At 43.6% G+C, this 139,524-nt stretch overlaps 36 protein-coding genes across 36 annotated transcripts; 17 read left to right on the top strand and 19 right to left on the bottom strand.

Annotated features, from left to right (window-relative positions):
• Positions 1-28,115: 28,115 nt before the first annotated feature.
• PG994_004350 (MFS multidrug transporter) lies at positions 28,116-28,409 on the bottom strand (the record flags this gene model as incomplete). The annotated part of the gene is made up of 1 exon (XM_066855759.1): positions 28,116-28,409. The coding sequence occupies one exon, from the start codon at positions 28,407-28,409 to the stop codon at positions 28,116-28,118; it is 294 nt and encodes a 97-aa protein (XP_066717926.1).
• Positions 28,410-31,227: 2,818 nt separating this feature from the next.
• Positions 31,228-33,653, bottom strand: PG994_004349 (uncharacterized protein; the record flags this gene model as incomplete). Its single annotated transcript, XM_066855758.1, has 5 exons — positions 31,228-31,568; positions 31,620-31,674; positions 31,752-32,110; positions 32,183-33,068; positions 33,324-33,653. 5 exons carry the CDS (start codon positions 33,651-33,653, stop codon positions 31,228-31,230), a joined length of 1,971 nt encoding a protein of 656 aa, XP_066717925.1.
• Positions 33,654-34,258: 605 nt separating this feature from the next.
• PG994_004348 (acetylcholinesterase precursor) lies at positions 34,259-36,055 on the bottom strand (the record flags this gene model as incomplete). The annotated part of the gene is made up of 3 exons (XM_066855757.1): positions 34,259-35,329; positions 35,415-35,556; positions 35,625-36,055. 3 exons carry the CDS (start codon positions 36,053-36,055, stop codon positions 34,259-34,261), a joined length of 1,644 nt encoding a protein of 547 aa, XP_066717924.1.
• Positions 36,056-36,548: 493 nt separating this feature from the next.
• PG994_004347 (uncharacterized protein) lies at positions 36,549-38,239 on the top strand (the record flags this gene model as incomplete). The annotated part of the gene is made up of 4 exons (XM_066855756.1): positions 36,549-36,789; positions 36,866-37,179; positions 37,242-37,619; positions 37,691-38,239. The coding sequence occupies 4 exons, from the start codon at positions 36,549-36,551 to the stop codon at positions 38,237-38,239; spliced, it is 1,482 nt and encodes a 493-aa protein (XP_066717923.1).
• Positions 38,240-39,295: 1,056 nt separating this feature from the next.
• Positions 39,296-40,668, top strand: PG994_004346 (actin-like protein 2; the record flags this gene model as incomplete). Its single annotated transcript, XM_066855755.1, has 4 exons — positions 39,296-39,317; positions 39,433-39,723; positions 39,765-39,857; positions 39,938-40,668. 4 exons carry the CDS (start codon positions 39,296-39,298, stop codon positions 40,666-40,668), a joined length of 1,137 nt encoding a protein of 378 aa, XP_066717922.1.
• Positions 40,669-41,361: 693 nt separating this feature from the next.
• On the bottom strand, positions 41,362-42,492 carry PG994_004345 (uncharacterized protein; the record flags this gene model as incomplete). The annotated part of the gene is made up of 3 exons (XM_066855754.1): positions 41,362-41,649; positions 41,774-42,166; positions 42,238-42,492. The coding sequence occupies 3 exons, from the start codon at positions 42,490-42,492 to the stop codon at positions 41,362-41,364; spliced, it is 936 nt and encodes a 311-aa protein (XP_066717921.1).
• A 783-nt stretch (positions 42,493-43,275) lies between these two features.
• Positions 43,276-44,313, bottom strand: PG994_004344 (uncharacterized protein; the record flags this gene model as incomplete). Its single annotated transcript, XM_066855753.1, has 1 exon — positions 43,276-44,313. The coding sequence occupies one exon, from the start codon at positions 44,311-44,313 to the stop codon at positions 43,276-43,278; it is 1,038 nt and encodes a 345-aa protein (XP_066717920.1).
• A 3,933-nt stretch (positions 44,314-48,246) lies between these two features.
• On the top strand, positions 48,247-49,168 carry PG994_004343 (uncharacterized protein; the record flags this gene model as incomplete). The annotated part of the gene is made up of 2 exons (XM_066855752.1): positions 48,247-48,543; positions 48,653-49,168. 2 exons carry the CDS (start codon positions 48,247-48,249, stop codon positions 49,166-49,168), a joined length of 813 nt encoding a protein of 270 aa, XP_066717919.1.
• Positions 49,169-49,314: 146 nt separating this feature from the next.
• PG994_004342 (uncharacterized protein) lies at positions 49,315-49,614 on the top strand (the record flags this gene model as incomplete). The annotated part of the gene is made up of 1 exon (XM_066855751.1): positions 49,315-49,614. One exon carries the CDS (start codon positions 49,315-49,317, stop codon positions 49,612-49,614), a length of 300 nt encoding a protein of 99 aa, XP_066717918.1.
• A 2,093-nt stretch (positions 49,615-51,707) lies between these two features.
• On the top strand, positions 51,708-53,032 carry PG994_004341 (aflatoxin B1 aldehyde reductase member 2; the record flags this gene model as incomplete). Its single annotated transcript, XM_066855750.1, has 3 exons — positions 51,708-52,049; positions 52,297-52,779; positions 52,814-53,032. The coding sequence occupies 3 exons, from the start codon at positions 51,708-51,710 to the stop codon at positions 53,030-53,032; spliced, it is 1,044 nt and encodes a 347-aa protein (XP_066717917.1).
• Positions 53,033-54,489: 1,457 nt separating this feature from the next.
• PG994_004340 (uncharacterized protein) lies at positions 54,490-56,231 on the bottom strand (the record flags this gene model as incomplete). Its single annotated transcript, XM_066855749.1, has 2 exons — positions 54,490-55,239; positions 55,299-56,231. 2 exons carry the CDS (start codon positions 56,229-56,231, stop codon positions 54,490-54,492), a joined length of 1,683 nt encoding a protein of 560 aa, XP_066717916.1.
• A 7,645-nt stretch (positions 56,232-63,876) lies between these two features.
• On the bottom strand, positions 63,877-65,660 carry PG994_004339 (uncharacterized protein; the record flags this gene model as incomplete). Its single annotated transcript, XM_066855748.1, has 4 exons — positions 63,877-64,390; positions 64,473-64,857; positions 65,074-65,315; positions 65,413-65,660. The coding sequence occupies 4 exons, from the start codon at positions 65,658-65,660 to the stop codon at positions 63,877-63,879; spliced, it is 1,389 nt and encodes a 462-aa protein (XP_066717915.1).
• Positions 65,661-67,430: 1,770 nt separating this feature from the next.
• PG994_004338 (uncharacterized protein) lies at positions 67,431-69,104 on the top strand (the record flags this gene model as incomplete). The annotated part of the gene is made up of 5 exons (XM_066855747.1): positions 67,431-67,553; positions 67,606-67,628; positions 67,682-67,931; positions 68,001-68,167; positions 68,228-69,104. 5 exons carry the CDS (start codon positions 67,431-67,433, stop codon positions 69,102-69,104), a joined length of 1,440 nt encoding a protein of 479 aa, XP_066717914.1.
• Positions 69,105-69,871: 767 nt separating this feature from the next.
• PG994_004337 (uncharacterized protein) lies at positions 69,872-70,756 on the bottom strand (the record flags this gene model as incomplete). Its single annotated transcript, XM_066855746.1, has 4 exons — positions 69,872-70,194; positions 70,266-70,416; positions 70,449-70,528; positions 70,654-70,756. 4 exons carry the CDS (start codon positions 70,754-70,756, stop codon positions 69,872-69,874), a joined length of 657 nt encoding a protein of 218 aa, XP_066717913.1.
• A 612-nt stretch (positions 70,757-71,368) lies between these two features.
• PG994_004336 (uncharacterized protein) lies at positions 71,369-72,078 on the top strand (the record flags this gene model as incomplete). Its single annotated transcript, XM_066855745.1, has 2 exons — positions 71,369-71,770; positions 71,791-72,078. Coding segments are annotated over 2 exons (690 nt in total), but the record flags the coding sequence as incomplete, so codon positions are not given.
• Positions 72,079-72,094: 16 nt separating this feature from the next.
• On the top strand, positions 72,095-72,598 carry PG994_004335 (uncharacterized protein; the record flags this gene model as incomplete). The annotated part of the gene is made up of 2 exons (XM_066855744.1): positions 72,095-72,196; positions 72,347-72,598. 2 exons carry the CDS (start codon positions 72,095-72,097, stop codon positions 72,596-72,598), a joined length of 354 nt encoding a protein of 117 aa, XP_066717911.1.
• A 3,320-nt stretch (positions 72,599-75,918) lies between these two features.
• On the top strand, positions 75,919-76,182 carry PG994_004334 (uncharacterized protein; the record flags this gene model as incomplete). The annotated part of the gene is made up of 1 exon (XM_066855743.1): positions 75,919-76,182. The coding sequence occupies one exon, from the start codon at positions 75,919-75,921 to the stop codon at positions 76,180-76,182; it is 264 nt and encodes an 87-aa protein (XP_066717910.1).
• Positions 76,183-76,775: 593 nt separating this feature from the next.
• PG994_004333 (uncharacterized protein) lies at positions 76,776-77,751 on the bottom strand (the record flags this gene model as incomplete). Its single annotated transcript, XM_066855742.1, has 2 exons — positions 76,776-77,240; positions 77,338-77,751. 2 exons carry the CDS (start codon positions 77,749-77,751, stop codon positions 76,776-76,778), a joined length of 879 nt encoding a protein of 292 aa, XP_066717909.1.
• A 1,441-nt stretch (positions 77,752-79,192) lies between these two features.
• Positions 79,193-79,882, top strand: PG994_004332 (uncharacterized protein; the record flags this gene model as incomplete). Its single annotated transcript, XM_066855741.1, has 2 exons — positions 79,193-79,273; positions 79,343-79,882. 2 exons carry the CDS (start codon positions 79,193-79,195, stop codon positions 79,880-79,882), a joined length of 621 nt encoding a protein of 206 aa, XP_066717908.1.
• Positions 79,883-80,459: 577 nt separating this feature from the next.
• Positions 80,460-81,551, bottom strand: PG994_004331 (uncharacterized protein; the record flags this gene model as incomplete). Its single annotated transcript, XM_066855740.1, has 1 exon — positions 80,460-81,551. One exon carries the CDS (start codon positions 81,549-81,551, stop codon positions 80,460-80,462), a length of 1,092 nt encoding a protein of 363 aa, XP_066717907.1.
• A 6,204-nt stretch (positions 81,552-87,755) lies between these two features.
• Positions 87,756-90,017, bottom strand: PG994_004330 (uncharacterized protein; the record flags this gene model as incomplete). Its single annotated transcript, XM_066855739.1, has 3 exons — positions 87,756-88,092; positions 88,502-88,785; positions 88,863-90,017. 3 exons carry the CDS (start codon positions 90,015-90,017, stop codon positions 87,756-87,758), a joined length of 1,776 nt encoding a protein of 591 aa, XP_066717906.1.
• A 399-nt stretch (positions 90,018-90,416) lies between these two features.
• On the bottom strand, positions 90,417-91,266 carry PG994_004329 (uncharacterized protein; the record flags this gene model as incomplete). Its single annotated transcript, XM_066855738.1, has 3 exons — positions 90,417-90,719; positions 90,761-91,164; positions 91,224-91,266. The coding sequence occupies 3 exons, from the start codon at positions 91,264-91,266 to the stop codon at positions 90,417-90,419; spliced, it is 750 nt and encodes a 249-aa protein (XP_066717905.1).
• Positions 91,267-92,096: 830 nt separating this feature from the next.
• Positions 92,097-93,155, top strand: PG994_004328 (uncharacterized protein; the record flags this gene model as incomplete). The annotated part of the gene is made up of 2 exons (XM_066855737.1): positions 92,097-92,170; positions 92,240-93,155. The coding sequence occupies 2 exons, from the start codon at positions 92,097-92,099 to the stop codon at positions 93,153-93,155; spliced, it is 990 nt and encodes a 329-aa protein (XP_066717904.1).
• Positions 93,156-93,462: 307 nt separating this feature from the next.
• On the bottom strand, positions 93,463-93,978 carry PG994_004327 (uncharacterized protein; the record flags this gene model as incomplete). Its single annotated transcript, XM_066855736.1, has 1 exon — positions 93,463-93,978. One exon carries the CDS (start codon positions 93,976-93,978, stop codon positions 93,463-93,465), a length of 516 nt encoding a protein of 171 aa, XP_066717903.1.
• Positions 93,979-94,462: 484 nt separating this feature from the next.
• Positions 94,463-95,735, bottom strand: PG994_004326 (uncharacterized protein; the record flags this gene model as incomplete). The annotated part of the gene is made up of 3 exons (XM_066855735.1): positions 94,463-94,711; positions 94,802-95,443; positions 95,517-95,735. 3 exons carry the CDS (start codon positions 95,733-95,735, stop codon positions 94,463-94,465), a joined length of 1,110 nt encoding a protein of 369 aa, XP_066717902.1.
• A 5,562-nt stretch (positions 95,736-101,297) lies between these two features.
• On the bottom strand, positions 101,298-103,241 carry PG994_004325 (heterokaryon incompatibility protein; the record flags this gene model as incomplete). Its single annotated transcript, XM_066855734.1, has 3 exons — positions 101,298-102,667; positions 102,723-102,803; positions 102,860-103,241. The coding sequence occupies 3 exons, from the start codon at positions 103,239-103,241 to the stop codon at positions 101,298-101,300; spliced, it is 1,833 nt and encodes a 610-aa protein (XP_066717901.1).
• A 1,147-nt stretch (positions 103,242-104,388) lies between these two features.
• On the top strand, positions 104,389-106,740 carry PG994_004324 (uncharacterized protein; the record flags this gene model as incomplete). Its single annotated transcript, XM_066855733.1, has 4 exons — positions 104,389-105,872; positions 106,262-106,296; positions 106,370-106,603; positions 106,739-106,740. Coding segments are annotated over 4 exons (1,755 nt in total).
• A 276-nt stretch (positions 106,741-107,016) lies between these two features.
• On the top strand, positions 107,017-107,572 carry PG994_004323 (uncharacterized protein; the record flags this gene model as incomplete). The annotated part of the gene is made up of 2 exons (XM_066855732.1): positions 107,017-107,275; positions 107,346-107,572. 2 exons carry the CDS (start codon positions 107,017-107,019, stop codon positions 107,570-107,572), a joined length of 486 nt encoding a protein of 161 aa, XP_066717899.1.
• A 1,861-nt stretch (positions 107,573-109,433) lies between these two features.
• Positions 109,434-112,887, top strand: PG994_004322 (uncharacterized protein; the record flags this gene model as incomplete). The annotated part of the gene is made up of 2 exons (XM_066855731.1): positions 109,434-110,828; positions 110,887-112,887. 2 exons carry the CDS (start codon positions 109,434-109,436, stop codon positions 112,885-112,887), a joined length of 3,396 nt encoding a protein of 1,131 aa, XP_066717898.1.
• Positions 112,888-113,227: 340 nt separating this feature from the next.
• On the bottom strand, positions 113,228-115,183 carry PG994_004321 (uncharacterized protein; the record flags this gene model as incomplete). The annotated part of the gene is made up of 3 exons (XM_066855730.1): positions 113,228-113,648; positions 113,719-114,422; positions 114,536-115,183. 3 exons carry the CDS (start codon positions 115,181-115,183, stop codon positions 113,228-113,230), a joined length of 1,773 nt encoding a protein of 590 aa, XP_066717897.1.
• A 246-nt stretch (positions 115,184-115,429) lies between these two features.
• Positions 115,430-115,925, bottom strand: PG994_004320 (uncharacterized protein; the record flags this gene model as incomplete). Its single annotated transcript, XM_066855729.1, has 2 exons — positions 115,430-115,732; positions 115,887-115,925. 2 exons carry the CDS (start codon positions 115,923-115,925, stop codon positions 115,430-115,432), a joined length of 342 nt encoding a protein of 113 aa, XP_066717896.1.
• Positions 115,926-116,864: 939 nt separating this feature from the next.
• PG994_004319 (uncharacterized protein) lies at positions 116,865-117,521 on the bottom strand (the record flags this gene model as incomplete). Its single annotated transcript, XM_066855728.1, has 1 exon — positions 116,865-117,521. One exon carries the CDS (start codon positions 117,519-117,521, stop codon positions 116,865-116,867), a length of 657 nt encoding a protein of 218 aa, XP_066717895.1.
• Positions 117,522-124,587: 7,066 nt separating this feature from the next.
• Positions 124,588-125,064, top strand: PG994_004318 (uncharacterized protein; the record flags this gene model as incomplete). The annotated part of the gene is made up of 1 exon (XM_066855727.1): positions 124,588-125,064. The coding sequence occupies one exon, from the start codon at positions 124,588-124,590 to the stop codon at positions 125,062-125,064; it is 477 nt and encodes a 158-aa protein (XP_066717894.1).
• Positions 125,065-126,066: 1,002 nt separating this feature from the next.
• On the top strand, positions 126,067-126,372 carry PG994_004317 (uncharacterized protein; the record flags this gene model as incomplete). The annotated part of the gene is made up of 1 exon (XM_066855726.1): positions 126,067-126,372. One exon carries the CDS (start codon positions 126,067-126,069, stop codon positions 126,370-126,372), a length of 306 nt encoding a protein of 101 aa, XP_066717893.1.
• A 2,939-nt stretch (positions 126,373-129,311) lies between these two features.
• Positions 129,312-130,295, top strand: PG994_004316 (uncharacterized protein; the record flags this gene model as incomplete). The annotated part of the gene is made up of 1 exon (XM_066855725.1): positions 129,312-130,295. One exon carries the CDS (start codon positions 129,312-129,314, stop codon positions 130,293-130,295), a length of 984 nt encoding a protein of 327 aa, XP_066717892.1.
• Positions 130,296-130,825: 530 nt separating this feature from the next.
• Positions 130,826-132,284, bottom strand: PG994_004315 (uncharacterized protein; the record flags this gene model as incomplete). Its single annotated transcript, XM_066855724.1, has 2 exons — positions 130,826-131,530; positions 131,571-132,284. 2 exons carry the CDS (start codon positions 132,282-132,284, stop codon positions 130,826-130,828), a joined length of 1,419 nt encoding a protein of 472 aa, XP_066717891.1.
• Between the last annotated feature and the right edge of the window lie 7,240 nt (positions 132,285-139,524).

Raw genomic sequence — 139,524 nt, 5'->3', positions numbered from 1 at the left:
CCACTTTTAATTAACGCGGAAAGCTTAAAGTAATATAATAAAAGAACCGGGAATAAGTTATAATTATTTAAAGCGTCGGATTAAACAGTTACGCCATCCCTTCGTATATTATCTTTACCGGTAAAACGTACCTCTCTTTTTAATATAAAAGTAGCTTATTACCGAAAAACTAGGTAATCGTAATTATTAAAAATAATTAAATTATAAATAAAAAAGGCGAGGACTAGATTTAATATTTTAATTAATATATTAGGTCTTGTACGAGAGGTCGTTATCGCCTCTTAATCTTAAACGGCTACGAAAGCTACTACTCGATAACTTTCGAGCTTTATTAAAAAAAAAACTCGATTATTATATTTCATATACCTTTTTATTTATTATATAAGCTTTAACCTTTTGATACTAATTATTTTTATATATTAAAAAAGGCATATAAAAAGAAATTAAAGGTTTTATACGGGCGTATAAGACTTATATTTCTAAGGAAGACTTCTTATTAACGTTTTTAAAAGCGTTCTAAGCCACTTTTACCGTTTCGAATATATAAAAAGGCTTTTAAAAATATGACTCGTTTTATATAATTCGGAATATATTATTTTATAATTAGATATAAAGCTACGTATTTTAATACCTCCGAGGACGTTTTTCGGCCTATTTATTCCTTAAGAATTAAAAATTTTAAATAATTCGATTAAAGCTTAATTTTAAACCGAATACGTTTAAAACTATATCGTACGGTATTAAAATAACTTTCTAATATTTATTTTAATTAGTTTTAATTAAATTATAAAAGTTATAACGTATATTATATACCGAGTTATTTTTTTAAAAGGTAAGAACGCGACATTTCGAAAAGTAAATAAAATACTTAGCCGGCGCCGCCGTACGAAAAAGAAACCGTTATAAGATAGAGGATTATTTCGTATATAAGTTAAAAAAGACCTGCAGTTTTAAAAAGTCGTTAATAAATAGTTATAAAACGAATCGCGTTAGAGGAGTAATTATACAAGGACGTTTAAAACACGCTTATAGCGCTATAAAAGTTATAGAAAGCTCGGGTATAGTACACGTACTTATTAAAATAATATAAAAGCTTTTAAAAATAATAATTATTAATATATTTAATTAGTTTTAAACGTTATAATCGAATTAATTTACACCTTATAAAACTTAATAATAAAATTTATATAGCTCTCTTATATACGTAGCTCGCTTATAAGGTACGTTATATTTCTTAATATAATTATTTTATTTTTTAAAAAACTTAATAAGCTTAGTGTTATTAAATTATAAGGAAAAGAAGTAATTTAAATTAAGTATCGGCGGCTTTGTCCGGTTATTTATAAGTTTAAATAATTAAGCTATCCCTTTAAAGGAGTTATTATTTAAGTCCGCGAATAAATTACTTAGCTTACTCTTTTATTAATTAACTATTTCCGCGTCGTTAAAAGCGTTAATAATAGCTAGATTAGCGTTAATCTAGCTTAAAGATAATAGTATTAAGTGGGTAGCTAATAATAAAAAGAGGGGTAAGCGTAAATAACTCCTAGCTGGTAAACTATTAATCGATACTTATAAAGGCTTCGGTAATAATTAAAACGTTAATTACTTAAGTTTCTTTTCGTTAAACTTTATTTTATTAATAAAAAAATTATTTTTCCGTTCTTTTTTTTAATAACTTATTTAAAAGTTTTTATCTTTGTAAGATTACATAACTTTACCGGTTTAATTCCGTTCTTAATAATTAAAAGATTTTATTTTTAACTTAATTATTATAACTATCGTTTTTAATAAATATAGAGTTTCGATTATAATCTAGTTTATTTTATTTTATTCGAGCTACTTAATAATTAATGTTTGAACGTCGGCTATTTGAATTATAATTAAGCTTTAATAAATAAACTTTATTAAACTTTTAAATAAAAAGTCTCGTTACTATATTATAATATTTAAAATATTAAGCTATTAAGTATTACGTTTCTTATATATATTAAATATTTTTACGTATTTTAATATATTAACGTGTTTTATTTTACCGTTTAAATCGTAACTTTTCTTATCCTTAATTTCGCTACGTAATACGATATTTTAATTAAATTATTAAGGTTTTTTTATATCTTATTAACTTAGTGTTTTAATGTTTATTCTCTTATTTCTACTCATTTTTTTCTTATTTAAATATCTTCTTTTTTATAAAAAGGGTTTAACGATAAAAATAAGCCTATACGAAAAAGCTATAAAAACATATAATCCGTATTACTATAAACTACGGTCGGTACTCGCAAGGTTAGCGCTTTATTAAGCTACCTGCACGCGGCCTTCTTTTTAAGAGGAAAACATTATAAGAGTAACGAAATAAGCGTTTAAATATATATTAAAGAGTATATATTTTTAATTAATCTATTATAAATTAAAAAATATCGCGAAATTAATATTATACCCCTCTATGTTATATAATTAACTGTCCGTGTCTCAGGTCGCGATTTCTTAGCCTTGCTATAGTATTTAATAAAAATAACTCTAAGTAGTTTTAATTAATTTTAAGCGTTATAATAGAATGAATTATATATTATTATACGACGTTTAAAAAAGTGAAAAATTAAACCGTATAGGAAATTAAACCTTGAGGTACGTTAATTAATTTGTTTTAATTAAAAATAATTAATACTTAACACCTTTAAACGTTATTAAATTTTTAATAAATAATGAAATACTTTTTTTATTAAAAATAAAGTTTATATATATTAAAAACGCTTTTTAATACTAATTTTAATTATAAATAAAATAGCTTATAAAATAAGCTTTATATGTAATTAAATATAGATTTTAAAAGAAGTTAATTTAACTTTTTTAAAGCGTTGAAAAGTTAAAAAATCGCGAGTTTAATTTAAAAAAGGCCCTTATTATTAAAAAATTTTAAAAAATATAAAACGAAAAGGTAAAAGGGAAGCGTTTAGCGACTAATAAAAGCGAAAATAAAGGTTCGTTAAAGCGGATGGCAACCGGTAGAAGGTGCCGTAATAATTACGGCGAAATAGGTTATAGTACTCGAATATACGAAAAGAATATAAAATCGATTAATAACTTAAATAATAAATAATTTTAATTAGTTTAAAGCTTTATAATTAAGTTAATTTATATAAAAGTATTAAATAATTAAAAAAGTAGTTCGAGAAATAATATAGTTCGTTTAATAATAAATTATTATAACGAACGCTATCTAGGTTTTAAAAGAAACCTAGTAAGACGTATTAGGGTTTTTATATTTAATAATACGAAAGAGTATTTAAACGTGCGTTAAAAGTCCGCTTTTATCGATATAATATATAATAGCCGTAAAAATAAAGATAACTAAGGTGCATAGATTTAAAGGTTTTTATAATAGTTTTATTAAAGTTATTTATTTTATTAATAAGTTAAATTAATGTTAAAATTAATTAATGAAATAAAGAGTATTTATATAAAATATAAAAGGAATTATTCCTTATTATATATTTAATCTCTTTTTTATTAATTATACTCGCCGTTATTTAATAATCTTTATTAAGTAATATATTTTATTGTTACGTACTTTTTAATTATTTTCTTTTTATTTATTTATTCTTATTTATTTATAATTATCTAATCTTAATATATTATTATCGTAATATTCATTATTAAGGTTTTATAGCGATATAGTGGGGCTATTTATTATTAATGAAGCGTAAGCGTTAACCGGATTTTTTCGTAGGGTCTCGTAAACACCTCGGGTTATTATCGGTCCGTGCCGGGGGTGTAGGTCCTGGCCGCATCTTTAAGTTAAGTCGTAATATTATTCCTCTTTTCTTAATTATTTTATTTTTAAAATAATTAGTCGTTATAAATATTTATAAGCCGTTATTATATTAAGATTTCGTAAGGTCCTTTTTTTTATTTCTTTTTATAATATAAACTTATTATATTTAGCCGTATCGAAAAATCGCGGCTTAAATTTATTTATTTTTCTACCGTTCGTCGCGTTAATTTTATTAAAGCTTTTAATAAATTTAGTTTCGATATTATGCTTTATAATCGCTATTTTTAAAAAAAGTAGTTATATATTATAATAAAAAGGGCTAATAAGTATAAAGAGTATACTCGTACTAGTTATACGTGTAACGATATTAGCGTCTCGTTATCCCCCTTTATTAAGTATAGGAAGAGCACGATCGCTTTTCCTAGGAAGAGTCGATTACGGAAGCGTATTTTTTAAAATTGTAATAGTAAATTAACGAGGCCGTAGCTCGTACCTAGGGCGTAAAGTTAGTATAGCGTGGGCTTCGTTCTTTAGATGAGTTAAAAGAGTAGGAGCGCTAAGAGTTAGAAGCCGCTCTTGCTGTCTAAGGTTATAGTAGTTTTAGTGTTATTAATTAAAACGCGACGGACTTTTCTTTCGGGCCGGTTTCTAAGGTCGTTATTTAAACGCCCGTAGCTCCTCTATAGCGTTCGTTAGGTGTTTTTTAGGTTTTTAGGTATTATTTTTTAATAGGTAGCTTTTTTATTAAATAAAGTATTAAAAGCCTCGTCCGGCTTTCGTTTTATTAATAACCTTTTCGATTTCGTATTCGTCTTAATTTATTTCGACCTCTAGCTATATATTAATTAAGGTATCCTCGACTATTAACTCGAGTAAATAAATATAAAATATAAGGTATATTCGTATTATTTTAAGTAATAATAATCGATAATTAGTTTTTAAAATAAGTTTTATAATTTTAAATAATCCGATCTTTTTAAAGTCTAGTTTTTCGCTTAGTCGCTTAGTTTTAATATTTCGCCGTAAAAGGTATACTTTTTCTTTTTTTTAAAGGTTAATCCTTTTAATTTAGTTTAATTAACGTGCTTTTTTATTTATTTTTAAAAAAAGGTAAGGTTTTATTATAAAATAATTTAGAATTCCTTTAATCTTTTAGCTTATATAATTATAATTAATATTAATTCTTTTTTTAAAAGTGGTTTAATAATATACGTATAGTTTCGTTATTTATACCGTTATAAGCGAACTATATTATAAATAATAACTATACTTAGTTATTTCATTCGTAATTAATATAATAGCGTAGGTATTATTCTAGGGTTTAATTTATTCGTTCGGTTTATTTATTCGTTTAAGGGTAATAAGTTATATTATAAGCGATTTCTAAAACTTAGCGGTGAACAGCTTATCTCGGTTAGAAATAATCGTTTTAAATAACTTATACTAGCTAATAATTATTCGTAAAAACGTGTAAACTAGGTCGTTAATATCGCTAAACTCTTTATACGATAAGAAATAAGTATATTTCGTAAATTTATTCGTAATTACTAAGATATTATCGTAATTAACCTTAATTAAGGATTTTTTTAATAAAGGTAATTTAATTATAAAATTGAGTACGATCATCTTTTAAGTTTTATCTAGTGGTAGGATTAGTAATAATTCTTTATATAGCCGGTGTCTAGCGGCCTTAACTTTATTATAAAAGTTATATTTATTAATTATTTTAATTATAATTAACTTAAGGTCTTTATAATTAAACTATTTAATAATTCGTTTCTAAGTTTTAAATACTCTTTAATATCCGTATACCGGGTGTTTATAAAATTGTTTAACGAAATATTCACGGTATTACTTAAAGATATAGGTTTTATTTTAGTAAAAGACGAGGTTATCTCGTTTCTTTAAGTGATCCCTAGTGTAGTTAATAAAGTTCGAGGTTTAATCTAGTTATCGGAACTTAAAAACCTAATCGTTATTATATTATATAGAACTTATAGTATTTAGTTATTATAATAGCGTAAAGTTACTATTCTAGTTATAAGCTAAAATAGTCCGCGTTTTAAATAAAACTTCCTCTTAATAGTTTAGCCGTCGGCTCAGTGTGTCGGCGCGGCCGTTCTCGCTACTCTTATAATAAATAATAATAAGGTTAAATTCCGATAAGAATTTAAACTATCGTACTTATTATTTATTTAGCTTTTTAATAGTAATAAACGTCGTAAGGTTTTTATAATCGATATAAACCTGTATTAATTCTATTATATTATTAAAATAATATCTCTATTTTTTATATGCTTTAATAATAACTATTGATTCTTTATTATAGATTTAATAGTTAAGTTCTAATTTATTTAATTCTTTATTATATATTTAATAGTTAAGTTCTAGTTTATTTAATTTTTTAAGAAAGAATACGATAAGGTGTGACTTTCCGTCGTCGTTTCGTTAGCTTAGCTGCCCTCCGATCGCATAATTCGATATATCGGTCTTAACTTAAAATAATTTAAAAAGGTCTGCTACGCGAAGTACTAATTCGCTAAGGATTCGCTCCTTAATATCGTAAAAGCCTTAGTCTTCCTTCTCTATCCATCGTAATGGTTCGTCCATCTTCGTCAGGTTTTTTAGAAATATCACTAACCTATTAAACCCGGTGATAATTATCTGGTAATAATTAGCTAATCTTAAGAAGGATCTAACTTCTATAGCGCTTGTAGGCGTGGGCTACTCTTTAACTGCTAAGATTTTTAAAGGTTTTATCCGAATCTCTCCGAGGGATATTACGTACTCTATAAAGGTAACGAATCGTTAATAGAACTCGCTCTTTTTTAAATTAATTAATAGGTTAGCGTTTTATAATTTCCGAAGTATTAGTTTTACGTATTTTCGATATTATTTATCATTTTTAAAGTAAATTAATATATTATTAAAGTATATTATAATAAACTTATCGAGGTATTTTTATAAAACGTAATTAATTACTATTTAAAAGCTAGTTAACGCCTTAATTAAATTAAACGGCATAGTTTAATATTCGAAGTATTCGTATTTAGTTCGAAACGCGGTTTTCTACTCTTCTCTTTTTTAATTCGAATTAAGTTATATATATTAAATAGGTTAAGTATTATAAAAATCTTAACGTATAGCAGCTTATTTTATAAGTCGTTAATTAAAGGTAAGGGGTACCGGTTCTTAATAGTGATTTCGTTAAGCTTCCGGTAATCGATATATATACGTTACTTAGGTTTCTTATCCTTATTTTTCTTCGGGACGAAGAGTATAAGAAAGCCTGCTAATAATATAAATAGCCGTATAACTCCCTTTTCGAGATTTTCCGTAATATATTCTTTTAAAGCTTCTTTATATTCCTAATTTAATTTATGAATTAATATAAAAAGAGGTTCCTTTCTTTTCTTTAACGGTATTTTAAAATCTTATCCTATATAAAATAGTAACTCGTTTTTTAGTTTCTTAATAATAATATGTATTTTTAAAACCTTCAATTTATTAAGGGGTCGCTTTTTAAACCGTTACCTATTAATTAAACCTCTTTTTAATATATTTTATTAAAATTAACTTACTTTTTAATTAAGTTCAAAATTATTTACCCGTAATTAAGATATTTTTAAAATTATATCGTATTTTATAACGTTCTTAATATTATACATAATTCGTTTATAACGTCTTTCGATATTAATTAAAAAGTTCGCGACTTCTTTTCGTACGTTTTTACCGTCGCATATTATAAATCCTTTATCGATAATCTTAAATCGGTATAGGGCGTTTTTTCTTATTATTCTAGTGCTAAGCTATTAACTATTCGTGGTAAAATATAATTACTTTACGCTACGCTATTTAATAACGCTTAAATAGTAACTTTTTTAATTTCGATTATTAATACGATATAATTATAAATATTTTAATTATTCGTTATTAAATATAAAGATCTATTATACCCCGTCGGGTATCGTTCTTTTATAACCGGCAGAAGTCGTTTCTTAACTATTATAATAGGTTTCGTTCGTCGGCTATTCGTTAATAGCGACGGATTTATACGTACGGCGTCTCGTAGTCGTACGGTAATAATAGTATTTAAGACCCTATAGTTATAGCAGGTCTCTTAATTTAAGAGTTCTAGGTATTTTAAAAGCATTACGCGTTTTCTTTAAGCGTTTAATAAGCTCGTAACTTTTCTTATATATACTATAAATATTTATTATTAATATAATCCCTTTAATTTTATCCTTTTAAGTAATATTCTTAGGATTATTACGGGGTCCTTTTAATTAATAAATAAGCTCGGCGGGGATTAATTATAATCGTTTTAATTTTTTAAATAAGGTGCTCGAGGTATAATTATTTAATTAAGTTTTTATTAATCCTTTTAAAAGATTATCCTTTTTCGAGCTTCTTTATTAAGTTCTCGATATAACCGTTATAAATATAGCCGATTTAAGCGAGTAAGAAGTAATTAATATATATTAATAATATTTTAAAATCGTTTTTAATAGCATAGTTTTTTTTTTACTTTTTATTCGAGTTTATATATAAGAAGTATTTACCGTAGCTTTCGTGATTCGAGAAGTGTAATTTTTAGGATCGCTAGCTATCCGTTAATGTTTAAGTTTCGGAGGTTCGCTATTTCTGCGGTGAGTTCTAGCGTAAGTAGTTCGATAAGCCGTCTAGGGTTATCTAGTCGATATTCTTCGCGGATTACGCGGTTTTTTAAGTTTTTATCTTTATTATTATCTTCGCTGCTTTCTTTATTATAGTTAAGTTATCGATATACTATTATAAAGGTACGCGTGGTACCTAGCCGTTTAGAGGTTTTAAAAAATTATTTTATCCCTTTTTTATTTATTAAATAATCGTAATAATTATGGTTATAATAAGCTATTTAAAATAAGCTACCGTGGGGCACGTTTAGCGTGCTATTAGTGCTGCTTTTTTTAATAACTATAAGGATTAATTAATTATTAGTAGCGTTAACTTATCGCTCGTTCGAGACTTTTCCGGAAGTCTTTTTTTAAGGATTAATAATTTCGGGCGAAATATCCCTATTTTTAATAATTATAATAAATAATGTTATACTTTTTATTATGCTTATTATACTTAATAACGTCGATATTTATAGATTTACTATAATAATTATATGCTATATTATTTTTTAATAATATATTATAATAATAACGTAATCGTTTTATATTAATTTATTAATATATTATTACTATTTACCTTATTTTTCCCGGCGGCGTTTATATATATAGGTATTAATTTTAATAATAAACTCTATATATAAAAAGAAATTATTAAGGGTATTAAGCCGGCTAAATTGTTTTTTAACCTTTTCTTTTAATCTTTAATAATATATTATAAGTTTTATAGCTTCGGTATAATTTAATCGAGTTATAATATATTAGAACTTAGCGGTGTAAAAAGCGGCTAATCTTTTTTATTTAAAAGTTTTTAATTCTTTTTTTTATTTATCTCTTTTTATCGAGGTTTTAACAAAAAAATTTAAAAACTTGTTTAAAACAATTATTATTAGAACAGCAGGAACTAAGGTTTTCTATATTACTCTAAAAGGGGGTGCCACGTACCTGCGCGTACGAACCCCTTTTCTGTTTTATTAAGAGGGGCATACGATGCCCCTCGTAGCTAGCACTAGAGATAGATATAAATAATAGAATATAGTAATATAACCTCGATTAAACTCGAAACTCACTTGTACGTACGTACGAAAGCCTATTTAATAATTATAACTTTTACGCGGTATAGCTTAATTTATTAATCATTTTTATAAGTTTATTTAAATAAAGTTTAAATTAAACTAGTACTTTATTTTTAAAAAACGAGGCGGCGTAAATAACTCGCTAAATAATATTTTATAATATTTTTTTATAAAATTATTAATAAGTTTTAATTTAAATAAAAAATCCGCGGAGGTTCTCGTTTATTTTATTAAAAGCTATTAGGTGTAACGAACGCTATCAGGGGTCTAAAAGGAGGACTGGTAGGACGTACCGAAGGGTTTATGTTTAGTAATACGAGAGAGTATCTAAACGTGCGATAAGAGTCCGCTTTTATTAATATAATATATAATAGCCGTAGGAATAAAAGATAACTAAGGTGCGTTAATTTAAAAGTATTTTCGATAAAATCGTTAAGGCATATACCTTATTAATAAGTTAAATTAATACTTAAATTAATTATTAAAGTAAAGAGTATTTATATAAAATATATAAGGAACGTTTATAATTATATATCTAATCCCTCCTTTACTAATTCTTCCTAACTCGGTAGTTCATCCTTAGCTTGGTCGATAATCCTTTGAGCCTCCCGGACTCACTGGCTTAATAGCTTATTCTTTCTAAGCTAGTAATCCTGTAAGCCGTTACGTAACCTGTATAATTAGTTATACTTTTTTTTCCTTTTAAGTATTTATTCGTCCCGTTATTAATCGTGGTGTCCTCGCGCGGGGCGGTAATAAATCGCGGGGTATAAGTATAGTTATATTAATATAACTGGCGGCTTTTATTAATACTAATAGTATTATAGCTTAGTCGAGTTATCGTAACTCCGTACCGGTTAATTTATAAGTTTGGAACGTATAATTAAGCTAGGTTGTAATATTATTCTCTTTTTTTTTAATTACTTTATTTTTAAAGCGCTAGGTTTTATAAATACCTTAATTCTTCCGTTTCGTTAAGTTTTTAATAAATCCTTTCTTTTTATTTTTATTATAATATATTATTTATTATAATATTTAATCGTATTAAGAAATCTTTTTATCGTTTAAAATTAAAAAAAACCGAATAGCGTTATAACCTTATTATATTTATTAACGAGTTTAGCGTTAAAATTATACCCTATTCTTTATATTCGTCCCGAAAATAGGCGTATAAAACGATAAAGGGTTCAGGTCGTTACCGTAAGTACGTTCGCTTTAAAGTATCCTGCGATAGTTTAGGGACGTCGGTATCGGCTATTTCTCGTATTATAAACGAGTTTCGTCGCCTCCGTATTACGGAGTAAAAAGCTAGTAACTCGTTTCGTTAAGTTAGCGAGGCTTTATAGCGAGTTTATTGTAACGTTTAAAAGGCTTTCCTCCGTTTAAAGCGGATCCGGGTTTAGCGGGAGTCCTTAATAACTCGCGGCGTTAAAATAGCGAAGCGTAGCCTTTATTCTTTAAACGAGTTAAAAACGCGGGAGCGCGCGGAGTTTAAAGCCGTGGCGGACGTTTATAGCTTTAATACCTTCGGGGTAGTTAATTAGTTCGGGACAGATATCGACTTTTTATTCTCGTCGCTATTTTAAACTTTTAAAGCTTTTTAATAGCGTTTTCTAAGTATTTTTTAAGTTCTTAAATATTATTTTTTAATAGGTATCCTTTTTATTAAACGAGGTATTAAAAGCCTCGTTTTTTTTTCGTTTATTAATAATCTCCTCGATTTTGTACTCGTATTAATTTATTTTAATTTCTAATTATATATCGACTTTTATATTTTCGAGGGCTAGTTTAAATAATAAGATATAAAATATAGGGTATATCCGTATTATTACAAGTAGTAATAATTAATAATTAGTTTTTAAAATAACTTTTACGATTTTAAATAATTTAATTTTTTTAAAGTTTAGTTTATCACTTAATCGATTAGTTTTAATATTTCGTCGAAGGAGGTAAACTTTTTTTTTTTTTAAAGATAAGTCTTTTTATTCTTTTTTAGTTTACGTATTCCTTTATTTATTTTTAAAGAAAAGTGAGGTCTTTTTATAACGATATTTAAAGTTTTTTTAATTTTTCGACTTAAATAGTCGTTATTAGTATTAACTCTCTTTTTATTTAAGGTTGGGTAATATCTAGTTCGAACCCGTAGTTAGTTTTAAAAGGTAATATGCGTATAGTTTCGTTATCCGTGCTATTATAAGCGAACTATGCTATAGGTAATAACCGTATTTAGTTATCCTATTCGTAATTAATATAATATCGCAGGTATTATTCGAGCGTTTAGTTTATACGCTCGGTTTATCCGTTAATTTACGGATAATACGCTATAAATAATTTATATTTAATTTTTAATTAAGTTATAAAAGAATTTTAGAATTTAACGGTAAATAATTTGTTTCGATCGGAAATAATTATTTTTAATAGCCCGTATTAATTAACGATCGTTTTAAGGAAAGTATATATTAAATTACTTATATCGTTTATTTTTTTATAGGGTAAGAAGTAAGTATATTTTATAAGTTTATTAATAATAATTAATACGTTATTATATTTAATTTTAATTAATAGTTCCTTTAACGGTAATAATTTAACGATAAAATTTAATGCGATCATTTTTTAAGCTTTATTTAGCGATGATATAGGTTATAGTTCCTTATACGATTAGTATCGTGCGGCTTTAACTTTACTATAAAGGTTATAATTATTAATTATTTACGTAACTTTACTTTTAAGGTTCTTATAATCGAATTACTTAATAATTCTTTTCTAAGTTTTAAAAATCCATTAATATTTATACGCGGGGTACGCGTAAAATCTTTTAATAAACTTATCCTAATACCGCTTAAGGATATAGATTTTATTATAGCGGTATATAAGTCCGTTCTTAATATTAAGCCCGTTCTTAGCCTAATTTACGAAGTCCAAAGTTCCGGTATATCCTTTAAACTTTTCGATTTATTTTTCGTAAAAGTATACCTTATAAGTAACCTATATATATCGTAACGGTATAAGGTTTCCGTTTTTATTATATATTAAAATCGTATATATCTTTAATGGCACGTTTTATTAATAGTCCGGTCGTCGGCTTAAAATATCGGCCTTGCCGTTATTATTACTTTTATAGTAGATAATAACGAAATAGAATTTTAATAAAAATTTTAACTATCGTATTTATTTCTTATTTAACTTTTTATGAATAATAAACGTTATAAAGTTTTTATAATCGGTATAAACCTTTATTAATTTTACTATACCGCTTAAATAATATTTTTATTTTTTAAATATTTTAATAATAATTATTAACTACTTATTATAAATTTAGTAATTAAGTTCTAATCCGTTCAGCTTTTTTAAAAAAAATGCTATTAAGTGCGATTTTCCGTTATTATCCCGTTAACTGAGTTACCCTCCGATCGTATAGTTCGATACGTCGGTCTCTACTTTAAAAAATCTATTAAAATTTATTACGCAAAGTATTAGTTCGCTAAGAATTCTTTCCTTAATAACTTAAAAGGCCGATTCTTCCGTTTTATCTACTTAAATAGTTCGACCTTCCGCGTTAAATGCATAAAAAGTGTCGCTATTTTATTAAACCCGGGGATAAAAATCCGGTAATAATTAATTAATCTTAAAAAGGATCTAACTTTTATAGCGCTTATAAGCCTCGGCTACTCTTTTATTACTAATATTTTCGAAGGTCTTATTCAGATTTCGCCGGGGATACCACGTATTCTACGAAAGTAACGGACTTCTAGTAGAACTCGCTTTTCTCGGGGTTAATTAAAAGGTTAGCGTCCTAAAGCTTTTAAAATACGAACTTAACGTACTCCTTATATTATTACTTATTCTCGAAGTAAATTAAAATATCGTTGAGATAAACTATTACGAATTTATCGAAATATTCGCGTAATACGTAATTAATTATATTTTAAAAGTCTATTAGCGCGTTCGTAAATCCGAACAGTATAACTTAATATTTAAAATATTTATATTTAATACGGAATACGGTTTTTTACTTTTTTTTTAATACGGATTAGGTTATATATATTAAAAAGGTTAAGTATTATAAAAATTTTAACGTGTACTAACTTATTTTATAAATCGCTAATTAAAAGTAAAAGGTACCGGTTCTTAATAATAATTTTATTAAACTTTTAATAATCGATATATATACCCTACTTAGGCTCCCCGTTTTTATTTTTTTTAAAATAAAAAGGATAAGGAATCGGGCTAATAATATAGATAGTTATATAACTCCTTTCTCGAGGTTCTCCATAATATACTCTTTTAATACTACTTCGTACTCTTAGTTAAACTTATATATAAATATAAAGGGTAGTTCCTTCCCTTCTTTAAAAGGTATCTCGTAATTCTACAGTATATAAAACGGTAAGCCTATCTCTAGTTTTCTATTAAAAAAAGCTTCGAATTACCGGTACTCTCCTAATATAATCGTTATAACGTTCGGCTTAAATCTTTTAATAATAATATATACTTTAAATACTTTAAGTTAATTAAGGGGTCGCTTTTTAAACCGTTACCTATTAATTAAACCTCTTCTTAACGTATTTTATTAAAATTAACTTATTTTTTAATTAATTTTAAGATTATTTACCCGTAATTAGGGTATCTTTAAAATTATATCATATCCCGCAACGTCCGTAATATTATACGTAATTCGTTTATAACGTCTTTTAATATTGATCAAAAGGTTCACAATTTCCTTCCGTACTTCTTTATTATTATAAGTTATAAGTCCTCTATTAACGGTTTTAAATCGGTATAAGGCGTCTTTCTCTTACTATACTAATTTTAAGCGGTTAACGATTCGTAATAAGATATAGTTTCTTTACGCTCCGCTATCGAGTAACGCTTTAATATAAACCCCTTTTACGCCTATTATTAAAATAATATACTCGTAAATAATTCGGTTATTTATTATTTAATATAAGGACCTTTCTTAATCCGCTTAGTATTATCCCTTTATATTTAGCGGCGTTTATTTCCTAACCGATATCTTTTTAACTAAGTAATAAAATCTTATAACCGATCGTTCCGTCATCGTTATCGTTCCCTCTTTTCTTTATAAAGAGTTTTTTAATACGCCGGCGGAGGTGTTTTTATACCCCTCCCCCGTATATAATATTATTCCTAACGCTTAAGATTTAGGTTTTTCGGGTAATTCGGAAGTTTATTAAGTTCGTTAAAATTTATAAGCGCTTTATAAATCCTTAATTATAATAAAGGGATTTTCCCGTCGGGCGTATACCTATATATTTTAAAAGTATTAAATACTTTTTTTTAAACGTTTATAAGCTCGCGATTTTTTTAGGCGTATTTAAGGTATTAGTTTTTAAAGTACTCTTTTTAATCCCGTCCTTTTAAGTAGTATTTTCGTAGCTATTTTAAATCTTTTTATATTAATAGCTATACGCGTCGTTTATTAAGGATCGATATTTTAACTTTCCCGATTATATAATCGAAGTATAAATTCGTAATAGCTCGTTTATTAATTTATTAAGGAAACTATTCGTTTTTAAGTTTTTTTATAAAGTATTTTATATAAGCGTTATATACGTATAAAATTTATAAAAATATAAAATATATTTTATTTATAAAAAAGATTTAAGGGTTATCGTTTATTATGTAATTACCGCGGATTTTTTAATTAAATCCTACCGTAATAAGTATTTAATGTAAATGTTTTAAGTTTAAGTAAGGGACGCCTAAAATAACTAGCTATTCGTTATCTTTTAAATCCCTTAACTTAATAATCTCGTTCACGAGCTCGTTTATAGGTATCCCGATTAACCGCTAAGGGTCGTCGGTTTATAATCCTTATTCAGCCGTTTTTTTGTCGCTATTAGAATCGTCGGCCTCTAAGGTATACGCGAGCGTAAGTTCTCGGCTAGTTACTACGAGGGCCCGGTCGTAATTCCTTTTACTTTGCGGAGCCTTTAAAAACTACCCGGTATTTTCCTTATCTACTAGGTATATATTATATCCTTTATCGTAACAGGCTATCCAGGATAAGTTATCGTAAGGCACGTTTAAGGTACTATTAATACTACTTCTTTTAATAGCCGTTATAGAGGTAGCTTTACTCTTAATAACGCTAACTTATCGTTTTTTTAAAACATATTAGAATACCTTTTTCGGTCCGCCGCATTTCTTAATATAATATCTTTTTTTATAATAATTATAATAAATAACGTTTTATTTTTTATCGTCTTTATCGTATTTAATAATATCAAAATCTATAAATTTATTATAATAATTATATACGGTAATACTTTTAAACTATATATTATAATAATAACGCGGTTATTTTATATTAACTTAAATTCGATTAATTTATCGTTATTATCCGCCTTATTTTTCGCGGCATTATTCGTATATACGAGTATCGATTTTAATTATAAGCTTTATATACGAAAAAAAAATTATCGGGAGTATCGAGCCGGCTAAGTTTATTTTTAATATTCTCTTTTAATCCTCAATAATATATTATAATTTTAATAGCTTCGGTATAATTTAATCGAGCTATAATATATTAGAACTCGGCGGTATAAGCGGCGGCTAATCCTTTTTATTTAAAAATCTTAAGCTTTTTTTTGCCTATCGTTTTTTATCGGGGTCCTAGAAAAATAATTTAAAGGCGTTTTCGAAGTTATCGTAACTTTTAAAAATACGTTATACCTTTATACGGTATAGTTTAATTTACTAATCGTTTTTTATAAGTTCGTCGAGGTAAGGTTCGAATTAAGCGAATACTTTACTTTTAAAAAACGAGGCGGCGTAAACAACTCGCTAAGTAAGGTCCTTAAACATTCCTTTATAAAACTATTAATAAGTTTTAATTTAAACGAAGAACCTTCGGAAGTTCTCGCTCGTTCCGTTAAATAATATAAATAAACTAATCTTTACTCCTTTTTCTTAAAACGATAAAGGTTTAAATAATATTAACGGCGGTACGGAGGAGACGTACTTTTTCGCGTAGCTTATCGATACCGGGTATTTATTTTAAGTTTTCCTTTATTAAAAAGGCGTTACGTTTTTTCTCAGCTTAGCGTAATAATATTAATAATTAGCGTTTTCTTATTTAAATTCCTTAATTCGCTTAATTAACGCTTATTGGGTAAAGCCGTTGTCGTTATTATTACTATTTACCTTTATAATAGGGTCTCGCTAGGAGATATTTACGGTAATAATAAAGGCCTTTCCGTAGCGAGGGGTATTATCAAATCTAGGTATAAATATAGTTCTTATAGGTATTATTATTTAAAACTTTAAGTAATAACTCGTAAGAATAAGAGTAATTAAAATATAACGAACGCTATTAAAGGTTTAAAAAGAGAACTAATAAAACGTACCGAAAGGTTTATATTTAATAATACGAAAAAGTATTTAAATGTGCGATAAGAGTCCGCTTTTATCGATATAATATATAATAGCCGTAAGAATAAAAAATAACTAAAGTGCGTTAATTTAAAAGTATTCTCGATAAAATCGTTAAAATATATACTTTATTAATAAGTTAAATTAATACTTAAATTAATTATTAAAATAAAAAATATTTATATAAAATATATAAAGAACGTTCGTAATTATATATCTAATCCCTTTTTTATTAATTCTTCTTAACTCGGTGGTTTATCCCTAATTTAATCGATAATCCCCTAAGCTTCCCGGGCTTATTAATTTAGTAGCTTATTCCTTTTAAGCTAATAATCCTGCAAGCCGTTACGTAACCCGTGTGATTAGTTATGCTTCCTTTTCCCTTTAGGTACTTATCCGTCTCGTCGCTAATCGTGGTGTCCTCGCGCGGGGCGGTAATAGATCGCGGGGTATAGGTATAGTTATGTTAGTATAGCTAGCGGCTTTTATTAACGCCGGTAATATTATAACCTGGTCGGGTTATCGTAGCTCCGTGCCGGTTAATTTATAAGTCTAGGCCGCATAATTAGGCTAGGCCGTAATATTAGGGTACTAATCTTTATCCCTCTCTTAGAGGTAATAGGGGTCTAGATGATGTTAGCGGCGGTACGAAGGAGTCGTACTTTTTCGCGTAGCTCGTTAATGTTTAATATTTATTTTAAGGTGTTCTTAATTAAGAGCTCGTTACGCTCTTTTTCGAGTTTAGCGTAATAATATTAATAATTAGCGTTCTTTTATTTAAATTCTTTAATTCGTTTAGTTAACGCTTATCGGGTAAGGCCGTCGTTATTATCGTTACTATCTACCTTTATAGCAAGGTCTCGTTAAGAGGTGCTTGCGGTAGTGACGGGGGCCTTCTCGTGGCGAGAGGTGTTATTAAGTTTAAGTATAGATATAGTTTTTATAAATATTATTATTTAAAGGTTTAAATGATAGCTCGTAAGAATAAAACTAATTAAAATATAACGAACGTTATTTAAGCTTTAAAAAAAACCTAGTAAAACGTATTAAGGTTTTTATATTTAATAATATAAAAAAGTATTTAAACGTGTAATAAAAGTCCGCTTTTATTAATATAATATATAATAGCTATAAAAATGAAGGTAATTAAAATATATAAATTTAAAGGTTTTTATAATAGTTTCGCTAAAGCTGTTTATTTTATTAATAAATTAAATTAATATTTAAATTAATTATTAAAATAAAAAATATTTATATAAAATATATAAGCAGTTATTTATTGTTATATATTTAATTTTTTCTCTATTAATTATACTTAAAGTTATTTAATAATCACGTTTAATTATACTCGATATTATTTAATAAAGTTTTTAAAGTAGTGTCTTTTATTATTATATACTTTTTAATCGTTTCTTTTTTTTTATTTATTTTTTTTTATTTATTCTTATTTATTTATATTTAATTAAGCTTAATATATTATTATTATAATATTAATTATCGGGGTTTTATAGCGATATAATGAGGCTGGTTATCGTTAATAAAACATAAGCGCTGATCGGATTTTTTCGCAAGGTCTCGTAGGCACCTCGGGTTATTATCGGTCCGTGCCGAGGGTGTGGGTATTAGCCGCATCTTTAAGTTAAATCGTAATAATTATATTATAATAAATTTATATTAACATCGGGTAATAATAATTATATTAATAAGTATTATCTCTAATTAGTTTATTTTAATTACGAATATTAAAGTTAAATATAATATTTTAAATAAAAACATATAGAATTTTAAATAAAAACATATAAAAATTTAACGAGACTAGCTTTATAATTAATAGAATCGAGTTAATATTAATCGTAATACACGCCGATTAATATAGAAAAACGAAATTAATTTAACTTAATAATCGAAAATAATTATTAATTATTAAATAACGTGATTAATTACTAAGTTAATTATATTATTAAATCGCCTACTTTTTTATATTTTATTACTTTTATATAAATTAATTTAACCTTAACGCTTTAAATTAATTAAAACAACTCTTTATTTAATTCGTTACTTAATTTTATATCCTTTTTATATATTCGCGTATTATAACCTATTTCGCCGTAAATATTATAGCGTTTTCCACCGGTCGCCCTCCGTTTTAACGAACCTCTCGTTCCGTATTTATTAGTTACTAAACGCTTCTTTTTTACCTTCTCGTTTTATAACTCTTGAGACTCTTATATAATAAGGGCTTTTTTAAGTTAAACGCGCGATTTTATAACTTTCCGGCGCATAGAAAGTATTAAATTAACTTTTTATAAAGTGCGTATTTAATATTTTATAAAAGTTATTTTATATAGTATTATATATATACTTTTTATTATTTAGTTTATAATATTTAAAATTACTTTCGAAAAGCTTTTTTAGTAATTAAAAACCTTATTTTTAATAAAAGTACAGTATTTAATCGTTTATTAAGGGTTAGATAACGTTTAAGGGTTATAAGTACTAGCCGTCCTTGAACGCGACGGGCTAGGTATAGGCGTTCGAAAACGTATATTTAACTTGTTAATTATTTCGTCCAGGTAATGAAATATTAAACTAGATACGCTAAATCTAGATTTAATATTATTTTTTATAAAAATAATAAAATACGCGGCTTTAAAAGTATTAAAGAATTCTAGCTTCATAATATACTTTATTAACGCTTTAATAAATAGCTCGATTTGTTTTAAATAAGTACGTTTTTACGGCGAATAAAGTATTATATTTAAAGTTTAAAATAAATAAAAAGAGTAAGGAGGTATATTAAATATAATAATGCCTTTATTTTTATAATATTCTTCGAATTCGGCCGAAATATAGCTTTCGTAACCGTTTAGAATTAAGAGGCGATAAAGGTTTTTCGTCCGCGTTTTAATATATTTATCGAAGTATCGAATCTAATTTAAGCTTATTTCGTTATTAGTTTAACCATTAAAAATCGGTTTAATTATTTAATAAGTCGTATTTATAAAACTAATTTATAAAGTAATATTAGTTTTAAACGATTAAAAACGGCGGAATATATTAACTTTACGAATTAATATATTTAATAACCGTTAACTATTTTTAATTATTAAGTTAAACTAACTTCGCCTTTTTATAATAATCGGTGCGTATTATAACGAATATTAACCCGATTATACTTATTATAAAGCCGGTTTCGTTAAAATTCTATATATCTTTATTTAAAATTCCGTATTTAGTTTTATTATTCGCGACTAGTGCGAATTAGCCGGAAATAACAACTACATCTTTATAAAAAGCCCTTTAATAATCGTATTAACGGTTTATTCGGGTTTTAAAGTCCGGGTTATAATCGGTAAAGTGTTTAACTTAATACTTATTAACGCGGTCGCCGCCGCGCGATTTTAAATAGAAATTAGCTAAATTTTTTATAATATTAATATTAGGAGTTATTTTTTAATTAGATTTAATTTATATTATATATATCGGATTTCGCGTCGAGGTTTAATACCGCGGAGTTGGTCGCTTAAAATAATTCGAGAGATGTCATACACTTTTATAATAGCTCTTTAACTAATTTAATTCGAACTTTCTCGTATTACTTAAATTATTAAAAAGATACGATTTGTTTTTAATTAAATCAATACTATAGTTATAGAGATATTACGTGTTAAAGTTTAATTATATAAATATAAACAAAAGTAGCCGATTTAATAATAATCCACGTTATATTGATTCGTAAAGTTAATATATTCTATTATTTCTTATTTAAAACTAACATTATTTTATAAATTTATATCTTTAATATAATTCATTAAATAATTAAGTAACTAAATAAGTTTTTCACGATTAAATTAATAATATAAAAAATTATTTAATATATAATAAAATAAATACTTTATTAATATAATAAATAATAGTATTTTAATTCGTAAAGTAATAATAAAAGTAATTAAATAAAAGTATTTATAATAAAGTTATTAAGTTTATTTATTAAATTAATATTTAAATTAATTATTAAAATAAGATATATTTATATAAAATATATAAAAAACGTCCCCCTCGTATTATAATCGGCGGGTTATTCCCCGCGGGGTAGCACTTAAAGCGTAGAATTAAATAAAAATAATCGTTTAATTATTTCTAAAGAATTTATTTTATAACGTAATAATTAATATATTTACTAAATAAAAAACGTGGGTTCGAGTTTTATACTTATCGAATAAGAGCTCTCTTTAACTACTTAAGAAAGATCGCTAATAAGTAGGTAAGGCCTTATACGGATTAGTTTTTTATATAAAAGCTTTAAGGTTTTTTAATACCGAGCTAAAATAAATTATACGGTTATTAAGAGTTTATCGCCTTAGGTATAAAGGCATGCCCTTAAAGAGGGGGTATAATATTACGATCGGCAAGTTAGTCCCCCGCGAGGTAGCACTTAAGGCGTAGAATTAAATAGAAATAACCGTCTAGTTATTTTTAAAGCTTTTACTTTATAATATAGTAATTAATCTAAACGTATTATAACACCTCGTTATATATTTTATTTTTCTTTTATTAATTCTTTTAAGATTATATCGTTAATTAGTAATCCCTTTTAAATATCTTATTTAAATCATCGTAATTCGTTTACTTTTACATTTTTTAAATATATTATCCTTTTTTATTTTTACGTGACTTAAATTAATTATTTAAACCTAGCTATTTAATTCGTACTAATCGCTTAATACTATAATTATTAGAATAGCAGGAACTGAGGTTTTCTATATTACTTTAAAAGGGGTGCCACGTACTTACGCGCACGAACTCCTTTCTTATTTCATTAAAAGGGGCATACGATACCCCTCGTAGCTCGTATTAAAGATAAATATAAATAATAAAATATAACGATTAAACCTCGATTAAACCCGGAATTTATATATATATATAAAAGCTTAATTAATATTAATTAATAATTACCCGTAGCGATTATAAATTAGTAAGAGTAAAAAAACGGTTTTACGCCCCTACCGATATAAAGGCGACCGTATTAAGGAGCCCCGAGAATTTCCGCCCGTTAGAAATTCGGAGGAAGAGCCGAACTGAATTAACCGTACGAAGAGGAACCCCTTTTTTAAGTATATATTATAAAGAGGAGACCAGGTTTCGAATTATACGTAAAACTAGTTAAGCTATATATAATTATATATTTAAATAACTTTATTATATAATTTATAAAACTATAACCCTTATTAAAATAGAATTAATTACGGTCGGCGAATCAGGATCGAGCCCGGACGTACCGAACCTAGATAGACCGACGACCCTAAACCCCGAATTACTCACGTACGAAAAAGTTTTTTAAAATACCGGGATCTTTTTAATAATTTAAAAAAAGAACGTTAACCTCGTTTTTTAAAAACCTAAACTTTTAAAAATACTTTTCGAAAAAATAACACCTAAACTACTTATAACGTATTTTATATAATACTTTTTAAAATATTATATATTAAAAATAAAAAGAATATTTTTTTAAAAAATATTTAATATAAAATTTAAAGAATAAATTAAATATTAATTCGGTTAAGTTAATCGTATATTTTAAAAAAAGCTTTATTATTACTTCGAGGGAAACAGAGTTAATATATTAATAAGCGGATCTTTTAAAAGTAAGCTCATATAACTAATACTACCGGCCGCTCCCGCACACTAATAAGACCGACCGGCAGAACCGACTTCGGAAACCCGAAAAAAGGATATTTTATACTCTTTTTTAAAATAAACAGTCGAACAACCGCCGCCTAAGCGAGAGACACCCGGTCTCCGTACGGAGCAATCGTCCGCGACACCACGGGACACTTTAGGCCCGATGTCCCCTAAATTCCTAAGTACCTAAACGTCGCAAGATATCGTCCCTTTTCCTTCTCCAACTCCGGTACCGCCGGACCAGACCGTATAATTATCTAGTCTAGCATACGTTACGAAATACGATATCCCTCTAAGCCGAGCTATTTATAACGATAAAATCGTTACCTTCTTAAAAATATAAAAAAAAAAAAAAACTATACCGGTAAGCCGTATAATATCTTTTACGACAAAGTACGGATATTTATAAAAATATGCCGACGGCTAGATATATTAAAAGACTAATACTATATAATCCTTTTAAATATTCTTTCCGGCCGTGCGGAGGCATTTTATCTTAATTATATTAAACTCGAAAAGAAATAAAACGAGATATATTATTAAATAAATTCGTATTTTAATACGATAATAAATTACGAATAATATTTTATAAATTAAATAATAACTTTTTTTATATAAATAAAAAATAAGAACGTTAAGAAATAACTTATTAAAATTTTAAAAATCTTATTAAATAAACTCTAACTTATATAATAAACATTCGGAAAAAGATTCGAAAAAGAGATCGTTTTTTATACCTCCGTCGTAAAAGCTTATCGAGGAGTTTCGGAACTTTTACTAACCTTTACGTATCGTTAAATATAATAACGGATTAAAAGATCTCGAAACGATACTTAATAAAGGAATTATATCGAAACCCGGCTAAAAATACGTATTTAATTAATAAACGGTTTATAAATAACCGTATAAAAAAACCGACCAGTTTATAATAACAAATTACCGTATAATAGCCGACTACTAGGATAAGAAAAGATCTAGCGACCCGCCGGCACCTTCCGACCAAGATTACCGTATAAGAACCGGAAGTTCGAACGAAGAACCTGCCGAATCTATTATAAGAAAAGCTATTAATCTATAAACCACCTAGCCGAAAAGTAGTTTCGAATAAAGAACTAATATTTCTAAGCGTGTAATAATATCGGATAAGGCCCCTTTTTTAAAATAAATACGAAACGTTTATCTAAAATTAAAAAAAGGATAAAAAAGAATTAAAAAATAATAAAAAAGAGTACGAATACTTTAATTTAAAAGATATACGATAAGGTATTACTTATTTAATAAACGCCGCGTTTTATTACCGGCTTATTAGCGAGGATATTTACTCGAAAACTATTATACAGGCCGACTAATTTAATTTTAATAGCCCGTATAGCTAGACTTATTAAAAAGAGCTTTAAAATACCGGCGCCGCTTTATTTTTAATAATCGAAAAGCCTTAAATAGAAGCCTATATACCAGAAAACTTAGATATATAAATCGATTAAACCCCGGGAAGCGTTGAAATTAAATTTAAAAACTTAAAGCTTATTTCGTTAATTAAAATAATTAATATACAGAATTTATTAAAAATAATAAGGTGTTATATTTTAAATATTATAACCCCTTTCTTATTTTCTTTATATAACGCTAACCGGCTTAAAACGTTTTATAATAATATCCTTAATTTTATTATATAAAAAAACGGCGAAATACTCCCTATAATTAAAAAATAAAGACACCCGTTTTTTAATACCGGCCGTATAAAAACGATATTATATTTTATTAAAAGATAGCTTTAATACCTTTATTAACGTTTTAAACACCTTTATATAAAAACGCTTTATACTTTCTTAAAAAACGCCGGCCATAATAACGTTAACCCTGTTATTCTCGACAAGATTTAAAAGTTTTACTCTTAATATTAAACGTACGATCTAGTATTATAAAGATTTAAATTCTCGTTATAAAATAAATACGACTTTAATTACGAAATTATTATAAATATTATTTATATTAACGAATAAAACATATTTTATATAATTAATTCGAATATATCCTTTTAAGCGGCTATATTTCTATATTCGCTTAGCGTATAAAATATTTAAAATACCCTTTATAAGTATTAAATATACGTATATTAAAAACCTTTTAATTATATCTCGTATAATCCGGGTACATATTTTTAAAAAGAATTTCGAAACTATATATAAATAATAAGAATTACTTATAAATAGATATTTATTAAAGCTTATTAAATAATAAATAAAATTAAACGAGCGTATATTCCGTTATATAAAACCTTTAATATTTTATAAAAAAATCTCGGTTATTATATAAATACCGAGATAATATTTTAAATATTAATTAAAGCTTTAAATAATACGGCTAGCCTTAATAGCCTAGTTTTTACCCTGTTCGTATTCGGAATATACCCTCGTATTAACGGGAACTTACCACCATTACCGGAAATTTAAACACGAAGAAAAGCCGTATAAAAAATAATAAAAATAATTCGGAAAATATATATAAATATCGATATCTATTAAGCTTTAAATACCCGGAATAAACCAGCTATTTATAATATTTTAATACTCCCGCTCCGGAGTAAAGTCTTGATTTAGCGGGGAAAAAAGATAAACCGGACCATACAAGATAGTAGTTATTGAAAACCGTACGATCCGGGTGAATACTCTAGACGGCCTAAAAGCCTTTCGAATAATTTAAATCAAGCCGTACTACCGGGAAGAGGCTGAAGAATCGCGTAACGAGCCGGATATATAACCAGATCCGGAATAGCCGGCAGGTACCCTAAATACCGAACCGATAGCCGAGGAAATTACGGTAGCTCTTATATAACGTGGCCGAGGACGACCTAGAAAATATCTACTCCGGAACGTTTAAGCCGCTATATTTTTTATTTAAAAAGAATAAAAAAATTACGACCTAGTAATTAAGCTTCGATAAAACGGGGTTATTATTTCGTCCGGATATTTATTTTAAGAGTCCGACGTTAAAAAGATTAATAACCTCGTTATATAAAGAATTTTCGAATTCGTTAAATTCGATCCGAATATATATAACGGCCGGAAAGTTTTTAAATACGGCTTGTACGAGAGATTAAAAAAAAACTTATAAAGCCGTATAAAAAATTTAGACTCGTAGTATAAAGCTACGGAAATATGGAAAAAGAGGCTATTCTAACCTAGTTATTAACGATTTAGTGGATAAGCTAAAGACTCCTTTTAACCCTCGGACCGACCCTAATCCGAAACTTTAATATATAAGGCGAGCTACGCGATATTATATAGGCGTATATTTAATTACACGATAAGCTAAACCGACTAATTTACGCACGTTTACTGGTAAAGCTAAAGATTTAATACCTCGAAGGAACGTTATTTTAAATCGTATCACCCTTATATAAACTAGTAGAATTAAGACTTTATTAATTTAAAACGTATTATAATTATTACGTATAAAATTTAAGAATAGCCGTATTAATATATAACGCTTATTTATTATTTATTATAAAAAAATAGGATATTTTCGATATTATAATAATATAAACCGACGATACGTTTAGTTTCGTTATAACCTTTTTCTTTTAAAAAGAAAAAGAAAAGTTAATAAAAGAATTATTTTATACGAAGTTAAAAAGCATTTTAATTAAAAACACGCCGATCGAGTTTAATAAAAGTAAGATTCGATTAGAATCGTATAATATCCTTTTCGAGTAAAAGGGATAAATTAATTAATTAAAGCCTATTAACTTTAAAGTTATCGATAAAAACTAGTAATACGTCTTTTAACGTGTAAAAAGAGCATATCTAATATCTATATATTAGTTAAAAACAGCGTATAACTTATCTACCGCCGCTTAAGTATAAACCTTAAAAAATAAAGATATCGAGAGTTTAAATATACGGATTAATTAATAAATTTAGAATCCGATACGTAACTTAAAATATATCCTGTTTAATCTTTATTATATAAAGATATATATCTTTATTGACGGTTCTTTTATAAATAATAAAGACTTAACGTCTCAGTTCGAATACCTAGTTATTTTAAGCTAAAAGCTTAGCTATACGAGGGACTAGTTCGAGATTTAAAATAATATTATTTATTAGAGCTCGACGAAATATAAGAGAATTACTCGAAGCGTATTAATTAACGAACTATACGGTATAATTTCCGATATTAATAACTATATCGCCCTTAATATTATACTTAAAAGAATTATATAAAGCTTCGAATTTTAAAAGGTATTAATAATTCTTTATATAAACTCGAGATCACTTTATAAATATTTAGTTAAGTTAAGAATAACGAACGAGAAAAAACTAATAATCGATATTATATCGCTCCGAAAATCGTATAAAAAAAAGGAGATCTCGGAAATCTATTAGGTTAACGGCCGAAATAACCTTATAAACGCCTTTACCAAGAAATTTCTAAATAAAACCCTTGAATAGCTAGTATTAATTAATAGGTTAACCGTACGCGTAAAAGCGTACGTTAAGAGACTAGACTCGTACGGCGAGTAAAAAAAGAAGAAGAAAAAAATATCTTTTTCCTTAACGGGGTATAAAATATCTCGATATATAACGGCGTACTTATTATTATTACTACTTTTATTATTATTATTACTTTTATTATTATCGCTACTTTTAAACTATTCTTTTTAATTTATAACGAGAAATAATATACGTAGGTATATAATAACTTTCCTTATTATTATTATTACGAAAGGATCTATTACTTAACTAAATTAATATTAAAAAGGTATAATATTACCTGTACGGCTTAAGTAAGCACCGAATACCGGATTAGCGTAACCTATCCGTACGAAACCTTTATAAAAAGAAGACTCGTTTTAAAAAAAAAGAGCTGCTTAAGTTTATTATTAACACAAAAACTACTAATATTAAAACAGTAACAATTGAGGTTTTCTATATTATTTTAAAAGAGGTGCCACGTACCTACGCGCACGAACCCCTTTTCTATTTTATTAAGAGGGGTATACGATACCCCTCGTAGCTCGTATTAAAAATAGATATAAACAATAAAATATAACGATTAAACCCCGATTAAACCCGGAACCTATACGTACGTACGAAAGCTCATTTAATAATAATCGTTATTTTATCTTATATTCTTTCTTTAATAACCGTTATTATATTTTTAACGAGTAGGTTTATTATTATTAATAAGTTATAAACGTTAATTAAATAAAGCTAGCTTATATTAAGTCTCGTATATATTTCGAAGTATTATAAAGCCGTGCCGAAAGTGGGTATAAGTCTCTTATATAAGCTAGGTTATATTAAAACTAAATTTAATATTTTAATAAATATATTAAAATGCGCATCTTGCGGAATCAGGTCCGCAATAGTACCCCCGCCTTCGGAAGAGAATAAGATGGGGAGCATAGGTCAGCAAGGGGCAAGCAAGAGTGAACGATGTCAAAAGGGCAAGATTGGCAGCAGCAGCAGAATAAAAGAAGGCAGAAGAAGGAGAAAAGGAGCCAAACAAAACGTGTGCTGTTACCACTCACCGTTGGTCACGGGCGCCGAGCCGAAGCAGCCGTGGAAGAAACGAAAGGCGATGAGCATGCCCAGGTCGGAGCTGAAGGCCGCAGGCGACGGAGAAGACGGCGAAGCCGGCGTTGCAGACGTAGTAGACGACGGCGCGGCCGTAGAGCTCAGACGCGGGCGCGAGCACGAGCGGGCCGAGGACGTAGACGGAGACGACGAAGTCGGCGAGCAGGGCGTTCCGGCTGCCGAACTCGGCCATGTCGTTGGTGGTATCATTCGGTTGCGAAGCACCACTATGCTCCAAAGACATGGTAGCGGCGGGAATTTCCGAGTTGCAGCAGCTGTCCTGGGATGGAATTATCGAGCCGAGGATTGGGTGGCTGGCTGGGTGATAAACGCCAAGGAGCCCAGATGGTGGCCCCAAGAAGCTTGGAAAGTCGAACTGGTCTTCAATCAAATGTTTTGCATGAGGTACCTACAAGTATGTACTTTAAGGACTAGCAATTGCCCAATCAGGGGCTCTCCATCGTCTTGCATGCGTCTCTTTCCCGTCCGCAGCATCCCCGGAGTTAAGCACTATTGGAACCGTGTAGTTAAGTCTCCGTAATCCGTAATTACGTGGCAAGTCTCGGCAAAAGCTTGGTTTGGCGGCATGCAATACGACGTATGAGATTTAGGCAGTCTTGGCGGGTGAGGCATAAGCCAGCTGACGGTGCTACGGTCACCCCATGCAACGGCGACCCTTAAATTTAAATAGCCCCTGATAGTACCACATATAAATTAGTATATAAACTAGTCAGCTTTTAATTTATAGTTAATTGAATAATACCATCGTTTTCCTTTTCTTTTCCTCTTTTTAATAAGCCGTAAACTTAACGAGTTAGCACTATAACGCGTGATTTAAAATGTTATAAATAGCTCGTTAATAAAATAAGCCGCCGAGAAGTATAATATCCTTAAAATAACTCTTAAAGGCTCGGATTTACGGCCGTAAAACTATAAAATAACGAAATAAGTCCTTTTAAACTTTAATAATAACGGAAGAGTTTTAGATTATAACTTAATACTTTATATAATATAATTTAAATTACTTACCGCGTACGTTATTTTTTAAATGTTTATTTAATAAATTTTTTAAATTAACGAAATTAATATAATACTCGGTAAACACTAGGTTAAAAAATTTATTACTTATTATTTATCTATCGGTACTACTTTTTTTAAGAGGATAAATTTCTTAAAGCTTAACGTAACTTCCGTAAAGAAAATTATCGAGTTTTTCGAGCGGCTTAATAATCCTATTTTAAAATCGATCTCTCCGGAGTTTCGGTTTAACGTCGACGAGATCGGTAATTAGCTCGGCTGTGGAACGAATATAATAGTTATTAGACTTGTTAGAATAAAGAAAATACTAGTTGTAGACTCCTTTAACCGAAAATAAGCTTCTGCGGTCGAATATAATAACGCTTTAAGCCGCGCTTTACCTCCTCTTATTATATTTAAGGGTTAATAGGACCAGTAGTAATAATTTCCGGAGGAGGAGGACTCGTTAACGGATGCTATAGAGGATTAAGTTTTTACGGTATCCCTTAAAGGCTAGACTAATAAAGAGCTAGCCTTAGTATAGTTAAATAAGGTTTTTATTCCTTATATAAAGCTTAAAAACGAGGATTAGTGGCGGTTTATTATTTTAGATAGCTACGCTAGTTACGGAAGCGAGGACTTTATTATAACGTGTTTAAAGTATAAAATATAGCTTCTCTTTTTTTTAGCATACTCGTTACACTTATTATAACCTTTAGATCTTAGTTTTTTTAATATATTAAAAGATACTTATTATTAAAAGGTAACTTTATATTATATAGAGCTTAATAATATAAATATAAATAAGAAGGACTTCTTTTAGTATTATAAGTTAGCTAGAAGGTTTATATTTTAGCCGTATATAATAGCTGGCGGCTAGGCCGTAACTAGTATATTCCTTCGCGATATTAATAAGCCCCTTAATAGCCGGAATTAGAGGATAGAAGATTAGGTAGAGGCAAAACTATTTAAGCTTCCCCCCATGTTTTTAATAAATAATTCTCTTTTATAGCGTTATTAATATTTACGATTAACCGCTAGATTAAAGAGTTAATAGATACGCTTAGTAGTAATAATATTATTTTCGATGGCGCGACGCGCCGGGTTTTATTCCGGAAGTTTTAAAAAAGTCTAGATATTTTAAACGGCTAGATCGGCTAATTAGAGTACGAGAAGTTAGTTTTAAAAGGTAATTTAGAGAAAGAAAGAGGTAAAAAGAGAAAAGAGTAATATTTAACCTTAACTAAAAGTTTACGCGTATATAAAATGCTATAGTAATTAAAAAGGAGATAAATAGCGTTACACTAGAACCTTAAGCTATTACTCTTTTATCGTTAGCGCCGGAAACCGTTATAATTAAATCTAACTCTAAATCTAAGATTAAGAGTGTTATAAAAACGTTTCGGGACTAAAAACGGTGTTTTTAAGATTTTATATTAATTTTTAATTAAATTATTCGTATTATTATTATGTAGTATTATTATTGGTTTTTAGGGTCGCCGTTGTATGGGGTGACCGTAGCACCGTCAGCTGGCTTAGTTAGTAACGCGTTTAGTAGTATCCATTCATCTGGCCCATAATTACTACCCCTCCTTGCAATCACATGTTATTAGTCGTCTTCTGTTTCTACCGGGGCAACTTGGTATGAGTCCAAACCGAACGAGTCTCCCCTGGATGAAATACAATAATTAATTAGGTAGGGTGCCGTCTTTCGTCCTACGGATCGTTATTCGTTGATCCGTATTTGGCTCGAGAGATACGTGGCTGACTTTCAGCGGCCAGGCGCTGTCCCCCCCTTTTCAAGTTCTTGCCCTTCCACTTCTATGTCAGAATGCCAGTATCTTGCTGTGTGGCCTCGCATGATTTGTTCTGCGAAGGCGAGTTTTCCATAATTGATCTATATAGCTACTTTTATAGAAACCCAATCGTCACGTCTTTATAATACCTATGAGGATATCCAATAGTACTCTTCTCTCTCTCTCACACACACACACACACACAAGTATCTGCAGATGTATGACGCACAACGTGAACAATGGCCAGATTCAGATAGGAAGGGCTTCCCCCGTCGTGATTGCCTGTCTGATGCTTTCGACAAAGCCCGTGGGCTCCGGTTTACCAAGTCTAGCCAGCAGCTCTTTAAATCTGGTCTGCTCAAGGGTAGCCTTGACTTCGGCGCAGCGGAAGTCGGAGCGCTCCGGCAGGGCCCGGGAGGGGTCCATCTCCCTCATCGCGTCCAGGATATCGTTGTAGGTGAAGGCCGCCCCGCCGGCCAGGATGCGCTCGCCCGCCACATCGGGCAGTGTCAGCGCGGCGACGTGCAGCAGGCCGCAGTCCTCCAGGTTGATGAGCTGGTGCGAGAAGTCTGGAATACCAATGACACCCCCTTGGACCACATTTTAACTGACTGAGTTGCGAAGGCTAAATCGCTACGCACGGTTTTGATGATTACCAAGATATATTAAGTCCGGGCCGCCATAATCCTTCTTACACTATATCAAAATCCCGTAAAGGGACTCCGCGCGAGCGTAACGCGTCCGGCAGCATGCGCGGATCAAAGTTGACATACCCCCCCGCTCTTCCGGTCCCGGAACCGCGTCGTGACAATGGGATCGTCCGCCGTCCTCTCCAGATCTACGCGCTCGTATCGGGCGCCGCCGTCGCCGTCGCCGAGAGCGGGCAGACGCGGGTCGTCTTCCAGCGCCGTGCCGGTGGCGCTGTCGTAGTACGAGTACCGGGCGAGCCCGCTCGCGTCGAACGCGGCCTGCACCCGCCAACCCGGCGGCAGCGGGCCGAGGAGGCTCGTGGCGTCGTGCAGGCCGTGCAGGCAGCACTCGCCGACCAGGCGGAAGGTTCCTGTCCCGTCCGGGGAAGAAGGTCGTAGCACGAGGGGGAGGTGGGTTCCCAACAAGACACATATTATGTCACCTGTGCAGTGGTTCGTTGACTTTAGCTGTTATTAGTAGCCGGAAACTGCCCCTTTTGAGAAGCAAAACTTACCCACTTGAGAGTCCTCGGGCCCTAACCCGAAATATCCCTCTGCAGATTGGATGAATGTCTTGTCTCTGACTAGCTCGAGGATGCCGGTTAGGTTTCGGTTCTCTGCGAGGTCATCTTTGCGAGAAGTGTGCAGTATCTCGTCTCTGACCATCTTCGACAATTCCGGCACGGTCGGGCTGGAATGCAAGCGTGGATAGCGTTCACGCGTCCTATGCCCGCAGAGGACCGTGGCAAATGCCTCCATTTCATTCTCGCCGGTCACATAGCCACCCGAGCCGAAGTCCGGAATATTAGCCCAGGACCGGATCGCCTCCAATATATCACGCGGGTCCTGGCTCTCGGCTGCTTGGCTCACGCTTGCAATCACGGCACATTGAACCCCGGTGGCTCGTAGGATATCGAAATGGATGAACTGGGCTTCGGCTCGTGAGAGGCCTGACGCAAACATGAGACGAAACGGCTGTCCGTGGTTTGCCATGGAATGCCACTGGGGCACCCAAGAAGGCCAGCCGGGCGGACACGTCCGCAGGCTGCAGTCGGTGAAGAGCTCCAACCTCTGCGTCACCTCGTAGTGGGCGAGGAAGGTGTCTCGGTAGACCTGGTTGACCGTGTTGGAGTACTGTGGCGTGATACGGGCTCGCAGGGCCAGCGTCGTGGTGCTCAGGATGCCGTACACCTTGTCCCGCGGGTCGCCACACAGCCGATCGCGGTGGCGGCGCGTCAGGCGCGGCAGGCGCGGCAGGCTGAGCTGGACGGCGCAGTCGACAAGATTGCGCACCTGCATGAGCCTCGACATCAGCGGCTGGTGCGGGAGGACCGCCTTCTTCATCTGGATGCAGAGCACGGCCCGCCGGAACAGCCGCCACGGCAGGGCGTGGACGCCGCACTGGACGACGGAGGAGCGCGGGCTGGCCAGCTGGATCTCTTGCACGATTCAGACGCGCTCGAACCAGGGCCGGGCCAGCACCCCGTAGATGGCCGTGAAGTCCTCCAGGCTGTACAGCAGGGGGTGCTCGTTGCGCTCGTTTTCATCCCGCTGGTTGATGCAGATGGCATCGATCCAAAGAGTCCGGGTCGTATCTGTGCATCGCAGGTGGTGCAGTGCTTCGGCTAGATTTTGCTGAATCTTTATATCGCGTACCACCTTTTCGCCGCCGTACTCGCCATCTTCTTGAACATAGGCTACTTTCGGGTCCTCTGGACTGCCCCAGGTATAGGAAAGAGCCTCAAACTGGACCCTCGATTCTGGGAGAGAATCTCCGAGAGTAGTAGTAGTAGGGCCGTCGGGATGAGACCACGAAGTCTCGTGCGTCACGTCGTTGAAGAACACGATCGGACCCTCCAAGGTCTCGCATGCAAGCCATGGTATTGGTAGTCCACGGCGGATATCGCTTAAGACGCGAGGCCCTGGCAAACCCCCATGCGAGTCTGGAGATGTAGGCAGGGCGGTATGGATGATCCTGAGATGCATCTCTGCGCCTGCTTGGCCAGGGAGTAGCTCGACAAGTCATATATCTTGAAGGGGGTCTTGTAGGCTCTGGTAGGTATAATCAGTCATCTTCTCATCCAGTCAGCTGCACAATAGTGCTGCGCCTAACAGCCGGAAAGGGAAATCTAGGTATGTATGTATTCACTTGCATATTGATCCGCCGCAGCTTCCCCGCTTTGCAGTCAATCATGTATTACCTTATGGTTGGTATAATGAATCAATAGCCGATTGAAAGACGTTGCTTTTTCTCAGCCTGTTGTATAAGATGTTGTAGGTGGTGGCTGACCACAGTGGCTAAGATTAACAACCGGATCCTTGTCACCCCTAGTGCGCGCCCCTTTTTGTCACTAAACACGGCATTTTCTACTCTTTGTTAATAAATCAAATCGATCGCTAACAGGAAACACTAGATGGAGAGAATATGAAAGCACTGTTCGTATAATGAGACACTACTTTTCGTACCATGGCGATACCTTAGACTTGGCAGCCTGCAAGGTAAACTATACTGATACCTATATCACTGCTGTTTCGTAGAGGCCGACAGCGTATTATCCATTGGTTGATATTCCAATTTCTTGCCAACTTAGTTACTGTTGAGAAATCTCGACCTTATCCCACCAAAAGTCCGACTCCGTCTTGGCCCAAACATCCTCAACCAACTCAGCCGGCGGCGGTGGTTTGTCACTACCTCCCGACTCACTCCCTCCTACGAACTCCTTATTTCGCTTTCCGAAGACCATCTTCATCTTCGTGTCCCTATCACCACTAGAATGTGCCTCCCATCTCGGCCGCTCCACACCATCTCCAACCACCTCGTTCGGGTCCCCCGTGCAGATGAAGCTCGTGACGTACGCGTGCAGCACGCGCGACAGCTCGTCCTGGGCCGGGCTCACCCGGCAAACATCCGGGTCCCGCACCTCGTACAGCATGTTCTCGCCGTGCGCGGCGCCGTTGACGACGCTCTTCTCCAGCGCCCAGTGGTACAGATAGACGGGGGCGCCCGGCTGGGACCCTGCGAGGTGCGCCGTCTGCCGCGCGGGCGCCACGTAGGCGTAGTGGGCGTACGCGGCCTCGATGCGCTTGTACATGCGGCCGACGCCTTTTTCTGCGAGGGGTGTTCCTTCGACTTTGTACGGGGAAGACGGGTCGGTGGTGGGGTCCGGGTACAGCTCGTTGATCGTGGCGACGTCGGCGTCGCCCAGCTGCGGCAGCAGCGTCTTCCAGAACGCCGTGAACTGCTCGGACGTGTCCATCTGCTTATCGACGTACAGCGACCCCTCGTTGCCGTTGAAGCCCGTCAGGATGGGCATCCGGTGCCATTCCCCCTTCCGCCACGCGTCGATGGGCCGCTGCCGGATGATGGCGCCGTCGATGACGGGCTGGAACGCCCAGCGCAGGCTCGGGTTATACGCGTAGAAGACGTTGGTCTGGGCCGCGGCGATGACATCAATAGGCAGCGAGCGCAGGTACTGGAAGATCTCGGACTCGGGCGTGTCCGGCGGACACTGCACCGCGGCCAGGAAATCCCGGAACTGCTGCTCGTGAATCTCGGCGTCGAAATGGCGCACGGCCCTGGACGTCGGGGCGCCTGATTCCATCACGACGCGGTGGAACAGTGGCGGTTTCCCTTCTTCGTAGTTCAGGAGATGATGACCGATCTTTTTCGTTGTTGAAAACTTGTTAGCCCCCAGGAGCCAACGGACATAGTTGGTATGCCAAACCGGAACTTGGAGATTTACTTACCGAGTGAGCCCCAGCCGATAGCCCGATCAGAGTAACGTTATCCTTATCTCCGCCAAAGAGATCAATATTATCCCGGACCCATTCCATCATCAGGATCTGGTCCTTGAGCCCGATGTTGAGCGCGCCCTCGCGCGCGCTCAAGCTCGACGGCAAGAATCCGAGGGCCCGATCCGGTACCCAAACGACACAGCGACGAAGGGCGCCGCGGACCAGCCCACCATGGACGCCGTGTCGTGCATGGCGGCGTTGCCGCGGTTAAACGCGCCACCGTGCATGTAGATGGCCACCGGAAGAAGTTGGCATGAAGTATCACCAGTATGACCCGCTTGCCGGAACACGTTGGCGTGAGACAGTCCTCGCTCTCCTCGAGCTGCGGGCCGATGATCAGGAACTGCTTCGCCGGCGCGCGCGGGCCGAACCGGGAGGCGTCGATTATGGTCTTCTCTCCCTCGCCCGGCGCGGCTGGCTCGACTGGGACCGGCGGGCGGAACCGCCGGTCCCCCGTCGGCGGCTGGGCGTAGGGAATGCCGAGAAAGGCGTCCACGGGTTTGGGGTAGGCGCCGTGCTGGGTTAATGCCGACCACGGTGCCTTGCAGGAGGGTGACCCGCGGCCTGCTTTCTGAATCTTGAATTGGTGGCATAATTAGAATGATGGGCTAACTAGTTTCTGGGCAATACGGTAGGGGAATATTTGTTAACTGAGAAATGAGGGGTGGGCGGTACTCTTTTTGTCACACCCGATTGCGGCGATCTATTGGCGTTTGGAGTGAGTTGGAGCTCAATGGGCTTGTCTATCGACTAACAGAGACTAGTAGTTGCATCGGCGCCGCTCCGATCAAGTTGGACGTTACATTCGGACATGTGCCCGGTGATATGGCCATCGTCTTCATTGGCTGGCGGCCCCAGGGGCTGTGGGGCCCGGTCTCTCCATCGCTCATAGATCAGCAAACCTGGGGTCAACGGCTAGCATAACCGGTTTTGGGTGACCAATGGATGATAAGACCTTAGATAGAGCAAATGTGCAGATAGGCAGGATACTTCTCAAAGACACCGGTTTCCGGCGAGTCGCTCATTGCGCCTACCTTGAACATCACAACGATCACTCACCTATTTTGGACCCTTCAGTTTTTGAAAATGGAAGACAAAAAGGTCGACGACAAGGTCGATCCCGAGACCAAGAGAGGAGAATCCATCAGCATCGCAGATGTGCCCGTCACCCACGATCTAGATGCCACTGAGACGTTCCTCCGGGACAACAATCTCACCCATGAGTACCTCGGAGAGCTACTGAGCGACCAAGCGGCAGTCAAACGCCTTGTCCGCAAGGTTGACTTCGTCTTGTTGCCATTGCTAGCAGGAACCGGCATCCTTCAGTGTAAGCATAGTCGCAAGGCCCCCGTCTCCGCTCTAGGCAAAACATTAGGCTAATAGGGGAAACAAACGTGTCATAGATGTCGACAAGCAAGCGCTTTCCTACGCCGCCGTGTTTGACCTCTTCAGAGATACTGGAATCAACCAGGACCAATACAGCTGGTTCGCCTCAGCCTTCTACCTGGCTTACCTGGTCGCCGATTATCCATGGAGCTACCTGGCCCAACGCACGCTCATGGCCAAGGTCATCTGCGGCTGCGTCGTCACATGGGGGTCCATCCTCATGATCACCGCGGCGACGCATAACTTCGGCGGCATGTTGGCCTGTCGTTTCCTGCTGGGAATCTTTGAGAGCGCCATCACCCCTCTAACCATCATGATTGTCGGCATGTGGGTGAGTGAAGACAAGCCCCCCTGACCTGAAGTATGAGAAAGTGCTGATAGACGGTGTGCTAGTACACTCGCGACGAGCAGCCGTTTCGGGCGGGCATCTTCATCAGCTGCAACGGTGTCGGCTCGATGTTGGGTGGGATTCTGAGTTATGCCATTGGGCAGATCAAGACCTTTCCCGTTTGGAAAGCCATCTTTCTTCTCTGCGGCGGTGTCACTATTCTCTGGGGTGCCCTGCTGTTCTTCTTTCTGCCTGATGATATTATCACAGCCAAACGCTTCACCCTCGAAGAGAAAGCAACCCTTATCGCTCGCGGCAAGGTCGGCCGCACCGGCATCCTCAACCGGTCCATCAAGCCGTACCAGATCAAAGAGGCATTGATGGATCCCCAGGTCTGGCTACTAACCTTGTTTACTCTGCTGAATGAAACCATCAATGGCGGAGTAAGATCTCATACCCTTTCGTTTGCCCGAATGAATTGGATGCCAGAGCTCGCTGACCCCATACCATACAGATCGCCAACTTCGGCAAACTCATCATCAAGGGCGTGGTCAACGACCCTCTCCTCACGACCGCCTTCGGAATCCCGCAAGGCGCCTTCCAAGTCCTCTGGATCCTGACGGGCACGTACCTGGCGTCGCGGTTCCGCGACATCCGGACCATCATCATGGCCGCATACCTGGTGCCCACGGTGGTGGGCATCTGCCTGATCTGGCGGCTGGACCGGGGGCAGGGCATGATGGGCGTGCTGTTCGGGTACTACATCTGCGGCTCCTTCGTGACGTCGCTCGTGCTCGCGCTGCAGATGCCGGCCACGAACCTGGGCGGCTACACCAAGCGCACGACGGCCACTGCTATCGTCTTCGCCGCGTACTGCGCCGGGAACGTCATCGGGCCGCATGCCTTCCTCGACGCGGAGAAGCCGACCTACCCGACGGGCTGCAAGCTCATCATCGCGTGCTCGGCGGCGCAGATGACGATCGCGCTTGGACTGCGGCTGCTCTTGGTCCGGCGGAACAAAGAGGCGGGGCCAGGCCTCCGGCAGCCCCCGAGAGGGAAATGACCCAGTGCTAGACGAGATATCGGCGGATTTGACGGATTTCGAAGTAAGTTGCAGAACGGTCTCCAATATCACGCATCCCGTTGACATGCTGACACGGATCACTCATAGGACCCTCGCTTCCGTTATGTTCTGTGATTCAAGGGATGTCCTCCAAGTTTGGATATCCTCAACGGCTTGACTGATGGCAAAGTACTGAGGGCGGTTTTGCTTATTGTCAGTAGCTCGGGTGAGCTTTGGCCCCGTTGAGAGGAGACGTGGAGAGCAGAGTTCAACCAATCAAAGGTAGGGCGTTGGCCAGAACAAGTAATATCGACGCCGGCGATTGGGGTAACCAAAGGGAAAATCGTCCATAGTGTGAGTTTCAGAAGCATTTGAGAGATTTACCAGTCGTGGGGAAAGGCAACCGTTGCAGCAAACCCGAACTCCTCGGAATGAAAATACACACATGTACACGTACACCCACTCTCTTCAAACTGGGACATCAGCAATCCCCCATGTAACTCGTCAGTACCACTTCTGGCGACCATGCGTGCCTTAAGCTGAATGAATTGTGCATGTAGTCTTGGAAGATATGTACTTGTGCAACTTAAACGAGAGATTGAGAGCCTCAGCACATTGAATTCTGTGTAACTGCCGCAAGCCACGATGCGCTGTAGCTAGCCACAAAAAGGCGGGGTAGGTAGGGGAGCTTAGCTGGAAGAATGAAAGTCCGATGCGATGGTGCTGCCCGCGAAAGGAGGCGGGGCGGGGCATTACGTATGGAACACCTGCACCTTTAGCGGCGCCCGGGAGTGAAGTTGGTTCGTTCAAGGAAGCCTTGGAGGTTGGCAATCCAATCCAACCCAATCCCAATCCCTATCCCAATCGTACGGCCCGCATGATTACTCAGCTGGGGGCCATCAATCCCACCCTCATCCGCCTAATTGACGACACCCTCAATTGTCAGGTCGACACTTGACACCTCATCCCAGGCCGAGACGGCAACACACTCTCGACCTACCATCCACCTCCCGACTTCTGCCCTTCCTCCACGACTCTTGCGGTGCCTAATCAACCATGGCCTCTCCTCCTCCTATCGGTCAGTGCGCACGCCGCCCTCCGTAACCCTGTCGTGTCAGCCTGGCTGCTCGTCGCCAGGACGCCCAACACACCGCACCGTGTACATACTGACCTGTTTTCGCCCCCTCTTCTAGTCCTGGACGGCGGCACCGGTTTCCTTAAGGTCGGATACGCCGCTCAGAACTTCCCCGAATTCCAATACCCCTCGATTGTCGGCCGACCCATCCTGCGATCCGAAGAAAAGGGTGCCAAGACCAACGATATGGTCATCAAGGACATCATGTGCGGTGACGAGGCCGCCGCCGCCCGCACCATGCTCCAGATCAGCTACCCCATGGAGAACGGCATCGTAAAGAAGTGGGATGACATGCAGCACCTCTGGGATTATACCTTCTTCGAGAAGATGAAGATGGACCCTACCGGCCGCAAGATCCTGTTGACCGAGCCCCCCATGAACCCCCTGAAGAACCGGAGCAGATGACCGAGGTCATGTTTGAGCGCTACAACTTTGGCGGTGTATACGTGGCCATCCAGGCCGTGCTTGCCCTCTATGCCCAAGGTCAGTCGACAACAACAGTTTATCCTTGCTACCTGCCTAGCTGCCGAGCTACCATACTAACCACTCACTTCTTCCTGCAGGTCTCAGCTCCGGTGTCGTCGTCGACTCTGGCGACGGTGTAACACATATCGTGCCCGTGTACGAATCTGTGGTGCTGAACCACCTGACGCGGCGTCTGGACGTCGCCGGCCGCGACGTGACCCGCAACCTGATCTCCCTGCTGCTCCGCCGCGGCTACGCCCTCAACCGCACGGCCGACTTCGAGACGGTGCGCCAGATTAAGGAGAAGCTCTGCTACGTCTCGTACGACCTCGAGCTGGACAAGCGCCTCAGCGAGGACACGACGGTCCTGGTCGAGAGCTACACGCTGCCCGACGGCCGCGTCATCCGTGTCGGCAGCGAGCGCTTCGAGGCGCCCGAGTGCCTCTTCCAGCCGCACCTGGTCGACTGCGAGCAGCCGGGCATCGCCGAGTTCCTCTTCAACACGATCCAGGCCGCCGACGTCGACGTGCGCTCGTCGCTCTTTAAAGCTATTGTCTTGTCGGGCGGCAGCAGCATGTACCCGGGCCTGCCGAGCCGGCTCGAGAAGGAGCTCAAGCAGCTCTGGCTGACACGCGCCCTCGGCGGCAACCCGGAGCGGCTCGGCAAGTTCAAGGTCCGGATAGAGGACCCGCCGCGGCGCCGGCACATGGTCTTCCTCGGCGGCGCCGTGCTGGCCAACATCATGGCGGACAAGGAGAGCATGTGGATCTCGAAGCAGGAGTGGGAAGAGCAGGGACCGAAGATTCTGGAGAAGCTGGGGCCGCGATAAAGAAGAGATAGCTCACCAACCCCCGGATTTGAAGAAAGGGAAAAAGAAGGACCGGCCGCGAGCGAGGTACGGGCAAATGGCCTACAAGACAAGACAAGACAAGAAAGATACTCTGAATATAACTGGCGAGGCGTGGGTCGAACAAAATCTTCTTCAGCCGGCATAGTGGTACTGAGCCGAATCAAATCAATGATTATCAACGTCACGCAAACATCATGGAACTACAGACTACCTCAGCTTGTGTCTAGCAACGCCGGCTTTATACAGGTTGTTTATAGTTGTTCGGTGATGGGTGGCGATCCTGTAGCATGGTACTATAACTGCATTGGCCAATAGCGTTCAAGTTGTTCAGCTGACTACCACGGGTACGGCCCCTGGCACAAGCAGATAAAACAGGGCAGCCAAGTAGATTATCATTGCATCATAAAGTATCAAGCATATCCAGCTCATGCACGATTATTCACCTCATTTAAGCTCAGTTAATTACCACGTGCTGGTAGCTACAAACTTAAACTACAGCAAAACAATTTCCATCCGCCTATCGAAGCTCTCTTTCATAACTTGCATGTTGTTCCATAGCGATAGTAAACGATCATATCACAATCATGTCATGGGCAACTGAAAACAAGATTACAGGCCAACCAATCCTCGAGCAATCGCAATCCTGTCCACCACAATGAAAGCAGTCCGTCATCAAGAAGAACCCAGCAGCTCAACCCGCCACTCCGCCCTCGACTTGGTAGCGTATCTCCGCACAAAAGCGCGGACCTCGTCCGCGAAGCCGGCCCCGTCCTGGTGGATCCCCAGGGCCGCCGTGGTGCTGACGGGGTCCATGTACTCGGGCTGAAACAGCAGGGCGTAGACGGAGTTGAGGATGTCGGTCATCGACGTGTCCGTCGTCCAGTCGCGGTCCAGGATGCTGTGGCAGACGCGGCCGTGCAGGTTGACGTTGGGGTGCTTGATCCGCGTCGCGAACCGGACCTTGGGCGCGGCGGTCGGGTAGCCCGCGTCGGCGTGCAGATGCAGCAGGAAGGTGCCTTCGGAGTAGGGGGACCCTCGGCCCGCTCAGGATGACCTTCCAGAAGCTCATGTCGGCGGAGCTCACGTAGACGTCGTACTTGGGGTGCGCGGTGTTGGCGGTGGCCCGGATCTCGTTCAGGAGTCGGGAGGTGCGCAGCTGCTGGGAGGGTCTGCTGCTGCTTCCGCTACTACTACTGCCACCACTAGTAGCAGCGCGGCTCTTGACAAAATTCGAGAGCTGTATGAAGTAATCGTTCATGTTCGGGTGCGGCTTGCGCTCAGGAAATTCATGCTCGTTAGCTTCCGTGGTACCGGCTCTCGATTTCGCGCGTTTGAAGTCGGTCAAGGCGCTCGTCCGGTCACGTAGGCCACGTGCAGGAGGCGACACTGCCGGGCGCTCTGTCAGAGACAGGAAGGGCTCGAGCTCGCAGATGGCTAGGGCATTGGCCAAAGTGGTGGGATGGAAGCGATATGCGCCCTGTAAATTTCACTCAGGTCAGTACCAAGACCTCAAAGGTTACGTGCTACCCACGGGGAATCTAGCCTTACCAGCAAATACGATAGCGGCCTGAGGTCGCTGTTTCTTTCCTGGCCGAGGGAGACGCTATCGACGACGATGTCGGCTTGCCGCAGGCGCCAACAGACATCGGCAGCCGTATTAGTGATCGACTTGTTGTCGAGACTGTCACTGATGCAGATGATGCGCTTCTTGGCCTGTGGGTACCTTTTACCGTACTCGACCAGTTGGTCCATACCAAGGGCAAGCGCGTCCCAGAGCGCTGTGTCGCCATCGTCCTTGATCATGTTGATTGATCTCCTAAAGTTCTCAACCACATGAGAGATGCCCATTGTCAGAGTTTGCTTCGTGGCGAAGGTCACGAGGCCGGCATGTGTCTGGTAGTTGTATGCCAACAACCGGTTCACGAAAGCCTGATAAGTAAGTACGCGCGTTAGCTCAAGAGGGGTTTAATAACTGCGTTCTTTTGGCAGCATTGACTTACTTCAAATATTTGCTTGAGGACGTCTAATCGGGAAAGCCTGCTTTCGAGCACCAGTGGACGTTCGAACAGGAGTGCCTTTAATTGAAGTACCAAAGGCCCTTGTTCCCTGTTAGCACTATTTTTTCTCATATACTGTCTCCTCCCCGAGATGGCCATGGAAGTGTGGAGGCTTTAACAGCGATGAGAGCTGGTCTTGTCTCTTATGAATACTCCCTTGAAACATGCCGTCACCTGCTGGTGACACGTCGGTCGGGAGATGAATTTCCTCAATACGCCTGTGTAGATCTTGTTGGAGCTGGGAGCGCCAAATACTTCCAAACAACAGAGGATATAGTCTGATCTGTGTCTTTATTAACCCAGTAGCCAAAGAGCACAGTTTCCTCATTCTGGTAGACTATTACAAGCACTCGTTCGCTGCCAGTCGACGCGTTGTCAGGCACAGCCACGTCGGATGGGTTGTCGTCAGCAATGCGGATTACGCTGTGGCTGCCGTCCAGAATGCGGCATTGCAGCGCGATGATCACCGGACTCGTTGCAAGGGGCCCCCAGCTATCGGTAGATAGCTGGAAAATTGAAAACCGCGCTTTTAATCCACGGAATGCCAGTTTATAGAGGTCCTCGAGTGTAGTTGAAGGCAGGATCCTCTTTGGAAAGACCCGACCCGACTACCAAACGTCACTTCGAGCTCTTCGGGTTCGAGATACCGTGGTGGGTTCAGGTCGTGGCCGTCCATCCAAAGCTGGACAGAATCACGAACTTCCTGGTTCGCTTTGAGATTGACACTCTGCAACAGTAGTCCTGTCAGTGGAGATGACTTCCGTATTTCAAACCATTCGGTGATTGCAGCGCTCGAATATGTGTGGCCGTCTGCAGTGGTAACAGCATCAGTCATGAGAGTATGGGATATCGGGCAGCGTAGATTGTGTGGGAGATGCAAGATATCACTGCCGAGACCTGGAATGCGCTGGCTTGCTCTGACCGTGGGCTGTTCAACACCGGCAGACCAGGTCCATCGCTGTGAGATTTCTGGCGAGGCTACTGTCGCGCGATAAATCAAAAAGTCAATAACCACTTCTTCGTGAGTTTTCGAGGCTGCCCATAGAACCTTGAGCTTCTTCAGCTCAGTTGCCTTCTCGTCGGGCGAAGCATGATCTCGTATGCGGCCCATGTCTTTTGACATATGGGTGATATCAGACAACAGCATGGTCTGCATGGTTTCAACCACCTTGGACGCAGCGCAACGTCTGCGTGTATGGTCGTAAAAGGCGACGACGGCAACCATGTCGTCAGAACCTTCATAGTCGCATAGTAGTTCCGTTGCCTCGTCCATAATACCCTGATTGTAGAACTCAGGTTCTACAAGGGCTCGAGCATCAGATGCTCCGATACTTCCATCCGTATCATTTACACCAGTGAAATCGGTATCCGATCCCATACTGGTGCTGACGTCTACGCAGAGAATCAAAACCTCATCAGGCGCCAGGAGCCTCTTTACCGCGGCACCGCCGTACTGGTCAAACGCTGAAGTGCCGTCGACTTGGTAAGCCTTGAGGAGAGGTGCAATGAGCTGTTCAATAACGGCCACGTCTATGGTTTCATTTCCATGCAAGGGTCTTGACAGCATCGAGGAGTGGCCGGGAGTTCCGCAAGGCTCTTCTCCGGTATACACTGCAAGATGAGCCTGACGATCAAAGGTGAGGCACGGGCAATGGATGAGGCGAGCTGCCTAGGCATATGAACAGGAAAGTTTGTTGCGTGCGCAAAGTTCGGAGAATTGGGTGAGGTCCAACAGTTCTCCCAGTTCAAAGGAAGCGTCGAGTGTTTTGGGCCTTGAGAGAACAAGAACTTCTGGTGCCATGCCTCCGCTAAGCAATGCTACACGAGTAATCTCGCGGCTAGTAGTGGTTGCCCCCATGTCTGTCTCTGGATTACTTTGGGCCAGTAAACTACCTTCTTAGAAGCAGTTGAAAAGACTAGCTTCCACAAGACCATGGGATGTCGAAATCACATGCATAATTGCTTCGCCAGTCCTGCAGTCCCGTAACGCTTGCGTGCGGAAGCTGTGGAAATATGGAAGCAGAGTATCGTTATCACGAGAAAGCTTCAGAGCCCTGGCTTTGTCTAGTACGTAGCCAAAGAACAGTCTCGCTCCTTCAAGCACGCGAGTATGATCAGAACCGATGATGTCAGTGTAAGTAGACATGAAGCTGACAAGGGCTTCGAACATCGCTTGAGCTAATGCAGCGCATTCGGAAGCATTTGGAGTCCTTCCTTGTATCAGGATGTAGAGGGTGCGGATTGCTGGCGGAAACTTCACCAAGAGGTCGAATACATGAAGAACTGCATCTTGCAAGCTCTCATCATCTCGCATGTCCTGTACAAGTCAAGCGAATACTCTCAGGGAGGACAGGAATAACGTAATACCACGGTCGGATTGCGCAACGCTGGGCTCCCAATGAGGACGGGCGCGGAAGATGTTGGACTTGCCAATACCCACAGCATCACCACCGCCACCGCCTGTGGTTTGACGATTGGCGCAGTAGATATCAATGATTCCATCAATCGCAAGGTCACCTAGCCCAGACTCTTCAAGCTTGACATCCATGCAGGCAGGGTGAATTGGTAGTTCATCTGTATGAAAATCCAAGACAGTATATTTCTGCAGTTCTTCGTCATCTGCTTCATCCGCGTCATATGCCCTGGTGCTGATAGGGGTGTGGCGTTGCTTGGAGCATACCGCAACAACGAGGGGCGTGTTGTAAGTCATTGACGGGCCAGCACCAAGACTAGCTCCCACTATCCTAACATTCTTGGTCTTTTCGAAGTCAGAGCCAAGGTGTGACCGCAGTGCAGCGTAGACAGATGCTTCCGTCGCCTTCGCCAGGTGGATACGCCCCACAACGCTCTTTCTACTTACAACGAGGAACGAGCCGTCTTGTCTTGGGCGGTTCGTGAGCTTGTCTGCAAGTCGACAGTTACACTCACGAGTATCTGCATTTGTCATCGAACTTGTGTGGGACATTGAGCCGGTCGGCAATGTGGTCACGTAGTTGACGGAGCGTGCCTGTCGAGGGTATTTGAATGACAGGGCAAGCGCCCGGATCTTTGGCAGTTGCTGCCGTCAGAATACGGATGGAGAACGAAGACGAGATACTTGTACTGTTTGTTGCCAATGTTTGCTGTTCAGGATTCAATGCGGTGTTGGATGATACCTTCAGGGTAAAGACAGCGAAGATGGTGTCACTCTTTGGGTCTTGAACCACGACTGAAAGAACGTCCTCAGGATTGATGATAGCTCCAACGTCACTTTTTAATCGAGTTGTCGCCGAATGAGAGGGCCGATTGATGGGTAGACCTTGTCTCGCAGCCCGCTTGTAGAGCTCATCGACAAAGGCTGCCACTTTAGCAGATGGTTGGAACGGCACCAGAAGCACGAGACGACCCGTACCGGGAGTCACGATAGTGACGGTGTATCGTTGCATGGTGTCCCATAAGATACGGGCGGTGAGCTAAAGATGAGTAGTGGTAGTGACGATCGGCAAGTGATATATGTTGGTTGAGTTCCAGGAGTGAAGTGTGTTGTCCTTTACTTGTGTCTGGGTTTGGAAAGAACTACTGGTTTAACTTAGAGGGAGACATCAAATAAGTAGGCGCAGGCAATTAGGAGGAAAGCTCCTGCCTGTAATCCTCAGCAACCAATACTTGCATGGAAGCTTCTCAATGGTTGCCTTTATGTCTGCCATCTCAGGCTTTTGCTCATTGTGCTGAGCTTCAAGCAGTCTTGGTCCTTGGTATCAGATTGCACTCAAGCACAACAGTCAGAGTTCAACCAAACAATGATTTCTCATATCGAACATGGTGGAACAAGAAGAGTATGGCTTCAATATATCAGTGTGCTCTTAGGGTCCTACCTACATGTATAGAGTCGTGTCTGGTATCTTGTAGTAGCAGAAATGATGTCAACCATACCTTTCTTACCAGTTGTTTGTAGATAATGCCCCAAGTTCACTGGTCTGGGAGATTCTTAGACCAAGTAAGTTGTTGAAATCGCTCAACACCGAAACCTCCAATAGAGACCATAGCCCTGGGAATAGGTACGGGAAGATAATGACAATATCCAATCTCAACTGCTCCGATAGGTACTGTGTCATTTCTGGCGATGATGCCAAATCAAGCACCGTGCATCCGAGCAGCAGCGGCATAAGCCAAGACTGCATAGCCTGTGATGGTTTCAAGGCATGATGAGCTATCATGCCTGACGACCGCGGCAGAGGATATGAAAGCCGCGCGAGAGAAATCTGGGGAATTAATCGTAAAATTGTAGACAGGTTTCTGCTGTGCTGGTCATGTTTTTGTCCTCAAGCAAACTTGTCGGCGACATAAGGTACAGACAGACTCGTGTCTGGTCGGGAAGATGCGTGTTTCCACATGTAAACTGAACATACGCTCAGGAAGAGGCGGTCCACTCGCCGGTGCGTGCCCAGCCAACGAGATCCTCACGGGACACAGAGGAAATAACGGCCATACGGGTCGATGATCGATGTTCCGTAGAAGACATTGATGGGATTCTTGTTTACCATGTTTACGATCGAAAAGGGCATGTTGACAAAACATGAGGTTGGAAATTGGTGTTCTATCGTTGCAGTGGACCCCCAGCAGGTGAGACACTAGGGCCAAAGAGGCTTGAGCTGGTTGGCATCAGTTGACCAATCCTGCAAGATCAATGCACTTGCTTATCGTGCAGGACCGGGTCACCGGGCGGCGTTATCGTCCAGGCGTACAACCCAACAAGCCCCCCCAGCCTACTGCGCCAGTTCTGCCCATTCCGGTCGCCAGCCCACCCCCAAGCGGTCCCTTAGATTAACGAATTAGGGGGTTAAGGGATGGCGTAATGGCTGGGGAGGCCCCCCCTTCGCTACTGCCACTACAGCACCCTTTTCTCTGCACGTGTTACCTTCAACACCGAATCCTGTCACTGGAACCCATCACGTCGCATCCCCCATTGACAACCTTTGCTGCAGCTAAACCACGCCAATCCAAGTCGCTCCTTTACCTATTATCATTATCCTTTTTTCCTCTAACTCGCTAAGGCCTATGGCCGCAAACTCAACTTGTTTTAATTGCTCCACTTCTTGTCGCTCGTTTCCCTACTAATAAGTGTGTCGCATTACCCTTCCACCACCCCCCGATTCATGTCTTCAACCAACATCAGGTTGTCGAGGATCCCACCGGCAAGCCTTCATCCGACCGCCCGATACTCCCACCTCAGCGACTCTGCCGCTCCGCCCGAGCCCTCTCCACTTTCAGCTGCCTCATATGCATCCAGCGACATCTCCGACTGGATTGGCAGTGGCACCGACACAGTGGGCGGCCGTACCCCCGTAATAGACAGACGCCTCTCCTTCGTGCCCGAAGACGAGTACTCACCGACGGGGATGACCAGGGGAGCAGGAATAACCTCACCCACGGCACCACACGTGCCAATTCCAGATACCACAACCGCAAGAGCACCGACTCAGATATAATCAGCAACAGCGACGACGACGGAGGAGACGATATGGACAGACCTTCGTACCTCCGCCAGGACAATGGCCGCTCCGCCGACCCGCTCCTCTTCAAGGCCGGCGGCGATGACGACGACATGGAGCGCGGCCGCACCCCATACGACAGCCTCCGGTCACCCTCACCCAAAGCCACGAACTCGCGGCCGCGCCTCAGCCGGCGCTCGACGCTGCGGTCGAGGTCGCCTGATACCCAGGCGGTCATGGCGGCGCGCAAGAAGTATATCTTCGCCGCCGTCTTCCTCGTCATCTCGCTCGTGTCCTTCACGATCCAGACGGAGCTGGGCGCGTACGTGCAGAACGAGAAGGGCTGGAACAAGGCCTACTGCATGCCGTACCTGACGCACGGCTCGTGGTCGATGCCTGTGGCCGGTCCAGCTCTTGATTCTCCGCGTGCAGAAGTGGAACACGCCCTGGGCCACCTTCTGGCGCCGCCACGTCGCCGTGCTGCGCAGCACGGCGCAGCAGGTCCGCCACCAGGACCTCGAGCCCTCGAAGCACGACACAAGTACCAGCCCCTGGCCCTACCTGATCACGACGACGGCCTGCATCACGATGGCGCTGACCGTGGCCGGCCTCAGCTGGTATGTCGCCGTTAACATGACGAGCCCGAGCGACCTGACGGCCATCTACAACTGTTCCGCCTTCTTCGCCTACGCCTTCAGCGTGCCGCTGCTCAAGGAGAAGCTGCGCATCGACAAGAGCTTCGCGGTCCTCATCGCCATCGTGGGCGTGCTGATCGTGGCCTACGGCGACAGCAAGCCCGAGGACGCCGCGAAGGGCCCCGACACGAGCTCGGGCACGCGCTTCTTCGGCAACATGATTATCGGCGCCGGCAGTATCCTGTACGGCCTGTACGAGGTGCTCTACAAGCGGTGGGCATGCCCGCCCAGGGCGTGGCGCCGAACCGCGGCATGATCTTCGCCAACGCGTTCGGGTCCTGCATCGGCACCTTCACGCTGACGGTGCTGTGGCTGCCGCTGCCGTTTCTGCACTGGCTCGGGTGGGAGACGTTCGAGCTGCCGACGGGCGAGACGGCTGTGTGGCTGTTCCTGAGCGTGGTCATGAACGCTACCTTTGCGGGCTCGTTCTCGGTGCTCATCTCGCTCACGAGCCCCGTCCTGAGTTCGGTCGCGGCCCTGCTGACCATTTTTATCGTCGCCATCGCCGACTGGTTCCGCACGGGCGAGCGCATGTCGCTGGCCGCCATCCTCGGCGGCTGTCTGATCATCGTCGCGTTCCTCATGCTCAGCTGGAGCACCTGGCGTGAGATGACTGAGGACGCCGAGCGCAAGGCCCATGACGCGTCTGTCGAGGCGGAGTGGGATAGCGATGACGAGAGCGACAAGGATGGGGGCCGATAGTAGTAGGCTCTTGGATACAAGAAGAGACTATGGTTTATACACTTTTGCGGCAGGAGGAAGATTTGGTAGTGCTTATGCTCTTGTGTTGTGGATAGACAGCGAAGCGAGCGAGGGCCTAGAGAGAGACATGGCCGTATCCGGTATCAACCAAACGAGTATAGAGGTTGTGGGTACTAGAGGACGCGGACGATGGTGTTTTGGGGAGTCAAAGTAGACCGGCCTTTTGAGAGGGTGCATGAACTTTTATGGTCTTTCCTGGCACGAGTGGTTCTGGATATAACGAGGGAAGACGATTCTTTTTATTTTCCTTATTACTTCTATGCTGGGTCGGGGTCCATGCAAGGGGCTGACTGACTGTAGGGAGGAAAAAGAACATGTCCGCGCATATGCATCGGCATGGGGATGGCGTTTTTATTTTGTTTCTCGGGTTATTGGGCTGTATATACTTGATAGAGATATACACACTAGCTAGCGGTCTCGGGCTCATTCTTGAAGTATGCAGCTGATCTGGTTGGTGTGTGGGCGTTTCGAATTGACTTTCACTCTTGGGTTAGGGTTTATATGAACATGCATGATAGGACGCAAGTGTCGTACCATATCTCTACTTCGTTTCGTTCGTTCTCGCTTCGCGATGTCTTTTTGTTGGTTTTAAAGGTTTTGCTAGTGGCGCTGTTCGTATTGTTCGCTAACAGATGAGATGATGATTGTCTCTACATGGACGTGAACGCTTCAACAGTGTCTGACCGCATGCTGATGGGATAGGATATACGAAGCTTTGCTTCAACGACTTTCTTCATTCTACCGAACTATGTGTAACTAACCTACACTCCGTCCCTCGACATGATGCTTGAGTAGTGACGCACTCATCAGAGACAGTGATTGGGAGAAAAAAGGGGGCTCCGATATATCAGGCACCAACACCGTTTTGTCTTTCTCTGGAAGACGACGAACATACATGCCCGCTGCAACAACTCGCACTACTGAGAATAACATCTCATCGGCGGTTTGCTTTCACCGTACTTACTGTTGGCATAATCCGATAGGATCTGCCCCCGGACAACATCTCGATACTATCTATAAATTTTTCAAGAGACTAACCCAGTTCTTCGGTGGCGGCAAACCTCGCACGGCTATTACAAGCGCGACGCGACAAAACCTCGCATCTCTCATATCCTCGGTGCGCCCTCCTTGCGGTTCTACATGCTGACGGCCCCATATTCAATGAGATGGGTATGGTAGCCTCTTGGCCAGCTGTTATCCGGACCATCTATCATCTGAAGGTATTCCGGTGTTGTAACGCCGTCCGGAAAGACCGGGAGCATGATTTGGCAGCCGTTAATAACTAATGAAGAACCAAACGCTATTGATGAGGCAGAATATGGATTATGGAATAGCTCAATGCCGATTTCTCTTCGTGTCTTCGCCTCGGTAAGGAGTCAGTTAATGTTATCGACGGATGACAAATGTACGGTAAACGGAGAGGTTGCTGCCACATGGGCCATGGCTGAAGCAACATGCTTGAGAAAAAACTCGGCAATAACGGGTTTCAGATACGAGGAAGAAGACAGAATGTCCCTTATTTACGCCATATGTCCACGGAGAAAGATCATGATATTCCCATGCGTGGTGGTCACACCCTGATGGAAGCTGCCGTCCGTCCAATTACATAACCCGCCAAGGGCCAGAGAGGTTCGCCTATTGTCTGTGGGGGGGGATCAAGCTAGTGGAGGGTTATCGCCGAAATGATGCCACCAGACTCAGTTTCGTGCAGGAGCACATAAAGATGCATGAGCCGCTGCATTCGGTCTTAGGCTCTTAAGTACGAAGCGGCACCAAAGGCAATGGCGAGATACTGACATAGACGCCGCCCTGAGAACCCCGCCTGCCCGCTATGGGGACGCTGATGATGCTGGCTGTTGGTCGTCCCACCTTCGGGCTCAACTGTTGTACCCATGGTTGGCTCAAGTCCCAATAAATATCCCGTCTCTTTGGCTTCATAATTTCTCAGAAGCCATCTCTATCCTTCTTTTTGTTGTTCTTCTTCTCATCAGGCCTTGTCGTCGTTATTGATAACCAAAGAACAATCATCCACCATGCCCCTCACCATCCCCACCACGGGCAAGCCCCGCCTGATCCTGGGCCTCATGACCTTCGGCCCGGACGCGGCCGCGGGCGCCCGCATCACCGACCCGGCCGTCTACGGCCGCGCCCTCGACGTCTTCCAGAAGGAGCGCGGCTACTCCGAGGTCGACACGGCGCGCGTCTACGTCGGCGGCGCCCAGGAGGCCTTCACGCGCGAGGCCGGCTGGAAGAACCGCGGCCTGCAGCTCGCCACCAAGGTCAGGTACCCGGGCGAGGCCGGCGACAACGAGGGCGACAAGGTCCGGGCCAGCGTCGAGACGAGCTTGAAGGAGCTGGGGACGGATTGCGTCGATGTAAGTGATGATTGATGTCGCTACCTTTTTTTTTTATACCTGGGGGAAGGAAAAGACAAGAAAAGAAGAGGAAGTTGCACAATGATCTTTCAAGATGCGGGAGTTGGAGATATATGTCTCCTAGCCAAGACAGGGAGGGACATATGCAGTGTAACACCCATGCCGATGTCATACATACATTCCCGCATCTCACTTGAACACTGCATCATCATGCTAACCAATGGGGCGCCCCTCCGCCCTCCCGCAGATCCTCTACGTCCACGCCGCCGACCGCGCCACCCCCTTCGCCGAGACCTTCGCCGCCCTCGACGCCCTGCACAAGGCCGGCAAGTTCGTGCGCCTCGGCGTGTCCAACTACACCGCCTTCGAGCTGGCCGAGGTGGTGATGCTGTGCCGCGCCAACAACTGGGTGCGCCCGACCATCTACCAGGGCATGTACAACGCCATCACGCGGGGTATCGAGCCCGAGCTGCTGCCCGCGTGCCGCCGCTACGGCCTCGACGTCGTCGTCTACAACCCGATCGCGGGCGGCCTGTTCAGCGGCAAGATCAAGAGCAAGGACATGGTGCCCAACGAGGGCCGCTTCAGCGACGCGGCCGGCGCGACGGGGCGCAACTACCGCGGGCGCTACTTCAAGGACAGCACGTTCGAGGCGCTGCGCGTCGTCGAGGAGGCCGTCGCGCAACACGCAAAGGATGGGCTCACTATGATCGAGACGGCGCTGCGCTGGGTGCGGCACCACCTCGGCCCTGAACCTGGGCGAGTCCGGGTCCGGCGCCGGCGACGGCATCATCATCGGCGTCTCCAGCGTCGAGCAGCTCGAGAGCAACCTGACCAACCTCGAGAAGGGGCCCCTGCCCGACGACGTCGTCGCCGCCCTCGACAGGGCCTGGATGATCGCCAAGGCGGACGCGCCCAACTACTGGCACAAGGACCTCGTGTACACTTATGACACCAAGGAGGCGCTGTTTGGGAAGAAGTGATTAATTACCTGAGAAAGTAGCTGGTGTTCGCACTTGGATGCGCCTCCACTGTTGATCCAATAGTATTCATGAATTAATGAAGATTACTTACTGCAATCCCTTACCGTCCCGTGTCGCTGGCATGCTGGTCGATGTGAGTCTTTCACCGAGGCTCATCCCCCCCCATCTACTGCTACTGACATGTCTTGTCTGTCTGTCATCTCTACGACCAGATCCTCAAGTAAAACTAACCAGGTAAAGATTCATGAGACAACAAGGCGATAGATGATATTGGTTCGTGAGGATGATGACAGATGGCGTCGTGTACCCGAGTCGAGCGTATTCAATAGAGAATATATCGATGACCATCAGGCAGTACAGAAGCCGAACATAGTGGAGGATGGGATGGCGTATTCTTAATCCAAATGTAACTATCACAAATGGGGGGTTCAGTGATGACGAGGTAGCTCAAGTCAAGAACCACCATCATCGACTTAATAGCCCAGTACTAATGGCTACACACTTGCATCCTCCTTCCCACCACTCTATGCGTACTTGCCTCCATGCGACCTTCACACGATTTCCATGTAGTTCAATATATGCCTCTGAATCTCAACAACTTGGCCTTGTACGTGGATCAGGAAGTACGGGGTGTGTATTAGTGAAGACGACCATCCAGTAATGACAAGGGGCTTGGGTGTTAAGCATATTGTGTCACAACTAGTAGTAGAGAAGAGCAGGCATGGTTTATCAGATTGATCATTTATTTGACCACTATTCATTTTGTTGTTCCCTATTCATCTATTTCCATATCATCCCCACCATGATGATGACCGAAGAGCTAACTTTGGTGCCTTTTTTCTCCGCAGATTTGGTGCGAAAAGATAAGGAAAGAGCATCATCCACAAGTCATAAGTGAGACGCAGCTCTAGAGGCTCGAGGCCATCTGTGGTCGTCGAAGCGCTCGACAGCCAAGGATACTTTGTTGACACCATTGGCAAGTCGAAAGAATGACGAGAATGTAAAGAACCAGTATGCCACCAAATCATAAGTCGAACGTGCCCAAAGAACACGCGACCTGATGAGGGGCGACATAACACGTCCACGGATGCTACCCAGTCCGCGCATGTCTAAAGGTTTCGCAGCGACTACTCTCCAAGCCTAACCAACCCCTTTATTTGCAAATATGTCTAGGACCACCGACTATAGGTCACTAGGAAAAAATTCAAGCGCGCGACCAAAAAGAACACAAACAGCCATCCCTGGCCGAGAAATCAGAACCCGATCGCCAGTCCGTACAAGAAAATCAAAAGACCAATTCGTTTCGTTTCGCCCGACCATATGTACCGTCCACTGCGCCGGAAGCGGAATCGATCAACTCCATCAAGGAGGCAGGGGAAGAGACGGAAGTCGGGTAACACGATCGTTAAGAGGCGTAACGATCGTTATTGCGTAACAAAGCTAGCCCGCTTCGCCACTCATGCAGTCATGCCACCTTTGCGCTTCTCAGCACTGGTAAGCACGAGCCGGGGAGCTTTGCGCTGCCCATCGACCGACTGGGGTTTGCTGCCGCGCTGAGAAGCCTTCTTAAAGACGCTGGCAAAGCTGCCGCTGTCGCTATCGCATTGACTAGACAGGCTGTCAACACTCTTGCGCGTCTTTTGGCGGGAACTCGGGCGGTCGGAACCGATAGCCCCCCAGCTACCGCTAGCGGATGTGCGGGAGCTGGCGAGGCTGGGTTCAGCATCACCAGAGAGGCTACCGGAACCGCTTCGCCCGGAGTCGGATTCATTGTCGGTGAGAGGGGTACCAACCTCCTCAGCAGTTTCCGAGACGGGGCTCATGCTACCAGAACTGCTGCCAGTGCCCTTGCGGCGTTCATGTCCAGCACGGACCAGGTTGCTCAAGGCCGTCTTCCGTGTGCGGGCAAGAAAGTTCTTGCTTCCTTCATGTCTCGAGGTCGGCTTGGCTCGGAGCTCGTCGATGGCAGGGGGCCCACGGGGTTGGCGGATGGGATGCTCACCAGCGCGAGCCTGGCCAGGGCCGTAGGCATTGGGCATGGGCGAAATCGGGAACGAAGCAGTCTTGGGCCCGGCGGTTCTGGGAGCGCCATCGGTGGCGAGAGACAGGCCGTTGGACCCAGCCGTGGAACCCGACTTCTTATGACCCCGGCGGAAGGCGTTGGCAGATGGCGGTGGGAGAGGCTCTGGCTCACCTGTCAATTCCATCTTCTTAGGGGGCGAGTTGCTACGGAAGAAGGGCTTCTCGTTATCGGCGGGGGCGAGACCTGAACACGGGGAGTGTTGTTCTGCTGGAAGCTGAAGGTCTGAGGGGTCGATGGCTGCTCCATGTAGACATTGTTGTTTGCCTGGTTGAACCCATGCTGGGCCTGGCTCTGGTCGACGTAGTAAGTCTGGCCAGTGCTAGGATCATAGTAGGTGTAAATGTTCTGCTGGGGCTGTTGCATCTGCTGAATCGAGGGCATCGAGGCCATCTGCTGCTGCAGGCTGCGGAGCTGCTGCTGTTGCTGCTGGTACAAGGTCGAGATGGCAATCTGCTGCTGGACCGTGGCCTGGCCGTTGAGACTGAGACCCTGGAACTGCTGGGCCGCGGCCTGAACTTGCATGAGCTGCTGCTGGAGGCGTTGCTGCTGCTGAGCCAGGTACAGGTTGGCCTGCATCATTTGCGCATACAGAAGGGGGTCCATTCCCTCCTCCTGTTCATCGAATTGAATCTCAGGCGGCGGGAGGATCTGTTCTGCGGTGTAGTGCTGACCGTTGGCGTATTGCTGTTGACCGCCACCCATCATCTGGTTGGAACTCTGCTGCTGGCGCTGCGGCTGCTGCTGCTGGGGTTGTTGCTGCTGGCTGTGCATGCGAGGCAGCGAAGTCTTGGGGCCGCTGAAAGCACTCTGCTGGCCCGCGTACATGTTGGATGTGATGCCATTGTTGTTACCGTACATTTGCTGGGAGGTAGGTCCCGCAGCAGTAGGCGAAGCAGGGAAGTTGCCAGTGGTGGCGGACTTGGGGGCAGTCCGGAGACCAGCGAGGAGATGGGATCGGCTGGTTCGAGGAGTAGGCGCTCCATTGTCCCCGCTGCTGGGTTGAGCCTTGATGGTGTCGAAGGACAGAGGCTTGATGCTCTGGCCACCGCGTCGCGATGCGAGGCCACCAGAGGGCATGCCGAGGCCGGTAGGCGAAACGAAGCTGTTTTGGGGCATTTTGAGCGAGACCGCCGGTGTCTGATGCTCAAATTGAATGCTGAAGACAAAAATCTATCGAAGAGCTATCCGGGCAGCTGGGTAGCGGCGGGACAGAGTATGCGTGAAGGAATGGATGATAGCCTCGGAAAAAGATGGCGATCGCGAGATATTACAACCAAATAGTTGGCCTCAGTGTTTTGCAAAGCAGACGGCTTCTAATTAATATGATGGATCGATGATGGATAACCGTAAATGCTGTGCAAGAATAAGACCAAAAGGACAAGATTCTCGTCTCAGTGTTCGGGTGATTCGGGATAAAATGTCGTGTCAAACGCGTTGCCAAACTGAAGATCCAGCGAATCCGAGAGGAGCAGGTTGTTGGTCGTTGATGTTGTTGAAAGTTGTGGACAAGAAATGGAGATGCCCAGGAAATATCGTAGCCGCGGGTAGCTCAGCTGCGCCTTCGAGATTGTCTTGCTGGGGTGTTGTGGTTGTTTGGTATTATGTAGGTAGAGAGGAACTCTAGCTGAAAGAAAACAGAATCAATGATTGTGTGTCAATTCTCTGAATGAGCGACTGAAGTGATGTCCGACTAATGAAGGAGACGCGAGATCCGCTGGTGGGCGAGAAGACGGAGCGAAGGCAGGTCGACACAATCGATCAATGGGAACTGATGAGCCAAGTCCCAGAAGAACAATTGCGCTTTCTTGTTGCAGAGAACAATCGACGCCAGATTTGGTTTCAAAGAAGTGGAAGAAGCCTAAGCAGAATGAAAGCAGCAGGGTTAGCGCGTTGGACTGGGACTTGGATGAACCTCGACAATCAAAGCCGGTGCTGGTGGGGGAATTGAACGGCAAGGTAGCCAGCCCTGTGAACTCAAGTTGATGATGCAGGGTTTCGCTGCCGGGGTCACCGCAAACACACACGCAGAGAGGAGTTGGCCAAGTAATGGGCTGAGCCTGGGCTGGACTGGGCACAGGCTTAAAAACACGTACCTTTGATTGAATGCTGCGTTGACCGAAGTTGCTGGGCGAAAACAATATTCACCTGTTCTTTGTTGCTTCTGCTCGTTCTTTTTGTTTCTTCCCAAACCGGTCGCGGACTAAGCGGATTGAGGCGATGAAGAGTCCACGAAGGAAACGTTTTCAACGAAATCGAGTGATCCTGATCTCTCTGCACTGGGCAAAGTCGACTCGACAACTCCTCGATAGTTGGAGGTATATGGGACCAGAGATTATTGGAGATTTGTATGTACCGATTATATGCGAATGCGGCGAATAGAAGGCGGCGACCAGATGGCGCGACGAACAAATTGTACAAGGATTAAAAAGTCGAATATCAGATAGATGCCGAGAAATAGCTGATGGAACGACGATGTGGTTGTGCTTTTTTTTTTTTTTTTGCTTTTTTGGTTTCCGGTATCCTTTTGCAGACACGTCTTGTCTTTTTCTTTCTCCCCTTTCCGAATTGATTGCGAGATGTGAGTTGTTGGGTTAACTAGTAACTGTTTCTTTGCTCAGGTTGTCGAAGTTGAGAGGGGGCTTGCAATTTTCTCCAATACTTGGGTTGATTGGTAGGCTGACCAAACGACGCACGCGATAACGATTCCACACCAGAGATTGATTGATTGGTAGAAACAATTTTCAGGCGGGAACAGATATGAAAGAAGGAAGGGCGATGGTAGCGGCGATTGGGCAGAGAAAGGAGAGAGGGGGGGGCAAAAGGAAGAAAGAGAAGATCAGACAGAAAGCTGTGGTAGAAGGAAGGAGGAAAAAGAGAAGCAGGAGAGAATTGATGGTGGAGGAGCAAGTAATGAACGAGGAAAAGACAGGCCCCGGCTGCTGCTGGCTCTACCACTATTGGCTGCTTCTGGCCAGTGCAGTGGCTACCACTGGTTGGTTAACTGGCCCCAGGCATTGGTTTTTCGGTTGCTCATCCACACCCCACCCACGGAGTGTGTGCTGCAGGCAGGCCAGACACACAGCGCACACACACATTGCACATACACACACCACACACACACACACACACAGAGAGAGAGAGAGAGAGAGAGAGCACACACACGCACGCACTAACCTTGCAGAGAAACGGTTGACACGCCGCAAATGGGTGGACGGTTGTTCTGGTTAGAGAGGGTGGAGCTGGGCCACTGAAAACCCACGGAGCTGCCCAGATAAATTGCACTGGGCACGCTAACCTACGCCTGCAGCAAAGAGGTACACGGCTTGGGGCGTGCAGTACAGTACACACAGTTGTCAGTACCTCACTCCAGAAGTCTCTCTCCTCTGCCTGTCTCCTGTCAAAACCATAAAACATCGAATGGCTGCCGGGACGAGGGAAACTTGTGGAGTGTCCATCTCGACAGTCGGGATGATGGTTGAATGGTATCTGAGTCTGCCTGGCATCCGGCTGTTCTTGGCTGCTACGTTTGATCTTTCATGTCCATTCATTTTCATGCCCTCTGTCGCTCTCTACATTGATGATCTGTTCAACGGTTTTGTCATGCACGCAATGTATTGATGGGCATAAGAAAAATCAACCATTGGCTGCTCATTGGTTAGATCGCCAACATCCCTCTGCAAGGACCTGCCAGTTGGGAAAGAGAACAGCTGACAGCCAGGCAGTGGTGGGCGAATCGAGGCGGGTTGGGGGAGGGGGGGGGGGGGCGGGCCTTGTGTCGGCTGTGACTGGCTCTTCAGTCCCTGTTGACCACGAGACCCGACTGACCACTCATATAACCCGAGACGCCAAACGACGAGGGGAGAAGTTGATGCATGTGGACAAGGGGAGGCAAAATGGTCCCAGCTAAAAAAGCCCTCCCCGGCAAGCCCTTCCAAAACGCTCGCTCGATGACAAGCATGTACCTTTTTCCACATCTCTCCGAGTGAAAGGCGACCGAATCGGTTCCAAGACCGTACCTATGTATCCGGACACGCGTTTCCGTGCTGTCATCGGCTTGGTGGCTTGGTGGGTGATATTATTCAGCCCGGAGCTTGAAGTCTAGCGATTGACCTTATTTGGCTTTTTGGGAGTCGGGACTCCCCCCACAAGTCTTCCATAGGGGAGTCGGTAATACCGTACGTACTATACGATTTGGAGCGAGGGGTTCTAGGTTGTGGCCTCTTTTCAGAAAAATCTTCTTCCAAGGTGCTGCCCGTCCGTCCCACTTTGCAGGTTATTAGTTGGCTGTGCCGCGAGGCGCGCGTGTTTTTGGCTGCTAAGTATAGACCGACGCATGGGTATGATCGTTGGAATGGATACATATCGTACCTGATTCACGGGCCACAAGCAGACAAGCGATTGTATGTACATGGAAGACGTAGTAAATGATGCATGTAGGGCATCGAATCCTATCCATAGCGTACAGCACATATTCACCAAGATCGACATCCTCATCTATTGTATGACAGATACTCCGTACCTAGGGTCCCAAAGTTGAGCCACACGCCCGTTAGATCGGGTGCCTTAGGTTACCATTATCTGATTTTTAGGTGTTCCTCTCGATTGAATTATTGACGGAAGTCTGTCTACCTACGCTTAGGCGAGCCTAGACCGCAGGTACCGCTGCACTACAGAGTGCTTCAAGCTTGAGCGACACACGATGTGTCTGATTCCGATCAATGCCCCGACCTCGATCAGGACTAGCGATCTGTGCCAGCTGTGCGGGAGGAACCAATCATGAGCATCCCCCCTGACAACGCGTGGGTTTCCGGGGAAAAGAATCAAAAATGCGAGAGCTCGTCCATCCGCGACGATGTTGATTACTCGTAACCTGGACAGCTCCCTCTTTGTCCGGGACATTGGTGCTACGGGGCTGCAAACTCTATTACCTCCTCCCCAATGCGCCGACGAGAGCGTTTGATCTCTTGACAGTTCACACGAATGCAGCCCTTCTACTAACGCGTGCAGGGCCGATTTAACGTCCGTTACTCCGACGTCACTGGCATCTAAGAAACATCTACTCGTGGAAATTATGGCTTACCTCAGTCTACTCTTATGACTACATTTTTCTCTCTAGCACTACAATCAGGGGTTCGGATTGCCAGCCACTAGTCCCAAAGCATATTGTCTTCAGTGCAAAACGCCCGCTGCTGCTCTGTCATGTTGTTTGTCTGGGCTGGCCCTCGGTTGCCAAGGGTTCGTCCTGGCTGTCGTGACAACGCTGGGGGGGGGGATACAGCCCTACGGGGCACTTTGGGGAAGGGACAATAAACCCGATCTCTGTGACGACACCGCCTATTCAATTATGCCAGCGAATCGCAGCAGAGTCATGAGTAAAAAGGGGGATACCACCACATTCATGATGTCGCATGTAGGGGAAGAATCTGGTGAAGAAGAAAAGAAGGTTCACATCGCATAAGGTTCTTAGACAGGTGATCTACGTTACGGGCTTGAGTCCCCTCGCATCAGGAAGCGAATGGCTCGATTGGGAATATGGGGGGAGACCCCTGGTCTTCCCTGGCCTGTCCTGGTCTGCCCTGGTTGACCTTTTTCCCGATGGGGTTCATACAGAGTTACATCAGCGCATATTCGTCACCTCTTCGAAATAAAACCCCCAATATCATATCAATAATACGAGCTCGACACAGTATCCAGAGAAATTGTTTACTTCAAGCATAAAGACGGAGCAGAAGGACAGAGTATCAACTGTAGTGAGGCTCTTGGGCTCCAAAGAAGCCATGTATGTGGGCATTTTCATACGTACATAGTACTGTGGCAAAATGGTGAAGTGGCTACTGCTAGACATATGCAGTCAGCAAATTCGTTGGCAAGCTTACCACTTGTTAATTACTTTTCCTCGGCCATGGATCTACGTATCAAGCAAGAATCCGGCAGCCTTACGGGTGCAGATGAGACATAGTGCTGATCAAGGCCCCCCATCGACGAAGATCCGTCTTTAATTGCACGTAATGCGGGCACGTGAAAACGTGTGAAGGACATTGGGTATGGCGTTCAAAACAAGAGTTGATTCGCACGAGTTTTGGTGACTGCAGAATGACTGTTCTCGGCCAGGAGGCCCAGAATCTCTTCGTCCATTCAACTTGGGGACGGAGAATGGATGATGACGACGATTATGATAACAATAGCAATAACTATAATAACAACGATGTGAGCACAGGATAGGAAGAAAGGATGATTGATGGTTCGATGTTCCAGAATATGAGATGATCCACTCGCATTGGGGAGACTGCGAGTTGGGCTGGCAGGAGGCCGACCTTGCAGCTTCTGAGACAACAGCCCCCCAACCCAATTGCCTTTCCTCCTGCAAGCCCCCTAAAAAGATGCGACGACGAAGGGACGATTTGGTTGGGCACCGTGCGTGACCACGCCTTTTTCGCACTTTGAGCAGCACACAGGAAGAGTCACCATCAATTCATCAATGCTTTGTCTCCCCTTGGCCCGAGCTTTGTTTGAGAAGGTCGCAATCGCAGCTCCATCTGGATCGTGGCATCCCGTACTTGTAAAGGGCGGACGCATCCGGGTTTCCGTACTCGGGTCACGATGGTACTGGTCCCATCTGCTGCAGTGCACAGTCTTTATTTTGTTCCCGCTTCAATGCTTTTGGGTATGACATGATGATGGTATGAATCCATCCATGCTGTAGCTGTGGTTCGGACCTCTCTGTTGTTCCCCACGCGACCCAGGCGACTCCAGATTCCACCATGCGATGGAATGGCCGCAGGTACGGTCGGTCGGCCAGAAGGTCGTCCCCCCCATCTCACCCCTTCTAGAGAAAACAACAAAGAACACATAAGAAGGACGAACTGCTGAACCGGCCGCTTGGCCAGACCATTCTCGCACATACGCGTTTGTTTTCATTCGACGTTTTGACGCCGTTCTCGAGCAGCCGACCGCTTCTTCCCCCAATGGGTCTCGGCCCCATCCCTATTGTACCCTTTACGAGGGGACGGACGGCTCGGTTGGGGAGACGGGAGGATTATTGACTGTCTCTCTCCAGAAGTCTCTTCCAAAAGTGCCATTATTGATGTGGACCAAGGAGCAGAGAGCCAGAACCTAGACGACACAGCAAGTCTAGCCGCGACGACTATCAGTATCGCCAAGTCTATCCATTTTCCTTGCTGCATGTAGCGGCCCCATTGTCGAGTCCTGACTCCTGACACACTCTCACTCACAACCCTGGCCCGCTTGCACCGCGAAACCTCACACACAAGGCATAAAAACAAACCAGAGCTTGCCAAGTGCCAAGCGACAAGCAGCGAACAACACCTCAAACGCATCCTGATTTTGCAGATCATCTCTTCGTTGTCACCGTGTCATGTTACCTGTATGTACGGGCGCCGATCAGCTACGATTGCAGCCCACACACAGCCCGAATCCCAAAATCCCATTCCATCAGCGAGCTTCCTCCGCCGCCCGCGGCCCAGACGAGCGTGAGAGCTGATTGATCCCCACCCTCGCTTTCCTGATCGATCTTGCAAGGGGGGGCTGCAGGTTGGTTGGGTTGACGGTTGATTTGATGCGCGCCGGCTTCTGGCTGGATGGGCCTGGCTGCGACTACTGCAGGCAATATGCAAGCCGCTTCCCTTTGCTGCAGGCGGGCGGCGCTTAATTTTACTGCTGGTCGCGTCCAGAAGCCGTCTTCTCCCTCTTTCTCCAAATTTGCTTTTTCCATGCTTGATCTGATATCACACTGCTGCCCAGCTGGGCCTTTTCCCCTCCCACTCACACACACCACACCCACAGCCACCTCTCCATCTATCCGTCCATCCAGTCGAAATACATAATTCACATTCAACCCCCCCTTCACCACTCACCTGCATATCCCAAGCGCCGGGTCTTAATTACGATGGGATAATAGTCACATCAGTTCGCACCGCATCTCGGAAGCGGCTACTGCTGGCTGCGCCCTACGTGGCTCCACCGTCCGTCACTTGACCCTGGCCTAACCTACTCGGCGCTCCCACTGGCCAGGGCCATCGCCATCCACCCGTTGCGCTAATCGATCCAGCGTTGTGCTACAGAACTTGAGAACCAACCTGAGCAGTTGGTGCACCATCCTCGTCATGTCTGTCTGACCTTCTTTTCTCCCGTCCTTACATACATATGTAGCTTAACCCACAGCACGGATTGGCCGGTTTCACAAGAAAGCGGTGAGCTAGCTTCTTCGTGTGCGACTTGTGCATTGACTTCGGGGGGATTTCCCGTGCCGAGATCTGGAGAGACTGCCGGCCGAATCTTGCGAAAGTGTGGCAGTGAAGTGGGTGGGCGTGCTTAAAATAGGTGTAACCAACGATACACCGCCCGCATCGTAGACTCATTCATCGCCCCCTTGATTGAAACTACTCACTGTAAAGATAGATACCTGAGTAGAATGGCAGCAACCCAGCCCTCTTCGAGTGGCTAGCTCCCGTCGACGGTAAGAATTGAACAGGCAGTGCTGCAGTTGGATTTACAATACGTGACGTAGATGGAAGATTGCATATCAATACTGTGCGATGTTGCCACAAAGCTAGATGCCCAAAATAGAAAGAAAAAGACATGCGCACTCGTGGACTACATTTCGATTATGTACGAAGTCTATGTGACATGGCAGCGTGAACCAAGCTCTGGTGGGCTTTTGTATTACGCTGACGTTTGGATTGAGAACGTTCGGCCTCCCATAAAGCTGTCCCCCTCGTAATACCCAGGCTAACCCCATGTGCTATTGTTGCTCCCCCTCTGCCTCTCCTATCGAACCACCCAAACAGCGAGGTGCTTCAGGTGTCGCAAGCAGATGGTGCAAGCACTGGCGAACATGCACACCCCGGTAAACACGATGACCCAGCGATAGGGCGACGACGACCTCGAGTGGCTGTCGGAGAGTCCTCCCACTAGGAACCCGCCGACGGGCCCGGCCAGCACATTCCCGATCCCCTTGCCGAAGTTGAGCAGGCCGAAGACCATGGGCGCCGCCGTGGGGTCGCCGTCGGCGACGGCGCTGCTCATGCGCGCTCAGATGGCCGTGAAGCCTGCGCCGAAGAAGCCGTAGGCGACGGCGAAGCCCGTCAGGGCCGGGAGCGATTGCGCGGGGCCCAATATGCCGAAGCAGGCCACAGCCGCCACGGTCGTCGACGCGAATGCTAACACGTCGAGCGGCACCCGGATCTGGGTCCTTCTGCTGCTGTGGCGGCCCTGCTGCTGGTCCGACAGCGAGCCGAAGACCAATTGGCCCGCGACTTGGCTGACGCTCATGAGGGCGAGGAGGAGCGCGCCGCTGCTCCGGTCATCGCCGGCACCCAGGAGGACGATGCTGCATACGACGGCAGATACAAGGCTGGGAAGAAGTAACCCAGTCCCTGCAGCAGGTCGGCGACCGAGTAAATCCCGAAGAGCGGATTATGCAAAAATGCCCAGTTGAGTTTCGTAGGCGCCACAGCCGACTGCGACGGCGGCAAGCGGCCCCGGAGGAGCGGGATGAAGGGCCCCGTAAGCAAGGCGAGCCCGACGACGACGGCGCGCAGCGTCGTCGGGTACCCGTAGCGCGCCAGCAGCGCCTGCAGCGCGAACGGCATCACGGCGCCCGAGAGGCCCGACGCGCCGCACAGCACGCCGTACGCCATGCCGCGGCGCGCGATCCAGTACTCGTCCACCATGGTGAGGATGGGGTAGTAGAGCGCCAGGAAGCCGAGGCCGTAGGCGACGCCTTGGGTGAGGATGAGGAGCTCGAGGGTGGTGGCGAGGGAGCCGAGGGCGAGGGATGTCATGCATATGGACCCTATATTTTGGGGGGCGGCGGGCGGCGGGCGGACAGGTAAAGGTTAGAGAGCAGTAATCAGGTTTCAAGAAGAGAGGACAGGAGAATTCAATGTATGTGTGCAGCTGCAGCAGGCATGCCAATATACGTCTCGCCCTCGCGCACGTAGATCCGGACGAGGGAGTAGAGAAGCAGGGTCGCGAGAAGAACGGAGAGACACGCACAGCCGACCCAGATCATCGGCCGCCGCCACTGCTGGTAGCGCTGGACCAACGGCATGACGACGGGGGGCCCCGAGGTAGCCGAGGCCGGAGGCGATGGTGCCCACGACGGAGACGTAGGGGTTGCTGGCGAACTCGGGGACTTTGGAGTAGTACTCTTGGAAGACGCCGAACGAAAGGGGAAGCCTAGAGAAGACGAAAACAATCAGCGAGGGCACCAATTTATTAGCTCAGCAAATCGTCTTTCTTCTTTCGAATCAAGAAGTGCCTTTTCGATGTTGACTTTGTGGCAGAGAGGAGATCTGAGTGTTTACCCCATAGTAAAGCCTCGAATACGAAAGCGGCGCAGAGAAGCTTCCATGCTGCAGCACCTCCATCTACGGGCGCCAGTCCTTGTTCCCTTCTTGGCCACGGATTTGCTGGTTCCTGCTCTTCGTTCTGTGTTTGGGTCGGTCGTCCTGCTCGTTCATGGTCGTCGAGGGAGGCTGCGGGGACTGCGCTGACCGTGACCAACTCGGTAGCAGCACTCATCGTATGTTTTCAAGCTTCTGGCAAGTATGCAGCTATGACCGAGTATAACAGATTGCAGTTCAAAGTTACAGCTCACAGGCGACTGACTAGCTGCCTCTTTAGATTATATTGTAGTGGCTGGAAGGGCAGGAGATGAAACCCGGATAACGTGAACCGAGGCCTGATTCGGGCGGGGTTGGTCGGCTCGGCTTCTGTCATACGGCGGCGGCGGTTATTTGAGTTCGGCAGCTAGCATAAAAAAAAAAAAGTCCCACCTCAGGCCAGCCCCCTTCTCTTCCCCTGAGTAACGGGGTGCATAAGCTGCAATCCCTTAAGGAGGTGCATTAGGATTGGCAGAGAGTTAAATCTATTTAGAACCGTGTAATCAGAACCAGAGTTTCGTATTTCTATAATCGCCATGTGGTAGGACATATCGAGGGTGTACTTCGAGGGCGGGCAGGCCCGAGTTAAAGTAATCCGAGAAACACCGGTCAGAGCAAACGCCGACCCTCAAACTTTCCTTCTGGCAAAAGTGCCACACGAGCAGCCTTCTCACTTGCATTTGAACTGGATAACCTTGAGGAATCGAAACAATCTGGAAAGTCTAGCATAGAGGAGGAACTTTGATAAGAAAATATCTGATAAGTACAAGAAATTCCATGTCTCCCGACAAAAGAAGACAGCAATATCACCAAGGCTATCAAACCTATCCCGGCCATATAACCTAATCGTTAATGTCCCGTGCCTAATAATCCCTTCTTTCCCTCTTCCACTCGGATCAAGATGCCAGTCTCTCCAGATGCCGACGTACTTGCGAATCACCTCCTCGCTGACGAATCCCACATCCCGAAGGTACTTGCAGTGACCCAAGGTGTCGAGCGTCTGAGATAGATTTATAACATAACCAAAATCCTGCACCGAGTTCTAGTGCCCTGACCTTTGAGCGAGCCCGCGATCTGGGCCAGCCGTTCGCAACAACAAGAAGCGAAAATGTTCCGAGTTTCGGCGGCTGCGCCTCATCGAGCACGCGCTCTCAACTCCAGTCGATATTCCCGCACTCGTTCTGTCCGGGTGCTATCAATGCCGTACCGCTCCTCTGGTCACCATGTGTTTTCTACTCCTGCCGGCACCGCCACCACCGCCCTTGCCGGATTTTTTGAAGATGCCCCAGAAGCTAAACAACTTGAACGAAGCCCAGCTCACACAAAACCTGGATGAACCGGATCCGACGCCCCGAAGAGCATCGCATAGTCGCTCAGGAGGACCAACCTGAGGCTTCGTGGTCTTGGTCCTGTATACCGCGCATGACCTTTTGATTTCGGTCGGCTGTAGGGGTACGACTCGCAGGCGGTTGATTGGAGATGGCTTCCTTGACACGTCGGACATCTGCGTCGTGCGTCAGGCCGGGTATGAGCCCGGGCTGCTAAGCGCGCCCTTGAGGAGAACCGCCATCAGCATTGTTATTGGGTGCCCGGTAGCTGGTCTCGAGTAATAGCTCGCTGTGTCTTTGACGACGAGAACTTTCAGCTAGGCTGCGTTCTTACAGGGGAATTGAGCCACCATATGTACTATTCGGCACTCCGCCTGCGTTCTGGCCCAGCCTTCTGTCGGGGCCTTTCTAGAAGAACTCTTTAACGAAAAAGAACGGGAAGGGCTGCGTCGTGTCTATAAGTACCAGGCAATGGCATACGAATGTAACTGTTATTTTTCTCGTGTGGTCTATAGTTTTGAGCAACACTCAACATCGAAGTTCACTGAAACTAGAAGTCGTATAGACGATCTTGTGTCGCAATGGTTTCATTCAAGATTATCGGGGCCCTTCTAGCAGCCTCTTCAGGTGCAATCTCGGCATCCACAGATCTCGCTGCGAAGGCTTCCAGCCGCGATCTTATCTTCTTGGAAACCCGAGATCTAGTAGTCAGAGATGACTATAAGAAGACCTTCGACTTAGGCTGGCAGATCAAAGACAGACCACTCTTTTCAGCGCAAGTATATCCCAGTCTCCGCTAGACATGGGTAATTCCGTTAACGAAAGGAACTAGGCAATGGAGTGGCGCTATCGCCCGTGGTCCAAACAGAATCAGCGAGACAACAAAGGTCTCACTCGAATGCCTCGACTGTCGGACTTGGGGCACTATTACGGCCGAGCTCAACGACTATGATTTCCACTTGCATACATTCCTCCACTTCACAAATGTTGGAGGCTACTTCGACTTCGGTCTCGCCGCTAGTGCCAATGGTACCTATGTCTTCGAGCTGCACAGAGGCGTAGGAGACAAGAAGAATATCACAGTATGTACGAAGCTTGCCCACGTATCCAACATTACCAGAACTCAAACACCTGAACTGACATCTGGAAAGACATCAGGGTGGCATTTCGATATAGGTTTGACTGCAGAACTTATTATTCAAGTGAGCGCGTCTGTCGAAGCATCAGGGGGTTTCCAGTTCGCTATCCCCGATGGCTCTACTGGGTTGAAATTCGATTTCGGTCCTCCAGCTCTCTTCAACGTCGATGTCCTTCCACTGTAAGACCTCCTGAATCACAGTAAACAGAGCGTTGAATTAATGAATCTGACTGAGTGCAGCCCCACTGTCAACTTCGGACTACTCCCCGTCTCCATCAATGACACAGCGGCCAATATCACGGCGGCTATCCGGCTGCGTGCCCACACCGGCGTCAGCGGAGAAACCGAGGGTATCGAGATGAACGGCGAAGCAGGGGCCTTCCTGAACCTGGCCCAGGTGACGCTCGGCGAGACGTCGTCTTCCGCGGCCGACTGTAAGCAAGCCCTATTTGCGGACGTGGAGTCTAACGCGGGAGCGTACGCACATCTGGGCATTTGCGAAGGGGAGGAAAGCAAAAATAACTGCACTGGCGACGGCCCAGAGGCCGCGACCGTCTTCTACCGCGGCGGAACGACGGGCTGCCTCCCGACCGCGACGGGACGGCCCTTCCGACCCACGGCCGCCGCCGTACTAGCAGGTCCGACATCGTGCCACGGCGGGGCCACCGGCGAGACCGTCACCACTTCGAAGTACCTGGTGACCAGCTGCGCGATCGCCACGATCAACTGCCCTGCGGCCTACGCGCAGACCATCGAGGCGACCAATGTGGAGACCATTACCACGACCAGCTGCCCTGGTGCCGCCGCCGCCGCCGCCGCCGCCACCGATGCGGTGGCCGTGCGCGTTGAGACTGTGGATAAAATGGAGCACCCAATTCGACTGGTTGCAATCGAGTCACCTTCCGCGGCCCCTACGGTCAACTCCAAGGGTACCCCCAAGCCAACTGCCACGGCCATTACTGGGCAGTACGCTGCATGGGCTAAGGAGTCCGAACAGGACAGGAACGACAAGGACGGCAATAAGGACGAGAAAAATGCTGCCACTTCCCCATGGCAGCCACAGAGCGGCCTGTTGGGGTTGTTCGGCTTTGCCGCTGCTGTCATGGTTTGGCTCTGAGTTACTTTCAATGAAGCACCGGCCCGTTGTCAAGTTGAGCTCTTTGGGCTTGCGCCTTTTTACTCAAGTTTTATTTCTCACTCTCATTTGCTACTTTGGATTGAACGCGTCAGAGACCCATTATCTAAGTCCATAAAAGAAAAACAATATTCAAGGGGAGCTCAATTCTGAGTATGCCTATTCGTCCTGGACTTGTGCACCACCGACCCATAGCGCAACTCGTAAAAAGGCCTAAACCGTCACTTGAACTAATGGCAGGCATTAAGGTGATCGCCAAAAATACACTGCCATGACCTCGACTGAAGGCTCGTTTAGCTTAATGGTAAAGTACGTTTACTTCTGAGAAGTAGCAAAGGGGATACTGGTTCAAGTCTGGTAGCGATGCACGTTTTATACTTTCCTTTTTGTTCAATTCATACGCCTGAGCCCATTGAGATGCCTTATAGACAGCAATTTCCCGCTCTAAGTTGTGTTAAGACGTTTTTGTGTGCCGATGATACTTATGTCTCTCAGCTTCACCATGGCTTAGGAGATAAGAGTCTCATTTATCGAAGCACCGGGCCACAGCCAAGTTGAGCTCCTTGAGCTTACGCCCTTTCACTTAAGTTTTACTTCCTAGTTTTATCTGTTATTTCGGATTTACTACGTTAGTAACATGATTGTTATTTAATATCACAAAGGAAAATTGATATTCAAGGGCAGCTTTATCTTGAGCATGTCTATACGCCCTAGCCTCTATTCTACTTGCCTCAGCTCAGTAGTGTTAATTATACGATGTTGTCGAAGAGCGGCGTTGCGACGAACCCCGGGTACGTGTGCACGAAGCTGACGCCCGGGTTCTCGGCCGCGAGCTTCTCCAGGGCCAGGGTACCCATGGTTGCGCTGTGCACGCTGGCGCGGGCGACGGACCAGTTCCTTGCCTGGCGTAGGTCCAAGTCGTCCTCCTGCATGGCACCTTCCAAGCCGCCCGCCAGGACCGAGATGACGTGCGGGCTCGCGGCCTGGTTAAGCAGGGGGAGCAGGAGCTGGGTGATGCGGAGGCAGGAGTTGTACCGGGTCGTCATGCTGGCGTCGAGGCCCTCGGTGGTATCTGTTGATAGAAGTCAGTTCATGTAGGCAGGGAATTAGTTTTATTAGGGGGACTCTCATAGCAAACCGTACCCTGTCGTCCATCCAGGGAGACGAAGCCTACGGACAGGAAGAGTAAGTCTAGGGAGGACTCCTTGCTCTTGACGAACTCGGCCACCTTTTCGGCATCTTTGACGAGCGAGACGTTCTTCTCGATGATCTCATACTGGCCGTTGGGCCAAGCCTACTCAGATGCGCCACGCTCCGGCACCTTACCTCGTAGTCGCGCTCGTTGATAGCGACTTTGTCGACCCTTCGGGGGTCGACGACTACTACCAGGGCCCTCCCATCGAGGGCTGCACCCAGAAGTACGTGGGCTGGCAATATATGCCGGTGGAGCTGGTCCCGTATTTCTACAATAATTACCACTATTGGACCCTGGAGTCGGGTATAGAGTATGCCAGGTCACCCAAGATCGCACCCATGAGCTTAGGGACTACGCCTCTGGCAAAGAGGTAGCGATGCTCCATACCGTCTAGATAGTCCTCCTTGACGAGGGCGCAGGACTTAACCTCTGGCTGCATTACAAAAGAGAAATAGTCTACCATAATTTTCTTAATTAATGTTTGGAAAGAAGTATTTCAAGATTCGGATTCAAGATTCGCACATCAGGAGATACTTAGCCCGAGAGATTAATCAGCATTGTCCATGATCGAACCTCACTGGAGGGCAAATCGACGAGTGCCTGAGCGTCTTTATTGAAGTTTGAATGAAACTCGTTCCTGGGAAAGCCTGGCACTCTGATATACTTTCGGCGCAAGGGAAAACCTGTTTGGGAGCAGCCTTCCTGACATTTGATCCAAGTGGCGCTCCTTTAGAATGTGTATGGTTCACACATGCGTTTTCCAGTGCATCCTTGAGGGTGACGTAGCTACTGCCTTGATTGGTGGACGCGAAACGGTGGCCGGCCGAAGTCCAATAGCGGCCGCCAGTGGCGGTAGGTCAGTCAGAAGAATAGACGTATTCAATGACAGGGTGGTGAGCACAGCCTTAATGCAGCTCCGCCAAGGCGAACTGCGGCTGCAGGATCGGGTTATGGTTTACCTCACCAGGCTTACTGAAGAGATCTGCAGAGTTCAGAAAGCTTCGCTTTTCATTCTCTTCGCAACCCCCACAATGGTGAATATTACATCAGCACGTTCAAATTTCACGCACTCTCGGACTCAGAGGTCCGGAGTTTGGAAAATGGCTACTGCATCCTATCACATCGTTGGACTTGGGGAACTGAGGAGATAACGTACCATGATGTCTTGTCTATTGACTCTAAAGTACAAGCTAAAGGAGGGTTTTCCAAATTTGCTGGCGCGTGCGCTTTAGCAAAGACGTTGGGCTATGGTCTAATCTGGGACGACACTTGCTGCATTAACAAGACCGACTCGGTCGAGCTGAGCGAAGCCATCAACTCCATGTACAGGTGGTACGCTGAATCAGACCTTTGCATCGCCTTCCTCGAGGACGTCTCTCCCGCAAAGCAGATCGACAAAAGCGAATGGTTTTCAAGGGGATGGACGCTGCAAGAGCTAATCGCGCCCAAGAGGGTCCGTTCCTACGACACCAGCTGGAAACTCTTGGGGGACAAATCTACTCTAGGCGGTGTCCTTGTTCGGAAGACCGGGATCCCCGGGATGTATTGGAGAACAAGAAGCAGTCACGAGCCTATTCCGTCGCGCAGCGCATGTCATGGGCCGCCGAGCGGACGACCGGTCGTCTGGAGGATCGTGCCTACAGTTTGATGGGTCTTTTCGAAGTCAACATGCCCCTGATATATGGGGAACGGGCGCAGGCATTTTTGCGCCTGCAACAGCAAATCATATCTAAATCCACGGACGAGTCGATCTTTGTCTGAGACCTTGAACTTCTAGATGAAGGAACCAGGGATGCCAATCAGGCGTATTGGGGCATGCTTGCCCCGTCCCCGGCATGCTTCGCGTGGTGCGGCGATGTGGCTAGCCTCGGACGGTCAGGTGGTTTTCACATCAACCAATTTGGGCTGAACATATCCCTGCCTATGATATTGACACCTCCTCTGGGTATATACCGGGCCAATCTCAAGGCAGGGAGCTCGAAAGCTTCCGGGCAATACGCCATATTTCAGGAAATATGGAGAAACCGAGTACGTGAGAGTGAACAGCCGCAATGGGGAAAGCTACGTTACGACCGAGATGGTGGCGCGAGAGATTATCGATGTCAGGATACCCCTGGCGTTTACAAAGCCTCCCGTAACTATCTACCCCGGTTTCTGGCTGCGAAATCTCAACTGCGCCACTAGCCGGTACCATTTCAACAAGCTGGAGAGGGTCCATGCGCCGGAACAGGACCGTATGAGGCTACCGAACGACAGAGTCGGCAACGCTGGCATTATATGAGTACTAAGCCTCTGGGAATTATTTGGATTATGGTCGGCTTCGATTCCTCGTGCCAAACCATGTGCTGCTTGATAATGTCTCCAGGTCACGGTCACGTCCATACCCGTTCCGACATCATTCAAGCTCAGTCCGATGACCTGCTACGAAACCCATACGGCTCGGCTAGAAGCTGGGATCATCTCATCTTCTGCCATCAGGTAGCACCTATGCCACATGTCGATAATAATTTTTGCTGTTGTTAGGGCCCGGTTCAAGACAGTATAAAGGCTTAGTGCAATTGGCTCTGGAACGATTGAACAGCTACGAGAGAATAGAACCACTATAGCTATATTTCCCGTCTCGACAGTGTTATCGGCTCTACTATGTAGGCAAACTCGAACCGGCGCAAGGTTCACACCGCCTTTACTATTAATCATGTTCAGTTGCACGTGTCTTGTCCTGGATAGCAAGTTACCAAGATTAATATTTCTAATTTTGCCGCAACGATGGCCATGGATTAACTACGAGGGATGTCAACTTTGAAACGGTCAGATGTGGAATTAGAAAGCCCATTCACTGCGATGTGTCATTGGTGGCCATACCTAGTCAAGGAACGGGAGGAAGGCCCTAGGCCTTACATCATTGTATTATCCAACGGCATAGGCAAGAGACTGCTGATTGTGGGATCAACAAGGACTACTTGCACCCTGACTGATCCAGTCCCATACACACCTCTGAAGACTCGATGTCATCCCACATTCCCACGTCAATTGCGAGTGGCCGATACGAATGACTGTCAGGTCGGCTTATCATCCCCAAAGACAACTTTTCTGAGAAACCATCTAGTTTCCGGTTCTCTCCGCACCAATATGTGATTTTGAGTAGGCACACAAGCAGTCTAATTGTATGAAGAATTCTTTGGACATGATGTGTTAGTGTACTGCTAGTTCTTCAACAGGACAGTATAGCAGAGCAACCGCAAGAGAATCTTAACTCACAGTGAAACGAACGCAAAATAGAAGGACACTTTCCCCACGATGCAAGCGTCTCTATCTGGCACGGCAACAATGTCGCAAGTCTTCTCAAGGTACCATGGTCGGGTGCTGATGTGCTCCGAGTCAATGAAGTCGCCTGAAGACTGCGCATTCACGCTGTAGTACCAGCAGAAAGCCAGCACTGCATCGTATAAGACGCCAAAGGCTGGCATCATGAAGCTGTAGAGGCTAAGGAGCATCCGAGTGACGCACAGCACCAGGGACAATGTTGCGATCGCCAAGGCCGAGTCGGTTAGACTATGAAGCATATGTGAGCAAATGACGTGTTAGAACTTCGTGATTTCTGGTCGTCTACCTTTGGCTCCAAATCAAGGGACCTCAGGAGGGTCCTCGTAGTTGGCATAAAAGTAGATCCGGAGGCGCGGGTTTGAATTCCATCCCATTTCTCCACCGATAGACCACAGCCGGGTCCTATAATGGTCAGGATAGGCGGTGCAGAAAATTACAAATGTGACAATGGAGAAGAGGAGCTCGGCAACGATAAGAAATGCATGCATCAAAGTAATGCGGGCCATGTCGATTGTGAGTTGACGGCCGTTGGCCTAGATGGTGACAGGTTCAAAGCAGAGTTTTGCACCAAAGAAATGCAAATGCTGCGGCCTACCTAGAGACCGTTGTATTTTGCTCGGATAGGCAATGATTTAAATACTGCTATGGTCTTACATGTTCCACTGAGGATGCCATAGACGATTCGATGGCAGTTGAATACCAGTTTACCTGCTCATATAGCTGGGACCGCATTAGTGTGCATTAGACTGAACGCGCTGGGGACGCCCATATAATACCACGACATGATCATAACGTAACGGATGGTGTGAGCTGATATGAGCAGAATAAATCGAGTCGGGCCTTTTCCACATCTAGGCATGTCCCACTATTTTCCCGCGGGACCCTCAAGGCACTGGGTCAGTGCCTACCGGTGATTGCTCCGGCCGTTTCATATGCTCTCTTTCCTTAATACTAGATAGCTCGTGTACAGGTAACGTAATGCTGGCTAACACAGAAACCCCTCTCCATGACTTCGAACTACGAGCGGTTCCGATAGCAATATATTGCACGACCTAACCTTCCTGAGTAATATGACTGTGCTAAGAAAGTCCCTTGACTACTCTTTGCAACTGCTATTTCAACTCTAAAGTTAGCCGGTTTCCAATTCCGCGGCCCCGGAGCCGGCTGGATCTAACGGAGGTTGAAATAAGCTTCAATACAAGGTTTTTATTGGTGAAGACCCTACCAGATGAAGAGCGAATAAGGAATCCACCCCAGGCAGTAAATCGGATCATATGGCATCCCCATATGAAGAAATCATGGCAGTAGTAGTTTGATAATTTGCTCATCAGGTGCTGTTGTATGCAAGACCATCTCATGCAAGGTGGCGCACGCTGTCCAATAGAAATTTGCTCTCGCTTGCTATTGAGGTGGTTTGAGCAAGTATCCACCTAATCCCGATCTAATGTCACGCCCGAGGGAACCCGTCGCCCGCGCGGACCTAAGCTAACGCCATAGGATCATTCCATTTAGTAAAGCGCTATAAGCACAAGCAACACTTCCTATAAGCTGCATCAGGTGTCAGCGTACTGAGAACCGGCAACATAGTCAGACGGTTTCTAGGCGAAGCTTGATTTAACACTTGCCCTGTCTAGTCGCCTGTGCCCCTTTCAGCTAACGTGGAAACGAAAGGGGCGACGGTAGTTAATTAAAGGGCTGTTTTGGGTAAACGAGATACTGCGATATTACCGGCTGCATGCATAGTGATATTAGTATATGTGCGTATTCACTTGCTCTGCAGTTTCACTTCCCCGCAATCTGAGCAATTATGAGGGCAATTTGTCGGGTCCAAATTGTCGATCATGAAGTCAGGCTTGAGACAAGTCAGGGTTCTGTTAAACCTCAACTTTATTGGGCTCTTGCAAGCATGAGACAAAGCTGCGTCTAAGTGAAAGTCGCCGCGAATATCACTTCTATACGGTGAGTCGGGTCCCCTGATTCTTGGTACTCGGTGGCCGGAGGCGGCTCCACGATGAAACCTTGAGAGTTCGGGCGGTAGACAACATAGACAACATAGACAACCACGACAACACTCTCATATATCATCCTCCTCTCTGTTCCTTTTAATACTTATAGCTACACAATTTATTAGAATTCGCCGTATTTGCTTGATCTGACAGGCAAGGGTCTTCAAAAAACAAAACGTTATTATTTAACTCCATGACTACTCGGGGTTATATCACAGCCAAGAAGAAGCATGGCTTACTTTGTTTCGGAACTCCGGGTACCTCACGCAGAATGCACGACCGCTGGGCAAAGGAGCATCAAGTCCTCACCCGCTGGCCATCACAAGCAAAATGTAACCCTTACGAGGTTCTCGAGCAGCCCAGGAACGGCTCGTACAGCAAGAGGCGTTTCTACGAGCTGGTCATGGTCTACCACCCAGACCGGTGGATGCATGGCACCTATCCTGACATCACCAAGGCGACGAGGGTCGAGCGCTATCGCTTGATATTGGCAGCGAACGCGATCCTGTCAGATCTGGCGACGAAGGGAAGCTGACTTATGCTGGCTGCTGTGCTGTCCAAGGCCAACATCATGGCCGAACACTATTTCAAGATCCACACAACACTGGTGGCTGGTCTTTATGACATGACCAATGGGAATTATCGCCTTGATCGACACGATAGGATCGATTTGTTCTTGGGTCAAAGATTAGCTACAATATCTTAATAAATATGATGGAGATCGTTCGCGAAGACTAGACTCTTGTAATTACACCTCGCACGACTTTTTGTAAAGGCATCTAGTATATGGAAGCAGCACTTTCCGTGGACCGACGAAGGTATCCCCGGAAATAATTGAACAGCGGTAACTCGGCAACCAACCGTCCGATGATAAAGGGACACAATAACTAATTAGTCACGCGAACCGCAGCGCGGGGTGAAATGGTTCGCGCACATGCGCCATGGCAGATATGAATATAGCTATCGCAAGTTATTTATACATTCATTATTCTAATGGCATATAGTTGGTCCAGTAAATAAATTTCTTTGACTATAAACACTATTACACATAAATCCCACTGAACTATACTTAATCACGAGAGAAGCGCCTTATTACAATGTCCACTACTCGAAGGTATAACAATCCTATCAATAGGTGGACGTAGCGTAATGAGTGGCATTGGATAGAAGGACTATTTTGTATTCCTTCCCGCTCGAAGTGCGGCCGAGACGTCGCAACACCTTGATGGCCGGCCCGATCGTGGCCTCCCAGGAGCAGTGCTCCTTCTCCCAAGCCTCGGCCGTGGCGAGAAGCTTGTCGAGGTCGCCGCTCGACACCATGAGTTCGAACCCCTGGAAATTGTCGTTGTCCCGGGCCTGGCTCTCCAGCTGGGGCTCCGCGCGTCGGGCGAGGAACATGTCCAGCTCCTCCTTGGTGTCGATGGCCTGGGTGAGCGTCTTCCAGGCCGGGTCCTCCTCCCGGCGATTACACGAAGCCGCTGGATGACCAGTGCCATCGCATCCGGGTTGCGGATGCAGCTGATGCACGCGTTCACGGTGGGGGCGCTCGCCCTGAACTTTTCCGAGAGCTCGGCGACCTTGGCCTTGACCGCACTCTCGAAAGGTACCTGATGCAAGCTGTCAACTCCCACGGGACCTGTGAGGCTTTGGGTAGGAAGGATTGGGTGACTGCAACATCTCTCAAACGGACCTTGTCGGCTGCACATTGCAGCATGGATGCTACGTCAACATCCAACACGCCAATCTTGAGCAACGCGAGATGCTGCAGAACCCGGCCGACCAGGGCATTGTCCGGGGTCTCCTCATACGTGGCGCGCACGAAGAAATTGTACGCGATGATGTAGCGTAGAATCAGCTTGGCGACAGTTGCAGGTATAATTTGGGAGTGTTTCCCGGCTTTCTCGATGTTGGCCTTGTGGACGGCGGCCATCTTGGTGCCGGTCGCTAAGAGGCTCTTGTCGAGGCGCAGATAGGTATCATCGAGCTGGGCTTTGGCCTCGCCGAGCCGCTTCACCCACCTGAAGTACTCGTCGGTGTCCCAGTCGCCTTCCTGGGCCCAGGGTGCGGCATCCTTGAGCCACCTATCATAGTTGGCTGAGGCCATGGTAAGTGGTGTTAAGTGATATGGAGAATATTGCTTAAAGTATGTAGTCACGTCGTATATCTTGCTGCGAAAAACGCCTCCAGCCCCCGTTACTTCGTAGGGTGCGTCCAAGGTCCTCAATATGTAGTTCTCAGCTGTCCGATAGCATTGAAACTTGCAATTATTGCTAAGCTATGGTCCCCATCGGATTAAGCAATGATATAATACTTGGTTACTTGTGACGAGGCAGGCGGTTTACGCCAACTGACGAAACAGTCTCATTCAGCTGTCACATCTAAAGTCAAACCCGTAGATTTGCCCCTGGCTTTTGTTGGTCGATCACGGAGATTCTGCGGATCCATTGTAATGCTACTACCAGGATTATACGTATAACGATATGCGTGAACACTAGTAAATTGCGGCACGGCAGAACTTTAGTATACAAGTGTCGTACCTAATAGCATAGGAATGACGGGGACGGCTCGTGTCGCACGCGGGATATCCGTGTCTCACGAACATCCTATGGGAAAAGTCCTTCGGTTCGATGCATGTATTCAGTACTGAGCTCTATGGATATTAGTATGTAAGTAGCCAAGGGCATCTTTGCGCGCATCGCCTTAAAGTTTTGGCATGTTTGCGATACGCAGATCGTAAGTAAAACAATAACTCGGGGGTCTATTCTTATTGTTACCTATACTTCCTATAACGAAGAAACCAAAATCGAACCCAAAAATTGAATTTTCCGGGCCTATTCGTCCAACTAGATTAACCGCTCGTAATTGAAACATGATATATTTATGCTACACCGTTCATTGCGACAATAGCGTCAGTCCAAAGGCGTACATTATAAAGAAATATCCCAGATGAAAGCCTCATTCCCCATAACTTTGGTGTAGCTCTTGCTGATTCCTCCTGATTAAGGCCAGGAATTCTGCACAGGGGAATAGGGTAACGGTACCGTGGCGCCGCCATGCCTGATGACCCCCCGAACTCAACAGAAGACGTAATAACCACCCCCCTGTGAGGAAGCCATGATCCAATACTATAGACACAATGATGAGAGAAGTTCTAACTTTGGTAGTTATTGATGGTTATGTAAAGTTAGACTCCGAAAGGGACAGGTTGTAATGGTTAAAGAAATGATATTCTGCTGCAATACCGTAGCTCCGGACAAAGGAATCCTCCACAGAAGATGGCCGAGCTATATTGATGATGTAAAACATGCAGAAACATTATAAAACTAAACATATTTCGCGCAAGATGATGTCGGTGGCGCGGATCAAGAGGACAAGGGATCATCGCGCCGTGTGCGGTGTATGCGGCCTGTCATGTACTATAAGTATATTAGCTGATTGAGGCCAGATCTCCAAGTGGATGTTTATGAGCTCTTGCTTACGATAGGCGCTTCATTTGTCTACAACATCGTTGGAAGCCCACAAATAGTTGTATCCTATACGCAATCATGTCGAGCGCCTATCGCTATGGTACCTGGGATGGCGCCTGGAACGGCGAGACGGCCAGCGAGATAGCGCAGGCCAAGGCGGTCGCGATGACGGCGGAGATCAAGAGGCCCGGAGTGAAGGTCGACGTCATGAGCGAGGAGGAGTGACAGCGAAGGAAGAAGAAATCCGAAGAGGCGCGGCGGGCCTACCAGGAGAAGATGGCCGCGGAGCAGCACCAGCGGACCCTGTCGGACAACGAGAAGGTGCAGTCCCTCCTGGCGCCGTACGTGGCCGAGGTCAACCTGCAGCGGCAGTACCAGAAGCAGATGCCCAAGAAGCTGCTCGACTACCACGAGAAGCCCGAGGGGACCGCCATCACCAGCGCCGACTGGAAAGCCTCCTACCAGGACATCGGCCACTTCCTGACCGCCGCCCTGCTGGCCTACCACTACCAGCTCGACTGCGAGAAGGGGACGGTCAGGGGACCCAACTTGTACCAGTACCGGGACCATGCCATTCGACTGGACATTCCTTACGACTACAGCCTCAATGCCTACTTTCGCCACAGAGGACTGGCAGCCACCGACGGCGAACTGAAATACTTCGAGGGGTCTATCTCCAAAAAGGCGAGTTACCAACCACGTCTTCTGCCCTCACCCTCTTCCGTTAAGAAATGGCATGATATGCCCTGGTGGCCTCCCATCGTCTAACAATACCCTGAGTAGGTTGACTTCCCCGTTTTCTTGGTGGCCGCCATAGAGGACAACCTGAACAGAATATCGAAGATGGATGACAGCTCTCTTGCAGCGCACAAGCAATTACTCGCATACATCTTGAAGGACAGTTTGATCAGAGAAGAGATTACCGAGGGCCTTCTGGAGTCGATGGAGAAGCAATAAGGCGTTGAGAGGCACTGGTGGACTGTAAAGGAACGCCCCGGAGGCTGCTTAGTCGTTGGTCAGGACGTTGGAATACTTAATGACGATTGGCCCTAATGATGGTTGTGTATACTTGATCTGGGAGGCTCCCGAAATTCCACTGTTCTAAACCAGTCCACTCTACCCTGATTTGACACGTTCTTTCCGTAGCCCGCACTGCAGCTCGTATCCAAATATGATTACTGAATAATTACTCGGAGTTTGGGGCGTTAAAGCTGGCACAGAGCACGGTTGGGATAAATGGAAAACGTGATATATGAACTATGAAATACGGAAGAACAGTAGAAATTAGTCAAATCATCGCTATATATCCAACTGCATATAGCGCTTACTTTAGAGTACATAACCATCACAACTCGCCATCCTTATCATCCTCATCCACCATATTCAACTCCACTAGCTTCCGATAGATTATCTCCTCCGCCCCCTCCATGCCCGCCGCGTTGGGGTGGTACGGCACATGAGACCCGTCCGACACCCCCAGGTAGTCCGTGACCCACGGCTCCGCGGCGCCGATGCCGTGCCCGCCGGTGTGGTCTGAGACCGGCACGACGTGGCACCAATCCTCGCGGCCCGCCCTCGCGGCACGCGTGCCGTTGTTTAGCAGCGCCGCGCGCTGCCGGTGGTAGCGGGCGCGGGCCTCGCCAAAGGGCGCGTGCACGCCGGGCACGAAGTCGCGCCCCAGCAGCGTCAGGTACTCGACCACGAGCACGGTCGCGCGCGGCGCGGCGGCGTGCACCGCGTCGAGGACGCGGCCGTACCGCCGCGCCAACGCGTCGGCCGAGTCTATCGTGGTGGTCGACATGCCACCGAAAAGGTCCGCGGGCAGCTGCATGGCGTCCCGCATCAGGCCGCCGATGTAGTCGATGTCGTTGCCGCCGCCCAGGACGAGGACCAGGTCGGCGGCGGCGGGGACGCCGCGCAACTGCGGCGCGAAGACTTGGAGGCCGGTGTCCTGCGGCTCCGAGATCAGATTGAGCAGGGTCGCGCCCGAGACGGACAGGTCTGTCAACGCCACCTTGTGGTTGTTGTGGCTCTTGCCGCTGAGTCGGCGCTGGAGGAGGGCGGCGTAGTTGTGGCCGGAGCGCCCGGCGGCGGGGTTGCGCTGGGGCGGAATGCCTGGACCCGCCGCGTAGGAGGAGCCTAGCGAGGCTATGTGAGTGATTTTGGGAGGGCGACGGCCGCCGTCTCCGGAATTGGAGTCTTGGGAATGCATCTGGTCTGCGAGGATGATGACGAGAAGCACGACGAAGAGGAGGACGATGAGAAGGCGGAAAAGGCAGTTGCCGCGCCACTGGTTTTGAGTTCTTCTCGGTCGAGCCCACGTGGGCGGTGGGTTGTCGGCTTCTTCCTGACTCACCCTGTCCGGATTGTCCGGATTGTCCGGACCGCGCTCCAGATGGGTCTCTGGGACATCGTTGCCGGCTGCAGGCTCATTCATGATATTGGGCTCTGGCGGCTTGCGCAGAGGGATTCATTCATTCTCGACTTAATGATGAGGGGAGGGGGATCGGTCTTAGGTGATACAATCTTGAGGCAACCCTTATTTTCGGATCACATGCATGTGCGGGGATGGATCAAGTCCTGGCGCTTGGGCCAACCCACTACGTCAGATTAAGCAACTGGACTTCCACTGAGGTTGGCGGCAGAGCTGACAGGTTGTACAGCATTGCATAATTGATGTGCCGTACTACGGTCGCAAGAGTCGCGTGACGTTCAAATACATACGTACCAGATGTTGCTGGCTTGCTAGTAACACAGGTGCCCCTTCACTTCCGCGACGAAGACGACAGTGAGCAGTCGAGATTGTCATGATCTAGCGTGCGCGACCCTCTGTAGACTGGCTTTGCTTGTCGTCAAAATAAACTATAGCGGACCTCTTTAGGCTTAGAAGCCTAACTCAGAGGCTTAACTTAGTGTGGTTGAAAAGCCAGTCTTGCACCGTGCAAGCTGCGCCAAGAAACACTGAGTAAGGAATGTTATTATATACTCAACTTATCTCAGTTCTAGATCCCGGCCACATAAGCTAAAGCACCTCCTCACGGGCCACCTCGTTACGGGCCACCGCGTTTTACCCCACGAACGCGTCTTTTTACCGTGTATCCTAATTAGAAAACTTTTTAATTTAATTATTACCTTTTATTTTTTAAAGTAATTATTATTTTTACTCTTTATAACGATATCTTCGTTTAATATTTAAAAGCGTATATAAGTTATTATACGTAATATAAAGCTTAGAGTAGTTACTTACGAATCCGCTTATAAATAGTTAGCCCCTCGATTATATATCTAATATCGTCTCACTAGTATACTTATTAAAAGTGAGTTTAATAAAGATTAGCAAGTTTTATTATTATTTTTAAAAAACGAATTAATATATTAAGCTATTAATTAAGCTAAGTTAAGCTTCGCGCTAGCGTTAATTAAGTTTAAGTTTATAATTTAATAAATATTAGACGCCTTTAAAGCTTTTATATTTTAAAATAATAATAATATACTCGTTTTTTAATTAAAAACGAGTCTATTAAAACCGTAAGGTCGAAAATAATTAATTATAGCCGGGTTAATAAAGTTATAATAATAAATATTAACGTCTTTTTCGATAAACTTAATACTTCGGAATTAATTAATATCCTTTTTAAACGCTTTTATAATATTAACGAAATAAATATCGGCTAAAACGTTAACGGTGACTACTAAGTAATTACCGAAGCCATTAACTATCTAGCCTTTAAAAAAGATATCGAGAAAAAAGAATAGATTACTACCCTAAAATGTATAGGCTGTAATAGGGTAGCCTTCCCGCCGCTAATTATTTTTAAGGGGGCCAACGTTTAAAGCTAGTAATTTCTAGACTAAGACGGCTATTTTAAGATAACTAGCGGTTTAAAGCGTTACTTAAAAAGTAAACTAGTAATACCATAGCCTTAGATTAAATTTAAGACATTTCTATCCCTTATATACGATTTCGTTATAATAATAAATAAGTCGTCTTAATTTATAATAACTATAAATCGTATCTAAATAATAACTTTCTATAGCTTTATCTCGTAAATAAAATATAGCTAATCTTTTATAAGCTATATTATAATTATATAATATAGGTTTTAAATATAGAAATTTTCGGTTTATTAAAGAAAAGGTTAAATATTATTTTAAAAAAGTATTTAAATACGGTCCTTAAATTAAAGCCTACGAAAATAGATATATTAAAAATATACCGCTAAACTAAAATTAATATATTAACTCTTTTTTATAATTAAAAACGTTTAAAAAACGGCTAAAATTTATTCGCGGGATCGCTTAAAGCCGTTATTATTAAAATACGTTATTTTAAAAAATATGAAGGTTACCCGGGCACGTTTAAAACTATCGGAAATAATTAAAAAAAAATTAATACTTAATTTCCTCGCCGAATTAGTTTTAATACTTATTAAAACACCCTTTAATAACTAGGAATTATAAAATAGCAGTTAGAAATTAGCTGTTACGAACCCTACTTTTAAATTACCTTTTTAACGGCTCTTTATTAAAAAGGTTAATAAGGCCTTAAATTAAAGCGCTAATAAAATCGCGTATTTCAAAGCTTAGGTTAATTATTTTTAAACTAAACTCGATAATAAGATTACGAAAATATATTAAAAAGTAAGAATTATATTAAGATAACGATTTATTCGTATAGCTAATATACGCCGAGCTAAGTAGAAGCTAAGGGGTAGGGTTATATACGAGAATAAAGCTAGCGATATCGAAATACTAAAAGGGCCTCGTAACGTTATAAAAGCTATAGAAAATAATAATACGAAGGCGGAGGACTATATTATTATTAAAAATAACGAAAAATAATATATTTACGTTAATTCTAAACGTAGAAATAGCTTTAATTACAGGGGTAACGGTAGCTTAATAAAGTGGCCCGTAAGGGGGTGGCCCGTGAGGGGTGCTTTAGCTTATGGTGCACCCGGACCGACTGCGGAGATTAACCCCACTTAGACGTCTGTCGTCTAAAGATCTCATCATTAAATCAATTCAGATCTATTAAGGCCTTAGTGCTTAATAATAGAGAATCTTCATTGCGACATCTAGTTTCAAGCCTAGGCCCAAGTTAAGGCTGGAAATAGAATCCGAGGTTAGTGGTCAAGAAGCATTAACTTCATTACACTAGCATATAATGAAGAGAAACACAGGCAACCCCCTAAAAAAGAAACGGAGAACAATATTACTTAACGTATCCTATAAGCGAATATCTTATATAAGCGAATGTCTTATTCTTTTACACCCCCTTTTAATAAAATATAAGTTAATTTTATTATAACGTATTTAATATATTAAAATTAATCGGAATTCTTATCTTTAAATACTTTTATATTATTTTAATAAATACGCGTATTATACCCGGGCTCTCCGCAGATTTTATAGCGCTATAAACGTGTTCTAAACGTTCTTATATAACTACTCCTTCGACGCGATTTATTTTATAATTATTTATTAATTTCTTTTTAAAACTATAAGTCTTTTTTAATTTATATATAAAATAATCCTTTATCTTATAGCCGTTTCTTTTTCGTATAGCGGCGCCGACTAAGTATCTTATTTACTTTTTAAAATATCGCGTTCTTTTAAAAAAGTAACTCGGTATATAATATACGTTATAACCTTTACGATTTAATTAAAGCTAATTAAAATAAACGTTAAAAAGTTATTTTAATACTATATGATATAGTTTTAAACGTATTCGGTTTAAGATTAAGTTTTAATCGGGTTATTTAAGGTTTTTAATTCTTAAAGAATAAATAGGCTAAAAAACGTCCTTAAAAGTATTAAAATATGTAGCTTTATATCTAATTATGAAATAATATATTCCGGATTATACGAGATAAGTCCTGTTTTTCAAAAGCCTCTTTATATATTCGAAACGGTGAAAGTCGCTTAGAACGTTTTTAAAAACGTTAGTAAAAAGTCTTTTTTTAAGATATAAGTAATATACGCCCGTATAAAATATTTAATTTCTTTTTTATACGCCTTTTTTAGTATATAAAAATAATTAATATTAAAAAGTTAAAACTTATATAACGAATAAGAAAATATATAAAGTATAATAATAGAGTTTTTTTTATAATAAAGCTTAAAAGTTATTAAGTAATAACTTTCGTAGCCGTTTAAAACTAAAAGGCGATAATAATTTTTTATATAAAACCTAGTATATTAATTAAAATATCCAATTTAGTCCTCGTTTTTTTTATTTATAATTTAGTTATTTTTAATAATTACGATCACCTAGTTCTTCGGTAATAGGCTATTTTCGTATTAAAAAGAGAGGTGCGTTTTCCCGGTAAAGATAATATACGGAGGGATAGCGTAACCGTATAATCCGACGCCTTGGATAATTATAACCTATTCTCGGTTCTTTTATTATATTACCCTAGGCTTTCCGTATTAATCGAAAATAGTTACGATTATTTCGAACGAGATTTAGTTTATAAAAAAGCCGGTTTCGTCGAAGTTATAGATATCCTTTTTTTAAATCCCGTATTTATAAATTATATTCCGTATAAGGGTAAACTATACGTAATACGCGTTAAGATCTTTATAAAAGACTTTTTAATAATCGATTCTTTAGTTAAAACGCGTCCGGAGGTCTAATTATTATCGTACGAAATTAGAGGCTTAATTAACATCGACGCGTCCCGCGTCGCGTAAACTAAATAATTAATTCGCTATATCTTTTATATTATTTAGTTAGGGAAAAAACGATCGCGTATTTAAATTAATAATATATTAAATAATCGTATTTTTTTTAAAATTTAAAAGCTTTCGAAAATTCGTAGGTATTTCGCGTCGTATAGGTTAATTATTTCGTCTACGCTATAAAGTTTTTAATAAAACGTCATAAATTAATATAGCCTTTTATATACTTAAAATTAAATCTTTTTAAAACGCTTAAAGCGTTAGAATTATATTACTTTTTTTTAACTTATATACGAAGTAATCTTTTATTTTATAGCCGTTTTTTTTATACGGCGGCGCCGGCTAAGTATTTTATTTACTTTTTAAAGTGTTACGTTTTTATTTTTTAAAAGAATAACTCGGTATATAATATATATTATAACTTTTATAATTTAATTAAAACTAATTAAAATAAATATTAAAAAGTTATTTTAATATTATATAATATAGTTTTAAACGTATTCGGTTTAAAATTAAGCTTTAATTAAATTATTTAAAGTTTTTAATTTTTTAAAAATAAGTAGGCCGAAAAACGTCCCCGGAGGTATTAAAGTACGTAACTTTATATCTAATTATAAAATAATATATTCCGGATTATACGAAACGAGTCCTATTTTTCGAAAGCTTTTTTATATATTCGAAACGGTAAAAATCGCTTAAAACGCTTTTAAAACGTTAATAAAAAGTCCTCCTTTAAGATATAAATAATATACGCCCGTATAAAATATTTAATTTCGTTTTTATACGCCTTTTTTAATATATAAAAATAATTAATATTAAAAGGTTAGAATTTATATAATAAATAAGAAAATATATAGAGTATAATAATCGAGTTCTTTTTATAATAAAGTATGAAAGTTATCGAGTAATAGCTTTTATAGCCGTTAAAGATTAATAAGTAATAAATACTTTTTATATAAGACTTCGTATATTTATTAAAGTATCGAATCTAGTTTTCGCCTTTTTTATTTATAGTTTAATTATTTTTAATAATTACGATTACTTAGTCTTTTAATAATAAGCTATTTTTATATTAAGAAAAGAGGTACGTTTTCTTGATAAAAATAATATATAGAGGGATGGCGTAACCGTATAATTTAACGCTTTAAATAATTATAACTTATTCCCGGTTCTTTTATTATATTACTTTAAGCTTTCCGCATTAATCGGAGGTGATTATAATTATTTCGAACGAGATTTAGTTTATAAGAAAGCCGGTTTTATCGAAGTTATAGATATCCTCTTTTTAAATCTTATACTTATAAATTATATTTCGTAAAAAGGTAAACTACGCGCGATACGCGTCGGGATCTTTATAAAAGACTTTTTAATAATCGATTCTCTAGTTAAAACGCGTCTAGAGGTCTAGTTATTATTATATAAAATTAGAGGCTTAATTAACGCCGACGCGTCTCGCGTTATATAAATTAAATAATTGATTCGCTATATTTTTTATATTACTTAACCGGGGAAGAAACGATCGCGTATTTAAATTAATAGTGTATTAAATAATTATATTTTTTTCGAAATTTTAAAGCTTTTGAGAATTCGTAAGTACTTCGTATTATATAAGTTAGTTATTTCGTTTACGTTATAAAGTTTTTAATAAAACGTAATAAATTAATATAGCTTTTCGTACGCTTAAAGTTAAGTCTTTTGAAAACGCTTAAAGCGCTAGAATTATATTACTCTCTTTTTAAAATCATAGCATTTTAGGACGTAAAATAATATAAAAAAAGGTTGAGGCTATGAGGAAATTTATGAAAGTGGGACATTCGCTTGTGGCATACGTTAAGCATAAACATGAAAGATAAGAAAAGGAAGAGGAAAAACACAGCAGACGCAAACGAAATCCATCCCATCATCAAGTTCATACCCACAAGGAAGTCCCGTCGCCAATCCTGTCTAGTGCACCACCCTACGTGAGTCGCATCTCGCCCTGGATGTACGTGCCCTTTGGGCAGGCCGTCGAGAAATGTACGTCCCCGATGGTCTCCTCGCTGTACGCATCGGTCGTCTTGACGACCTGGCGGTCGAGCGCGATCTCCTGGGCCGAGCACTTGCCGTTGACGCAGCAGCCCTGGTCGGTCTTCATGGTGATGGTGCAGTAGCCCGTCTGGCCGCTGTCGTTGATGCCCTTGGCCGTCTTGGCGGTGTACTTGATCGTGTCCTCCTGGCACGCGTTGCCGTCGCTGAGGGCGTCGTAGCCCTCGGCCAGCGTCGGGTCGCCGCCGCGCGTGATGCAGGCGCGCCCGCTCAGCAGGCCGCAGTCGTTGCCCACCTTGTTTCACTTCATGTCCTGCCACTTGAAGAGGCTGCCGGGGTGATGGGGCTTGGGGTGGCCACGGCCGAGCTGGCGAAGAGGGCGAGGGTGGCCACGAGGACGGTGGAGGTGTACACCGGCCTTTGGTTAGCTGGGCTGTGGATGAATCGAGTCAGGCATCTATTTCCTCTCCATTTCTGATTTCAAAGGTGTTGAACGATAGAGAGCAACAGATGATACATAAAGCGCTGTATCCTAGAAGAAAGAAAAACAACAGAAGAGAACTGCACTGCGGTGCGAAATATACACAAAAAAGGAACATCGAGCATAGCCTGAAGAGGGGCTGACCACTGTTAATACTGCGATAAAAGGTGCCTCACTTCGTCCGTAGACCTGCTTACACGACCTTGGTTGTGCACGTCTTGCACGTGGACGAATAGTGTCTCCCACCGTCGTATTTCGCCCCAGGATCCGGCTCCAAGCCGTACCCTCGTAGGATATCCAGCATCGACTCGTACCCAGCCTCCGCCATATACGCAAACAGCTTCGGCGCCGCCGCCTGCAGCGGCGCGCCCCAAGCGACCAGCAGGCGGGCCAGCTCAGTGTGCTCCGCCTTGAAGGCGCGCATGAGAGGCTTTTCGTATCCCTTGTGCGGCCCGCACACCCGGACGCCGCGCGCCAGAAGCTTCCGCACGAGCGACGGGAACCCGCCCCGGACGGTCGCGGCCAGCGCCAGCCCGGCGGCGCGCCCCCGTCCGCCACGTCTTCCGGATGGTTCGGGTCCGCGCCGCGCGCTAGCAGCAGGTCCACGATGGCGCCATGGCCGTGGCGGCAGGCCTGCCGCAGGGGTAAACCGGGGCTGCTGGACCCGTCGTCGGCGCCGCGCTGCGGTGCGACGACGCCCTGGTCGAGCAGGTGCCTCACCATGGCTAGGTTTCCACGGGCGGCGTGCGACGTCAGGTGCTCGTAGCGGGGCGAGTGCAGGCGGGCGTCGGCCGCCCAGGCCTGCGTCAGGTACTCGTAGACCAGCGGGCTCTCGGTGGCGCACAGGGCGTAGACGAGCAGATAGGACTCGAAGCTGTGGTGGTTCGTGATCCGTCCGTAACTGCCGTCAGCCGTGGGGGGCGGACCTCCCGGTAGGGGAGCAGGGAAAACGAGACGCATGATCTCCAGGTCCCCTCCCACGGCGGCGCCGAAGATGGAGTAGGGCTCGAGTTGTGGCCTGGACGTTCCGTCGAGGAGAAGGCGCAGGATGCTCTCGTTACCGCACTCCGCCGCCACCTGCATAGCGGGCGGGAACAAGTAGTTGGGCTTGGTGGGATCGTGACCGTCGGCTAGCAGCTGCCGGACCAGCGAAGGCTTATTGAGGCGCACGGCAGCAGCTAGCAGATTGAGCCTGTGATCGGGTGCCACCTCCTTCTGCAGCCGCCTCAAGATATTTGTATTATTCGGCCGGTACTTCCTGTAGGTGGTGGCCCCCCAGTCCCGGAAAAGGTAGGGTCCCCGTGTGATATTGTCCAGGGCCAGCCAGCAAAGCGTCTGAACCACTTCGTGCTGTTCCTGGGATGCGTCCTGTTCGCAGAGGATCTGGGCCAGTTCCCTGGTCTCCACAAAGCGGCCCACGCTCGGATCCTTCTCGCCTGTGACGCGGTAGACCAGGTATCTGTGCCACAGGCCCAGAGCGCCGTGCCTGCTTGCCCCGTAGTGTATGAACTTTGCGTCGTGGAAGCAACGGTTGAACATGGCGTCGTCCAGCCGGTGCGACCGGAACAAGGCGGGGTACACGGCTTCGGCGAAGGCTTTACACACCAGTCGCAGTCGCAGCGCCCTCTTGACGCTGTGGTTGCTGTCGCGACACAGCGCTGCCCGGAACAGCACCTCGTGGACGAGCTCGGCTGGGAATTTGAGGATCTCCATTTCGGATGCGTGTTGTTGAGAAGATGTGAACCTAAAAAGTAAACAACATACGGGCAGGATTAGCACAAATGTGTCGTTTCCCCGCCACAGTGACGCGGCTCAGTCACGTGGATGGAGGAAGAACGAGAAGGCTTTAGTGTAAAGAGAAGCTTAGGTAATGGTGATGCGGCACAGAAATGTTGATGATCTTGACCTCCTCGGGATTAGATCTAGAGGAGACATATTTGCGAGAGAGAAAGTTCGCAGCTGCGATCAACCCTTCCCTCGTGTGTTGCGCACTAACTCAAATCCCACCTTGCTATACTCGCCTTGGACAGAGTTCGTACGAGTGGTAGATGCTCTACGAAGGTTAGAGAACCCCTGAATGTATCAGGCACAGATGACTGATAACGCAAACGGTCAACCTGCAGTACGCGACCTGCAAATCATATCATGGTCGAACGGCTCCTCGCCTCTCTCCATACGCCACCGATTCGTCGCCTCCAGCGCGCGCGGCAGCATCTCGACAAACAGCCAGCTCCACTTTCTCACGAACCCTTCCGACAACTCCCACCCCGCGATGTCCCAGGGCGGCGACCACGCGATGATGCCGCGCCGCTCGACCTCGTCGTCGGGGAAGCCCTCGTACAGCCCGCCGACGCAGTCGGCCCACAGCGCGTCCTCGTCAAAGGTGCCCGCGGCCCGGATCATGCGGTCGCGGGCCTCGGGCACGGGAACATGTCGATCCAGTCGCCGTGCGGCACCGTCTGCTGCAGCAGGGTGGGCAGGAGGGACAGGGGTAGTACTCGGCCCCCAGTGGGGTAGGAGAGTAGGTGGATCGTCTCCTCGCTGCAGTCGAGCGGCGTCGCGAGGACGCCCGAGATCAGGGTGCGGTTGGCCGCCAGCGCCCGGAGGACGTTGAACTGGAGCAGCGTGATGAGGTGGTCCGGGCTGAGGGGAAATACGATGTGGCGTTGCTCTCTTGCGTTGTCTAGCGGCAACAGGGGATCCCTCGCGTTGTACAGTTGTTTGGTACGGTATGTTGGGACTATGAAGACGGACTGCTGCTCCGCATCCCAACACTGCACCAACACTTCTGATTTAATCAGAGGTTCGGATCCGGCATTGGATGCTTCTTCTGCTATCTTTGCTAAGGCCTTGCGTTTTCCTGATCACGGGCCCCTTAGTTTCGGTTTGGGTGGACGAGTGGAAATATTGGTAACTCACGGTATGCCCTTGTGTTGAGTCGAGTCTGTGCCCGTCTGCGCATTGCGGCATCCTTGGTCCCGGTCCAGTCATCGTTTCTGCTTCTCGCCTGTACGCAATAAGCTAACCAAGTTCTGTCATCCTGGTGACTGTTGTGGGGGGTGGCATGGTGTTGCGTACTTCGGTCAATTGTGGCATGTACACAAGCTCAATGCATGATGGTGCTGCGTCTGCAGGCCGATGTATACTGATCATGATGCTAACGAGCAATAGAGGAATTACAGTGATCATAGGAATGGGTGATGAATGAAACAATTTTCATCGGGGTTGTCAGCATAAGACGGAAGTTCATGCAGCCTGCTCACAAAGGCGGACGAAGCTGACACCTCGGACACGGGGGAATTGGACCGCCTACGAGGCGCAGTCAGACAGGGGTCAGTGGCACGGCGCGGCACTAGGGAAAATTGGTCGCCAATGTCATATCGGCGTAACTTGACCAGGTCTAGTGTCATGCAGCCTGCTCACATCCAATACAAACGGATCAGAATCACAAGTTGTCTAAAATGGGACACTACTGCAGCTGGCTCACACGCGAACCCCGAGGTCTCCTATTGGGTCACCACTTCAGTATCTCCAGCTATCTCCATACTAGATGTGACGCGATTGGCCCAAGGGCCATGCAGCTTGCTCACAGTATCTGATGATCGAAAAACGTCTAATCCGCAGGTCTCTCGAGCACCATTCAATGAGGGCAGTATAAAGTTGAGGCCAATGTCTTGATTTTAATATGAAAGTTCTGCTCACTACTGTAAAAGCTCTTTCGACTATATCGAACCACCTAATTCATCTTATCGCGATTTCCTACTTTCCATCGACCCTGTATCTGGCGTGATCATGACTTTCCATCCCGACACTCTCCCCGATCTTAAGGGCAAAGTCTTCATAGTCACGGGTGGGGATTCCGGCATGTGAGTATTCCTCTTTTATCTGTCGTCTTTCACCAAGAGGTCCAATGTGCTAATCCCATCCACCTTCAGCGGCTACCACACCGTATCCTACCTCGCACAACACGGTGCCCACGTCTACATGGGCGCCCGATCCCAAGAGAAGGCCACAGCCGCCATCGCGAACATCAAGAAGTCGCACCCATCCGCCCACATCGACCTCCTACAGCTGGACCACACGGACCTCGCCAGCGTCGTCGCGGCCGCTCAGCGCTTCCTCACCCGCGAGACCGCCCTGCACGGCCTGGTCAACAACGCCGGCATCATGGCGACGCCCTTCGAGCTGACCAAGGACGGCCACGAGGCCCAGTGGCAGACTAACTACCTCGCGCACTGGGTCCTGACGGAGCACCTACTGCCCCTGCTGCTGCGGACCGCCAAGACGACGAGCCTCCCCGCCGGGGGCGTGCGCATCGTCAACATCTCGTCGTCGGGCCACCTGGCCGCGCCCAAGGGCGGAATCCACTTCGAGGACCCGTCCCTGCAGGAGAGCGGCGGCGGCCCGTGGTCGCGGTACGGCCAGAGCAAGCTCGCCAACATCCTGCACGCCAAGACGCTGCACAAGAAGTACGGCCCCGGATCCGCCGGCAGCGCGCGGGACGGGGACGAGGGGGGCGAGATCTGGATCTCGTCCGTGCACCCGGGCATCGTGGAGTCGAACCTGGCCTCGGCGGTGGAGGGGGGGTCCGGGGGTTCGGGCGTGGCAGGCACCTTTTCCTTGTTCCGCATGCTGGGGATGATGCTGCCGGCCGACAAGGGAGCGTGGACCAGTCTGTTCTGCGTGGCGGGCCCGGACATGAAGGCACAGCAGAGCGGCGGGTATTTCGAGATTCACGGGCGGTTCGGGGAGCCGTGCTGGCAGAGCGGTGCGGCGAAAGATGTGCAGCTTGCGGAGAAGTTGGAGGCGTGGACTGGGGAGACGATGGGGAAGGAAGGTTGGGTTCGGTAATGGTGAAAGGAGTTTTGGATGCCATGCTTGACAAAGCGTGAAACTTACTCTTCAGCTCCATTATTCCGACAGTTCCCAATAGCTTTGATGGCCATTACTGATACGACTAGCGATTCATGTAGGAGAAACCATATCTCTACTAACTCGGTTGATAAATGTGTTCCCGGTCCGAGTAGTACCTCACATCATTCAGTGTATCGTGGTGTCTGGAGCAATAGGTCTCAACAGCTCAATCAGCATTTCCTTCGAAGCTTTCGTCGCCCGTCGAGCTCTGTCCTCGCGCAACCACCGTTCCTACCGCTGCTCTTCATCGCGACCACATCACTTCTGTGTGGGCGCTCAGCAATCGCTGTAGTGTTTCCGGTAGCTCCGGCCAGTGGGAGAGGGGGGCCCAGTCGAAATCGCCGAATCTGTAGCGTATGCCGTAGAGAGGCCGTCCCCTGGTGATGATGGTGACGAGGGTCCCTCGGTCTTTATTTGTCGGCAGACTTTGCAACGTTCCTCGACACCGCAATCCAAGCAGAGCCGTGCTGATGAGTCGCAGCCATGTTTGGCTCCCTTCGCACTTGGCATATTGTAGCCTGGGAATGCTGCTCCACGTGAAATACTTAGACGTTGACAATAGGCGACGAATGAAACGCTGAACAGCGCCGGGCTCGTTGAACTCGGCCTCAAGGAGCTCACGCCATTCGGGCTGCGGGAGAATCTCGCTTAGATGGCGGCACGTGTTGCGGAGAGCTACTCGGTCCAGGCCATCGCAGTGTTGAAGAAATATTTTATTCTGAAGGTCGCCAGGGAGCGCAAGGAGCGTCGATATGTCCATGCTCACGCTCATGCTACCCGCTCTGATGTGAAGTGATGGGTTTAGCTAGATGCGGATCAGTATCAAACCAAACATAAGGCCTCTTATGGAAATGGTCTGAGCTATTCAAACAGGCAACCATATCCAACGTCACCATTGGCGAGCCTGAGGTGTCACCTGAGGTACTCAGTCTGGTCCATCTGGAGAACAAGCACGCCTGAGTCAAGAAGTCCTTAGTTGGCAATATCCCTCTTTCAAGTTCCGACGCTTTAATTCTAGTTTAGCCGGGAAGAAACGAAAGACTCAGACTGAACAACTTAAAGGCTACAAGTTGTGAAGATGGTTGGGCGTAGCACTAGTAGAACAGATAAGGTCACGGCTGATGACATCGTCTTACTGGTATATGATGACATATCATTCATAGAAACCAGCAGTTTAACATAAATCGAACCTAGATTGGCTCGAGTCGTTTGTTAGCTATTTGTCTTGCTGTTCCACAGTCTCATTACTGCAGCTTAGCCCTTCTAGCAGCCATCTGCGCTCGCCGACGCTTCTTGCGCTTGCAGGGGGATGCCGTGCCATTCTTCAGAGCGTCAATAATGGCATCATAGGCCGGGTGTTTAGCGAAGTCCTCGAACCACAACAGCGCGGCATCCTCGCCAGGGAAGGTGTACGGAACCCAGCTGAAGGGGTCGTAGAAGTCCCAGATGGTGACACCAATGCAGGCTTTCGCCTGCACACAAGCACCAACAGCCTGTGATGTGGGGAAAGGGCGACCCCAAAGTCAGTTCCATGGCTCCTTTAAAGACCTTTAGTGACAGTTGAAACTCGGGGGCCAACTTACATCTGCGTAGGCATTGGCTTGCCATTCTAGACTTGTCTCATTGACCGGTGTCGTCTGCCTCACATCGAGCTCCGTGTATGCGACCTCAACCCCGAGCGCACCGTACGCATCAATGGCCGCGATCTGCTCGTCCAGAGTCGGAGGCCGCGACGCAACGAAGTGGCCCTGAAACCCGACGCCGTCGATCTTGATCCCGTCCTCCTGGAGCATACGGACGATGCGCAGGACGCCATCGCTCTTGGGCGAGGGCTTCTCGATATTGTAATAATTGTAGTAAAGCTTGACGCCCGGCTCGACCACCGCCGCTGTCCGGAACGCGAGCTTGATGAAGTCCGCACCCAGCACGCGGTAGAAGATGGAATCGCAATAGCCGCCGTCCTCGTCGAGCGCCTCATTGACCACGTCCCACGCGTAGCACCGGCCGCGGTAGTGCTCCATGACGTTGGTCACGTGCGCCACGATGACGGCGCTCAGGGTCTCGGGCGTCCAGTCGGCCGACGCAGCCTCCACCCATGGGGCTAGCTGGCTGTGCCACACGAGGGCGTGGCAGCGCTGGATCAATCCTTGCTCTTGCGCGATGGAGGTGACGATGTCGCCTTCGGTGAAGTTGAAGACGCCTTGCTCGGGCTCGGTGAATAGCCACTAGGGTGATAATGTTAACAAAGGATCCAGGAATGACCCGCTTTGGCTTTAGGCTTGCGAGTGTCTGACAAACCTTTTGCCCGTTGGTCGGGGTTGTCGAGCCAAACTCGTTACCGTCTCTCAGAATCGCATCGTACTGCTCATAGGATGCCTCCAGACCAGCTCTCTCGCGCTGCCCAGGCGAGTCCGTTGCCGCACCAAAGTATTTGAGCCCAGCTTTCTTGGCGTACGCGTCGAGTTGAGCCGAGGTGAAGGGCAGCAGCGCTGCCAGTAAAATCAACGGGCCGTACATGGTCGCGAGCTCTCTGTGGACATGGATAGCAAGGCCCTGAGAAACATGCTACAAGGCCATGCAGGACCCGTTCTACTTATAAGCCGGTTTCTTTTATACTGGATCCCCGCAATTGGGGTCTGAGGAAAACGTCGTAGTGGTGCAGTTCGGGTGCGCGAACTCGCGTTTCCGGGGAATCTCATGTTGACTAGGGCCATTGACCAATCACAGTCACCCATCTTCCACGAAGACAAGTGACAAGGTAGACAGAGCTAGGAATATCGGCTGTGGCCCCGACGTCTTGGTACGGGTAAATCCATGCGCCCCTGCTCCGGCTAAAGTGCGAAAGCGCCTGCCAAGGTCTCCCTCAGCCGAGACCCAAGACCTGAGCACGGTGAACGTACCGATCATCGGGTGAAAACCACCCTATACAAGGATCTTCAGCCGCAAGACCCCATAACCCAATGATGCGGGGAAGAGGTTTCTCCAATTGATCCCAGATTGCGCCCAGGTTTCTTGGCACAGCCCGGGCTTGTCAAGCCCAAAACTCCGCCAAAGTCGGTGCGGAGTAGTTGAGACGAGGGGAGAGCGTTGTAATACCAAGTACCCGGCCGCTAGAATCCGATCGTACGTGTCGTTGTCTGAATTTTTATTAACAGCGCAGTAAATGTACTGATGGCGGGGCGACACCCTTTAGTCAGGGTATAAGCCCAATTCGTCCCCCGACTAACAAAACATCGGGTTCGGCCACCGCATCAACCCACAGCCGCGCACAAGGTTGACGCAAATTTCCTACTCAGCTTTACACTTGGAAAGACTACGAGCGCACAACCTCAGTTAGTCCGTCGAAAAGAGTATAGTGTGGTGGTGGCAACAGATTACGGAAAGGGGTCGTGTAGCGATACATCTACAGCCCATACATGACCATTTCCAACATTGAAACCTCTGCCCACGATTTTCATCGTGGTAAAAGTATGATGGTTTTCCATACTCCATTCGGGTACAAACTACGTGGTGAGCCGCTTGCTTTTTTGGCCAAACGCATCCACCTCCTCCATGTCGGTCGCCCAGGTATATCCTTCCACCGCGAGGGTTTCGTTTGTTAACCTAAGTATGGTCATGCCCTTCCGATCCTGCCTTCTCAATACTGATACTCAAGTCAAACAAGGAGTGGGCAGTGAAAGTGCGGTAGTCCACCTCCTGAGCGAGAAGTGGATAAACGCTGAGGGCCTTCTGGCCTTCTGGTTTGCCAGGATACGAAAGTGAGGTTATCACAACGGAGTTCTGATTGAGCGATTGCTTGACAGGTAAAACGTCAAATGTCTCAAGATTCCTTTGACTCAGTAGCCCATGAACTGATAGTGCAGTATCTGGTAATTTCACCCGGAGCAGATGGCGTGTTCTTGCCACTGTACAAGTAGTGTATCTTCGCGAACGCCAGCAAGGAAGGGTTAATAGGTAGTAAATATGCCATCCTTTTGTAGCAACAGGGGCATCGCAGAATATCCATACCACAGTCGCTGGCCTTCCTTGTATAATGGGTAAAGAGCTTAGCTAATAAGGATAACGTACCCCCAAGCGAGCTGCGCACATAAGCGAGCTGCGCACTTTTAATTAACTTTCCTATAATTAACTTTATACTAACTTTTCTCCTTTAATAAGCATAAAATTAAAAAATGAAGAAAAAAGAAAAAAGGTTTAATTTAACGCTTTAAACGCTTTAAAATAACTCGAAATTAAGTATATAAAAAGCTATAGCGATATATTATATTTTAAAATTAATATTATATAGCTAATAACGCGGAATTCGATTATAATTTAAAATTTCTATAAACTTTCGAAAGTTTTTTAATTTTAAAAAGGAATTAATTATTCGATACATTATTAATCTAAATACGCGATCGTTTTTTTTTCGGCTAAGTAATATAAAAAATATAGCGAATTGATTACTTAGCTTATATAACGCGAAACGCGTCGGCATTAATTAAGCCTTTAACTTTATACGATAATAACTAGACCTCCGGACGCGTTTTAACTAAAAAATCGATTATTAAAAAATCCTTTATAAAAATCTTAACGCGTATCGCGCGTAATTTACTTTCGTATAAAATATAATTAATAGGTATAAAATATAATTAATAGGTATAAAATATAATTAATAGGTATAAAATATAAAAAGAGAATATATACAACTTTAATAAAACCGGGTTTCTTATAAACTAAATCTCGTTCGAAATAATTATAATCACCTTCGATTAACGCGGAAAGCTTAAAGTAATATAATAAAAAAACCGAGAATAAGTTATAATTATTTAAGGCGTCGAATTAAACGGTTACGCCATCCCTTCGTATATTATTTTTACCGAGAAAACGCACCTCTTTTCTTAATATAAAAACAGCCTATTATTAAAGGATTAAGTAATCGTAGCTATTAAAAATAATTAAACCACGAATAAAAAAAGCGAGGACTAAATTTAATACTTTAATTAATATACTAGGTCTCGTATAAAAGATCTTTATCGCCTCTTAGTCTTAAACGGCTATAAAAGCTACTACTCGATAGCTTTCGAGCTCTAAGCTAGCTGACGGTGCTACGGTCACCTTATACAACGGCGACCCCTAAATTTAAATAGCCCCTGACAGTACTACATATAAATTAGTATATAAACTAGTTAGTTTTTAATTTATAATTAATTAAATAATACTATCTTTTTTTTCTTTTCCTTTTTTCGATAAGCTATAAACTTAACGAGTTAGTATTATAACGCGCGATTTAAAATATTATAAATAGCTCGTTAATAGAATAAGCCGCCGAGAAGTATAATATTCTTAAAATAATTTTAAGGGCTCGGATTCACGGTTATAAAACTATAAAATAACGAAATAAATCCTTTTAAGCCTTAATAATAACGGAAGAGTTTTAAATCGTAACTTAGTACCTTATGTAATATAATGTAGGCTGTTTACCGGCGTACGTTATTTTCCGGATATTCGCTTAACGAATTTTTTAAGTTAACGAGATTAATATAATACTCGGTAAGTATTAAGTTAAAAGATTTATTACTCGCTATTTATTTATTAGTATTATTTTTTTTAAAAGGATAAATTTTTTAAAACTTAATATAACTTTCGTAAAAAAAATTATCGCGTTTTTCGAGCGGCTTAATAATTTTATTTTAAAATCGATCCCTCCGGAGTTTCGGTTTAATATCGACGAGATCGGTAACTAGCTTAGCTATAAAACGAATATAATAATTATTAAATTTATTAAAATAAAAAAAATACTAGTTATAAACTTTTTTAACCGAAAATAAGCTTTTACGGTCGAATATAATAACGCTTTAAGCTGAGCCTTACCTCTTTTTATTATATTTAAAGGCTAATAGGTCTAGTAGTAATAATTTCCGGAGGAGGAGGACTCGCTAACGGATATTATAGAGGATTAAGTCTTTACGGCATCCCTTAAAGGCTGGACTAATAAAGAGCTGGCCCTAATGTAGCTAAATGAGGTCTTTATCCCTTATATAAAGCTTAAAAACGAGGACTTTATTATAACGTGTTTAAAGTATAAAATATAACTTTTCTTCTTTCCGGTATACTCGTCGTATTTATTATAACCTTTAGATTTTAATTTTTTTTAATATATTAAAAAATATTTATTATTAAAAAATAACCCTATACTATATAGGGCTTAATAATATAAATATAAATAAAAGGGATTTCCTCCGATATTATAAACTAATTAAAAAGTTTACCTTTTAGCCGTATATAATAGCTGGCGGCTAGGCCGTAATTAGTATATTTTTTCGTAATATTAATAAGCCTTTTAATAGCTAGAACTAAAGGATAAAAAACTAAGTAAAAGTAGGACTATTTAAGCCTCCCCTCGACGTTTTTAATAGATAATTCTCCTTTATAGCGTTATTAATATTTATAATTAGTCGTTAAATTAAAGAGTTAATAGATACGCTTAGTAGTAATAATATTATTTTTAATAGCGCGACGCGCCGGGTTTTATTCCAGAAGTTTTAAAAGAGTCTAGATATTTTAAACGGCTAGATCGGTTAATTAGAGTACGAGAAGTTATTTTTAAAAAGTAATTTAAAAAGAGAAACAGGTAAAAAAAAAAAGTAATATTTAACCTTAATTAAAAGTCTACGCGTATACGAGATGCTATAATAATTAAAAAGGAAATAAATAGCGTTATATTAAAACCTTAAGCTGTTACTCTTTTATCGTCGGCGCCGAAAGCCGTTATAATTAAATCTAACTTTAAATTTAAGATTAAGAGTGTTATAAAAGCGTTTCGAGACTAAAACGGTGTTTTTAAGATTTTATATCAATTTTTAATTAAATTATTCGTATTATTATTATGTAGTATTATTATTAGTTTTTAAGGTCGCCGTTGTATGAGGTAACCGTAGCACCGTCAGCTAGCTTATTACGAAAAAAAAACTCGATTATTATATTCTATATATTTTCTTATTCGTCGCATAAGCTCTAACCTTTTAATATCGGCTATTTTCGTATATTAAAAAGGGCGTACGGGAAAAAAGTTAAAGGTTTTATACGGGCGTATATTACTTATATTTCTAAGGAAGACTTCCTACCAGCGTTTTTAAAAGCGTTCTAAGCGACTTTTATCGTTTCGAATATATAAAAAAACTTTTAAAAAATAGGACTCGTTTTATATAATCCGGAATAAATTATTTTATAATTAAATATAAAACTACGCACTTTAATACCTCCGGGGACGTTTTTTAACTTATTTATCCTTTAAAAATTAAAAACTTTAAATAATTCGATTAAAACTTAATCTTAAACCGAATACGTTCGAAACCGTATCGTATAATATTAAAATAACTTTTCGATATTTATTTTAATTAGCTTTAACTAGATCGTAAAAGTTATAACGTAAATTATATACCGAATTACTTTTTTAAAAAGTAAATAAAATATTTAGCTAGCGCCGCCGTACGAAAAAAAAAACGGCTATAAAATAAAAGATTACTTTATATATAAGCTAAAAAAGACCTATAGTTTTAAAAAGATATTAATAAATAGTTATAAAACGAATCGCATCGAAAAAGTAATTATACGAGGACGTTTAAAACACGCTTATAACGCTATAAAATTTATAAAAAACCTAGGTATAATACGCGCACTTATTAAAATAAATATAAAAACCTTTAAAAATAATAATTATTAATATATTTAATTAATTCTAAGCGTTATAATTAAATTAATTTATAACTTATAAAGCTTAATAATAAAAAGTACGCAGCTCGCTTATAAAGTATATTAAATTTATTAGAACAGCTAGAACTAAAGCTGTTCATATTGCTCTAAAAGGGGTGCTACGTACCTACGCGTACGAACCCCTTTTCTATTTTATTAAGAGGGGCATACGATACCCCTCGTAATTAGCACTATAAATAAGCATAAACAATAGAATATAGCAATACAGCACCACTTGAACCCCCACTTGTACGTACGTACGAAAGCCCATTTAATAAAATCAGCTTTTTGACACAGAACAAACCAATGCGAATAGCTTGGCCGATGATGGTAGGAGGCGATATCTCAACGGGCCTCATCTCTACCAAAAATATGTCGATATACACTAGACATAGGCGAACTAATGACGTCTCGGGAGTAAACAAAGTCTTTGGGTGAGGCTGCCAGAAGCCCGTGCAGTTGCGTTGCAGGAGCACCATCGGCCATTGATGGTTTCAAAGCAGGGATATCGATGGTGGAATCTCTGAGCTCGTCAAGATGAACATCCACAGGGTGGCCCCAAGCATACAGCGTATGGTCTTCTGGGTTCAGCCTTATAATTTCCTCTTGAAGGCGCCTGAAGGCCTTATCTCCTTCGCCGTACATCAATGGCATGTTGATATCGAACATCCCAAGGAGACAGTAACCAGCATCTTCTGTTCTTGTAGTGCTTCTCCGAGAAACCCAAGACATTCTGGCGGCGACGGTAGCCTCGTCTAGGGAAACGCCACGTAGGAATTTGTGGTCGATGCCGGTAACCTGCTCGAGCATCTGGCCGAGGTCTGTCCTTTTACCGAAAAGTTCCCGATTCTTATTGAAGAACAAGACCTCCAAAGGTGCTATGAGCTCCTGTAGTTTCCAACCACGTCGTAACCACCTGCAGTCACAGGTATCATCGTAGACGTGGACATCTTCGAGGTAGGCATAACAGACCCGCGACTGCTTGTACCAACGATGCATGGAGTTGAAGTGTATGGCTTTCCCCAGAGCTCTGGAGTTCCCGTTGGTTGTTAGGAGGATCTTGAAGACCTTCTCACTGCCACTCGCGGTTCTCAACAACTCGATAAATCTTCGCAGATGCGGGAGCTCCGTCGTATTGTTCACAAGCTCTAGTCCGTCAATGATAAATGTCACTGTCGGCGGAGCGTACAGAAGCAACTCCTCAATCACGTCTAGCGCTGCTAATGCTGTCGCGTTGATCTCCGAAGCACTGGTATCAATAGTGTCCAGGCTGATTTTGGACGCTGACTCGAAGGTTGAGGGTAAAAGGTTGATGAGTTGATCCGCAACGGTGTAAAGCAGCGCCATGAGGGTTGAGCCAGACGTCGTAGAGTTCGCCGACATGAAACCGTATCTGCTCTTGCAGAAGAAAGACACGCAAGGTATCTCGGCTTGCATGGTGACTTCGTAGATCCTCAGGGCCGTGAGCGGCAAGCCTGAGCCAGTGTCTGTCATGACGGGTCCCTCGACCCAGAGAAGCTGCGAGGTCTTGTTTTGGATCCACGACTGGATGCTTATTGATACCTCTTGTGGGATCATGGGTGAGGAATTGCCTCTTAGTATATTCTTGAGCTCTTCTCGGCCGTCATCGGTGAACTTGGTTAGTACAATGTCGGCCTGTCGACGAAGATTGGTACGTGAGATCCAGTTGCTGTTGCTAATTGCAGATTCGTCGTCTGTTTCTTTGGTCAGCTAGTTTTTGGTTGGGAAGCCTACAGTCTGTAAACCTACCATTGGAGAGTTGTTCACTCTCTAGTTGTGCCTCTCTGGACTCCGCTAATCTGGAATCAAGCTGTGCCTTCTGCTCTTGATCTGTATGGATTTAGTAGGCAATATAGTGTTTTGTGATTCGAAAGCTTGATACACACCATAGAAGAATTGTTCTCCAACTGCACATAAAGTCTCCGTCGAGCTTTTGCCAATATTGTTGAAACTTTCAAGAACCAATTGGTTCCTTGCTTCGACCGCGACTGGGGCCTCGTTTCGAATTCCGTCTGCTGCAATCCTAAGATCTCGGCTGTGGTCAACCCTGTCGACAAGGTAGCCAACTCTCTGCTGAGTGATCAAATCGGCCCCGTGGCGGATGTTAGCGATGGCTTTGCGGATGTTGGCCGTCAGCGGCTGGAAGTTATTGGGGTAATATTTATCGTTGAGGTACGCCTTGACCCGCTTGCTCTTGGACTGATACAAGCACATGGCCTCGTTCAAGAATTTGAAGATGTGGGTATACAGTTTGACGACGCGAGGCATCATCTGAGTCCGGCCCCCGACATCGCATATCTTAGGCACATCGACGAGCTCTTCTCGTCTCTTCGAGCTCCGAGTTGAATGCATCGGTGATAGTCTTGCGATTCATAGAGACCTACTCGAGTTGTCAGTCCCTAGTTCGGTCCGAGGCATAGGAGAGGTACCTTAGCGATGGAGGTGAGCACACCAGTGACGAGGCTTAGGTACTTGTCATTGTCGGGGACGATGGAGAACAAATATGAGTGGTCATTTAGGATCCCAACAAAGCTTTGGAACCCATCCAGACACTTTCCTCGAGCCCCGAGCCTTTTCTGGTTGAGCTCGGATGCGGCTACATCCACAGCTTCGAACAGAGCCCCGACGGAAGGAAAAGCTTTGCCTCTTGAGACGCCGGGGAACCGATGCCCGAATTCAGCCCAGATCTCGGCGACCTTTTTGCACTGTTTTTGCAAACTGCGCGTATCGTCATCGCTTGCGACCAATTAGCTTCTGCCGTATCGTTGACTCCTTTGCAGGGTGGTTGGTGAAGGTGATACTTAGATGGATGTTTGAACTCCAGCCACTGTCGAAAGTTGCGAGCCTCTGAAAGTTTCTTTGATTCATTCTCAGTAGCCTCCCTTGCCACGTGATTGAGAGCCTGGGTGACTGGCAAAGATTCATCGCCACCATCGAGGCCAAGGCTGAAATTACGAACAAGAGGCGTAACTTGAGGCTCTGACATAACTCCAGTCATAATACTGGATTGTAGGTGGTTATCCCAATGATTGTATGTGTTCATAAGGCAATTAAGACCAACACGAAACCATCCCTCGAGCTAATCATGCTCTGACCTGATCCTAATCAATTGCCGGTTCACCGGTCACCCCTCATGCTGACGCTTGCATCCGTGAAACGCGGTAAGGAATGCAAGCAGCGAATCAGAATTTATTGTCGAGGTGTAATGTAATATGTGGCTTCCACAGCTGAGCAGGCTCTATGCATATGTTCCTGAAGCGATAAGGCAACCGGATGTCATGGAGGCAGGCTCTACAATTTGGTACAGAAGCAAGCTCTGAACCCCTCTTGTCACTGTCATTAGAAACCAACCCCCGATTTCGGTTGATTGATCGAACATTGAGCACGAACAAGACGCGCAGAAACGACTGAAGCCATGCCACAAAGACCCGTGGTCAGCGACGATGCTACACCTGAGGAAGACAAGGGCATGGTAGAAGACACGCCGGAAAAGCATCCCGATGACGCCGGAGCAGCTGAAGATACCACTGGGGAAGAAGAGGGCATTGCGCCAGATGACGCCCGGAAGGTTGATGATGACAATGCCCTCTCTGAACCGATGAATGCGGTCAAGCCGCAAACAGAGTTGGAACATAACGCAACTCTATGGTGCCCAATAACTATGAGATCGCATGCCATGTTGATGGACTTCAGGGTATACACCTGTCCCGTTTGCCGCCAGTACCTCCTTCCCAAGTTAGCCAAGAAACCCCCAACTGTTCCTGCTCCGGCAAGCGAATCTAACTCTGAGAGCGAAGACGATAATGACAAAGACAAGAGTGAGAGAATCGAATCTGAGAGGATTTTGGTCACAAACACGGTCGACTTCCGTGACGCCCTTGATGACTGTGTTGATAGGGCACCCTGGCCGGCAACTTTCGACTTACTCGAGGCTAGGAAGGACGTTGTGGACAGCGATCTAGCCTTTGAGGTCGTGACCATACTGGAAACATCCATCCCGGGGGAACCTGGCCAGGCCGGTTTACGCAATTATCCCCAAGGCCCTGTTCGAGGAAACTTGCGAGCGCCCTTTCGGGGACAGACAATTCCGGCATCTAATATTTTGAGTGACCCGAATTTGGAGATCGCCGTTCGTCAGACGACCATCACTATACATTCCAAGGCCTTGATCGAACTGATAAAGTCAGTCGTTTCATACTACCCAAGTGCGAAGCTGGACGGCCGAACCGTCGATCTTGCGGAGCCATTTGCTCTTCTTGCCCATCATTATCCCCAACTGGAAGTTTTGATGGCTAGGAATTTTGTTTCGGCCGAAACGCAAGAACATGAGACCCAGAAAGCCGGGGAAGAGCACTTGGTATACCGACAGCTTGAATGCTTGCTTCGATTTCTGAAACAACCAAAGTACATTTCGTCCATCGAGGACGAGATTGCAATTAATGCAAGAGGGCTCTGCACTTTCCGAATGCTATGGTACTTGCTCCGACCAGGAAGTACGGTGTATCTGTCGCGTGACGGCAGACTCAGTGCCCACATCATTTCTGATGTGATCGTCGACGAAAAGATACTTCGACCAAAAGCCAAATGGGTTTGGCCTTACGAAGTCTACCTTTGGCACCTGGATTTCGACGGACGGCACGTGGGAAGATCCGAGGACCTTGTCAGCATACCTGCTTTCGAGGGAGAAAAACTTATTACCTCGCTCAGGATATTTCCAGTGGAGTATCGTGATAACTCGGATGGAGGAGAAACCAAGAGAGAACTTGAGGACCAGGGTAAGAGATGGTTTGGCTATCTTTCAGGCGCCCAAGCCCATTACAGTGGAGATTTCATCGGTCCATTGGGCCGTCAGGTACGGCATCTATCCATCGCCGCTTATTCACCTCACGTTGCTGACGGGTGCAGTTTGATGGCCGGGTGTTCATTGATAATGGCGCATACATCGAGGAACGATCTGCAAGACTTCCCCCGCCGCCGCCGGGTTTTTATACGGGCGGGCCTTTACACGGACAACCCGTCCCCCGACCACCCCCCACGACCGGACCAGGGTCCAGGAGACCCCCAAATGGACCTCCTCCCAGAGCAATCCCAGTTATAGGGGAAATTGACGATATGGGGTTGGGTCCTTCTGTCTGTTCCTGCGATGACTGTCGCGGGAAACGTGTACATCCTCCACCTGGATTCCAATGGGCTGCGTATGACCTCATTGACCCAAAGGTCACGAAAACCTTGGAGCTGTCCGGGGGCCCGCGCGGCAAAAATCACCGATATTTGCTCTGCTCTCGCAGACTCTTCGGGTTTGTTTTCAAGTCAAGGAAATGGGGTAAGCCTTTTTCTTTTTCTTCTTGTCACATCTGTCACTTTGTGGGATATTGGCCTAACTCCATCTCGTGTAGAGGTCCTTGATGTCAAATTCTGCTCTCCAGCACGAATACAGCCCGAGGCTCTAAGATCACTTGTCATGCCCGAAGAAAGGAAAACCATCATCAAGGCTTTGGTGGAGCAGTACAACACTGCAAGCTCGAAAGATGGTAGCCCGCAGCGTAAGCAGTGGGGTGCAGATTACATCGAGAGCAAAGGGGAGGGCCAAATCTTCCTTCTTCATGGTGGTCCCGGGTTGGGAAATCCTTGTAGGTGCTCTCCTCACCAATACCGAGCGATGTCGGAACTGAACAAGCTGACCAATCGAGTAGCACTGCAGGCAAGCCCTTCAAGACGCACCGCCGAGGACAATCTTCAACCTATAAACTAACTTCAGTGTACAGAATGCATTGCCGAATTCACGGGCAGACCTCTCCTCTCGCTGACCGTGGGAGATATTGGAACGTGGGAGGAAAAGGTGGAGGAAAGACTGTCCTATTGGTTCAACCTGGCGGAGAAATGGGGCGCTGTCATGTTGATCGATGAAGCCGACGTTTACCTTGAAAAAAGGACAGTCTCGGATTTGGCACGCAATGGAATAGTATCCGGTAAGCCAACTTCTTATGCCTATTTCTATCTTCCCCTAGTCTGATCTTGTCCGCACTTAGTTTTTCTACGCTGTATGGAGTATTACAGAGGCATTCTGTTCCTCACCACCAACCGAGTAGGCCAGTTTGACGACGCCTTCGTGTCCCGGATCCACCTCATCATCCACTATGAGCCTCTTGGAGAACCTCAGCGGCGAAAGATATGGACGCAATTCTTCGAAAAGCTCGAGGAAGAGAGGGACGACATCTCGGTCACCAGCCGCGCTAGGAACTACGTGTTGAACGACCCTGAAATCAAGGGCGTAGAGTGGAATGGGAGGGAGATTCGAAACAGTAATATAATCCCCTTAAGTCTAGTCACGGTACCAAATTTTCTGACATGAATCTAACTTTATATACCTAGCCTTCCAGACAGCAGTCGCTCTTGCCGACTATCAGTTCTCGGCAAAGGAGAACAAGTCCGAGCACGAGATTGCCCAGTTGGACCGGAAGCACTTCCAAGAGATCTGCGGCATGGCGTTGCAGTTCAGAAGCTATCTGACTAACCTCCATGGTATGGATGAGCATGGAAGAGCATTCGTGGCGAAGGCAAGGATGGATGAGCACGAGGAGCCAAAAAGCACATACTAGTGAGCTCACACCAACTGGCGAGCTCACTGTATTGGTTTCCTTTTGAGTTCCCTATGTTTAGTCTTCCGATTCCTCTTTCGTTTGAAATTTGACCGCAACACGAGATAACGATATGTGACACGAGACAATGACATGTGAATCACTACATCCTTTTCTTATCTCTTACTGCTCATCCCAAGATATGCGTCTATTGAAAGACGTGGGACTCAGCAACCATGCACTATCTATATCGTATTTGGATCGCGTGAGATGAGTCTGGAATCGATGAATCTTTCTAAAAAAAAAAAAAAAAAAAAAAACCATTACACACAATTCTTATTTTCAAGCTATAATCCTCTCTTTAGCCCGGCAAGTGCTTATGCGCGGACCGGAAGGGTCCCTCTGAGAACTTACCGTTTCTCTTCGATACCCCGCCTGCTCTTGATCCCTATCGCGAACAGATGAGACACCTGGCGATAGACGATGGCCGCTACCACTGTATCGACGCACGAAATACGCCCCCTCCAACTTGAAATTCCCCGTAAAGGTGGAGCAGGATAAGGCAGAAATGTTTGCTGGTATTATGGGCATTGATTGAGTTGTCGCATGCCGCTTCTGCCGGTAGTGGCGATGCGGATATGATCCCGAACCCGTTCAACTCGCAAACGCCCGCCCCAGCGTTGTATGTACATGTGAATATCTTCGCCAGGGTTCACAATTCGCTTAGATACCGACGTACAGAGAAGAGGCAAAGGGGAGCGCCACGAGCGGACCATGCGTTGTGTAGAAACCGGAGGGAGGGCGGGGGTGAGGTTTTGGAGCAACATAAGGGGAAATTCCAATCCGACTATTGCCGCAGCAAAACTATTTTTGACATGCCCTTGTAATGCACCTTTTTCTAACAACATTGCTTCTGATTGTTTCAAGACCAATCGCTGATCCATGGAACGAACCTGTGTGGGGGGCGCGAGTTCGTTGCCTTGACCTTACATACCTCGGATATGGTTGGTTGAGAAGACGGTGCACGGCTAGAAAGGGCTTGATTTCACGACAGGGGTGATAGCATCGACCCAAATTATTCTGATGGCGGGATCTAACCTCCTTTTCCCGCGGGTGGCGGGAGCGCACCCCACTGCGTTACGCATGAAGCGGCACGACCGACCATGCACACCACGCGGCAGAGACGGCTAGATTGCAACGCCAATGACATTTTCGCAACGCTGGTGCTAGCATGCGATAGAGACGGCGCGAAATGAAGATATCGCGAAAATGATAACAACACGACAAAAAAGCTGGCAGGCATACCCCGCTGGTCGGTGAAAGAACACGTTGATTGCGAATCTGGAGTAGGCCGATGTCCATGTGACAATGGATCCATCCGGACCTGGCATTGCCTGTCGCAAAACAACATCTGCGGGACTGACAGCATCGGGTGCGTGGCACGAGCAGCCATATGAACATGGCGGCACAATCCGCGACAATTCGATGTGCTGACTCATCGGCGATGGCGACGATGGTCGGGTTTTTGCCGGCCCCAACCGCCTCTGCCGACCCAAGAACTCCCACTTTCCCGCCATTGCGACCGCTTCTAGCGTTTTCTAGACGTCCCAGTTTCTGGTCCTAGCTTCCCTCATTTTACTCTCCGACCCCCTGAGAGATCTATGACCAGGGATGGGGATAACGAAATGGAGTCGCGATGGCCAAATGCCAATCAAGTAAACGCGACGCCGCCAGGATGCCACTCCACAAGTGGTCCTCAATTAGCAACCAACAATGCACTTTGAGCAAAATGCATCGGGCCATGAACCAGCAAAAGGCCATCGAGGCCTCTCTCACGACAAGATGAACATCCTCCAGCATTTAGATACACGGAGCATCGCCAATGGATAACAGAACCGGCCACAGCACCAAACATGCGCGGCTCGGGAGCAAAGCCAGCGAAGTCAGCAAAACTAGCCATGCCACCACGACCCGGAGCTCGAGCGCCACCGTGACCCAGCGCGACCAGGACCAGTACCAGCGCGACCTGACCGCCTCGTGCGCGCGGGGAAACGAGGAACGAGTGCGCCGCGTGCTGGCTGAGAACCAGCCATGGACCAGCGAGAAAGCCAAGGCCGCGCTGCGCAAGGCCCTGCAGAAGGCGTCGTCGCGACACCACATCAACATCATCCGCCTGCTGCTCCATTACGGCGCCGAGGTCAACGCGGGGGCCGATGACGAGTTCCCACCGCTGTACCGGGCCGCCCAGGCGGGTCAGCGCGCCGTGGTGGAGGAGCTTCTCAAACATCGTCCGAACCTCGAGGCGCGCGAAACGCGCACTTCGCAGACGCCGCTGTTCGCCGCCAGCGTGCGAGGCTTCCACGCCATCGTCTCGCTGCTCCTAAAGGCGGGGGCGCGCGTCGATGAGCAGGATAGAGACGAGCGCACGCCGCTATTGGCCATGGCCACCAACTCCAACTTCAAGTCGATGGAAACGGCGTCGCTGCTCGCGGACCACGGCGCCAACCTCGAGGCCAAAGACCAGATCGGTCGAACGCCGCTGCTTTGGGCTGCCACCAACTGGAACTATGACTTCGCCCGGATACTCCTGGAGAAGGGCGCCAACGTATCGGCCGTCAACAATCGCGGCCGTACGGCTCTGCACCTGACTGTCGACAGCAGCGGCAACGGTGCCAAAAGCGGCGACCAGGCGTCGGTGAACCAGAGGCCGCGCGAGGAGATGCTGCAGCTTCTGCTGCAGCACGGCGCCAACGCCAACGCGGCCAGTGACGGAGGCTGGAGACCCCTGCACAACGCCGCCCAGAAGGGTCTGGCATCCATCGTGGAGATCCTGCTCAAGGCCGGTGCCGACGTCAACGCCACCGTGTCCAACGGCATGACTGCGCTGCACTGGGCTGCCTTCAATGGCTTCGAGCAGGTGGCGCAGGTGATATGGTCCTGCCCCGAGGCCGATCTGGACATCAAGGACACCTTCGGCCGCGCTGCGTGGCTTTATGCTGCCGAGCGCGGCCACGACGACCTGGTCGAGTTTTTGTCACCCGGCCACAATAGCCATCGCCTGCCAAAAACGATGCTGGATGCCACCCAGTCTTTCAACGCTACTGTCGTCGAGTTCAAGGACTACGGCGAGAAGCAGCGCATCTCCAAGCCCTCGGTGTTCGACTTGCTGTATAAATGGGACGAGAAAAACGGTCGACCCTCGATTCCACTATGGACAGATGGACCCCCAGGGCACGCCAAGAGCGAGTTCAAATGGATCCATCTTCCTGCCAACAATGTAAGTTCAAGTCCACAACCACTGCGTTTTGGGACTTCCCCTCTGACTTCTTATTTAGCTTGCCTGGGTAGAAACACTCATGATAAACTGGTTCATCGAGTCGGGGTGTCGCGACCTCGAGGGTTTCAAGGCCCTCATGAAATCCCTGGAGCAGGAGCACTGCGGTCCCTTGCCGCATGCCAATTACATGAGACCCTTCTGCCAGCGCATCTCATCTCAGCACCCCGGCGATGACGACGGAGGAGGCCCTCCAACCGAGAACGACACGCTCAGCCCCTGGAAGGGCATCCGCCGCAGCACCAGCAACTTGTCGCAGATGACCCTGAGCCAGGGCATACCGGGCGGCGACGGCAAGATCGTCATGTTCATGCCGTACCTGCACTACGAGACGGACGAGAGCCGCCAGAAGATGATGGACGCCATCAAGATCGTGTCGTCGGCCCGGAACGCGAGCTCCCAGGACAAGACGCCCGACACGATGCTTTTGGAGGCATATCTGAACCACAAGCCGTCGCTGCACCCGCGGAGGACGCTCGACCAGTTCTTCTACCGCGGTATCGACACGTCGGCCCGCGACCGTGACCAGGTTGTGTACCGCTACTGCGAGGACCACGGCCACGAGCGCAAAGTGTTCATGGTGGACCAGCTGTGGGTTTTGGTTCTGAACAAGGACCTGATCATCACCTGTTTCCCCGAGCGCTGGGACATAGGGAAAAAGAAGGATCCGCTCGGGGTACTGGACGGCATCGTGGCCGAGATGAACGCCAAGACGCGACCGCCCGTTCGCAGTGTCTACCACATGGCCATCCTGGTCTCCGGTCGCTGTTCCGGCATGTTCTCGAGGCATCGGGCCGATGACCAGGATTACCAGTTCCTCGACATGTTCGAGAGCTCCGTCGGCCGCGTGACCGAGGACCTGACGCACCTGTTCCACCGCTTCGAGCAGGCGTCGTCGCACAGCCGGCAGTGGGCGCGCCCCTCGCGGCGGTCCAAGCTGCGCAGCAGCAAGAACAAGAAGAAGGCGCCGACGGAGGAGTCGAGCTCGTTCGACCGGCTGCTCGACATCGGCAGCGAGACGTCGCTGCTGACCGAGGTGCGCGACATCCGCGACGAGCTCAACATCCTGACCATGATCCTCAACTCGCAGCTGTGGACGCTGGGTGACCTGAAGAATTGTCTACTGGAAGAGCTCAGCCTCAGCGCCTCCTCCAACGGCGGCCGCCTGCTGTCGTCGCGCAATAACGTCAACAACTGGCACGCCGCCGACATCCGCAAGCGCACGCTCGAGCAGGAGCGCCACCTCAAGGTCCACAAGCGCGACATCCAGTCCATGGACGAGCAGGCCGAGCGCTTGTATCAGTCGCTGACGGACCTGCTGGACCTGAAGCAGAAGCACAGCAACGCGCTCGAGGCCCGGTTCGCCAGTGAGCAGGCCCTGGCGGCCGCGCGCTCGGGCCAGACTGTCATGGTCTTTACGATTGTTACTATTATCTTCTTGCCCATGTCGTTTATTGCGGCCTACTTCGGCATCAACATCGACGCCTTCGACAAACTCACGGGCAACTACGTGGCGGCCTGGACGTTCGGCGTCGGCCTGGGCATCTCGGTCGTCTTCATCTTCATGGCCTTCACCGTCGTGGACATCACCAAGGCCATCGCCAAGTTCGGCGCCCTCATGAAGCGCCTGACCGCCCGGGCCGACGACGCCGGCCAGGACAAGGACGGCGACAATGATCATGGCGACGACTACGAAGCGGTGGCGGTGATGTCGAATCCTCCGACGCCGCTCCCAATGCAGCAGTCGGCCTTCCCCCACCAGCAGCACCACCACCAGTCCGGCCCGCTCTCCAAGATCGGGACCAACAACACGAACCGGTCCGACGCCATGGAGATGGGCCTGCTCAAGTCGACGCAGCTCGACCTGGTCAAGACCAAGACGGCCATCAGCATCCTGACCAAGACGCGGTCCGCCAGCATCCGGAGCCGGCGCGGGTACGGGGACGATGACTTGGAGTGGGGTCGGCGCGCGGATCGGGAGATGAGTGCGGGCACTTGCTGATCAACTAATCAATGAAGTTAAAACTTAGTTATTAATATGTGCGTAATGTTAGTATGACCAGCCATAGATTGATTTTGTAGCGTTATATATACCACCAGTCTTTACTCTATTTTGAAAGTTGGAATGGCATCAAGGATTTATGATCGCGGACTCACGATGGCCTATCTTTCAAGCTCGTGCATCTGTCTCCGTCACGTAGGCTGCTGCCAGTCTGGCACATTGGTACATATTTATGTCCTATTCATGCCGCTGTTACCAGGTCAAGGTGGCTGTAGAATATCTCAATATCCACCATCAATCTGATGAACACGACACCGCTGAACTACAAGGCCTGAACTGCCTATCTTGACTCAGGTATCAACACTTCGCCTTCATCTACTCTCTCCAGAGGCTCGTCTAGTTGCTGCCAATCCTGACTTGTCTGCTCTCCCTCGTCGCCAGTATGTTTCACTTTCGTTCCCCTTTTGCGAAGCTGCACGTTCACAGTGTCTGCAACAGTTTCTAGCTCGGCACTCGTAAGAAGCTTCTCGTCCCGGTCCGGGTCAGATGCTTCCAAAGGATCAAAGTCCGCCGACAAAAACAGCTGGTCTGGTTCCCTTGGCCCCACGAAGCGGGACTTGTAATAGAGAAGCAGCAGCGGGTTGCTCTTCCACACGGCCTCGGTGTCCCGGTGTCGGACGCTGTGCATGATCATCCAGACTAGCATAAAGACGTCCAAGACCAGGAGGCGTGCCCCTGCTCCCCAGAACTGAGCTAGCCACCTAAAAGCGAGGCGAGTTCATATGTTACATGTATATACCACGCATCCCCCAAGTCACGGACTTGGCTTACAATTTATTGCACACAGCTTCAGCGCCATTGCTAGAATCCCACGAACAGTGGCCACTCAAAAACCTGGCGTAAGCTTCTCCTATGGTGCCGTAGGCTAAGTTCTCCATGCGCGTAATACAACCTTCGTTTGTCATCTTCGTCGGGAAGTTGGGCGATGCATCAACCACGAGCAGCCGAATTGGAATGGCATTCGGATATTGAGACGCATTGGTAAGGGGATACGTTTTCCCATCTACCTCGCAGAATGGCTGTAATGCTGCTAAGCTGAGGTTACCAAAGTTCGTGATCAAGTCATCTCGGCGCATAGTCTCTGGATGGGCCGCGGAATATCCTTCGAAATCAGGAACCAGCGGTGTATTGTCCAAAACCACTTCTGATAGATTGTTGTCTTGTACCTTCGCTGAGTAAGAGCGGACGCAAGGGTACAGAGAGCAGGCGGCCGCTATGGTGGTAGCATTGGAAGTATGTGCTCCCTTGGCGATGGTCATTGTAAATACTGTAGTATTGACGAGCGCCCATCGGGCGAGAGCGCTTCTCTCGCTTGTCATTAGGCTTTCAGCCCAGCCCAGATCGCTAGGGATGTCTCGGGTATAATCGCCCGAGGAGACAGGAAAATATATGGTGCCGTCATCTGCAATAAGTTTCATTCCGTTGGGGAGATCATAAATCTCCCATAGTGTTGAGTTTGACCTCCTCCCCCCCCCCTGGTGTGATTAGGGACCTAACATCAGTACAAGTACTGCAGACTCCCATCGACGTGTGTCATGCCGGTTGCAGCTGAAAGTATTGGGAAAGTACAGTTGCCAGTGGGGCATACTGGAGAGATCATGGAGTCCTTGCTGCTCGGATTCGACAGCGTGTTGAATGTAGCACTTTTTGGGGCAGCTCTAAGGTTCCAAAATATGTAATCTCCGCCTCCATTGGAGATGAACCAATTTCCGGTTGAGTTCATGTTGTTTACAATTGGCAGCGAGGCTGTACCTACGCCCGACGACACTTCTTTGTACACGGTTCGAATGGACTGTTGTGCAAATGGACCGATCGATAGCGAAGCAAGGAGAATCGTGATCGGACTTATAATGGAGGGTCGTCGGGTCGCCACGGTGGGGAGTAGCTTCAGAGCCCCTAGCGAGCTCCTACTACCCTCTTCGAAGGCCTGTACCTGGCGGATGGGCCGACCGGGTGCTGGTGTGGACCAGAACCATATCCATTTCTGTTGACTGATGACCTCGGCCGCCGTCGCAGCTAGGCAGGCACGGAATAACGTAGAGAGTATGTTGACGAGGGAGTTGAGAGTAATCCGAAAACTCCATTCCTCTTGGGGATGGCCATCGACGTTTGCGAGGATGATGGCAGTAGATGTGAGAAGGCTCGACGAGGTCACGCAAAGAAGGATCTCCCAGATCCAAGGATGAAGTGCGTCCTTCCAAACACCGCCAGCGTGGGTCCTCGCTGAAGGAACCATTTCGAGTCTGAACGATGGTCTGGTTTTAAGGTGACTCAGTTGCGATAGGCAATAAAGTTGGTATCTAATGATAAATCAAAGAGAAGATCGGGCTGGGACATCATCCAAGCGGGGTAAGGTTCCAAGATTACACAGAGGAGATATAAATAGCTAGGGGATATGGAGGTTGGCTATTAACGCAAGATATGGTGCAAAGACCCAGCCCCCTTTTGTGGTGTAGACCAAAACGACTCATCAACTCGGAAGTTAATCGCGATCTCGATTCGTCAACCCCATCTCACGGCAGTACGCACGGAGGGTACTCTTCTGCACCTTCCCGCCGAGGCGTTGCAGGAGTTCCTGGTACGTGACGTCGGGGTTCTGGTGCTTGACGACGTCGTATATATCGTCGCGCTCTTCCTCCGTCAGCAGTCGCGGCCGGCCGGTCTTCGGCAGGGACGCGTTCTCCGTGTGGAGCTTCTCCATCTTGATGGTGCGCTTGATGGTCGAGAGGGCGAGGTGCGGGTAGCGCGTGCGGATCGCGCGTGCGCCCCATCCGAGCGAGGCGAGCTCGCATATTCGGTCCCGCCATCCGGGGGTTAGTTCTTTTTGCTCCCATGGCAGAGAGGGCAGGCGACGAGCCGGTGTCGAAAAGGTTGACGATAACTTTATAACTTTATACGCGATAAGAGCTTCTTAGGCGACGCGTCGAAGGTTGGGATACATCCGGTGTGCCCGTGCCTTGACCCGGGGGCCAATTCATTGGAGCATTTACGCCACTGTACATGGTTCATAGTGCTGACTAATGTGGGGCTTGCTTGGGATGAACCGGGCTTGGACTAACTTGAGCCAATTATGACGACTGGTTGTGATCAAGTGCTTATCGTGAGCCCCTTATCCAATTACATACTTACCTCTGCCACATGCGTTTGTAAGAATGTTGGAAGATTGATGCTGATCCATTCGCTATCTGACCTGGCGCCTTAAGTGTCTGCTCCTCCTATTGCTTCGTGTTTTCCCTTGCTATAATTAGCTAGTTGCTTTCCAGTATTACCTCGTTGAAATGGCCATCGGGTTCTGGGAGGACAGAATGGCCAGCTTGAACATCCGATTTGAGAGCGTTGACATGCAGAAATGCTTGTCTGATCAGGCTTTCTATGCCCAATGCAATTGCTGGCTCATGTGTATAAAGTTTGATTCAATGATCACCACGACCTAAGTCCAACATATATGAAAGGAGAAGGAATATTTCCTGTCCATGCCATTTTTGAAGCGCACTAGTGCCATCCCCTTACCCTTGTCGGTTCTATTGATTCAGCCTTTGTCTTTGGCGCTTCCAGATCCTTCCTGTAAGCATCATTTTCCGCCTGACGTGCATCGTTGCTTTCCAAATCACTAGATTGCCGCAAGTGTGACGGCGGAGACCCTGATTTAGGCACAGTGATGTTCTTCTCTTCCGTGGCAGCCTTGTGGGGAGTTGAGTGTCATGGAATGACTGGACCGCTCAGATGCCAAGCTTTCCCTAGCATTGCTACTGAGGTCATCATTCTCTGCACCGTCAGGTAAGGGGGCAACAAAGAGCGCAAGTTGCCCCAGATGCATGGCGACATGCCGTTTGAACTCCACACGACTGACATTTTCAATTATGGAAGCGTGATCGTCATCCGTCGTCGCTCTCTTTCGGCCACGCTCAAGAGGCCAGTCACAGAACGGGCAGTCGAAGGCCTTGAAGTGAGTTGGAACAGTCCGTCCTGAGTCTGCCAGCATTGATAGCTGATCGAGCAGCTGTATTCCATGAGAGTTTCTGATGTGCATCATCGTGTCGGTTTTGTCTTGGAATTGCTGGTTGCACAAAGTGCAGGTAAAGTGAGAGCGGTGCTGCGTGATCTCGTGGTCGAACCAGCTTTTTCCTATCCCCAAACATAGTAGTTGCACAGTCCTTGCCCCCAATCGTACAGGAGTAAGCTCTCAGGTCCTGATACGCATGGGCTCTCCAAGCCTTTTCGCGATCAAATTGCTTGATAGTGGAACATATAGGACACTGAAATGCTTCGCCGTCAGGAGATAATCTGTTCAGAGGTGGGAGCTTCAATTTCGTGTTATTGTCAAAGGTAGTAGATGCCGTCATGAGAGAATCCATGTCGTCATCAAACTCTTCCGCAGTAAGAGCATCCAGCTCCATTGCTGGAGGCAGTGTAGTGGCCTTGCTAGAAACGGTCTCGGTTGCTCTATCATCGGATGGCCCTGCCTCTGTACTGAGATGTGCTGTGTGGTCTCGGCAGTACTGTATAAACTGCCGTCGCTGAACGTTGGCTTGTGCAACGCGCTTCGCCAGTTGCCCCCCGTTGTCAGTTTCCATATATCAGTATTTGGATATAATATGGCCATAGTCAAAGTGATCAGGCAAGGGATCCGTTCGTTGCATAGCTCGATTCCAGCGATTATCAGATCCAGGCGCCTTCACCAGAACCGCAAGGCGGAACAGGAAGGCCAGTGACTGAGAGATTACCTCAATCAAGACGCCACACTCATCGACAGGAGATTTCCGATCAGCTTCTCCTGGTGGTGTTGTTTCGATTCCTGTTTTCACTAAACGAAGCCGACGTTAGTTATCGAAGTTTGAGCAATAATCCGATTGAAAGCTCAAAAACTGAAATATGTTTTGTACTAGAACATAGCGAAAAGCTATAAAATTGCCAGACCTTGTTTCTAGGCGACAGGCTAGCGATGGGATATCTAGTAACGTGATGACTGGTAATGGAAAGGCTCGCTAGGTATGCTTACGCTCAGACGAGGCCTGATTGATCTCCTGGAAATGCCATACAATCTCGTCTCGAATCTCTGGGGACTGCGCCACACGAGCGTCCAATGACAGCCTTCGACTTGGTTGATGGAAAGCACCCAGTTTGCCGGCCCATAGTTCGAAACGGGCAACCAAATCAGCTGTTCTTCTCGCCGCATCGACCTGCTTCTTGTGAGTCCGTTGTCTCTACTTGGTTATAAGCTAAAGCACCCCCTTACGGGCCACCCTCTCACGGGCTACTTTACTAAGCCACCCTTACCTTTGTAATTAAAGCTATTTCTACGGCTAGAATTAATATAAATACACTATCTTTCGTTGTTTTTAATAATAATACAGTTTTCCGCCTCCGTGCTATTATCTTTTATAGCTTTTATAGCGTTACGAGGCCCTCCTAATACTTCGATGTCGCTAGCTTCGTCTTTATATACGACTTTACCCTTTAGCCTCCGTTTAGCCCGGCGTATATTAGTTATACGAATAAATCGTTATCTCGGTACGATTCTTACTTTTTAATATATTTTCGTAGTTTTTTTATCGAGTTTAGTTTAAAAATAATCGACCGAAGTTTCGAGATACGCGATTCTATTAGCGCTTTAATTTAAGGACTTATTAGCCTTCGTAATAAAGAGCTGTTAAAAAGGTATTTTAAAAATAAAGTTTATAATAGCTAATTTCCGACTATTATTCCGTAATTCTTAGCTATTAAAGGGTATTTTAATAAGTATTAAAATTAATTCGGCGAAGAAATTAAGTAAGCCAGCTGACGGTGCTACGGTCACCCTATATAATGGCGACCCCTAAATTTAGATAACCCCTGATAGTATTATATATAAATTAGTATATAAAATAGTTAGCTTTTAATTTATAATTAATTAAATAATATTATCGTCTTTCTTTTTCTTTTCCTTTTTTCGATAGGCCGTAAACTTAACGAGTTAGTATTATAACGCCCGATTTAAGATGTTATAAATAGCTCGTTAATAAAATAAGCCGCCGAGAAGTATAATATCTTTAAAATAATTCTAAGGGCTTAGATTCACGGCCGTAAAACTATAAAATAACGGAATAAGTCTTTCTAAACTTTAATAATAGCGGAAAAGTTTTAGATCGTAATTTAATACTTTATATAATATAATTTAGGCTATTTATTAACGTACGTTATTTTTTAAATATTAGTTTAACGGATTTTTTAAATTAACGAAATTAATATAATACTCAATAAGTATTAAGTTAAAAAATTTATTACTCGCTATTTATCCATTAATACTACTTTTTTTAAAAGGATAGATTTCTTAAGGCTTAACGTAACTTTCGTAAAAAAAATTATCGAGTTTTTCGAGCGGCTTTATAATCTTATTCTAAAATCAATCCCTTCCGGAGTTTCGGTTTAATATCAACGAGATCGGTAATTAGTTCGGTTATAAAATAAATATAATAATTATTAAACTTATTAAAATAAAAAGAATACTAGTTATAAACTCCTTTAACCGAGAATAAGCTTCTACGGTTAAATGTAATAACGCTTTAAGCCGAGCCTTGCCTCCTTTTATTATATTTAAAGGTTAATAGGTCTAGTAGTAATAATTTTTAGAAGAAGAGGACTCGCTAACGGATGTTATAAAAAATTAGGTTTTTACGGTATCCTTTAAAGGCTAGACTAATAAAGAGCTGGCTTTAATGTGGTTAAATAAGGTCTTTATCCTTTATATAAAACTTAAAAACGAGAATTAGTGGCGGCTTATTATTTTAGATAGTTACGCTAGTTACGTAAGCGAAGATTTTATTATAACGTGTTTAAAATATAAGATATAGCTTCTCTTCTTTCCGGTATACTTATCGTACTTATTATAACCCTTAAATTTTAATTCTTTTAATATATTAAAAGATACTTATTATTAAAAATAACCTTATATTATATAGGGTTTAATAATATAAATATAAGTAAGAAAAACTTCCTCCGGTATTATAAATTAATTAAAAAATTTACTTTTCGGCCGTATATAATAACTAGTAGTTAGGCTATAATTAATATATTTCTTCGTAATATTAATAAGCTTTTTAATAGCCGGAACCGGAAAATAAAAAACTAAGTAAAAATAGAACTATTTAAACCTCCCCTCGACGTTTCCGATAAATAATTCTCCTTTATAGCGTTATTAATATTTACGATTAGCCGCTAGATTAAAGAGTTGGCGGATACGTTTAATAGTAATAATACTATTTTCGATAGCGCGACGCGCCGGGTTTTATTCCGGAAGTTTTAAAAAAGTCTAGATATTTTAAACGGCTAGATCGGCTAATTAGAGTACGAGAAGTTAGTTTTAAAAAGTAATTTAAAAAAAGAAAGAGGTAAAAAGAAGAAAAGAGTAATACTTAACCTTAATTAAAAGTTTACGCGTATACGAGATATTATAATAATTAAAAGGGAAATAAATAGCGTTATATTAGAACCCTAGGCTATTACTTCTCTATCGTTAGCGCCGGAAGCCGTTATAATTAAATCTAACTCTAAATTTAAAATTAAGAGTGTTATAGAAGCGTTTCGAGACTAAAACGGTATTTTTAAAATTTTATATTAATTTTTAATTAAATTATTCATATTATTATTATATAGTATTATTATTAGTTTTTAGGGTCGCCGTTATATAAGGTGATCGTAGCACCGTTAGCTAGCTTATTAATTCTTTTTTAATTATTTCTAATAACTTTAAATATACCCAGGTAACCTTTATATCTTTTAAGATAACGTATTTTAATAATAACGGCTTCGAGCGATCCCGCGGATAAATTTTAGCCGTTTTTTAAGCGTTTTTAATTATAAAAGAAATTAATACGTTAATTTTAATCTAGTAGTATATTTTTAATATATTTATATTTATAAGCTTTAATTTAAAAACCGTATTTAAATACTTTTTTAAAATAATCCTTAATTTTCTTTTTAATAAGCTAAAAACTCTTATATTTAAAACTTATATTATATAATTATAATATAACTTATAAAAGATTAGTTATATTTTATTTAAAAAATAGAGCTATAAAAAATTATTATTTATATGCGATTTATAGTTATTATAAATTAGGACGACTTATTTATTACTATAGCGAGACCGTATATAAGAGATAAAGATGTTTTAGATTTAATTTAAAGCTATAATATTACTAGTCCATTTTTTAAGCGACGCTCTAAACCGCTAGTTATCTTAAAGATGGCCGTCTTAGTCTAGAAACCACTAGCTTTAGACGTCGGCCCCCTTGAAAATAACTAGCGGCGGGAGGGGTAAGTACCTTAACCATTTAACCGTCCTACCACATAAGCAGCCACCTAAATTTAACACTATATAATATTGTAACCTAAGTTTATTTTATTAATAACTATTTAAAAAAAATTATAAAATTATAACTTTATCGAATTTTAATTTTAATATAACTAGTAATATTAAAATCGCTTTTCGAATTTAAACTAATAACTTAAATCGCCTTATTTTTACCCGATTTATTTTAAGGGTTATATTATTAATTTATTATTCTATCTTTAATTACTATTATATCTTATATTATAATAAAAGCTCGATTAAAGTTTTTAATTACTCGACGGGTTTTAAACTTACGTGCTTTATTTAATTCGGCCTATAAACGGTCCCTCTCTTATTTTAATCTAATTAATTAAGCGTTTAAAAAGTCGAGCCTTTTTTTTAGTTTACGAAATAATAGCCTCTTATAAGTATTATTAAGCTAGATATCCTTATTCCGGGCCAAGGCTTCGATTTAATATATATACCGGGAGCTAATAGATATAGGCGCTTCTTAAATAAGGGTCTATTAATCGTTAAATTATTTAAAACGTGAAGGGATTACTTTTTAATTACGGCCTTACTCGTATCTACGTAGCTAAGAGTTCAAAAACTTAGAAATATCTTGTAAATAAATTCCGGTAGCCTGCCACCCGTTAATTATTACTTTAAATTTAAAAGCTAACTCCCGGGCCTTATACCACGCTTAAATAAAGTTAGTCTTACTTATATTTATATTAAATATTAATTAATAATAAAGGGTTAAATAATTTTAAACTTTTTATTTTAATATAAAAAACGGACCTAAATTTAAAAACTATAATACGTAAGAAGTATATACTTAGAAATATAATAATTAAATTTTATTAATTATATATTTAATTATAAAATAATTTTATATATAATGACCGTAACCGTTTAAAATAAATAACCGTTATTATTCCGGGTCCTCCGGTTTCGTCCGTAATAAGTAAATATTTCGTAACTATATTATTACTAATTTATTATTAATTTATTTTTTAAATAAATAAACGAATAATTAATCCTTAATATTTATCCGTAAGTTATAAAAATTATTATCGCGATTTAAAAACTATTAATATTATACGCTTACGTTTTTAAAAATAATTAAAAAGGGTAAAATAATATTATTTATATTTATAAACTTTACGGCGGTCGCTTACTCGCGATAAGCGGTATTTTAAATAAAAGTTCTAATTAATTCGGCCTAGTTAATTATATAATAATTATTACTTAAACTTATAATATTATTAATCTTATTTATATTATAAATAAATTAAGGGGGAATATTTTTAATAAAATTTTAATTTAAAATTAAAAAAAAAGCTAAATATTTTTTTCGAATATATAATAAAAGCGCCGGAAATTTATCGTCGTAATTAATATAGTTTTAAGCTTAAAATAACGGGTAATAAATCTTTTTACTTAATAAATTTTAAAGGGTAAGGCGGGCTAGTCCGTTTTAAATAGCCGGGTAACGAATAGCCGGAATATGTTATACTTAAGGGTAAGGCTTAACTACGCTTGTTGGATAGCCCAGGTTTTAAAATATTCCTCCTAGGTAAAAAAGAGGGTCTTAGCGGACTCTTTAAACTCGGTCCGAGTCGGTTTACCCCTAATTCTATCCCGTAAAGTGGTTCGGGGTACCTTAAGTTTCTTAGAAATTACACGTTCCGATTCGCCAGCTTATACGGCTAAAATAGCACGCTAAATAGCAGATTCGGGGGTTAAAATAGGTATAGCTAAAAAGTACGAGAAGTAACGATTCTAATAATATCTTTTAATTATTAATAAGCGGGTTAAATATAGATTTATATACGAAAAGGGGGTTAAAGGGCTTCGCTTATCGGTAATTAATTTAAGTAGCTGCTTACGTGATAGGACTGCTAAGTGGTTAGGGTGCTTACCCTATTATAGCCTACACATTTTAAGGTAGTAATCTATTCCCCTTTCTCGACGTTTTTTTAAAAAGTTAAATAATTAATAGCTTTAGTAATTACCTAATAATTACCGTTAACGCCTTAACCGATACTTATTTCGTTAATATTATAAAAGCGTTTAAAAAAGATATTAACTAGTTTCGAGGTATTAAATTTAATAAAAAAAACGTTAATATTTATTATTATAACTTTATTAATCCGGCTATAATTAATTATTTTTAACCTTACGGTTTTAACGGATTCGTTTTTAATTAAAAAACAAGTATACTATTATTATCTTAAAATATAAAAGGCCTCGAAAGTATTTAATATTCACTAAGCTATAAACTTAAACTTAATTAATATTAAGACGAAGCTTATCCTAGCTTAATTAACGGCTTAATATATTAATTCGTTTTTTAAAAATAATAACAAAACTTATTAATTTTTATTAAACTCACTTTTAATAGGTATACCGGCGAGACGGCGTTAAATATATAATTAAGGGGCTAACTATTTATAGGCGAATTCGCGAATAATTATTCCGAGCTTTACGTTACGTACGGCAGCTTATACACGCTTTTAAATATTAAACGAAAATATCGTTATAAAAAAAATAAACAAAAAATAAAGGTAATAATAACTTTATAAAATAAAAAGTAATAATTAAATTAAAAAGTTTTCTAGTTAGGATGTACGGTGAAAAGACGCGTTCGTGGGGTAAAACGCGGTGGCCCGTAACGGGGTGGCCCGTGAGGGGGTGCTTTAGCTTACTAGGGGAGAGGAAGAGAGAGGAGAAGCAAATAGACGAGAGGAAAACAAAGAGGAAGAAAAGGCTCGCTCACATCGCTCGCGTTCTCCAAATCCGCCAGTGTCTGTTTGATGGTACGACAGCGCTCAGAGATCGATAAAGGTAGGCTCGCCATCGTGGCTACTCCAACGTATATGAAGTGCGTAGTCTATAGAGTTAATCCAGTAAGATTATGATATGCATGCTCGTAACCTTGGCATTTAGACAGGCTCGCACGTGAATAGCTGGCTGGCAACGGAATAGCTGGTAGCAGGATGATTAGGATGCGAGCACTGCAGTGACCTTGCAATTGACAATGAGGAGAGAGAAGAGAAGGCTCTGCCGATCCCGGGTAATATCTTCTCCCGCGGGGTTACCTCCCAGTCGGGCTTATGTTAGACCGACATGATATAGGCTGATTGGGTAAGTAGGTACTTATCAATCTCAATGATACTGCTCAAATGTCGAGAACCCTGCTCTTCATCCTTCGGCATTTACCTCCTTCAACCTCGATGTACCTCACTCGAAACAACAAGATACTCCTTCTTAGAGGACAACATTGCTAGTCACCAAGTTTCACAATCGCCGACTCGCACATTGCCATGTCAGGCTTCGAGGTTGCTGGGGTGGTGCTTGGCGCTATTCCCATTGTCCTAGAGCTCTTGAAACACTACGGAGATGCTGCCAAACGATTGAGCTATTGGAAGAAGATCCAGGTGGAGTATCTGAAGTGCAAAGGAGAACTCGAACTCCAGGCACTACTGTTCAAGAAGAATATGCGCCAGTTATTACTGCCATTAGATATGGACAATAAAGAGGTCGCTACACTATTAGCAAACCCAAATGATCCGGCTTGGAAAGACCCTAACGTTGACCATCTGCTTGAGGACCGACTGCAGGGCACGTATCAGCTTTATCTCGAGTACGTCAAGAGACTGGAGCAGACAATGGAAGCACTGAAGGATATACTGGCGGTGGACTCAAACGAGGTGCAAGATCACTTGGGGAAACCCAAAGACTCATGGACACTCCGGGGTCTCAATAGGAAGGTTCTTGACTCGGAATGGTGGGGATACTAGAAGTACAGAATCCGGTTTGCGAACAGCGCCAAAGACCGACAGCGACTACTCGAGGAGTTAGACACATACAATAGCAAACTCGAGAAGCTCCTCAGGACTAGTGACGAGGATACACGCCTTGTCGCTGACAGAGAACATGCGATCGTCGACGACAAGCTCTGCTCTTCTTGAATTCGAGCAACACGGTTCTACATTGCACTGTCGAGCCACTGGAATTGTGCATGCGACTCCCAAGCAGACCACACAGTTCGTGTATTTTTGATTCATCGGGCCTAAGACACACCGGAGTTCAAGATGGCCTGGACAAGGACCCAGCGAGAACTATGCGACACTTGGTACCTTCAGATATCCAAGGGAGAGAGTCTTCTATACGCCTTCGAGAACATGACTGTTCATCGACCTGGCCCACAAACTAAAAGCCAGCCAAGGAAGTCCGTACTGAAACGTAAAACTTCGGTAACTGGTCAAACTCTTCGGTATGTTCTTTCTATGCTTGAGTGGCCACGGGCTAGCCGGCTAACACCGCTCAGACCCGCAATACCATCTGTCAAGATATCGATGGCACCCGCTATTCCTCGTTATCCCAGTGTTTCAGGGAGGATGGAGGCACCGTTTATTCGAGGAGTTGTCTTCATTTCCTCCTGAAATATATCCCGTTTATCCTAAAAAGAGAGTAAAACTAACGCCGACGGTCGGTAGGCCAAATCTGGAAACTATCCCATTGTTTTGGAAGACCTGATCCGAAGTCAATTGGGATAGCCCTCTAGCCTTCGACAACGCTGCCACATTTCCCTGGCCGTGGCATCCTCCTTTATGCAGCTGCTAGAGACACTATGGATGTCACTAAAGGCGCACTGACTTGAGATTGTCTTCGCACTAGATGAACGCTACTATAGCCCGGAACTCGTCCTCGAGTACTCCTCTCTTCTACGGCAGACGACGCCGTCCGCTTCATCAAGGCCAGGCAACAGCTCTGCCCCCACAAGCGATTTCTTTGGGCACATGGAGTTCTTGGGGGTCTTCCTTCTGGAGTTCTGCTTCTGGTCCCTGCTCGAGGCACAGCCCCTGAGGGCTTCTTTCCCCACAGCCAAGACGGGGATGGAGAAGTTGGCCTTCGACCTGGCGGCGGCGCAGAGCTGGCGGACTAAGATCTTGGAGCACAGCGGACTGGACTACAAGAAAGCAGTAGACTGGTGCTTCCAGGGCCACAAATACATCTCCTCGGCGTCCTGGAGAAAGGACATGTTTCGAAACGTCATCCAACCTCTGGAGCAGTGCTATAAATACCTGTCTGGACACACCTTTTGAATAAGCAGATAGGGAATGGAGTGAGCATTGGCTGGGATAACCATGATTAACACATCACGCGCACTACTACGTAGCTTTGGTTTCTCAACGTTTACTACGAACCAACACAAGCCATGAATTGGCTACTACATAATATAGTTCTGACACTGCTGTATCTCTTGGTCAATATTATACATGTAATATGTGATTAGAAGCATAGCCATACCTTATTTGGTTTTTGTACGTACTTTGACCTCCTGGAACCGGATGGCAAGATAACTCTGCTGCAAGTATAGGACAAAGCCAGTCAGCGCCGATATGACAATCGCGGTGGATATGGGGCCAACAGATATGATGTTTGAAGAGCTAATATCCCGGGGAGTGGCCCAGCGATTACCTATTTTGGGAGCATCTTCTATGTCCGGCGACTCCAAGACCCTGGAGTCATCACAAGAAAGTTATTTGATTTGGAAATGCCAGCCAGCTATAAAGAGAAAGAACACGAAGCAACGGAAAAGAATCGGCATGGAGAGGGCTTTTGAAGATATTGAGTGAATTATTGTCAGTTCTCCAATGCTCCCACAAGCGTAGGTGCAACTCTGGTTCGTCTTCACATGGCAAATCACTTCCCACTGACGGTATCAAATAAGCATCTATTAAGGATCCAGTGGCTGTTTGCTCTTGCTTCAGCCAACCCACCAAAACACTACTTGTACCACAACAACCCCCAAGCAATTACTAGGTAGGAGAGGAATTTCCGTCGCCCGATAGATAAGCTAAAGCACCCCTCCACGGACCACCCCTTCGCGGACTAGAAAACCTACTAAACACACCCTTTTAATTCAAAGTCATTTCTATAGCTAAAATTAGTCAGGATATGCTATTTTTTAATATTCTTAATAATAATATAGTCTTTTGTTTTCGTTCTATCGTCTTTTATTCCCTTTATATTATTCTATGGCTTACTTAATATATTAATGTTAATAGATTCGGTTTTAAATATAACCCTACCCCTTAGCCTTTATTTAGCTCGTTATATATTAGCTATACGAATAAATCGCTATCCCGGTACGATTTTTACTTTTTAACGTATCTTAATAGTTTTCTTACTAAGTTTAGCTTAAAAATAATTAATTTAAGCCTCGAGGTTCGCGATTTTATTAATTTATTCGTTAAGGGCCTTACTAGCCTTACGAGTAAAGAGTCTTTAAAAAAGAGGTTAAAAATAAGGTTTATAGCGGCTAGCTTTCGATTATTATTTTTTAATACCTAATTATTAAAAAGTATTATAATAAGCGTTAAGGTTAATTCGGCGACGAAATTAAACGTTAATTCTTTATTAATTACTAGGGGTAGCTTTAAACGTAATTAAGCGATACTTTTATCTTTTAGAATAATATATTTCGATAATAAAGGTTTAAATTTAAAAACCGCGTTTAAGTATATTTTTAAAAGGATTTTTAACCTTTTCTTTAATAGCCCGAAAACCCTTATATTTAAAACTTATACGATATAACTATAATATAGTTTATAAAAGACGAGCTATATTTTATTAATAAATAAAATTATAAAAAATCTTAGTTTATATATAAATTATAGCCGTTATAAATTAAAACGACTTATTTATTACCGTAACGAGACCGAATATAAAGAATAAAAATATCTTTAATCTAATCTAATACTATAAGATTATTAGTCCACCTTTTAAGCGATGCTTTAAACCGCTAGTCATCTTAAAGATGGCCATCTTAGTCTAAAAACCATTAGCTTAAAACGTCGGCCCCTTTAAAAATAATTAGCGGCGGGAGGGCTACCCTATTATAGTCTATATATTTTAAGGTAATAATTTATTCCCTTTTTTAACGTTTTTTTTAAAAGTTAAATGGTTAATAGCTTCGGTAATTACTTAATAATTATTATTAACGCCTTAATTAATACTTATTTTATTAGTATTATAAAAGCGTTTAAAAGGGATATTAATTAGTTTTAAAGTATTAAATTTATTAAAAAAACGTTAATATTAATAATAATTATTTTATTAACGCGGTTATAATTAATTATTTTAAACTTAATAGTTTTAACGAACTCGTTTTTAATTAAAAATCGAATATATTAACGTTATTTTAATATATAAAACGCTTTAAAAGCGTTTAATATTCGTTAAGTTATATATTTAAACTTAACGAGTATTAATATAAAGCTTAATCTAGTTTAATTAATAATTTAATTCGTTAATTAAGTTTTAAAAAATAATAATAATATTTATTAGTTTTTATTTAACTCTTATTGCGTTAGTATACCGGCTAAGCGCCGCATAACGTAAGATCGGTCGGTATTTTATCTGCGGACGGCTTCGCGAACACTTAGTTCGAGCTTTACGTCACATATTATAACTTACGCGCGTTTTTAAATATTAAACGACGATATAAAAAAATAATTAAAAAAAACGAATAAAATAATAATAATATATATAATTAAAAGGTAAAAGTGGTAAGAGAAATCTATATTATTATTTAAAGGTCTAACGCGTTTATAAAGCGAAACGCGGTGGTCCGTGAAGGGGTGGTCCGTGGAGGGGTGCTTTAGCTTATCTGACAAACCTACCATCTTTCACCATTAACGATAGGCGAAACAACATCTTCCATTCTGGTAAGAGGCTTCAAACAAAATTCAGCCTTATACTCACATGCATATCACCATGAGTACCTGGAATCAAAACTTGCACCACTGCACCTTCCACTTTCTCATATACCATCATCGGTCATCTTTCCCAAGCCCACCTCTATACTCTTCTCGTCCACCACTAACATCATCCTTCCCCTCTCAGGACCCAAATCAAAGATCAGACGCAAGCTTATCGCTGCACTCGAACAATCCCGTAAGTATTCATCTCACGTTCCCATGTTGTACCAAGTCCTAGATGGAATATCCAATTCGCTAACGGTCTCGCCCAGTCAAAAATGGAGAACACCAACGAAGCCACCCAGACGCCCGAGGCCACCGCTGAGGAGGCTAAACCCAAGTGGGAGGACGAGACCAAGGGCACCGGTTCCTGCATCGTCTGCGGCAACAATACCGGACGACTGTGCTACACCTGCGGCGCCGCCTTCGTCTGCAGCATGTGGTGCAACGCCGAGACGCCGCGTATCTACTGGCCGGCTTACCACTCCCATGAGAAGACCTCGGCCGACGATCTCAAGCTTAGCGTCGCCAGCAGCGATATCCCCACGGATCCCGTCGTCTGCAAGCACTTCGGCTTCGACCGCTGCACCAGTGCCGAGGAACGGAGCCAGCTGGCCGGCGTCTTCCACATCGTCCTCGTCGAGATCGCCATCTCGCCGCCCCAGCTGAACGGGTGGCGCGAGGCCAAGCTTCTGCACAAGAACATCGCCAAGCTCCTCGCCAGCGACCACCGCAACCTGCGGGACGAAGACCCGTACATCTCGCCCGTGTATCCTGCTTGGTTCAAGTCGCATGCGGATGTCTTCGATGGCGGCATCCATGCCACAGACGCCAGCGCCGAGACCAGAATCTTTTGGGGTAACTTGCAAGGCCACCTGAATCTGGGCCTTCATCTAAAGGCCTCACGATGGCAACTCAAAGACCACAGCGATCATGAGTTGACGACTGGATCACGACAGAACATCGAGCACATAGGAAATAACGGGGCGTTACAGAGGATTCTACATAGCCAAGCATGCAAAACATGCAAATGGACACAGGTTTCACGGATTGGGATAGCAGCATGTTTCCTCAATGCTGGCCTACGTGAAACGCAAGTGAAATGTGCCAGTAAAACAACTCCTTCCGTGCCAAAACGTGTACATCAATCGATAAACACAACCTCCATCTTCCTCTTAGCGAGTAGAACCATTCGCCTCGGACGTGATATCTGCGGTGCATTGAAAACAACAAGACCACATGCACACGTGACACTTGCCTAGTGTTTCGACCATCTGTCTACTCTGTTATTCAAGTCATAGCTGTCCTTAACCGAGTAGTAAGATGGCAGCGCCCATGATAGCCCACTGGATCGCGTCCGTCCGTCATCGGGGCTGCGCCTCGCCAGCGTGGGCACTTCACAACTAATTACCTGATCTGCACACTCGAGGCCCTTCTCGGCAGCAGAGCAAGTGGTGAGCCTATTCAGAACTGAGCATGCCCCCAAGAAACGAGAACGCGCGAGCCGTACTTGGCATTTCTAAAGGCCAATCGTGGGCACTCTTCGCCTACATTCTCTTTGGGGCTCACATAGAAGCTGCTGGGCCTTTAGTCAGATCAATCGGTGACTCGGTAATCTTGGTCAAGTCGTGGTACGCGTTCGGCATCGTGGGGCACATCTTGGACATGGGCCGCACTTAGAAAGGCGGGACAGGTCACACATAGAAGCTTAGGGGGGGGGGAGGCTTTTCACGTCAAACAACGAGCAATAGTAAGGCAGCTCTTGTACAGCACTTTTAACCGAATTAATTAGTCAGTCCCCTAGGGCACTGCGCATCTTGGTTTTCACTTCCACTATTTGAGCCGTGACTTGTTGGGTGATGAACTCTTGTATGGATTCTGACATGTTCTCCTTCAGCCAGTCCGCCATGTAGTCCTTCACCGTCTCTCCCATATTGCCCTTCATCCAATCCTCCACCTCGTCACCAATGTCTGGCACCTCTTTCCCGAGCCTCTCGCATTCCTCGTCGAGCTCACCAGTGTGAACCAGTATGGACTCGACGACCTCCTCGGTTTCAACTTGACGATTCTCCAGCGCGCAGTGGCTTTCATCCAGCTCATCCTGGCGTCCCTCGAGCTCCTTGTTCCGCCTCCGAAGTACTTTGATATCCTCCTCCAGCTGTTCGATTTGTCTTCGCTGTCGTTCGAGCTGGAACTGCAATCGGCTCTCGGGGCAGTCTAGACTTGTAGGGCGACGTCGCGACATCTTTTCTTCCGGTCGCACCGCCCATAGGTGCCTTCTTTTGGGTGCTGGGTGCAAATCGATGTCCTCGCTCCCGTAATGTAGCACGCGCTTGCTTGCCATGGAACGCCTGAACTGCTGCTCATCGTCATCGTATGCTGGCGGGGCACACTCGTCTGCGGGATTATTGGAGGCGGCGGGACTGCTGCCAGAGACGGTTGGGGCGTCCGATTTGCCCCTTGACTGGCCTTGTCCTTCGCTCGGGCATTCCTCGTACTGCGGCGGGGAATCTCGGTAGCGCGAGGAGAGTATCGACGGCGACAGTGGCGGCGTCCGATTCAGTTGTGGCATCCGATTCAGTTGTGGCATCCGATTCGGTAGCTGGTGAAGAAATGCTATCTTGGTTGTCGGGCGAGAACACAATGCCGCCCTTGCCATGGTACAGACTGCGCAGATCCACCATGCGCTCGTATGCGTGGCGCTGGGTCGCCGTCAGAGTTAGGAACTTCTCGACAGCCTGTGACAAGTTCCGGAACTTCTTCATCGGCAAGACGTTGTGAGGCATGTAAAGCGAGAACAGTGAAGCGGTAGCGAGCGAGGTGATGGAGTCGAACATTCGTCGTGCAGGGCTATCGTCTTTGAGGCTGAAGCCGACGGGTACGATGAGTTGGGCGTGGTGGCCAGAGTGCAGCTGAAACTGGAGGCGTGTGACAAAGCGAGCGCCACTCAGTCGCTCACGGACGCGATCGAGGCAGGGCGGTCTTCGCTCCGTCGTGTCACTGGCATCGCAAGTCGTATTCCGTAGAGATATTATGCGCTCGGGGGTGATCTGCAAATAAAGCATGGTTTTGGTGGAGGCGCTGTCGGTGATGGGGATGCTGAGACGGAAGAGGACCGACATGGACGGCTTGTGCGTGGCATCAAGTTTGAAGGAGAGGTCAACGAGTTCGGGGTTGTCGCGGCCATCAGGAATATCTTCGCGCACAGCAACGACCGAGTGAGCAAAACGCGTCTCGTCACTTGACGACATATTCGTCGCCTGCCAAACCTAGTAAATGGGTAGCAGATGGGTTACGATAGGGCGGGTACTTACCAGGGCGTGGTCATTGGGTTTGCGCTGCTTCCAGTCCGGCACGAGGCTCACAGCAAACGAGATGAGTTCCGACGGGATCCCGACCCTACTCGAGGGGCGTTGGAGACTCTGGCGCGAGCAGTAGAATAATCAGGGCGACGGGTGACCGGTCCATGCATGAAGCCGCGAAGGCAACAAGGTGGACGAGTTCCGACGGGATCCCAATCCTACTCGCGCAGAGTCGGCCAAGCCAGCAGGAGCAGTAGAATGGCCAGGGCGACGGGTGACCGATCTGTCTGTTGTTCGCGCGCGCAAGACTAGGGCAGGAATATGAAAATATTTGAGGCTGAAATAGAGAGTGACGTTGAAGGAAGGTGGAGGAGATGGATGGATGTGTGTGTGGATGAAGATGGAGATGGAGAAGGGAAGACGGATTGGTTGATTTGATGATTGATGAAAGCAAAAGATGGAGTTGGCAGGTTGGAAGCTGAGTTGGGCGCCTGCAAGATGACCAAGTAACTTAAGTGGCTGTGGAGCTGGTAGCCTAGTGAGAGGAAGTGGAGTAGTGGGGCAACTGATTAGTGGGGCAGCATCTGCCTAAGGTAGTGAACCTGAGATAAACTGCACCAAGACATAGAAAGGTTCTACACGCACAACATGTTTGAAATGAATCGCTTGAAGCTCGATTTCATTCTATTTCCAGTATTGTAATATGAAAAGATTTTACAAGGCTTAACAGCAATATAACACAAATTTTGGGCGCTTTGTGCGACCTATTGTCGCTTCCTGTTGCCCTGGTTAGTGACATGTGGTTGCACTGGCACCTCACATTTCGGTCACTTCTATGCCTATATGTATTTTTAATTGAGACTAGTAAATTCTCGCTGCTCTGCCAATACCCTGTCCTAAGATGCACGCCTGGAAATTAAAATAAGGAGATATTCTTATTATAATATATTAAATAAGCTTTTATATATATGTATAAGTTCCGGGTTTAATTAAGGTTTAATCCTTATATTTTATTATTTATATTTATTTTTAATACGAGCTATAAAAGGTATTACATACCTCTTTTAATAAAATAAAAAGGGGTTTATACGCATAAGTACGTGGCACCCCTTTTAAAGTAATATAAAAAACTTTAGTTCCTGCTATTTTAATATTAGCAGTCTTTATTTTAATAATAAACTTAGGCAGCTCCTTTTTTTAAAACGAGTTTTCCTTTTATAAAGGTCTCGTATAAATAAGTTACGCTAATCTAGTATTTAGTGCCTACTTAAACCGTATAAGTAATACTATACTTTTTTAATATTAATTTAATTAAATAATAGGTCTTTTAATAATAATAATAATAAAGAAAATTATTATATATTAACGTATATTATTTCTTTATTATTAATTAAAAGTAATAATAATAATAATAATAATAATAAAGGCGTTATTATATATTACAATACGTTATACCTCGTTAAGGAAGAAAATATCTCTTTTTTTCTCCTTTTTTTTTTACTTATTATACGAGTCTAGTCTCTTAACGTACGCTTTTACGCGTACGGTTAACCTATTAATTAATATTAGCTATTTAAGGGTTTTATTTAAAGACTTCTTAATAAAGGCGTTTATAGGGTTATTTCGGCCGTCGACTTAGTAGATCTCCGAGATCTCTCTTTTTTTATATAATTTTCGAAGCGATATAATATCGATTATCGGTTTTTTTTCGTTTATTATTCTTAATTTAATTAAATATTTATAAAATAAATATTTTTACTAATAAGTCGGTAATAAAACGCGGCGTCCGTTAAATAAGTAGTGTTTTATTATACGTTTTCCGGATCGAGATAGTCGTACTTTTTATCGTTTTTTAGCTCCTCCTTTTTCCTTTTTTAATTTCGAACGAAATGTTTATATTTTTCTTAAATAAAGAAATCTTATTTAATATTATTATACGCTTAAAAGTATTAAGTTATCGTACGAGTTCGCTTTTCGGCTAAGTGGTTTATTAATTAATAGCTTTATTTATAATAAATTTAATAAGTTCTTTATATAAACTACCGGTTTTTATACGATAGCCTTAATTAAAAAGTATTAATAAATTATTAATTACTTTGTTATTTTAATAATCGGCTATTATATAATAATTTATTATTATAAATTAGTTAGTTTTTTCTCGTATAATTATTTATAAACCGTTTATTAATTAAATACGTATTTATAGCCGGGTTTTAATATAATTCCTTCGTTAAATATCGTTCCGAGATCTTTTAATTCGTTATTATATTTAATAATACGCGAAGGTCCGAAAATAACGATTTATATATTAGCTTTTAATGGATAAGGGTTAGTAAAAGTTCCGGAACTCCTCGACAGGCTCTGACGACGGAGGTATGGAAAGCGATCTCTCCTTCGAATCCTTTTCCGAGGGCTCGTTATACGAGTTAGAGCTTATTTAATAAGATTTTTAAAACTTTAATAAGTTATTTCTCGGCGTTTTTACTTTTTACTTATATAAAAAAAGTTATTATTTAATTCGTAAAATATTATATATAATTTATTATTATATTAAAATACGAGTTTATAAAGTGGTATATCTCGTTTTATTTCTTTTTAAGTCCGATATAATTAAGATAAAATACATCCGCACGGCCGGAAAAAATATTTAAAACGATCGTATAGTATTAGTCCTCCGATATATCTAGCCGTCGGTATGTTTTAATAAATATCCATACTTTATTATAAAAGATATCGTACGGCTTGTCGGTATAGTTCTTTTTTTTTTTATATTTTTAAAAAAGTAAAGACTTTATTTTAATCGATTTTATTATTATAAATAGCTCGATTTAAAAAGATATCGTACTTTATAATATACGCTAAACTAGATAATTGTACGGTCTAGTCCGGCGGTACCGGAGTTAAAGAAGGAAAAGGGACGATATCTTGCGACGTTTAAATACTTAAGAATCCAGGGTTAAACGTCGGGCCTAGAGTGTCCCGTAATATCGCGAACGATTACTCCGTACGGAGACCGGGTATCTCTCACTTAGGCGGCGGTTATTTAACTATTTATTTTAGGGAAGAGTATAAAATATCCTTTTTTCGGGTTTCCGAAGTCGGTTCTGCCGGTCGGTCCTATTAATATACGGGAGCGGCCGGTGGTACTAGTCGTGCGAGCTTGTTTTTAAAAGATCCGCCTATCGATATATTAACTCCGTTTCCCTCGAGGTAATAATAGAGCTCTTTTTAAAATATACGGTTAATTTAACCGAATTAGTATTTAATTTATTTTTTTAAATTTTATATTAAACGCTTTTTAAAAGAACGTTTTTTTTATTTTTAATATATAATATTTAAGAAGTATTATACGAGGTGCGTCGTAAGTAATTTAAGTGTTATTTTTCTAAAAAATACTTTTAAAAGTTTAAATTCTTAAAAAGTAAGGTTAACGTTCTTTTTTTAAACTATTAAAAAAATCTCGGTATTTTCAAAAACTTTTTTATATATAAATAGTTCGGGGTTTAAAATCGTTAATTTATTTAAGTTCGATATATTCGAGCTCGGTCTCGATTCGCCGACCGTAATTAATTTTATTTTAATAAGGGTTATTATTTTATAGATTATATAATAAGGTTATTTAAATATATAATTATATATAATTTAATTAATTTCGTATATAATTCGAAACCTAGTCTCCTCTTTATAATATATACTCGGAAAAAAAGTTCCTCCTCGTATAATTAATTTAGTTCGGCTCTTCCTTTAAATCTTTAACGGGCGGAAATTCTTAAAGCTCTTTAACACGGTTAACCTTACGTCGATAGGGGAGTAAAACCGTCTCTTTACTCTTATTAATTTATAATCGCTATAAGTAACTGTTACGACCTAGCTTAATCGTACGGCCTAGACCCACCAGTCAACGGCACGAAACTACGATGCCCCGACCAGGCTACGATACTACTAGCACCGATAAGACCGCCGCCTTGTATAAAAATACTACGACCGGCGATAAGACGGATAAGTACCTAGAAAAGCGAACATAACTAACTATACGAGTTACGTAACGAATTATATGATCACCAGCTTAAAAGGAATAAGCTACTAAGCTAATAAGCTCGAGAGGTTTAAAAGATTACTAACTAAACTAGGAATAAATTACTAAGCTAAGGGAATTAATAAAAAAAGGATTAAATATATAACGACGGTCGTTCTTTATATATTTTATATAAATACTCTTTACTTTAATAATTAATTTAAATATTAATCTAACTTATTAATAAAATAAATAGCCTTAATAACTCTATTATAAATACTTTTAAATTTATATACTTTAATTACCTTTATTCCTACGGCTATTACATATTATATTAATAAAAGTAGACTTTTATCGCACGTTTAAATACTCTCTTATATTATTAAACAAAAACCTTTTAATACGTTTTACTAAGTTTTTATTTAAACCCTTTAATAATATTCGTTATATTTTAATTACTCTTATTCTTATAAATTACTACTTAAACTTTTAAATAATAACACTTATTATTAAATAAGCTCTCGTACGTACGGTAATTCCGGTTTTAATCGGGGTTTAATCGTTCTTATTCTATTGTTCATATCTATCTTCTCTACTAGCTACGAGGGGTATTGTATACCCCTCTTTATAAAATAGAAAGGGGTTCGTACGCGCAGGTACGTGGCACCCTTTTTAGGGTAATATGGAAAACCTCAGTTCCTGCTATTCCAATATTAGCAGTCTTTATTTTAATAATAAACTTAAGCAGCTCCCCTTTTTAAAATAAGTCTTCCCTTCGTAAGGGTCTCGTACGGATAGGTTACGCTAATCCGGTATTCGATACCTACTTAAGCCGTATAGGTAATACTATACCTTCTTAATATTAACTTAGTTAAATAGTAGGTCCTTTCGTAGTAATAATAATAAGGAAAGTTATTATATACCTACGTATATTATTTCCCGTTATAAATTAAAAGGAATAGTTTAAAAATAACGATAATAATAAAAATAATAATAAAAATAGTAATAATAATAAATACGCCGTCGTATATCGAGATACGTTATACCCCGTTCAGAAAAAAGATATCTCTTTTTCTCCTCTTTTTTTACTCGCCGTATAAATCTAGTCTCTTAACGTACGCTTTTACGCGTACGGTTAACCTATTAATTAATATTAATTCTTCGAAGGCTTTATTTAGAAATTTCTTAATAAAGGCGTTTATAAAATTATCTCGGCCGTCGACCTAATAAATTTCCGAGATCTCCCTTTTTTATACGATTCTCGGAGCGATATAATATCGATTATTAATTTTTTCTCGTTTGTTATTCTTAGTTTAATTAAATATTTATAAAATAATTTCGAGTTTATATAAAGAATTATTAATACTTCTTAAAATTTAAAGCTTTATACGATTCTTTTAAGCGTAATATTAAAGGTGATATCGCTATCGATATTAAAAATTATACCGTATAATTCGCTAATTAATACGCTTCGAATAATTCTCTTATATTTCGTCGAACTTTAATAAATAATATTATTTTAGATCTCGAACTAATCCCTCGTATAGCTAAAATCTTAGCCTAGAATAACTAAATATCCGAGCTAAAACGCTAGGTCTTTATTATTTATAAAAGAACTATTAATAAAGATTTAGCGGGATATATTTTAAGTCGCGTATTAAATTTTAAATTTATTAATTAATTTATATATTTAAGCTCTCGATATCCTTATTTCTTAAGGTTTATATTTAAACGGCGATAAATAAGTCGTACGCTGCCTTTAATTAATAAATAGAGGTTAAATATACTCTTTTTATATGTTAAGAGATATATTACTAGTTTTTATTAATATTTTTCGAGTCGATAGATTTTAATTAATTAACCTATCCTTTTTACTCGAAAAAGATATCGTATTATTTTAATTAAATCCTATTTCCGTTAAATTCGATTAGCGTGTTTTCGATTAAAATACTCTTTAGCTTTATACGGAATTGTTCTTCTACTAGCTTTTCTTCTTCTTTTTAAAAAAAGGGGGCTATAACGAAGCTAAACGTATCGTCGGTTTATATTACTATAATACCGAAAGTGTCCGGTCTTTCCGTAATAAATAATAAGTAGGCGTTATATATTAAAACGATTATTCCTAGATTTTATACATAATAATTATAATATATCTTAAATTACTAAAATCTCGACTCTACTAATTTATATAAAAGTAATACGATTTAAAGTAACGTCCCTTCGAGATATTAATTCTTTAGCTTTATTAATAAACGTATATAAATTAGTCGGTTTAATTTATTATATAATTAAATATAAGCCTATATAATATCGCGTAGCTTACCTCGTATATTAAAGTTTCGAATTAAGGTCGGTCTTAAAGCTAAAAAGAGTCTTTAGCTTATCCTTTAAATTATTAATAACTAAATTAAAATAGCCTCCTTTTTTATATCTCTATATCCCTATATTATAAGTCTAGATTTCTTATATAACTTTATAATTTTGCCCTTAATCTCTCGTATAAGCCGTGTTTTAAAGATTCTTTAACCGTTATATACGTTCGGATCGAATTTAATAAATTCGAAAACTTTTTATATAACGAGATTATTAATCTCCTCCGCGTTAAACTTTTAAAATAAATATCTAAACGAGGTAATAATCTCGTTTTATTAAAATTTAATTATTAAGTCGTAATTTTCCTATTCTTTTTAAATAAAAAATACGGCGGCTAGAACGTTCCGGAGTAAATATCTTTTAGGTCGTTCTCGGCTACGGCGTACAAGAGCTACCGTAATTTCCTCGGCTATTAGTTCGGTATCCGAGGTACCTGCCGGCTATTCCGGATCTAGTTATATATCCGGCTCATCGTACGGTTCTCCGGCCTTTTCTTAATAGTACGGCTTGATTTAAATTATTCGAAAGGCTTTCGGGCCGTTTAAGGTGTTTACTCGGATTATACGGTTTTCGATAACTGCTATCTTATATAGTCCGGTTTATCCTTCCTTTTCCCGCTAGACTAGGAATTTACTCTAGAGCGGGAGTATTAAAATATCGTGAATAGCCGGTCCGTTCCGGGTATTTAGGGCTCGGTAGATATCGATATTTGTACGTATCTTCCGAAGTATTTTTATTACTTTCTATACGGCTTCTCTTCGTGCCTAGATCTCTAATAACGGTAATAAGTTCCCGTTAATA

This window comes from Apiospora phragmitis (assembly GCF_038363925.1).
Source record: "Apiospora phragmitis strain CBS 135458 chromosome Unknown utg000005l:1.0-4161743.0:1.0-4166827.0, whole genome shotgun sequence".
NCBI classification, from domain to species: Eukaryota; Fungi; Ascomycota; class Sordariomycetes; order Amphisphaeriales; family Apiosporaceae; genus Apiospora; species Apiospora phragmitis.
The sequence above is the reverse complement of the archived record's forward strand: the minus strand, read 5'-3'. Positions and strand labels throughout refer to the sequence as shown.